Here is a 121,896-nt window from a genome sequence, read left to right as displayed (position 1 = left end):
GAGGAATCCAGGGAAACCAGAGGAATGAGGCTTAACGCAGTTATTTTCCTAGGAGCATAAATGTTGCAGGTTTTCATGACCAGTTGATATTTTCTTGGTCCATTCCACCATGTAAAGGCCAAGGGGAAAGGTGGCATTCCTAAGGAAAATGAGTTTCCAGACTACACCACCCTCATCTCTCAGATCTTGCTGTGTGAGAGCCCAAGAAAGAAGGGACCTAACAAAGTCATACTTCCGGGTTGCTGAGTAACTAATTGCTAGGAAATACCACAAATTGGCAAAACCAAATTTGTTTTTAAGTGTAATAACCGTAGGAGCTGAAAAATTGGAAGCAACCCAGATATCAAAATGATTTAAATTTGGTCCATCCCACTCTGGAGTATTGCCCAGTCAATAAAACTGACTAGAAAGAGGGCAGCAACGTGGGAAAAAAGGCCATGATATGTTAATGGTGTGGGGGAAGAGGAAGCATGTTTGCTTTTTTTTTTTTTCTGCATCAGAATTATAATTTTTAAAAATTCCATACAGTGAACTAAAATTTGAGCAGCTCTGTATTGGACTATATTTAAAATAAAAATGTTTCACAGTATGTAATATAGTCCACTGATGTTTATGGTGTACCGAGCTTATATTTTACCACTCTGCATCACCAGCGGCTTTTGCAAATACATAGTCCTTCCTTCCAAAACACATAACAGCATCTTTCAAATAGAATTTCTTGCTTCGATGAATCTTGTCATACGGGCGTGCTTCCACAGGTGGTGGAAGGGAAGTGAAGAAAGGATGTCGCAGGAGGGAGAAAAAAGCTATGAAGAATCCTTTTATTCATTCAATAAGTGTTAACTAAGCATCCACTACATCCCAGGCACCTGGCCGAGGACTACGATGAGACCAAAGTGGAAAGGTTCCTGTAGAAAAATGTACTGCTTAGAACAGCAGATTCAATGGAATAGTGTAACATCACCCTTAACACGGTATTCACACCTTTTTTAGTTTAAGTGGTCTTTTCTTCTGATTATATAGTTAAACATAGCAGTAATTGTATGGGCATTATAATGGCTGCTGCAAAGTTCACTTCTGATTCTTTGTCATTGCACGATTGACGTCTCTCTTTATCTAGTACCTGCTAGCGTGTGTGCAAGGTGTCCCGCTTGTGCTGCGAGGTAGACGTGAGTTAGGGAAGACCTCAAGTCCCAGCCCCGCAGGACCTCTCCATCTAACCCGGGAACGTAAATCAATGGCTCTAAGCCAAGAGTGTCCAAGGGAAAGGGCCAGAGAGGTCTGGGAGGGTGGTGGCGTTCTTCAAGGACCCGGCCCGGAGGGTCAGCAAGGCCAGGTAGAAGGTCCGCAGGTAGCGGGAGCTCGGCACGCACGCGGCGCGCAGGCGCAGGAGCGCTCGAGCTGGAGCTGGGGGGGGGGGGCGCGGCGCGCGCAGACGCGGGCAGGCCCCGCCCCCGGCGGCGGCTCTGTGCGCTGATTGGCCCGCGATGGGGTGGGCGGGAGGTCTCTGAGCCGGTAGCGCGGCTGAGCGAGTGGCGAGCAACCGCCTAAGGCCCCGGAGCGCCCGAGGGAGGCTGTCCGCCGGCCCTGCCCCCGCTCCCCAGCCCCACGTTTCCGCAGGTATCTTCGGCTCGCGCCCCGGCGTGGGGCCTCGCCGGCCACCCTCCAGCTGGGGCTGCGCCTGGTCGCTCCATCGCTCTGGCGGCGGGCCGCGTCGCCCACCGTGTGTGAGGGTGGGGCGGCCGTCGCGGCCCCTCGCCCACACGCTTCCGCCCGTGAGTCCCCTCAGGCGCCCTTGCGGCGACGCGAGCCCGCCCTCGTGGGCCCGGGGCCTGGAGATGGGAGCCCGGCGGCCCGGGGGCCCGGGGGCCCGGGGGCCCGGGGGCGGCGGCGGCGCGCGCTGTGGTGGCAGGCCGGCGCGGCCCCCTCCGTCCGCCGCTCTCGCTGTCGGGGCCTCGAGGGCGCGGGGTCGGCCGCGGGCCGGGCGGCTGCTCATTGGCGGGCAGCAGAGGCCCCGGGGTGGGGGTGCGGGTGGGGGTGGGGGGTGGGGTGGGTCGGGGGACTCGGCGACCCGCCCGCCGTTATCCTCCCGGCGGCGGCGAAAGAGGATCTTGAGGGAGGCCGCCCGTTGCACGTGGATCCGGTTCAGCGCGTCGCCTTCCCCAGAGTCACGAGGTCCGCGCTGATGCATCTCAGTGCGCTCCCCTGAGCCCTTCTCCCTCAGTTTCCAGGTGCCCTTCCCTTCCGCGTCCACCACCGCTGCAGGCCAGCCAGCTTCGAATTTTTATTTTATTTTTTTATTTTAATTTATTTTTTTTTTAGCTTCGATTTTTTTAAAAAAAGAAGAAACTTGTGAAGGGATTGAACGCTTATAGACCGAAACACCCATGCTACGTTAAAATTGAGATCCTGCCTGTTAACGAATTTTATTCTCTGACAAAAAAAAAAAAAAAAAAAAGCCCATCTTGAAGGGTTTATGATCTGTTATCCAATAAAAGTTTAACACTTAAATGATATTTGTTAGGTGGAGATGAAATGTGGCCATCATATTCTGACTCTTCTTTCCTTGAAGGATTCCCTTACCCTATAAGAGATACAGTAACAGTGCTGCTGGATATCGAGTTTTTGCTAAGGATTCAGCACTATGCGAGACGTTACTCATTAACTCTACTAAATATGCATTATTTTTAAAAGATTTTATTTATTGATTGATGAGAGACACACAGAGAGAGAGAGAGAGAGGCAGAGACACAGGCAGAGGGAGAAGCAGGCTCCATGCAGGGAGCCCAACGCGGAACTCGATCCCGGGACTCCAGGATCGCGCTCTGGGCTGAAGGCGGCGCTAAACCTCTGAGCCACCCGGACTGCCCTAAATATGCATTATTAACATCTAATAATAAGTCATTTTTATTGAATACTAATATGCACCAGGTTCTAAGAAAACAGGTGTTTCTATTAATATCCTAAGTAAGGAAATGGGTGCTCCCAGGACTTGAATAGCCTAGGGTCATGTAGCTAGACAGAATTAGGTCTTAATAAAGGTCTATTCTCTAGTATTTTAAAATATGCTACCAACTGGCTTCTTTTCTGCCTTCAGGAACACTTAAGAATCCTGCCTTTATGGAGGGCAGCCCTGGTGGCGCAGCGGTTTAGTGCCACCTGCAGCCTAGGGTGTGATCCTGGAGACCCTGGATCGAGTCCCACGTCAGGCTCTCTGCATGGAGCCTGCTTCTCCCTCTGCCTGTGTCTCTGCCTCTCTCTGTGTCTCTATGAATAAGTAAATAAAAATATTAAAAAAAAAAAGAATCCTGTCTTTAAAAGAAAAACAAAATAAAAAAAAGAAAAGAGTAAAACAAATTCTCCTTTGACTGTTGTCCCTTTTAGCATTTTCTTCTAATGATCGTCACATTTAGAAAAGAGGTGAGGGGGGGGGGGCATGTTCACACCTCCTGCACATCCTTTTGTAACATATCACTCCTATAATTCTGTTTAATCTAGTTTCCATTTACTCCCACCATTTCATTGAACTATCTTGGTTTATTCACTAATGGGTTGGATTTATTTAAATTTTTTAATATATTTTGTTTATTTATTTGACAAGAGAGAAAAAGAGCATAAGCAGGAAGAGCAGCAGGCAGAGGGAGAGAAGCAGGCTCCTCACTAAGCAAGGAGACAGATGCAGGGCTTGATCCCAGGACCCTGAGGCTTATGACCTGTTCCAAAGAGAGCCACTGACTGAGCCATATAGGCACCCTGATTTGGATTTATAATTAGATTTGGATTTCTTGTTAAAACAGCTGTGCTGTACAATGTTACAAATGCTGTAGTACCTAGTACTTGGCTGAGACTAAAAATATACTATAACCATTAGATGATAAATTAAATCAGAAAAAACTAAAACATCAAAATAATCGAGATTTGATAATAGCCCATCAAAGCTTCCAGCAATTTTGCCAGAATATTTTTCTTAAATTTGCTATCTTGTTCTTTTAACAACTTAAATTTTGTGGTTCTGTTAGAGAAAAATGCTGTAGTCATTTAAAAATATAAGGATCCTTTTTTAAGAGTCACTTTATTTTAGCAAAAAGGTGATAAGCCCATCCGTCTTCCCTAAAACAATGGCTTATTTAACCATTAAGTCACAATGTATTGTGCATATTTACAATGCAAATGCTAGACTTAAATTTTTATAAAGCGTAAGCTCATAAACTGGCTTTGTTTTCCTGGCAAGATGACAGTAATATTGGACTGCTTACCATGTGTCATGTATTTTACACATGAATTCACTTAATTTTTAAAACTGGTTTTTAAGGGCACCTGGGTGGCTCAGTAGTTAAGCATCTGGCCTTTGGCTCAGGTCATGATCCTGGGGTCCTGGGGTCTGTGCAGCAAGTCTGCTTTTCCCTCTGCCTGTGTCTCTGCTTCTCTCTCTGTCTCTCATGAATAAATAAATAAAATCTTAAATAAAAAAAACAAACCTAATTTTAAAATGGTGGTTAGAGTATATGGGACTTTAGTGTCAAACAATCCCAGATCAAGTCCTAACTTTATCACTCGCTAATTATGTGTCCACAGGCAAATTTCTTTTTCCCTAAACCTCAAATTTCTCATCTAGAAAATAAGGATAAGATAATGCCTCTTTTGTAGAAATATTCTGAGGATTAAATGAGAAAATATGTAAAACTTTTAGCACAATGTCTGGCACATATTAAGTGCTCATTATGAGACTATAATTATAAGGAATTTAAGGTTTCCCTTCCTGCCCTGAATTGCCATTGGATATTGCAATTAGATATTTCATATAGGCAGATGAGTCCCCAAATACTACTTCTATTGTATGATTCTGTGGACCACCACCCCTAACACTCTTTATGTTACTATCTCTAGAGAAAAGAAATTATTTCAGATGCTTCTAGATTGGCTGTGGTCTATTTACAAACAAAAACAAAAAATCCCAGACATCCTATTGAAGTGTGAATTCTGTTACGATTTTTTTTCATGTCGGTGGAACCCATGTAAAGACTCATTAAAGGATTTTGCCATATAAGCATAGTTTCTCCTAGTTTCCCCTTCTCTCTTACCTTTTCCTGAAATGGCTCTTATTTATTTATTTATTTATTTATTTATTTATTTATTTATTTATTTATTTATTTGAGAGAGAGAGAGTGCTTGAGACAGAGAACAAGCAGGGGGAGCTGCAGCAGGAGAGGGAGAAGCAGACTCCTCCTGGCTGAGGCAGGAGCCGAAAGAACGGCTGGATCCCAGGACCCTGGGGATCCAGCCTGAGCCAAAGGCAGATGTTTAACTGACTTAGCCACCCAGGTGCCTCCTGTAATGGCTTATAATTTTTTATTTGCCTTGCATTCTTTTCCTCTTGCTATGAGAACTCTATTCTCTCAGTATATCTAAATAAAGAGCAAAATTTAAAACTACCTCAAGGTAGAATATGACCAAGAGTAGAGCATTGATAGCTTCTCTCCTTAAGTTCCTCTGTAACTTTCCTGCCAGTGTTTGCTGATTAACTTCAATGAATCTCTCTATTTGGGAAATTTCAGCAGTTCTTTATCTCTTCGAATTTTATATGAACTATCCCAACACATAAGGGTTTAGTGTAATAGTGTAATGCCTATACTGTGAACATATATATCTATTTATATGATAATATTTGCTTTCTATTTTACAGTATATCCATGGTTGTCTAAAATAACAACACTTTTAAGTTACTTACTTAATATTGAATAAAACTTACCTCCTGGGAGATATGCCATAGTTCTTCTGTATTCTGGTACTTCCCACCCCCAAGCTTAGACGCCTCACCCCAGTTTGAGAAGCCTGACATCAATTTTTTCCATCTAGATCATGAGGCTGCTCTTACTTTGGAGTGGGGGGGAGGGAAGATGCAGATGAGACCTCGAGCTGTCTCCCTGAGGAGGTGGGTTGGAAATAGCAGAAAGTTTTTATAGAAGTCTCAAGGTTCAGTTATCACCCATTCCTTTCTCTCTGGAGTTTGTAACACCACCAACTCCAACTCCAGAACTGTCTTCAGTTTGGCTGGACCTTAGGATCTAAGAAGAAAGATGAGGGAGGGAAGTGAAATGGAGGAGAAGCAATTATAGAATTGATTGAATATAATTTCCTCTGCCTAGTTCTTCAGTATCTAGCCCTCTGCTGTCTCATATGGTAGCAACTAGCTACATGTGGCTGATGAGTAGTTGAAATGTGGATGGTGCAACTGAAGAATTTTTACTTAAAGTACTGAAAGAGTGTAAATATTTTTACTTACTACTGTTTTGGTAAGACTACATTTCACTCTGTTAGAAATTTAGAAATCACTCTGTTAGAAATACACACCAGATTTCAAAAACTTAGTGTGAAAAATAAAGTATGTAAAATATCATTAATTCTTATATTGATTACACATTAAAATGATATTTTAGGTATACTGGATTGCATAAAATATATTACTAAAATTCAATTCATTTTGCTTATTTGTACTTCTGTAATGAAGCTTTAAAAATATAAAATTACATATGTGGCTCACAGTATATTGGACATTGCTGATCTAGCCCTACTATATCCAATCTTACTTTCCATTCCTTCCTTCAGCAGGGAAGTTTCTGAGGGTCAGGAAGGAGAATCTGTACCTAACTCCTTGAACACCAAGGGAGGCATGGCTGCCTGGGTCACTGTGAGTTATGGATTCAGAGGTTCTCATTAGGGTCTTAGAGTAGTTTCATGCTTTGTCTATGCATGTCTCCATTTCCTGTCACCTGTAAGTACTTTGACCACAAAAGTAATACTAACTAGTAATTATGTGAACTAATTACCACCAAATGGTAGTGATCGTGCATATTGTTAAATATTGATGAATTAATTTTGTTTCTGATTTTATTGGATTATAACACTGTACATTCATATACACTTATAGTCAGTCACTCAGATAATATGGTCATATACTCACAACTTTAAAAATTAGAGCGATCAATTTACAAGAATCTCTCAAAGGACATATACCCTACATTTCTTTGCTAAAAATGTCTTTAATTTTGCAGTAAATACCAGTAAATGCTTGTTGAATAAGTGAATTTTGTAACATATCAAGGAATTACCCAGTAAGAAAATATTTTGTGTGTGGTGGGGGGATTGCTTTCAATATAAGACTTGATATGATAATAATTTAGTTCTGGAAATAGTTTTCCTTGTTCTATAAAAAATTTGAAGTGGCATATAATAACCATATGACAAAACTATGTCAATGGAAGCAAAATTAAACATATTAGGAAAAAAAGAATATCACAAATATAGACTCAGCATAGTTCCTATAATTAACTTTCAAATTTGGTTTAGGAGTCCCTAGTCAAAGCAAAATGGTATACAGGATCTTATTATTGGGAAGAGAAGGTATATCAGTTATCCAAAGGAAACAGCATTTCTTAGCACTGAATTCTAAAAGCAATTTCTTATGTGGGTCACTATAACAAATAACATTTTAGTAGCAAGTTCAGTAACATTTTATATGAATGCATCTGGTAATGTCATCCAATTAGTTGTTTTTATATAAAAATGAATAAGAGTGTGGTAAATAATGACATGTTTTGTTTTTACAGGAATCTTGGGAAAGCAAAATGAGACATAATCAGCTGTGTTGTAAGACACCACCTACTGTCACTGTTCACGTAAAATCAGGGTCAAATAGATTACATCAGCCTAAAAAACCCATTAACCTGAAGCGTCCTATTTTTAAAGATAGTTGGCCAGCATCTGAAAAAAATGCACATAATACCAACAAGTCTAAACGCCCCAAAGGACCCTGTCTAGTTATACAGCGTCAGGAAATGACTGCTTTCTTTAAATTATTTGGTAGGTTTAAAATATTTTAATAGTGGTAATTGTAAAGTACTTAAAAAATAAGAGAATCTAAAGATCTACTTTATTCTTTTCATAATAATCTAAGAGCATGTTATTTTCTATGTTAGATTTTCTGTCTCCAACCAATTTGTTTTTGTTTTATTTGGGTTGCTTTTTGTTTTTTTAAATATTTTATTTATTTATTTGAAAGAGAGCACAAGAGAAGGGAAGGTCAGAGGAAGAAGCTGACTCCCTTTGAGCAGGGAGCCCAACTCCCCGCTGAGCAGGGAGCCTCATGTGGGGCTCAGTCCTGGGACTTGTGGGGCTCAGTCCTGGGACTACGGGATCATGACCTGACCCCAAGATCAGGAGTTGCGTGCTCTTCCAATTGAGCCAGCCAGGCACTCCACATATGGGGAATATTGTTAAAAATTATCCTTTATCATCATGTTCCTATAATGAAAGTGATTTTAAATGTATTTGTTCAGATAATAAGCAATGATTTGGAATGTCAATAAGACAGCGTCATAAGACATTGCTGACAAATTTCTTAACAAGGGCAGCCCTGGTGGCCCAGGGGTTTAGTGCCACCTTCAGCCCAGGATATGATCCTGGAGACCCGGGATCCAGCCCCACGTTGGGATCCAGCCCCACATCGGGCTCCCTGCATGGAGCCTGCTACTCCTTCTGCCTGTGTCTGTGCCTCTCTCTCTCTCTCTCTCTCTCGCTCTCTCTGTGTGTCTCTCATGAATAAATAAAATCTTAAAAAAAAAAAATTCTTAACAAACTTCAACAAGCAGATTCCCCACTCTGCAGGAAGCCCAATACCAGGCTCAACCCCAGAATCCTGGGATCATGACCTGAGCCAAAGGCAGATGCTTAACTAACTGAGCCACCCAGGCTCCCCTTTATATTACTTCCATTAGCCAAGAAAGGGAAGGTTTTTTTTTTTTTAGATTTTTTTTTAGGGGAAGGTAGACAGATTAAAGAGTGGATAGACGAATTCTGGTATATATCCATAGGAATGAATCCAGTCCAACAGATATCATAGCCTGTTAGATCCAGGTGACAGGCATTAGTGTCTAAGAGAGTTGGGGACATGAGATGCTTGGGTGGCTGAATAGTTGAGCATCTGCCTTTGGCTCAGGTGGTGATCCTGGGGTCCTGGGATCAGGTCCCATGTCAGGCTCCCTGTGAGGAGCCTGCTTTTCCCTCTGCCTGTGTCTCTGCCTTTCTCTCTGTGTCTCTCATGAATAAATAATTTTTTTTAAAAAAAAGAGAGTTGGGGACAAGAGTGTTTACCCTGCTTAAAAGACAAAAATCTTAAAAATAAGGGGGGCTGGAGAGAAAAAGAAAGGGAGAAAGAAGGAAAAGGAGAACAAGCTGGTTAAGATTTAAAGAAAAGCAAAATAAGAACATGAGATGAGAAGAAAAAAATGTAAGTAGTATAAGTAGGAAAATGTTGAACTACCAGGATGTTTCCTGTCAGGATCTAGAATGCTGTTAATATAAGTTTCCCTTTTCTCTTTAAGACTAGTGCAAAACTGGGCAGTCTGGGTAGCTCAACAGATTAGCACCGCCTTCGGCCCAGGGCATGATCCTGGAGTCCCAGGATGGAGTCCCTAGTCAGGCTCACTGCATGGAGCCTGCTTCTCCATCTGCCTGTGTCTCTGCCTCTTTCTCTCTCTCTGTTTCTCATGAATAAATAAATAAAATCTTAAAAAAAAAAAAAAAGACTAGTGCAAAACTATTACCCACGAACATTTTTATTGTTCATAACTGATCATGAGAAATAAGAGAAAATACCTGGCTCTACCGTGTGTAATTTAAGAAAGAGTTGGGTGCCTGGCTGGCTCAATCAGGGCATGCATCTGACTCTTGGAATTGTGAGTTACAACCCCACGTTTGACATAGAGTTTTCTTTTTAAGAATAGAATTAAGGCAGAAATTAATTAGTCTAAGAAAATGAGTACTTATTCTTGGAACCTTCCATATATTTGACCATATTGATGATATTTCTAGGATGTAAAAATCAGTGTAAAGAAGTATGTTTTGTTATATAACTTGAAGAGGGGAATGGGCAAAAGCAGATTTTCTCAGATTATATTCTGACAACTACTCATATTTAGGGATTATATATTTTAGCCTTTTAAAATTGAATAAGTATTTTTGACCTACTTTTTACATATTTTAAAAATATTTTTGTTGATCTTTTGTCATTAATACTGTTTTTCTAAAATTAAATGTTAATTATAAATAGCTAATAAATTGTGAATCTTCTTTATACAGACATTTTCATTGATGTTTGGATAATAGATAATTGGACAGAGATAAATAAGAGGCTATCAGGAGAAAGTAGTAGAAAGAGTAAAACATATATTTTTTTCAAAGATTTTATTTATATTTATTTATGAGAGAGAGAGAGGCAAAGACATAGCCAGAAGGAGAAGCAGGCTCCATGCAGGACTCAATCCCATGGCCTCCAGATCATAACCTGAACCAAAGGCAAGACACTCAACTACTGAGCCACCCAGGCGTCCCAAGAGTAAAACATCTTTAGAAAACAAATAATATTCATTAAGCCATTATTTACTAAAGACTGCATTATCTTTTATCAGGTTCCATTTCCACCAGTAAAGGTTGATTTTTGAAAGTAATAAAGAGCTAATCTAGAATTACCCAAGATATTTTTCTCTAAGAGCTATTGGGATCGTCAGGAAACCAAACCGTTCCACCATATCCCCTTCACTCTGAGCAAATCAGATGGGGAACCTGAGTAAAGCAGTAGCTCTTTGTGCAATGCTTGCAATGGTAAATACACCAAAGAAATGCAAACTACACTTTAAATAACACTACAGCCATTTTTGTTTGCTTTCTAAGCATCATTTATAATCTATCTAGAAATTGATTCTTCAAAAGGAAACATTCTATTTTTAAAAAACAAGTCATAGAAATAAAATTTTAAAAAACAAGTCATAGCTATCTTTTGTTGTAGATGACGATTTAATTCAAGATTTCTTGTGGATGGACTGCTGCTGTAAAATTGCAGACAAGGTAAATTAGATAACAATGTAATCATTAAACAGCATTATTATGTTACTAGACCATCAGAACTTTTAAAAAACCTTATAGAATTTTCGGTCATATCAATTAAGGTTAGGAAAAGAACTAGCCTGTGTTGCTCCTTCAAAGTGAAATCCTTACACATTAATTTTTGAAATTAGCATACATTAGAGATTCATTTTTATACTTGAGGAATTGTAGAGTATTATTTATTAGATTTAAATGACCTTAAGTCTATATTTGTTTGATTGAAAACAAGAATCAGTATAGACTTACTATGTTTTGATGAGAATTACTACCTTTTATCAGCCTGTAGAGAAAGAATATTCTGAACATTCTGACATTCATTCTGCTAAGGAAGTCTATTATTTTGTAGGTAACTTAGATAAAACAAATTCCAATAATTTTGTAGAGTAAAATTAGTTTATTATATTCTTTATTTAGGAATCAGTGTTTCACAAAAGATCATCTTGATGCTCAGGTACATACTAGGGACCATGGTATTTCCATTCTCTTTAGATTTGGCTGGACAGTTATGAGTTCATCTTTGTAAATGCTATCTTAGACCAGGTAGTCATATCAGAAGATTCAGCATGAATTCACGCTTAAATTTAATGTGCCAACCAATGGGCTAGGGATGAATAGAAGACTAGTTTATGATTAAATACCCATCAAGTTAATATTGATAGGAACTTTTTTATTTCAAGTTAAGGTAAAAAGATAAAATCAGAGTTTGGTTTTCTTAATTTCGGATTTTGGAAATCTAATTCTGGAAAATTTCAAATATATATACCTTGAGGTAGAGAAAATAGAACAAAGACCCTCCATGTGTCTATCATGTAGCTACAATAAACATCAATTTATGGCTCCACTTGTTTCTTCTAATTCTTCCCCAAACTGGGTTATTTTGAAGCAAATCTCAGACATCCTAACATTTTATCTGTGAATTTTTCATGATATACTTCTAAAATATGAGATCTTTTAAAATATATTCACAGGGATCCCTGGGTGTTGCAGCGGTTTAGCGCCTGCCTTTGGCCCGGGGTGCTATCCTGGAGGCCTGGGATCGAATCCCACATCGGGCTCCCCGGTGCATGGAGCCTGCTTCTCCCTCTGCCTATGTCTCTGCCTCTCTCTCTCTCACACAGTCTGTGTGACTATCATAAATAAAAATAAAATAAAAATAAAATAAAATATATTCACAAAGTCACTAACATTTTTAAAAATTAACAGTAACGCCTTCGTATTAAATATCTATCTATGCAGATTAAGTGCATGTGGAGTTGTAGTTTTCAACTTGAAGTGCATTACGGTAATTAAAGTTGCTGGACAGCAGGGGGCAGTGCTTTTAAAGTAGCTAACAAGCATATCATACCTTAAAACACTATTTCAAGAGTTCTCTACTGAAAGTTACCTTGAAAACTTGGACTCACCTTTGTAGTCAATCCTATGAAGGTAGAATAAATAGGTATTTTATGAGAGGGAAACAAATACATCAGTACTATAAGTCCTTTTTAATTTGGACAGATAAAACCTGGCATAGTGTCCTAATACCAAACTTGATCTTTCTAATAACACATTTAAAACAATTTTTTCCAATGAAAATAGAGCCATGTTATAATTTCTGACTAGAAGTTATTTTTAAAAGATTATTTTAAAAAGTAAGTATATGAAATTGCTAGAGACTAGATCCTACGTTGTCTTAAAAGAAAAAAAAAGATAATTCTGTGTGATGATGGATGTGTTATGATTTTGATGTTCATTTCACAATGTATATGTATATCAAATCATCACATTGTAAACTTTAAATATAAGCAACTTTGTCGGTTTTACCTCGACTTAAAAATTGCTCCGCCTTCAATCAGTCAATCAATAGTGAGTATGGATATCTACAATTAATGAGTCAGGAAAAAAAATTTTGTAGAGATATATACATCAAATCAATATGGCAACATACTAACAATTGGTGAATCTAGGACAAGGATGTATGGTTTTTGTAATTATTATTTCAACTTCTCTTCGGATTTGAAATTTAAGATAGAAAAAATTGAGGTTTTGGTTCAAAAAATATTGGCAATAATAAAACTTAGGAGTTTGTTCTAATCTTAATCATGTTAAATGGTTCAGAACTATTTCTCACTGTATCATATAGGAAGTCAAAAAATAAGGACCCAAGTAAATAGGTAATTCTGTAATAAAGATAAATAATGCTGTATTATTTTTAGTTTATTCTTCATCTTAAAGATAACTATTTTAAAGCAGTTTTACTTGTGAAAACAAAACATTAATATTAACTTTTACTTTTTTCCCTATAGTATCTTTTGGCTATGACCTTTGTTTATTTCAAGAGAGCTAAATTTACTATAAATGAGCATACCAGGATAAATTTCTTTATTGCTCTGTAAGTATGCTTTCTATAAGTGATTTTTGTGGTACTTATTCATAATATATGTATGATATCTAATTTAAAACAGAGGCTATTTTGGGGCACCTGGCTGGCTTGGTTGGTTGGTAGAGCATGTAATTCTAGATCTCTGGGGTGGTGAGTTTGGGCCCCACATTGGGCATAGAGCCTACTTAAAGAAATAAGTAAATAAAGTTAACATTGCGACTCATAAAAAAATAAAACAGGCTTTTAAAAACCTGATATATATCTTTGTATAGGCCTTTATATGTAGAAGATATAGTGTTTTTACTTTAATATGGTATTTTTATGTTCTTTTCACTGATCTGATCTTGCTGTATGCTTAAAATTTGTTATTAAGTATTCCACTTAAGTTTGTATTTTACTTTTTCATTTTTCAAAGTGCTCCATATAAATTATCTCAAATTCTCCCCTTTTGAACTTAGATATGTTTTAAAAGCCAAAATAGTCTCTCTGAAACTTCCAGTAAATTTATAGTAAAAATCATCATCATTGCCCTTTTACATTAAACGGTTTGTGGAAAATGCTGTAGACATACTGATTGTAGGTTTATGCCTATAACATATAAGTTATTCATAACTGATACCTTTAGTAACGACTGACTCTTACTTAACACACTGAACTTTGACCAAGGAATATAGTTTTGTTTTCCAGTTCTTGTATTGACTTTGTGTTAGACAGTTCATATTAGCTTTGTGATCTATTAAATGGTTTTAATTACATGGCTTTCCAATCTACAGGTCAGAATTCTACTAGAAGCAATGTAGTTTAAGAAAATCTATTTCAATCTTGAAACTTTTTCTACCTACTACCTAGATAAAATACTGCAGTTGGGAATGTATGAATATAATTTTAAGTACTTAACTAGGGAACTACATATAAAAATAATTAAGGTGAATAGCACAACTGTTCGCAGTGATGAATGAGTTTTAACTCAGACTTTAATTCAGATTCAGTGTGATTCAAGGAATAGGACTGAAAGAAACTGATCCCTAATTTTATTCAGAAGACACATTTCCCCATGCTGGAGGAAAAATGAACTCTATAAAATTTGGTGATGATTAATAAATTGGGAGAATATAATAGTAATAGCTAATATTTTATATGCAAGACACCACAAAAATGTTTTTTTAAATAAGCTCCTTAAATCTTCTCTTTGAGATACATTATTTAATTATCTTCATTTTACAGTTGGGGAAATTGAGACTTAGGAAGAAAAGTACTTCTCAATCTTACAAAAGTTAGTAGTGGCAGAGCTGGGATGCAAATTCAGGTGTGACTTGCCAATGGCCAAATTCAGTGATTAACCACTAAGTTACATTGCTGTTTACATGTCTCTTTAGTATTATATTGTATCTGAATGTTCATGCAATATCTATTTTGTAGTTTTTTCCCCACTTGAAAATTAAAAACAAACCAAAGGAAGGTTTAGTTTTAATTCTTACCAGATTCCCGAAATTGGATTTATTTGATGTTTTAGTAATGTTATTACCAGTGAAGCACTGTGTCAGCTTACACTATATAGTAGTATGTGCAGTTGCATTGCAAATGGTATAATAAATTCCGTGTTAAAAATAACATGGATTATAACTTCCATTTTGTATCTAGTCATACTTTTTTTTATAGCCTGACTCAATAGTTCTTATTAAGTATTTTCTCAGCCACAATTCTCACTCAGGTCCTTTTCTCTCCTATATATTCTTATAACACTCTGAACTTTTATTGTTATTATTCCATATTCTCTTGCACAGTTGTTTGTTCCATACTTAGTTGCCTCTTCTACTTGACTGTAGGCTTCTTAAAGGCAAGGAATGTGTATCTAACTTTTTTTTTTTTTGCACCCTTTAACATATGGATGTTCTTAATTCTTTATTTGGATAAACATAATTAACTATTACACCAAAAAAAAAGGACTCTGCTCCAAGAAAATCTATTTCAGATTAGAAGTTGACTTACATGTATACAATATAGATATTTTATCACACTGATCCTGAAAAATTGTTAATCTAGAATAGAATCACAATGGAGTTCTGATTATAGATTTTCTATGTTTCCCTTAGTCAACAGGCATGCTAAAAGGCCAACCTCTGGCTTCTGTCTACCCTTAACTAAGCCCCATCAGGGATAATAAAATAAGAAATTACTTGATGTAATTTCACAGAGGACATTATATAATCCATGTAACTGAATGGGTTAAGCAATGAGGTGCTTTATATTAAGGTAATATTAAAATATGTACAGATATTTTAAGGGAAGTTAAAGTAATAGGTGCTAACTTTATATTAATATAACTAAATTGAATATGCATATAGTTTTTTTAAAGGACATAAGTGAGTATACAATTTAAAGTAAGTCTCCCTCATATCTCAAGGCCTTAGCATCCTTCTTCGAGGACCATTAACGTTTCACGTGTATCTGTCTAGAAATAACTTTGTGTACATGACCCAATGTATATATTACCTGAATAGAAGTGTACTATATGCTTCTGTGCCTTTTAAAAATTTCTAATGTGAAATCTACAAAGGGAGTGTATGGAGTATGTATATGTATGTTTGTTGAAGAAAAAGGCAAAACAAATATTCGTGTACCCATGACTCAGCTTAAGAATAGAACATTGCCAGAATCTTAGAAGCTCACAGTACACAGTTTCCCAGGTAGTCCTGCTTCTTCCCACAGATAGTAATTTTCTTGATTTTCTATATTTTATGTATAAACCTCTAAATAATATATTATTTAGTTTTTCCTGTTTTTAATCTGTATGTAAAATAATCATATGTGCTGTTCTCCTGTAACTTCCTTCTTTTGCTTTATGATTTTGAAATTTGTTAATATTGACGTGTGTAGGTCTGGTTCATTTTCACTGCAGAATAATATTCTATTATTGCTTATATATTTTCTTTTTCTTTTTTTCTTTTTTTACTATCTTGCTATCTTGTCTTTATGTCCCACTTTTTCTGTTTCTTCTTCCCACTCCATTTTTATCTTTTTCATTGAGATTTTTTAAATTTTTATTTTTTGATTCTTTTTTCCTCTACTTGTTTGGAAATTATGCAGTCTATATCTGTTTTTTTTTTAGCAGTTATCCCAATTATTTATTTTTTTAACTTACTAGATAACCAGTTTTGTTATAAAAGGATATAACTCAAGAACAGCCAGATTGAAGATGCATAGGGCAGTGTATGGGGAAAGGGCATAGAGCTTCCATACCCTCTCAGTGTATCTGATCTCCATGTGTTCATCCACCAGGAAGCTCTATCCCAGTTAATTTTTAATCAAGAACTTTAAGTATTTTAAGTCCAGTCACCCCCTTCTCAACTTATATCCTCTTGTTTTACAATTCTGTAGTTCTACAGGAAGCCCTCCAAAAAGTTAGAGACATATTATTGTCATTGTTTTATACATCAAATATTTATTTAGATTTACCCACATATTTATATCTTTGCTTACTATTCCTTCTTGCATCTCAAACTTTCCACTTAGGATCATTTGCCTTCCTTTATTATGCTTTTACGATCTTTTATCCTTTAATGTCTGTCTACTTCAGTTTCTTCACACTTCAGGGTCTGTTTCTGTTGATGGTGCCTTTTTCTTTTAGGTGTTTTGTAATTTTTTTATTGTAAGTTGTCTATTTTTCTTGGAAAGTCATCTATAGGGTTTTCATTGTTTCTAGTGGAAAATTTCTATCTGTATCTATGTTTCTGTGTTATCTAACTTGTCTTTTTTTTTTTTTTTTTTTTTTTTTTTTTTTGCCTGGCTGCTCTTAAGATTTTTTTCATCACTGGTTCTGAAGAATTTGATTATGATGTGCATTGGTGTAATTTTATTTATATTTTGTGCTTTGAGCATATTTTTTTCATTGAGCTTCTTAGTATTTTTATAGTTTTAATCAAATTTCAAAAATTTTCAGCCATTGTTTCTTCAAATTTTTTTGTCCATCCAATGCTCATTAGGGACTCCAGTTTCACCTTTATTAGACTACTTGAAGTCTCATAGCTCATTGATGCTCTATTATTTTTGTTTCTTTTCATGTGTGTGTGTTTCATTTTGGATAGTTTATATTGCTGTCTTCAGTGCACAAATCTTTTCTTCTGTAATATTTAGTCTATTAATCCTACTCTATGTATTTTTCATTGTACATGTAGTTTTCATCTCTAGAAGTACACTTTGTGTCTCCTTATCTTTTTGAACATCTGGAATAAATACAACTGTTTTAATGTCCTTGTCTGTTTAATGTCTGTTATTTCTAACATGTATCAGTTTTGATTGAGGATTCTTTTTATTTTGGGTCATGTTTTCCTGCTTCTGTATATGCCCAATCCCCCTCAAGTGTTTAGGAGGTTATGGATTTCCATATGTCTATAAGAAAACTACTTGGGTGAGGGGAAAGATCATAAGAAAGGATTAGAGGGAAAAATGCTTAACATTTCCCCAGGACTGGAAATAGTGCTTGTTCTCACCAGCCAGACTGAAAAAAACTCATAATTCACAGGATATTGAGTACAGTACTCAGGAATGTCTTACATCAGTAGTGGGGAATAATTAGCCCCAGTCTGAACATTGCTCCAGATCCTCCTAACAAATCATAAAAGCAAGACCTGAAAGGATCACACTGTTTCCAAGTAACTTAACTGCATCTCAGAACAAAGTTCAAGATTTATAGGAATACAAAAATATCCAGAACTCAACAAGGTAAAATTCACTGTATTTCTATTTTTTATCTACATTTCCTTAATTATGAGTAAGGTTGAACATCATTTATGTGTTTACAAGTGATTTTCTGTGTATGTATATGTGTGTGAACTGCCTGTTCCTGTCCTTTTCCTATTTCTTTTTTGAGTTATTGGTCTTTTTTGTTAGGTATCTGGCTAACACAGTTGAAGAAGATGAAGAAGAATCCAAATATGAAATTTTTCCATGGGCTTTAGGGAAAAACTGGAGAAAATTGTTCCCTAATTTCTTAAAGTTAAGGGACCAACTCTGGGATAGAATTGACTATAGGGCTATTGTAAGCAGGCGATGCTGTGAGGAGGTAAGATTTTTTAAATACTTTATATAGGTAATCTCTGTTTTCTCTTTATGTTATTTCTCTTGTCTTGTTTTTAATGTGCTTCTGATATTTCATTTTTTATATATGTAAGGGTAGACTATTAACCCTGGTTAATGGTTACCATGAATACAACTTGTATACTACAATGTTGATGTTTTAATATACCACAATAATTTAAAATTGTCATTTCTGTTTTTCAGAGCAGCCTACTTCTATAGTAAGTATTTCTATTTTAGTATGTTTCTTTGGTCAAAGAGATCAGAAATAAATTGGGAAAGGACAGTATGCATATTCCAAAATATGTTAATAACATTTGGAGCTGAATAATAATTTCCATTAAACAAAGTATGTGAAATTTCAAGTTCCCAAGATTGAAATGCAAACTGTATGCTATAAAATTTAAATAAATTTAAATATGTTAAAAACAGTACCCTTTTCACATAGAATAATATATAAGGTAAGTTTTCTTGATGCCAGATTCTATTAAGATAAAACAGAAAGACACTAAAAATAAAAAGATAGGTTATTTTGGGAAATAAAAGCAAAAATGAACTATTGGGACTTCATCAAGATAAAAAACCTTTGCACAGCGAAGGAAACAATCAACCAAACCAAAAGACAGCCTACAGAATGGGAGAATATATTTGCAAATGTCTTATAAGATAAAGGGCTAGTATCCAAAATCTATAAAGAACTTAAACTCAACACCCAAAGAACAGATAATCTGGTCAAGAAATGGGCAGAAGACATGAACAGACTTTTCTCCAAAGAAGACATACAAATGGCCAAAAGACATGAAAAAATGCTCCATATCATTTGGCATCAGGAAAATACACATCAAAACCACAATAAGTTACCACCTCACACAAGTCAGAATGGCTAAAACTAACAAGTCAGGAAACAACAAATATTGGTGAGGATGTGGAAAAAGGGGAACACTCTTATACTGCTAGTGGGAATGCAAGCTGGTACAACCACTCTGGAAAACAGTGTAAAGGTTCCTCAAAACTTAAAAATAGAACTACCCTACAACCCAGCAATTGCACTACTGGTTATTTACCCCAAAGATACAAACATGGTGCGCCCCAATGTTTATAGCAGCAATGTCCGCAATAGCCAAACTATGTCCACAATAGCCAAACTATGGAACATCTAGATTTTCATCAACATATGAATGGATAAAGAAGATGTGATATATATATATATATATATATCACACACACATATACATATATATATACACACACACACACATATATATACACACAATGGAATATTAGCCATCTAAAAAAATGAAATCTTACCATTTGCAATGACATGAATAGAATGAGGGTATTATGCTAAGTGAAATAACTCAATCAGAGAAAGCCAGTTATCTTCTGATTTCATTCATGTGGAATTAAGAAACAAAACAGGATCATAGGGGAAGGGAGGGAAAAATAAGACAAAATCAGGGAGGGGAAAGAAACCATAAGAGACTCTTAACTAGGAACCAAACTGAAGGTTGCTGGAAGGGAGAGGGGTTAGGGGGCGGGGTGGTAACTGTGATAGGCTTTAAGGAGGGCATGTGATGTAATAAGCACTAGGTGTTTTATATAACTGATGAATCACTAAACTCTACCTCTGAAACTAATAATACACTATATGTTAATTGAGTTTAAATCAAAATTATGAAACAAAAGATGGGTTATTTTATCTAATGTTCTGGTTTCCAATAAAGAAAAATGTTAATGGCGCAATCTAAAGAAATATCCTAGAGTAGAAAATTAAATAGTAAAAAAAAAGAAAAAAGAAGAAAATTAAATAGTGGGCAGTGATCATTGTAAGCCAATACTAGTTTAGTAAAGTTTGGTAAAATGTGAATTAGATAATGCTGTAATGAAATAAAGTCATAGCTAGTAAATGATGATAGGCCAAAAGCCAATTAATGGATTAGTGTCAAACTTCAGGAAGTATTTTGAAGGTACACCCAGAATTAAACTTGTTAATTATATTTATTAATAAGATGAAGATATTAGAAAGCATGCATAATTGTAGATTAAATTAAGAGGACTGTAGAATGTTGGGGAAATGAAAGGATTCAAAAACAACTTAGAAGACTGAATAGCAGGTGAGGTTTTTTCAGGATTGAATTCATTAGGAAAATACGAAAAATTGGTTATGTATCTCACCTTCCCCAGATTAATGGATCCTCATTAAAGGATTTAAACAATTCATTCTAAATTAACAGGGCATTGGAAAAGCCCTGCATTGCTATTTTTTATCATTCCCTCCCCAGGTCAGGAGTGGGTAATTTGTGAACCTATGCCATCCTTGGACATGATAGTAGGCCTTATTTGAACACTCTGATTTTTTTTCAAAGTAAACACTTCAAGCCCCACGGCACTTAGCTAAGAGCATGGAGTGGGTACCAGAGGCAAGAGGCGGGGATAGGTAATGCTCACCTCATGGCAGATTGCCCGCCCCCCCCATTCCTAAGATAGAACAACTAGTGTTATAACTGCAGCAATTTAATTTACACAATTGGAGCTGGGATTACTTCAGTTACTGGCATCAGACTTTTAAGCAGCCAGAGAATGGTATGGCTTAATGGTGTATATGTAAAAGACTAAAAAGTTTTAGATAGCTGTAAACTCAGTTATGTAATGGGATTTATAGAAAAGTTGAGTCTCTCAAGGCTTCAACACTGACAACAGATCTCTTCCCTAATTCTAGATGTGCTTATCAAATTTCCTATACTATTTCATTGTGTAGTAGATACCTCAAATTTAACATGCTGAAAATCCAGTTTCTGATTCCCTCACATAGAACTCAAACTTAACTCCTCCTGCAATCTTCTACATGTTAATAAATGGTAACTTCATCATTCTAATTGTTCAAGCCAAAAAACTGTTGCCCTATACTTTTCTTATAGCCCTACCTTAAAAAAATATATAGCACCCTACCATTTCTCACCTCCTCTACTACTAAGCCCTACTTTGATTGTCCCCTTGTGCCTCAATTATTGCCATAACTTTCCAAGTAGTCTCATAATCTCTCTGTCCTGTAGTCTATTTTCATACACTAGCCAGAGTAAATCTTTCAGAAGTAAGTCAAATCATGATTCCTCTACTCACAAGTCCCCAACAACTTCCCATCTCACATAGAATAAAAGGCAAAACCCTGGGGTGCCTGGGTGGTTCAATTGGTTAAGCCTCTGCCTTGGGCTCAGCTTATGATCCCAGGTTATGACCAAGCCCTGAGTCAGGCTTCCTGCTCAGTGGGTAACCTGCTTCTCTCTCTGCCTTTCCCTTCTGCTCTGCTCTCTCTTGCTATCTCTAGCTCTCTCTCAAATAAATAAAAGTTTTGTTTTTTTGTTTTTTTTAAAGGCAAAATCTTATCATGGTTCTAACTGGTCTGCCAACTCTAATCTTTTTTACTTTGTCTCACTTCCCTCCAAGTACACTGGCCTCCTTGCAGTTCTTCAAACAAAATAAGGACATTCCCACCTCAGGATTTTTTTTTTACCTGGAATGCTTTTCCCCCAGATATCAGTATGCTTCACTTCCTCACTTTATTCAGGACTCTACCTAAATTTATAATCTCAGAGAAACCTTTCCTTACCACCCTGTATCTAGTAGTATCTCCTGGAATGGAATAAAATTGAAGAGTCCAGAAATAAACCTTCATTTTTATGTTCAATTGAATTTTGACAAGGGTACCAAGAAAATTCAGTGGAGAAATGAGTCTTTTCAACAAATGATGCTAGGACAACTGTATATCCACATGCAAATGAATGCCATTGGACTCCTATTTCATATATATAAAAACAAACTCAAAATGGATCAAAGACCCAAATATAAGAGCTAAAAACTATAAAACTCTTTATACATAGGGGTAAATCTTCATTACCTTGAATTAAGTTTCTTAGAGATGATGCCAAAAGCACAAGCAACAAAAGAAAATAGAGATCATCATCAAAATTGCAAAAATTGCCCTTCAAAGAACACCATGAAAGTGAAGAGACAAAATACAAGTGGGAGAAAATTCTTTCCAATTATCTGTCCAATAAGGGACTTGAATCTAGAGTAGATAAAGAGCTCTTACAACTCAGCAATAAAAAGACTACTCAATTTTTAAAAGGGTAAGGATCTGAAAAGGCTTTTCAAAAGAAGATATACAAATGGGCAAAAAAGCACATGGAAAGATGCTCAACATCATTCGCCATCAGAGAAATGCAAAATCAAAACAACAAGGAGATATCACTTCACACCCACTAGGATGGTTATCGTGAAAAAGACAAATATAACAAGTATTGGTAAGGATGTGGAGGAAATGGAACCCTCATACACTTCTGGTGGGAATTTAAAATAGTGGATGTTTTGGAAAACTGTAGCAGTTCAAAAGGCTAAACGTAGAGTTATCATTACAACCCAGCAATTCCAGTTCTAGTTATATACACAAAGGAAATGAAAGCTATATCCACACAATAACTTGTACATGAATATTCATAGCAGCAACATTTGTAGTAGTCAAAAAGTGAAAACCCAAATGTCCAGTGAACGAATGGATAAATAATACAGTATATCTATACAATGATAGATTACTTGGCATTAAAAGGAATGAAGTACTGATAACATGCTACAACATGGATGAACCTGAAAACATTATGCTAAGTGAAAGAAGTCAGTTATGAAAGGATCACACATTTTATGATTCCATTTAAATGAACCGTCTAAAAGAGACATCGAAAGATATAATAAAAAGATTAGAAGTTGCCAGAGGCTGAGGGGAGGGAGAAAATGGGGCATGATTTCATTTTTATGGAGTGATAAAAATGTTCTAAAATTGACTGTGGTAATGGTTGTACAACTGAATATACTAAAGCCATTGTATAAGTGGGTGAATTGTATAGTATTTGAGTTATACCCCAATAAAGCTGCTAAAATAACAAGTAGTACCTCCCACTATTCCTTTGTATTCCTTTTCCAAGTTTTCTTCATAGCATTTAACCATCATATAATGTATTGTTTTACCTATATTGCTAATGTCTATTTCCCCCTGCTAGAGTATAAATTCCAAGAGGCCATGATCTTTATTTTTATCCCAGAATAGTGCGTGGCATAGAGTACTCAGTAAATACTGCTGACTGACAAAGTGAATGGAACTTAAAGCTTGCGGTTTTTTTTTCATACCTTCTTATCTATGTAGTAGAAAAAGAATAAACTATAAAATTTCTTTACTGAGCTGACTTGGCACTGCCTTTTACAATAGGGGGACATAGATAGTCTTTCTTAGGACTGTTGCAGCCAGGAACAGTTGAATCATGGTGGTATATAGGAACAGAAATTATCTAGACTTTATTCTGTTAACTATTCATTCAATAGCTAACTTATGAGTAAGACATTTAACTTCAATGCTATGGGGGTTGTTATAAAGAAGTGATTATATTATCCTTGCCCTGAAGTTTGATGCATTTAAGTGGCAAAACATGTTAGAAATTTAGTTAAATATTCTATGCATTTGTTATTGAGAACCCAGTATTGACATATTGCCAAGTCCATTTCTTTAGTCTCATCCTAGAGTAAACCCAAGTTATGATAGCATTTACAAGTTGGTTTACAATAATACTTTACATTTGCATTATGCTCTAACAAATTCATAAATATTTTCATATAAATTATCTTATCCTCAATAAAAGTACCTATGAGGGTTGTAGAATTCTCATTTTACATCTGATGAAACTGAGAACCAAGGAGATTGAGGTTTACTCAAGACCATACATCAATTAATTGTTAAACCCGAAACTTCATATCTAATAACTTCCCAGTGTTTTCTGTTTTCTCTGTTTTCTCTGACAGCTACCTTCCACTGGTTATATTGGTTAATTTGGAAATCAAATTTATATCTGTTATGTTATTTTATCTCAGGAATTAAAAAGCATTTTAAAAAGGAATTAAATAGCATAAGTATTTTGTCCATTTTTCTGACAAACTGGGGCTTTGAAGGGTTGTAACTTGTCCATGGTCGTTAATAAATGGTAGAACCAGCTAGTTCTTAAACTTAGCACTCTTTCCATTACATACCACTGTCAAAAAACTTACTCTCTCCTTTCAGATAGTATGAATTTTAAAAATTTGTCTCTTTTTTTAACCTTGGTTGCTGCAAAGAAACTAAGAGCCAAGTTTTATCCCTAACTACATTAATTATATCACCTTTTACTACCAGCCTGTGTGCTTTCTTCCTTTAGCCTAAATATCCCTTCTGGATCCTAGAAAATTTTTGTTGTTGTTTTTACTTTTTGTCAGCTGCCTCAAATCCTTTTTTGGAAAGAGATGAGGTATGATTATATTGAAAAATACAGAGCTTCTCTAGAAAAGAGTAAAGACAATTTCCGTATTTATTCTGATCTTACTATCTTATAATGAGTTTACCTTTTTTGGATATCAGCTCCTCTGAGGTGGAATTTATTTAGGTTGATGATAACTTAATTTCTAGATTGTTTTACAGATTATGGAAAATGCCAATCTGATGAGAAAGAGTTAGACTCCAATTCCAGTCCCTTTATACATGATGGACGGTAGCAATTTTATCAAAAGGAAGCTTTTCTCTGTTCTTGTTATGTACTCTGGCCTAGATGGCACAGTTTCATCATAGCTGATTTGTCTGTCATCTACTACTTGATTCCAGATTATAATTTAGAAAGCAGAGATGTGACATAAACAGTTTTGGACAAAACAATCCAATGACTAAATGCAGCAGAGACCCTATATAGGGAAGGTACTGGAAAGTGTTAAACTTCCTATAGTTCAGAAGGAAGGTGTAAACAGTGCTGAAGATAGCAATGCCAAAGAAAAGTCAATGTTATAAAATTATAGTTGTCATTACTTGGTGACCAGTTGGACATAGGGTGTATGGGAGAGTGAGCTTTCAGAGTTTCAAATCTATAGAACAGAAAGGGTAATGTGTTCCATAATGGAAATAGGAAACACTAAAGAAACAAACTGATTTATTGGAAAAATAAGTAATTTGGTATCAGACATGAATTTAAGGTATATTTGGATAATTAAGTGAGGCATGAGTATAAAATGAGTCATCATATGCAAGTGATATTTAAAGCTTGGTAGAGTAGATAAGAGTAAAGGTGAACGTAATGTTAATACTTTTGGGACACTTGTCAGGCACTGTTCTAAGTACTGCATATGTGTTAACTCTCACAACAGTTCTTATAGCTAGCTAGGTAATCCCAGAAGAGGAAACAGGCACAAAAAGGCTAAATAATTTCTCTAAGGTCACAGAATTAGTCAAGCAGCACGCTAGTATTCAAACCTAGGAAGTCTGATTCCAGGGTCCTTGTTTTTAACACCTACTCTATACTATCTCGAGATCACAGAGAAGTAGAATATATAGAGAAAAATAGGGCCAAGTATTAAATTTTGGGATACCCATCAAAGGCACCAAAAAAAAAAATCACTAAAAATGACGAGTAAAATAAAATGTAGTATAATATTTCTAGTACATCAAGTGCTATTAATGCTTCAAAGAAGTTACTTTCATAAGTCATAGAGTTTGAGGACTGTAAATGACCTGTTTTCTCATATGCAAAAGATACCTTGTAGCCCAGAAGGTTATGTAATTTGCCCAAGGTCATAGAACTAATAGAAGACCAAAATCCTGCTTCCTTGACCCTCTTACAATTTTTGTAATTCTCTGTTGTTATCACAATAACATTCTAATAATATCTGTAAAATATGTGCAAACATATTTAAAAGTACACAAGTATGTGTGCGTGCATTTTTCTAGCTGGGTTAGTATGTAGAGAGACTGACGCTAGTTTGTTGTAGAAAGAACAGTTTACTAAACCTATCTGGTGCCTTTTGCTTCCTATTTTTCTCTGATCTTCTCACTAGAATTTGCTACAGGATCCTTAAAAAAATCATGTTGTTGGAAGTTTATAATGTCAGTGGCCTCTAATTCTTAATTATTTTCATCTATCAATAAGAAATATACAGTTACTACATAATATTGTGTGGAAGGCATTTGATAGAGAGGCATATGAGAGAATATTCCTGCACAGAGAGTTTTCAATAGATTGCATTCATAAAAAGAGATATATCTGAGTTTTAGACACATGCTAAAAGTCCTTATGTAGCATTAAAAATAAAACAGTACAATCTAAAAACTGGAGTTTTAGAAAAGTGGGACTTATGCTCAGCACTGAAGGAAATGCAATATCAAGACAAAAGGGAGAGGACATTCCAGAAATGGAAATAAGGATGTACAAATGTTGAGGAAGAAATAGAAAAATATGGAAGGAATAAGAAATTCTGTATTCTACTTCCTCACTTTACATAGCTCTGAACCTAGTTTTACATTGTTATAAAAATATTTATTGATAGAATTAATATCTTTACATCTACTTTTTAGAAGATATGTAACTTTATTACATGTTTGTTGAAAACTTTTTTAGAGAATTTAAAAGGTGGATTATAAAATAAATTCAATCCTAAAATATACTTTAAAAAATTAGCATAGCTAGCATTCTTTATATCATTTTGGAGGAAGCCATAGGTTCCCTGTTTTCTAAGTGGACTGGTCTCAGTCTGGGGGTTTTTAAGTTTTCATTTTTAACCACAAAAGTATCTTTCCAAGCAAAATTTTATACATAATCCCCTAAATTGAGGTTCTTTTCTTGATTGGTCTTCCCATATCCCATTCTGGGACACCTAATATAATCTATGAAAACACAGAGCTCCTGAAACAAGTTGAAAATCATTCGTTTAAGCATTAATAATTGCTTAGCTCTCAAATTCTATAATTCTTATTTACTTTGGTCATTGATAACTGCAACTAAACATTTTTCGCTTTGAAGCAATATTCCAACACTGCTTAGAAATTTTAGACATCATAGGGTCAACATATGTAGGTATATTTCCCTACTTTGACTTCTTCAATGACTATCATCTGCTTACTTTGTGATAAGGATTTTATACATATCTAACCCTCCTATGATGCAGATAATATCCCCATTTTAAATATGAGGAAGTTAAGCCTCAGAAAGGTTAAGTTGCCCAATATCATACAGCTAGCAAGTGGCAGAGCCAGGTTAAAAAAATAAAAAACTAAGTCTATCCTGACTCCAAAGGAAGTATTTTATTTAACCTTCGAGAACAATGCCCAACATGTAACAAGGAATCTTAAGTGTTTTATAATTAATTCCTCATCTAATCCTTGCAAAATCCTCTAAAGGAGACTCTATTATTCTCTTCATATTACAGATAAGGAAACTGAGGCACAGAGAGGTTAGGTAATTTACCCATCTTCTTACCACTTCCCTTGCCATAATTGCAAGCATGTTAAAATTAGTCTAACAACATAGTTAGAAACCTCAACAATGTTATTTTCAACCCAATACATTCCAAAGTTAAGAATTATGTGTTGTTTTGGGCTAATTGTGTTATCTATCCCAAACTTAGAATATTCTGAATTGAAAAACTTGGAAGGTTGAAATATTTGAAGTAACTTCAGTACTTTGTTAGTTATTATCTTAAGAATCCAAGCAGTGAATCACTTTATAGGTAATACTGTCTTATCTGGAGAGGCCTACTTTTTTTTAAACATCAGTAACTTAGGTTTTTAGGTCTAGTTTTAGAGATAGCTGTCTGTGAGTCATAATTCTTTTACTTAATCTTACCAAATTTTAAAATCTTATGAAAATTCTAAAAGAAAGCTTTCCACCATAGGTTATGGCTATTGCTCCAACTCATTATATATGGCAACGGGAACGTTCTGTGCATCACAGTGGAGCTGTTAGAAACTACAACAGAGATGAAGTTCAACTGCCCCGGGGACCTAGTGCCACACCAGTAGATTGTTCACTCTGTGGTAAAAAAGGAAGATATGTTAGACTGGGATTGTCTTCATCATCTTCATCCAGTGATACAGTAGAGGTGATGGAGAAACATTCTCAGGAATCACATAACTCCATGGACATAGTAGTTGATCGTTCTCAAGCTTATAGCTATTCTCAAGGTATGATTTAGTAATATGTAGCAATTAGATTTATGCAAGCTATTAAATCTGTTATTTATTGAACTGTAGTAAGTCCTTACAGGCAGGGGTACATACTAATTTTATATACTAGAACAATATGAGTTAAATTAGTATTGAAAGTTTTCTTTTCAGTTACTATTTGTCTTGTGTCAGTACCTGGTTTTGTGGTAGCTTAACTAAACTAAAAGATTTTTAGTGTGACTTATGTTAAACTGAAATCTAATATACCATGGGTTTCAAGCATTTTAAAGTATTAAGCATGTGAAGAGCCTGAATAATTTTCTTTGAAATGTTTTATTCAATAGACATTTCAAAAAAGAAAATAAATATACTAATCTCCCCAGTTTTATCAGTGATTAACTACTGGTTTTATTATATACACTTTTAAAAAATTCAGATATAATTGACATATAACATTGTATTAGTTTTAGATGTACAACATAATGATTTGATACATTGTGTAATTGTTACCACAATAAGTTAACATCTCTCACCACATATATTTTTATGTGATGGGAACGTTTAAGATATATTCTTCACAACCTTCAAATATACAATACAGTATTGTGAACTATAGTCATCATGTTGTTCATTGCACCCCAGGAATGATTTATAACTGGAAGTTTGTATCTTTTGATCACCTTCACTCATTTTGCCCACTGTGTATCCCGCCTCTGGCAAACATCAGTCTGCTCTCTGTATCTGTGAGGATTTTTTCTGTCTTGTTTTGTTTTTAGATTCCACATATAAGTAAGGTTACACAGTATTTTTATTTTTCTGTCTAAAGTATTTCACTTAGCATAATGCCCTCAAGATCATCCGTGTTGTCACAGATGGCAGGATTTCCTTATTTTTGACTGATACTCCATTCCTGTGATATTATATAGCTGAATGATAGTCTGTACACACACGCTTACACAAACACCCCACATTTTCTTTATTCATTCATCAGTTGATGAACACTTAACATTGTTCCATGTTTTGACTATTGTAAATGCTACAATGAACAAAGGGGTGCAGATACCTTTTTGACATAGTGAATTTGTTCTTTAGGATAGATACCAGATACAGAATTGCTGGATCATATAGTAGTTCTATCTTTAATTTTTTGAGGAACCTCCATATTGTATTTCCACAGTGGCTGCAGCAACTTACATTACCACCAATAGTGTACAAGGGTTCCTTTTTTCTCCAAGTCCTCACTAACACTTATTATTTATCTTTTGATAATAGCCATTCTAATCAGTATGAAATGACACCTCATTGTGGTTTTGATTTGCATTTCCCTGATAATTGGTGATGTTGAACACCTTTTTGTGTAACTGTTGGCTATTTGTCTTCTTTGAAAAAATGTCTGTTCATTTCCCTGCACATGTTTTAATTGGTTTTTTTCCTATTGAGCTGTAGGTTTTTTTTACATATTTTGGATATGAATCCCTTATCATATATGATTAGTAAATATTTTCTCCCATTCCATAGGTTGCCTTTTTATTTTGTTGGTGGCTTTCTTTGCTACACAGAAGTTTTTTAATTTGATGTAATTCCACTGTTCATTTTTGCTTTGTTACCTTTATTTTTGAAGTCCAATCCAAAAAGCCATTGGCAAGATAAGTGTCTTCCCACTTTGTTCTAGTTTTATGGTTTCAGGTCTTAAATTCAAGCCTTTAATCTTTTGTGAGTTTATTTTTTTTATGCATGGTATAAGATAGCGCTCTTCATTTCTTTTGCATGATACTGTCCAGTTTTTACAACACCATTTATTGAAGAGGCTATTGGTTCCACTTGTTGGCTCTTTTGTCATAAATTAATTGACCCTATATGCGTTGAGTTTACTTCTGGGCTCTGTATGCTGTTCCATTTCTATATGGGTCATTTTTATGCAAATACCATACTGTTTTTGATTACTATAATCTTGTAATACTATATACTTTTCTATCTTCTACTTAAAAAAAATTAGAAGCATACTATGTCTAGGCCTGCTTTTTTTTCACTACCATAAAGCATTTCCCCATGTCATTAGTCATTGGAAATCTGATTTTTAATCATGATATGGTAGAAGTATCATAATTTATTTGCACATTTCACTTTTGTTGGGATTTGATGACTTTGAAAAATGGTAACCAATCATGAACTGGAAATGCTTTTAGTCAACCACTCTGTAATTTTCATTCAAATTATATTTATAAAGATAGGGTATCTCTGATACTTCTCAATCCTCAGTAATATTCTACTAGCAGTGATCCTTTTTACTTCTTAAAAAGTCTTTAGGACTGCCAGATTTCTTATGGTTCTTCCTCAGTTCCACAATGAGATCTGTACTATTTCAGAATATCGCATTTATTTTTGCTATATCCTTATGAGATTAACAGTGATTACTGAAGTTTTATTAAAAGAGAAATTAAACTCTTAAGACTCTTCAAGGTAGGAGTCACATTTCAGTCATTGTTCCATTCCCTGGCCTTAGTAATCACTAAACAAATTTGACTAACAGTATAGTCTCTTCCCTTGCAACACCTCCAAGCATAGTTTTTATTCGTTCTCTTGTATCTGAAGGTAAGTAGGATCTACCTTAGGCTAAATTATAAAAATTGCCTTTTAGCATCCCTCCTTTCTATCCCAGCAACTTTTACCTACATTCTTTGATTCTTGTAATAGGTTAAGATTTACTAGATGTTTAAAATGTTCCATGCAATGTGTTAAACATTTTACATTGATAATCTCACTTAATGTTCACAGCCAACCCTGTGATAAATACTATTATCTCTACTTTGCAGATAAGGAGACTGAGGCTTAGAGAGGTTAAATCATTTGCTCAAAGTGGTGGAGCGACATTTGAACCCAGGTCTGTCTGACTCTAGACTACAGCCTGAATTCCTATTATGCTCTACTGCCCCCTTTGATGAAATCCTACCATTGGTGGTGAAAAAAAAAGCTGCCACAGAAGTCTTTTTAGTAGACTACTGAGGACTAAGGAGGTGGTGAAAGTATTAAGAACCAAGTTCCTGATGAAAGATTGTATGGAGTGAATTGGGAGAGAATTCCAACTACAATTTGAACAGATATTTATAGAAAGCAGAACACAAGTAGTTATGTTTTACTCATACTAGCGCCTGTAGATATCAAGTACACTGTATTTTAGACTTTGATATCTCAAGAAAACACAGTACGTCCAGGGAGGAAGGGGCTCTGCCAGTTTGCTTTGAAAAAAAGCATGACTTTGAGGGACTGTGGATGAGAAGTGGAGCACTTAAGGGAGTTGTAAATGAAACTGTGCTTTCATCCCATCCCTGGTTTAGGATATACACAGATCCTCTACAGGAAGGAACAAGGAACTCATTACTCTGAACTAAAGAGTATTAAAGTTAAATGTAAAACCTTTTGTTTCAGGATGACAGAGGGTAGGCAATATGTTGAAAAAAAACACTTGACCAATAAACATATACATTCATTTTCCCTCAGTAGGCTTAATAGAAAGTGAGCTAATTGGGGGTGTGAGAGCATTTAAAGGTAACACAAGGTTATCAGGAGTAGGGGTCAGAGTCTTACTGCCTCAGCAGCTGCTGATTCCCAGTAGTGACCTCTGCTAGCAAAATTTTCTTCCTTCGGTCCACATAAAGTGGTTGGAATCACTTAATGGTTTATGGTTGCAGAAAACTCAATTCATCATTGTATAAGAAACACAAAGAGCTGATGCTCTACTCCAGGCTTTTATGCTAAAATATAGCAGTAGATGCTTTTCAATGCTTCTATCTTCATACACAAGCAACTTCTTGCTTTTCAGGTAAAATTTCTATTTTGTTTTATGCAGTCATGCTGAACCATAATTATGAAAAGTGTTATTACCACTTGAAAATGCTTATAATACGGCAGACAGTAACAACAATTAAAGAGGCATAAAATTGAAGATTTGCTGTTATTACTGCCATGTAAAAGTATGTGCTCATATGGATGTAGACTGGACATTGGTCTTGGAGAAGTAAACATGGTTTTCTTAGGGGCCTACAAAAAAAAACAAAACAAAAAACCTATTTTTCTACCATTAAAAATTCTCAAAACATATTCAAAAAACAAGTTTCAGATAAACATGTTTATGATATTTATTAGGAATAAAAAGTTGTCATTTTGACAAGGCTGGGAAATAAATGAGGCATTCTTTACGAATTTATATACATCACAGTCACCAGTCATGTTCCAGGCATATTATAAAGGTAGCCTCATTTAACACTTGACCCTCTCCCCAAGCAATCTTTAAGTGGCATCATGACACACATTTTAGTGACAAAGGAAAGTTACAGTTGCAAGGTAAAACAACAACAATAAAAACAGCAAAATGGGACTCCGTTCTATCTGAATATATAGCCTATTTTTATACTAAACCACACAGTCTCTCTGTACCTTATGCTGTTTTAAGCCTTATGACACCTAAATTAATCCCTCTGAAACATGAATATGCAGAGGACGCCTCAGATTTTAGAGCAAAGCCAAAGGCAAAAAGCAATATAGCAAACCTTATTACTGATTCACATGAGCAAGCCTGGGACATTGCAACTATTATATAATCTAAAATAATTTTTTCTCAAAAAAAAAAGATCCTCTTCTGAACTTATTTCAGTCTACAACTGTTCTAATCATGCAGTAGCAGAACTTAAAATCTTAATCTATATTCAGTGAATTACCAGCTCATGTGGTCATTCCTTCACAGTATTTTTTACATCTGCCCCTTTTCCTCACCTAATAGTTGTATATTACTACCAATCAACTCATAATGTATACCGTGTGTTAACTGTGAAATTTCTGATTCAATTGTTTTTCCTTCCTTTAAATACTCCTAGATACTTCCTTTAAATATTCATATTTACAGACTAACTTTTAAAAAAATACCTCCTTTTACATGACCATAAAACCTTCAGGAGTCCCTACTGCCTCTGAAGTAGAATTCTAACTCCAATTCTCTCAGAGTCCATGCCTAAATTTCTTAGAACAACCAAGTCAGTAGGATATATACAGATATAGGGTAGTATAGATACAAATATGGATGTAGTGTAGATACAGATCAAGTGTAGCCTTGTAGCCTTCAGCACACTTTTATTGACCATTTACTAGGTGAAAAAGGTGGGACTTCTGGAAGGTACTAGGAGGACAGTTGAGTCAGTCAGAAATCTGTAAGTTTACAGCATAGATGAGAGCCAGATGTGAATTTAGAAAGCTAAATTTAGAAGAACACATCTGTCCCATAAGTAAGATTGTAAATATGCTTAATGGTCAGTGGAGACATGGAGAAAGGCTTAAGCTGGACTTTAACTATATAAATAAATGCTTACTTGCTTGTGTAGTTTGGTTTTCATTTCAGCTTAATATTAGAAGGGACACTGTTAAACAAGTTTTGTTCAATTCAACATCTATTGACAGTGGACTGAACAGAAACTAAATTTCTAAATGAAATAGGAATAGAATGAGGCACCTGGGTGGCTCAGTCAGTTAAGTGTCTGACTCAATCTCAGCTCAGGTCTATTGATCTCAGGGTCCTGAATTCAGGACTCACATTTGGCTCCATGCCTAGCATGGTGCCTACTAAAAAAAAAAAAAAAAAAAAGAAAGAAAGAAAGAAAAGAAAAGAGAAAAGAAAAAAAGAAAGAAAGAAACAGGAGTAGAAGGTACGACTTTTCTTTGCTCTTAAACCAGCTCTTTTTCCAAGTAATACAATTAGAGCTTGCATTCAAAACAATACATGAAGGACAGTATTTTACTATTGGTTAAATAGAACAGCAGAAGAAAGAGAAGTAGTTCTGGACAGAACTTAAAAATATACTTCAGAGCTTCTACATATCTGGCAATGTTATGAAAAATAAAACCATTATTACTATAAGAGTGTTCAGATAGTTACCATTAAGAAAAAGGACACCAGAAGACTATTCTGCTTGTGATTCCATCAGTTCCTAAAAATGCAACCAGAGTGATTTTTTTTTTTTTTCAAAACACAGATCTGGACATGTTACCCCTCACTTCACTAAATCCTTTAGTGAGACCCTATTTTACTTAGGATAGACAAACTCCTTAAGAGGTCTATCCTGCATGGCCTGACTCCTACTTATTTTTCCAGTCTTTCACTCAACCCCAGCATCACTGGCCTTTTTTGTTCTCATTTTCCCTCATATAATCAACTTCTACTTAGCACTCAGATCACAGCTCAATTGTCACTTGCATAGGTAATTACTTAACCAAAGTAAAACCCTGGATTATAGTACTCTGTACTTCTTTGGAGCATTCATAACAATTTTAGTTTTCTATTTGTGTTATAACTCAATGTCTAATTAGACATTTTTTTTAGATGATAGTATAAAAAGGCAGAGATTTTATGTTAAAAGTTTATGAAAAATATGTAAAGTGTTATTTAGAATATATATATTATTTTAAATAGCTCTAGCCTAAGAGAGAAACTGAGGAATAGCAGCATTTATTCTCCAGGTATAACCCTTTAAAACCTATAAAACATCTATTTAAACAATACTCTTAAGTTTTTGTTTATCTGTAAAATATGGATAACCTTAAAGATGAGGTATACATATTAAATGAAAAAACATTATAATAAGTTCTTAAAAACAATGTAGGGTAGATGCTAAGTAATTGGTGCCTATGAATAAACCTCTAATTCTGATATTCTTTCAAATTAGTTAAAATGATTCTGAGAAGGATAAAAGAGATTCAAGAATTACACCTTTTGTTGTAATTTTTAAGATGGTTATATGATTATCAGTTTTCTTTGTATTATTTACTATAATCCAGATTGCTTTACTTAAGATACATACAAGCCATTAAAATATGTACTTAAACAGATATATAAAATTTGTCTTAAAATCATTTTTTATTTTGGTAGCCAATGACCATCAATCAAACAAAGAAAAGAAAACTAATTTTATGAAGAAAGACAAATCTATGGAGTGGTTTACAGGAAGTGAAGAGTGAGATGGCTCAACTAAACCAATTTGGAATCATTAACTACAACATGTCAAAATAACTACAAGACAAGTGTCAAAAAGAGACATTTAAACAGTTTTGAAATGTTACACATCTTCCTTTAGCTTTTATTATTTTTCAAAATTATACGTAAAAGTTATACAAATCATAGTAACAGCTAACAATTCCAATCTATGGAAGTAGTGATTCACAATATAAAGTTCTGTTTTGATATTTTTCCATCTTCCAATCAGTTGCTGTCATCTGAGGTACTACTCAGGTTGTGGTTTAAACTTCCTCAGCTTGACAAGAAAAGCTAATTTAAGGAAAGAAAAAAGCAAAGTTATTACAATAACCAGAAGAAAACATCACTTACTATGGCCTGAAAACATCACTCACCTGTATGACCAGTTTGCCAGTGTATAGGTCTAGCAATATAAGGAGATGATCCATATGGAAAATCAGAATGTGATTCTTCTGTTGTAGAACAAAATATATATTATAAGCTACATAAAATATTTTATAATTTGTTGACAAAACTGTTAAAATACAAATTACTGCCCTTTTATAGTTTTCTCTCAGAACTCATTTTTTCAGCATTTGTTTTGGAACTACTCTGCCAGTTATCTTACAGAAACAATTTGTCAAGGATTAAATGATAAACATATATGGTTTGATAACTAAATGGATAAGCCCCTATATCATCAATTAATGGATATCTGAAAACTTGTTCATATCCTAAATAATGAGTACATACAACAAGGACCTAAATTTAGTTCTCTGAGGAATTCCAGTTGCTTTTTAGAATATTAGCTATTTGCATATCAAGTCCTATTAAATTCTTTCCCTTCAGTAATAATCACTGACCTAAATTTAAAACATCCTGTAATATATTTAAAGTTTTGCATAAGCCAACTGCTTTGATACAAGCAAAATATGAATATCATACAAAGCTCCATTCTTCAAAGGTATCAAACTTTTACATAAAAGGCAAAAAAAAGTCATTATTCTGTCCTTTAGAGATTTTAATTTCACAGAAGAAATACCATATTTCAATATCTCTAAGAAAAGAGAACAAATCCCTGAGAAATAGTTTTATAATCATTGTTTAATACACTCACGAAGCTATTCTCCATTTATTATTGCAAACACATATGAAATAAAATTGAAACTCACCATGGTCATCCTCTTGAAACATCTCACCTTCAATTCTAATTTTCTTTTGAGAATGTAATTGTAAATCTGTGTTGATTTTAGGTTCTACTTTTTGAGCTAAAATTCCATTTTTCTGTTTTGCAAGGCAAACCAACCAATCTCTGACAATGACTTCACTTATCTTTTCACATGAGAGAGCAAGTTCACAGATGCGAATTCCATCTAACAGTTCGATAACCTGTGTGATGCTTTTAGAAAAAGTGAAAAAAAGTACTTTAAATTTCTACTATAATAATAACTTGATACTTAAGTTCACTATACCTCTCAACCCAAATTTATTTTATTTATTTATTTTTTAAAAATTTTATTTATTCATGAGATACACTGAGAGAGAGAGAGAGAGGCAGAGACACAGGCAGAGGGAGAAACAGGCTCCATGCTGGGATCCCAACGTGGGACTCGATCCCGGGTCTCCAGGATCACACCCTGGGCTGAAGGCAATGCTAAACTGCTGAGCCACCAGGGCTGCCCTCTTAACTCAAATTTAAATGCTATAGTTAAACCAAGGGGGAAAAATACGCATGCAAGTTCGAGCACATAATATGCAATTTCATAGAATACTAAGTAAAAAAATGCAGAAACTATGATTTTACATTACTGTTCAAATTATACTTTTAAAACTTTTCTTCTAAACTGTCAGAAGAAATGTCCATCTTATCATTCAGGTAAAGAGTGGTTTAAACAGCAATATAAATTTGTTGTGATATATATTGGTTCGTAAGTTTTACAAATTGACATATACACCTAATTCGATTATAAAATGAACACTGTAACCAAGTCCTTAAGTCAAAATAAAAGTATGTTTAAAATCACATTACAAAGAAAAATAGCCACATTACTCACTTTGCTAGATATACAGCACACACACCGCCCTGTTTAAGATTTGGGTATAAAACAGGCAAAGCAACTTGAGGATTCAACATGTCCAAAACTACCTGTCAGGGGGAAGCAAATCAGACAGAGTTTTGTTTAAACAAAGCACAGGTCTTCTTTCTTACTATTATAAAACTTTTAGAAAGCAATTACCCAGTTAAAGTTCTCATTTTTAAACTCTAATACTATTAACCATCATTTTGCTCTCTCAAAAAGATGTATTTATTATTATACAAAATGTCACAGTACTTGACTACATGAAAATCATAATGGTTTGTCGTGCACTTGGCAATATCAACACTAAAGGAATCTTTCTACAGCTACATCTAATATACACAAATGCATACATATATATAAAATTTTAATGATAGAGTTCAGCTTTTGGCAACAGAAATTCAAATTTTTTTAAATATGTATTTTTATGTTCAAAAGGAAAGTTATTAATTTGAGAGATTCTAAAATGCAAGAATCCTGACCTTTAGTTCTTTATTCTTCATCCAATTGCAGAATACAGGCTGTGTATTCACAAAGATGTCAAATGAATACAATGAGTATGTGAAATTTTTTTTAATTCATTTAAAACAAAAATAAATATGCCCAAAATAGAAAATAAAGTTGCTTTTATTGATGGGTAACTCTGAAAAGCTAAGAGTAGTTGGCACATCAACATATTACTAAATTATTCCATTATTTATGTTTTTAAAAATAGTATTAATGGGTAATCATTCATTATTAATTCATTCACCAAATCTTTACTGAGCACCTTCCATGTGCCAAGCATTTTGCTAAGTAGTAAGGATGTAACAGGAGCTTTCATTCCATTTTGTTTCAAGGGAACATATATTCTAATGAAGGGACAGCCATTAAACAAAAATCCAAGAAGTATGTAAGTCACCGGAGGATAAGTGACATCAAGCATAGAATTATAAAACAGAATATGAGGGATAGAGACTAATGGAAGGAAGTGCTATTTTATACATAGGCTAGTCAGTGAAAAGACCTGAAGATGATGATTAAGCTTACCCTGTGGAAATTTAGGGGGGAAGTATACTCCAGATGGACAGAACAGCAAATACAAATACTCTGAGGTTGTAGGATACTTGGTGAGTCTGAGAAGGCCACTGTCGCTGCAGTGGAGACAAAAGGGGGAAAATTGTAATAAGAGATGAATTCTGAGTGTAAAATTCAGTGGCATTAAGTACATTCTGACTTAATTTTTAGATCTAAACAAAGAAAAGACTGAGAGAAGGCAAGGAAGGATGATGGTGACCTGGTATAGCAAATAGCACTGGATGTGATAACAAGTGGTATATATTTTGAAAAGGTAGAACCAATTAGAATTAGGATTGGTTGTAGGATAAAGAGAAAGAGGAGTCAGGATTAATCCAGTGTTTTTAGCCTAAGCCACTGAAAGAATGAGGGAAATGGTAAAGACTATGGGAGGGGCAGGCTTAGCAGAAATAATCAAGAATTCAGGTTTGGACAGTTTAAAATGCTTAATAGATCTCAAGGAAAGATCTCAATGACTGAATCAAAGGGTTAACATGATAAACATAAATGGGCTTCATTGGCTGTAACTACAGAGTTTGCCTATGTTATTGATAAGGACCACAAATCAGATAACCAAGAAACCTGCCAATCCTCTTGAATATTCTCAACATTTCCGTTCATCCAGTCACTCAAACCTCACTTGTTGGAGTCATCATTTTCTTTACCTCAAATTCTCTTTTGAGAATCATTGGGGTTTTGATGTTTCTGTCTGGAAAATTATCCAGCCCCAGAAACCTTATCTATTTGACATTTCTCAAATTCATCGGACTGTTAATGCCTTAGATCAGAACCTCATTGTATCCTGTTGTAACATTACAATAGCTTTCTACATAGACTTAGCCTCATTCTTCCACCAGAATTACTCTAAAATGGAAGAATATACTTATCTTGAGGAGTACCGATAACATTTGGAATTGCTGAATCACTACATTGTACACCTGAAATGAATTGTGGTATGTTAACGATAGTGGAATTAAAAAAAAATTACTTTAAAATAGGAATCTGCTAAGAATCTAAAACAGGAATCTAAAACATTCTGCTCCCCAACTTAGGAACTCATCAATAGTTCCCATTATCTGTAAGATAATTAATGTCTCTATGCCCTAGCTTAATATACATACAAGTATTCTTCATTATCTAGACCATTAAGACTGCATTTACAGCTTCATCTCATGATACCCAATTTCTACAGCCATGGTGTTCCACACTTCTGAGTCTTTCCAGTAATTGTTTATATGTCTATCTTCTAGAATGCTAAATGTATAAATTGGTCTTAGCATAGTACATGGCACATGGCAGGTCTTTAATAAATGCTTATTGAATTAGAAACAGTAGTTCAATAATTCAGAGAAAGATGATAATCCAGCAGGTAGATGAGTAAGGTACATTTCATGAAAGAGATCATGACCTTTGATCTAAACTTTAAAGAGAATATAGAATTTAAACAGGTAGAGAGAAGGAAGGAAATAATGATGAAAATCATAGCTAATATTTCTTTAATGCTTACTATATACCAGGTACTGTTCTATGCACTTTATTTGAAATATCTTATTTAATCCTCAACACCTCTATGAAATATGAAATATTATCATCATTCCTGTTTAATGTGTGAGGGGCCTGGGCACAGAAAGTTTAAGTAACTTATCCAAGATCTTCTTGGCTATTATGGGAACCAGGCTGAATGGACCACAAAACTTAGTTCCCTCTTCCCCTCTCCCTTTCTCTCCTCAGATAATCACTGTCCTGAAGTTGGTAATGTTCCCAAATAATTTATACTTTTATGACATATGTATATAGCTATAAACAGTACCATGGTACTGTTTTGCATAGTTTTAAATTTTAGATATATATGGCCATTCCATACATACTCTTTTATAATGCTTTTTTCCACTAAGCACCATGTCTTTGAGATTTACTGATGTAAATACAGTACATTTATTTCACTATGTTAAATAATACTATTTTTAGTATTCCATTGTGTCCATTCATCTTCTGATGGTTAGGCTTTTAAAAATTTGTTAAAAATATTTTATTAGCCATTTTTTTCTCCTTTTGTTCTCCTTTGTGATTTAATACCTTTTATGTTCACCATCATTTTGGATTGCAGGGGTATGGATCCTCCTATATTTTCTCATACTGAGAACCATGTGTAACTATTTGGCACTATTACTCAAGAGAGTTCACCCAAATAAATCTAGTAAGGAACATTCTTTTAATTGTTTTAAAGATTTTATTTATTTATTCATGAGACACACACACAGAGAGAGAGGCAGAGGGAGAAGCAGGCTCCATACAAGGGAGCCCAACACAGGACTCAATCCTGGGTCTCCAAGATTACGCCCTGGGCTGAAGTTGGCGCTAAACTGCTGAGGCACCGCCCCCTCCCCCGGGCTGCCCACATTCTTTCTTTTAGATCAGGGATGATTCAGCAGGTTTCTTTTTTTTTTTTTTTTTAATTTTTTTTATTTATTTATGATAGTCACACAGAGAGAGAGAGAGAGGCAGAGACACAGGCAGAGGGAGAAGCAGGCTCCATGCACCAGGAGCCTGACGTGGGATTCGATCCCGGGTCTCCAAGATCGCGCCCTGGGCCAAAGGCAGGCGCCAAACCGCTGCGCCACCCAGGGATCCCGATTCAGCAGGTTTCTACAAAGCTTCAACAATATCATTAAAATCCTCTTTTGTCCTTCATGATCATCAAGCAAATTTCAGATGATCAATTAACCTCTCAGGTATCTGTAACATTCTAACAGTCTTATGGATGGCCTATGTAGAAAAATTTCTTTTCTTCTGGCCCTTACTGAGCTGTAATATGCAAGCCAAACAAGGATAAGGAAAAAGAACTGTGGTCTTTGTGTCCAGGTATCTGTGTCACCAAAACTACAGACTTTAATATTAGAGATGGGAACCAGTCCTGATTTTAAAAAAGTCTCCTCTTTCTTCATTTTTCAACTAGTTTCCCTCATAAATGTCCTAAAGTAATTCAACTTTCCAAACAGCCAATTTAAAAAAGCAAAGACAACCTAGACCTCAGTCTGTAGTGCCAAGCTATGAAATAATGAAATCATCAAGGATAAGGTAACTTACACTAGAATTCTGAAACTCTGAATCCAACTAATACCTCCATGTCCCACATCTCTACCATCACTGGTCACAGCCTAAAATATCCCTTCATCGTCTATCCTTTTATCTTCATATTTCTCTGCTTCTTCTCCCAGCTCAATCTTTCACCATTCCTGCACCTCACAAATCCATCTACTCCACTTTCTGAAGCTATGTTCATAGTAAATGCCTCTAACCTCAATATTTTAAATGAACACTCATCGACATCTTCATGTTAACTGTCTTAAGATGCCTGTTGCCTGTTCCCTCACAAATGAGGGCCATTTATTCCCCCAAATCTCACAACATGAGGTCAGGCTCTGGGATCAATCAATATGCTCCCAATGCTGCTCCTAAATTATTATTCCTTTATCCTAGAAATGGTGAGGTTTATGATGTTCAACTACTCCTCTTACTATCTGGTCATTACTCCAGACTTAGTAACAGCTTTGGCACCTCATTCAGTATGTCTCTGCTCTAAATTCTACCATAATATTAAAGGAAAATATTCCTCCCTACTTCTACAAATAGAAACAGGGCAAATAATTAAGGAAGAGCCTTTTCCATACAAAAGAAGTGCAATCCTTGTTTTCTATGTAGTCAGTATTAGATAATATCATAGGACCCACTTTAGAAAACTTACCGCATCAAATATGAAAGATTTTACATCTTCAGTTGCTCCTGAAATATCCTTATGAATAAAATTCACATTGTCTGGCCACTCTTCTACATGACTCATTTTCCATGAATCACACCAATTTTTATAATTCTTCTTAGCCAATTCATGGTGGTCTTTTCGTATTTCAAAGCTTATGACTCGTCCTTGTGATCCAACTTAATTAAAAGAATTTATGATATTTTATTGATTCATTTCATAAAAGAATGTAAAAAACTATAATACAAAGGTATTACACTGATGTGAAAAAATAATTCAAATACTTCAGGGTTACAAAACTATCCCATCCCAGATCCTTAATCAATCTTCCTCGACAGAGGCAACCATATCACCAGTTATTTACCCTTCACAAGATAGTTGGTGCCTATATAAGTGTGCAAAGTGTCTCTCCCTATTTTTAACATACTTTAAAACATACATGTGTTATATATACTATCCCATACACTTTCCTTATACTTACTAATGTTACTTCAGTGATTAATGATCTACTATGTTCTTTTTAAGAGCTATTACGTTCCATTGTATGGCTATGCCATAGTTTATTTGACCAGTCACCTACGGATGAACATTTAGCTTGTTTTTAGTCTTAAACAATATTGCAGTGAAAATTATGTTGCCTAAACCTTTTTATCAATGAAAAGACAGTCTTTAAAATGAAATTACCAGTTCAAGAGGTATGTGAATTTTTTATTTTGAAAATTATTACCAAATTCTCCTCCCAAAGAATAATACCAATTTACACTCTACCAACAAGGTAGTAAAGCACCTATTTCTCCATACTTTCTCCAACAAAGAGTTTTCAAACTTTTTATCTCTGTCAATCTAAAAACTGAAAATAGTTTATCATTTTTTTTTTATTTTTTTTTTTAATTTTTATTTATTTATGATAGTCACAGAGAGAGAGAGAGAGGCAGAGACACAGGCGGAGGGAGAAGCAGGCTCCATGCACCGGGAGCCTGATGTGGGATTCGATCCCGGGTCTCCAGGATCGCGCCCTGGGCCAAAGGCAGGCGCCAAACCGCTGCGCCACCCAGGGATCCCAATAGTTTATCATTTAGTTGTAATTTACATTTCTTTTGTTACGGATGAAGTTAGTCATTTCATATATTTAAAAGATACTTGTATTTTTGTATATGCCTAAAGAAAAACTGTTTAGCATAGTAATAGTGCAGTTTCTACAGAAGACTACTTACAGGGCAGCCCTGGTGGCTCAGTGGTTTAGTGCCACCTTCAGCCCAGGGCATGATCCCGGAGACCTGGGATCGAGTCCCATGTCAGGCTCCCTGCGTGGAGCCTGCTTCTCCCTCTGCCTGTGTCTCTCATGAATAAATAAATAAAATCTTTAAAAAAAGAAAAAAAAAAGACTACTTGCATTTTAATTAAAGGCAATTAATTCTCCAGCCACCTCTATTTGAGGTGATTTGATATCATTTGGGAGCTGTCCTAGATCAATAAATCTATTATTTACTCATGAAAAGTTTAAATTCTAGGATGTCTTTTGAAATATAACTCCAGCTGCAATTCACCATGTTCTCAAGGCAGAGAAATTAATGTTAACAACAGCATAAGCTAAATAATTGGAAAAGAAAATTATGGAGAAAAAAATCCATCCCAAAGGTAAATAGCAATAATTTCTTGATCACTCATAGTTTGGGACTATTCATGCCATGACACCACTGATACTACAGATATTAGAAATATGGGCACTTGTCTGCTCACACAAATTTTTATAAATTCACTCTGTTAAATGTATTTAGGATTCAGTCATTGTGAAGAAATGACTGCCTTTAACTATGTACAGAAAAGAATAAAAAATAAAAAAAAAGATTTGAGGAGGCCAAAATGAATTTCTGACCTAGCATAAACTGGATTATGTTTGTATGTGATGGCATTAGGTGAAAGAACAAAAGGTTTAAGTTCAGTTCGGTATACTTCTATTTGTATTCTTTATAAAATCTACCCATATACACATACAACAGCTCTAGCAAAGCTGATTATTTAAGAAATAATGCACTAATAAAGAACAGTATGATCCAAAAAGAAAAAAAATGTACCCAAAGAGAGTGCAGTCATTATTCAGCAGTCTATCATTAGCTGAGGAAGGACAATTCTACAGGCAGCCAGAGCAGCCAAAGCAACCTTAACACATAGAGGAATTAAGTAGGCAAAGGAAGAGAGCAATAATAAATTAAAAGTAACCAGAAATCAAATGATGGGAACATGAACAGATATTTATGTTTACTGTTCATCTCTTGATTTTTGATCAGGTGCTACCCTCAATCAAGCAAGACTTTTACCAACTGACAATTTTGAGACTTTCTTAAAGAAAGGAAGACTCTACATGATCTAGCTTTAATAGTTCTATATTATGATTATTTATAACTACTATCATTCTTTGCCCTTAATAGTATATGATTCTTTCCCGGCAGCTGACCACCCTCTACCTTCTATTTCTCTCATACTGAATATTCATCTGGAATTATTATTAACAAAAATATGCACACATATGCACCAAAAAACAAATATAAGAATGTTCAGAGCAGCACTGTTCATAATATTCAACTCAAATGCCCATTAACAGAATGGATAAGCTGTGATTTGTTTACAAAATGGAGTAACTACACAGCCACTAAAATGAAAGAACTACTGTTATATGCAATAGCTAACTCTCACAAACAGAATTTTGAATGAAAGGAGCCACATTCAAAAGAGTACATACTGTATGTTCCTTTTATACAATGCTCGAAGCAGGCAAAACTAATCAATGATGATAAAAGGCAAAATAGTGGTTATCTTTGGGGAGGATTATGACTAAGGAGAATGAGGAGGTTTCTGTAAAGCAACAATATTCCCTGTCTTGATCTCGGTGATAACTACTTGAGTACGGTCACTATGTTAAAAATTCTCTGAGGTCTAAATACTTATGATCTGTGAACTATAGCTGTGTTAGGTCCAAATAAGTTTAGCTTAAAAAAAAAAAAAAAGAAGAAGAAGAAGAAGAAGCTTTAAAAAACCTGGAGGGAGCAAGAGAAAGCACCGAAAATGGAGATGGATAGAGAGAATGACTAGAATAAACGTACAAGGTGGATAAATAGTTGCTTGCATTTGATTTCAAGGAGAATGCTCTCTATCACAAAGTTATGTAAATATTTTCTAAAACATCTTTATCCACTTAACTTTCTGTTGTTGTGTTTTCTTTGCCCATCTAAATTCAGCTCATTTCTCCCGATCTCTTACCTGCTTTGGATAAAAATAAGCTCATTCCACCAGAGCCTGAGCCAGCTTCCAAAACAGTATCACCTGGGTGGATATCCATCATCAACAGTATCATACTCATATCCTATGATTGAAAGAGAGTATGGGTGACTCAGTGACCAATAAATATGTACTAAGTACAGACTCTTATCAAACACTACATTGGAGTTGGAGAAGAAACGAGTGAAAAAAAAAAAGGATTAAAATCTGGCCTGCCCTACCAAGAGTTGATCTTTCACTTGGTGAAATAACAGATTCAAGAATCAATTAGCAAAGCAGCACTACAGCAAAATACCAAAATTATAGACAATAAGTAGCAATAGATCAGAGAATAGAGATATCAGCAGAAGGCCTGATCTTAAAGACAGAGAATTTAAGGAAAAAATCATGAAGTACAGGATCCCTGGGTGGCTCAGCAGTTTAGCGCCTTCGTTCAGCCCAGGGCCTGATCCTGGAGTCCTGGGATCCAGTCCCGCATCAGGCTCCCTGCAAGGAGCATGCTCTCCCTCTGCCTGTGTCTCTGCCTCTCTCATGAATAAATAAATAAAATCTTAAAAAAAAAAATCACGAAGTAGAAACAGTGTTAAACAAAAGAGGTACAATAAGCACAGTCTGCCCATCTCAGAAGAAGAGAAAAGGAGAAAACTGAATGCCAGGCTAAAGCATTTGAACTTGACCTGGTCAGTAACTGGAGCATGTCACAAAGGTAATAAATGGCATTTTATGAAGATTAATCTGACAGGGAAATGCAGGATATACTAGAAAAGAGAAAAATTAGAGGCCAGTGGAAGACCAATTAGGAAGTTATTACATAATCTCTGCATGAAAGGAAATGAACTTCTTATTTAGTATTAGGATACCAGTAATATATAGGAGGACCTATTTCACAAATGCTATAATTAAAGAATTGTTAACAGGAATATCATGGATGATAGTAATAACGGCTATTTATTGAAACTTTATCATGTATGTGCCAGGGTTAAATATGCAAATTGCTTTCATAGTCTTGTTTAATCAGGATAATAATATAAGAAAAGTATCATCACTCCCATTATATAGACAAATCAAAGAGGTTAAGTAATTTCCCCAAAGTCACAAAGCCAGGAATTAAGTGGGCAAGTCAGAAGAAGAACAGATGTCGAACGCAAAAAGACCACGATGTTGATCATTATACCATACCACATGGGATACAGAGAATTTTTAACATTAGGATTTATTTCAACACTCTGCAACCAACCTTTCAAAGCTGCTAAGAAATAAGCAGCACATCTAGGAAGTTTTTACTAGCTTTTCCTTCTTTGGGAAAAGCTGTTGTGAAAATTCTTCAGGAGGAGGGTTTCTAGAACCCTTTCAAGTCACGGAAACTTCTATATTAAATAGAAGTTTCATTGCACAAGAATTTTAACAGGTACAGTTGTCTAATTAGAAACCAAAATGTATTTCTGAAATGCAGGACTAAGGCTTGGACCGGATGATGCACAGACACACAACTTTTACGCTGTATTAGTCCAAAAGTTTCATTCACAAATGCTGAGTCTTGCATGCATACATATCCTCTCCTACATGCCAGGCACCTGAGGGTAGAGCAGGAGGAGTACAACTTCATACAGAAGTGGAAGCAGCTTCAGTAGTCATATCACTGAAATGTCCTGCAGAAGGCAGTTTATTTTCTTGAATTATTCACATAAGATAAAGAATCTTACTATCATGAAATAAAAAACTTTAGCATGCTTTAGCTTTTGCTTCCTGCCATTTATGTTAGATGGTCTCAAGGGGATGAGTTTTCTAGGTTGGATTTCACTATATACATCCTAGCAATTTCAGTTCAAAACTTGAGTGGGACGTTAGCACTTAATTCATTTCCCTGCCTCTTCCCAAAAGGGATTTAAAGCTATGAGGAGAGTCCTCCAAAGTTATGACTATCATTCTACTATTGAGTTTTCTGCACATTTTAGAACCTCATGAAAGAACAACCCTTTCAAATTTACATTTTTTTCTCAACATGAATTCCAATCTCTTTCCAGATTAATACACTAATTAAATCTAATCCTCACCCTAAGTTTCGATAAGTGGGCTGCACTTTAGGGTTCATTAAATTGCAACAATTTCTACTCCCCAGTTGTTCTTCTATAAGTGCTACAATCATGGACATCAGCAGAAAAGATTAATTTAAAAATTGGAGAGTGGGAGCACCTGAGTGGCTGTTGGTTAAGCATCTGACTCTTGGTTTCAGCCCAGGGCATGATCTCAGGATCGTGAGATCAAGCCATGCGATCAAGCCCCAAGTCAGGCTCCACACTCAGCACAGAGTCCTCTGCCCCCTGCTCTCTCTCTCTCTTAAATAAAATAAATAAAACCTTTTAAAAAACTAAAAAATAAAAATTGGGGGAGTGTTTTCCATTTTATATTTCTACCCCAAACCTAAAAGTGCTTGATACTGACCAATGTGAAATATCAACTCTTCGCAAGTAACTGTTAGGAAGTTTATTTAAAATCACTCCCACAAAAAAACAAGTAAAATAAAATTATCCCACAGACCCACTTTTACTGTTAAGACAAACTATGTAATTCTAACACGGAGACCAGCTTTCAAATCAATTGAGTTATTCCCTTAAAAAGCACTTCAAAGTTGTAAAGGTTGAAGTCAAATTTCCTGCAGCCACTATTTGGGAAATGAAAAAAGGAATCAACACTTAGCGTATCCAGTATTTAAATTCCTCCTTAGGATGGAGCACTATGACTTTTATCTGTGACAAATGGAAAGGCAGAAAGTGCACTAAAGATTTATCTTTATAACTTTATAAAATATAACTATTTTCTTACAGTTTTGTCTAGTGGGAGGAAAAAGATGTGGGGAAGCAAGATGAAATCACAAAAAAATTTTTTTTGTGGCTAGACTGAACAGTCATAAAAGATAAAGTTTCCATCAAGAATTTATGATACCCCATTGGTCTAATGTCTCCAAAAAGGTTTTCTTAGTTCCTAGGTGGACCTCGTAAAATATAAATTGGATTCCCACTTAGAACATTCCAAGGCCCCAAGGCACATGGAATAACCACATCTCATACCAATCTCTTCCTCACCTCACTCAGGCCCTAATAGGATATCTGCACTACTCTTCCCTGTGCGACAATACTGGGCTCCTGGATCTTTGCATGGCTGGCTTTTCCTTAATTAGGTTTCGTATGAATGGTAGTATCTCTCTTCTGACACCTTCTCTAACCATCTGACAAAGTATTCTCTCCCCAGGTCACCCAGCATGTTGTTGTTAACCTATTTGTCTTTATGAATCTATTTGTCTTCCTGGCACTTAGCACAACCTGAAATTATTCTTTCATTTACTTGTGTGTTGTCTGTCATCCTCTCTAGGGTGTAACATCTAGGTTGAGAGTGAGGAATGGGGGCAGCCTCGGTGGCTCAGTGGTTTAGTGCCGCCTTCAGCCCAGGGCGTGATCCTGGAGACCTGGGGTCCAGTCCCACGTTGGGCTCCCTGCACGGAGCCTGCTTCTCCCTCTGCCTGTGTCTCTGCCTCTCTCTCTCTGTGTGTCTCTCATGAAAAAATAAATAAAATCTTTAAAAAAAGAAAGAGAGAGAGAGTGAGGACTGTGGCTCATCACCATACCTCCCCTGAATATAGAGGATAGGCAGTTACTTGCTGAATAAATGATGAACGACTCCTCATCCGGGGATAGAAGGAGTTGTTACAACTACAAAGGAACACTCTACTCAAGGACCTTGACTATGATTAAGAAGTGAAATAAACCACTAGCAATGGACAATTAGTATAAAGTAGTAACAATAACTAGGCAGTTAATTTATTATAAAGAATTCTCTTATGCTTAGTGTTTAATGTTAGCTTTTTGTTAGCTGTTTTAATACAAAACTATTTTCCCTCTAAAGATTAAAGCATAGTAACATATCTATCATTGATAAAATATACCCCTAGTAACATGCCTCATTATTAAACGATGATGAGAATATCTCCATAACGGTACCATAAGAGTTGAACATCCTCCAGTCCTTAATTTGCAAACTTAAGGGTTATGGGGAACAAACAGGAGCACTCACGTGCCTAGTTGCTCCACATAACTCTATGCAGCAGGTCAACAGTGTCTTCACTTTACAGATGAGAGAATCTACGCTCCCAACTTAAAAATGAGAGGTGGCTCTTTCCTCCTAAAATCAGCAATCACAAAATACGTAAAAACTCACATGCACTGTGTTTGTGTTTTAAGTCTGAGAGCAGTAAGAACCGTAAACGTTCTGAGATGCGCTGCAGACTGCAGTCCGCTCCGGAGCCAGTCCGTAGCTAGTTCCCTAAGGTAAGGTAGCATTACCTTAGGGTACGTTATGGCCGGGCCTCTTTTCATCAGCAATACGTAGTCCTCCAAAGCCGGCCTCCTCAGCGTGAAGCGCTTACCAGAGGAGCTCCTCAGCATCTGGCCGGGAAACCGCCCCACGATCTCGCTGAACGGGACCGCTCCCCAGCTACTATTTAAGTGTCCGGCGTTACTCAGCCTAAACAACTTCCTGAACTGTGTTTCCCGCTTCCCAGTCTCCGCCAAGACGAGCTCCCCGACGCGAAAGGGCCCCTCTCTGGAAGCTGCGGAGCAGGGAGAGGGGCCCGGGAGCCCTTCGACCTGGGGCGCGGCCTGGGCCGGAGAGGGCGGCAAGGGCCCCCGGGGGGCGGGGCCGGGCTGGCCTGGGCCCCCGCTCGAGTCCACGCGCTCCCGGGAGGGTGGCTCCTCCTGCGGCGTCGGCAGTCCGAGGCTTTCCCCTGAGGACAGACATCCGATCCCGGGGCCTCGCGCGCGCGGACCGACACTCGGGGGCGACTCTACGCCGGGAGCCTTCCTCCGTGGCGCTTCGCGCCGTCCCTCCCCGTCCAGCTCGTGCGCAGCCGAGGATTCGCCGCACAGCGCCCGCGCTGTCTCCAGGGGCTCTTGCCCACGGCCGCGCAGGGCCGGAGGAGCCCCGCGCCCCAGCCACCTCCTGAGGCGCCGCAGCCGCAGGAAGGCCGGACCTCGCCGCCCGGCGGACAGCATGGTGTGTGGCGCCGGCGACGTCGCACACGAGTGACGTGAGCCCGGCGAGGCCCTCTCCCCGCGGGACGCGCTGACGCAGCCGCCTCGGGTACCCGCAGGCTTTTCCGCCGGAGGAGCTCCGCAGCGGCGCGTGCGCGTGCGCGTGCGCGCGGAGGGGCGGGGCGGAGCGCGCTGCGGGCTCGGGGGCTCGGGGCCTCGCGGGCTGCGGGGTGCGGCTCAGTATCCCTAGAGCGAGCCCCTCTCCCCGGCACCGGCACGTTTTCTCCTCGAAATGTGGGCAGAGAAGCCATCGGCCGCCGACAGATCTTCACCCGCCTCGGCCCGGGGACGGGAGGCTCGGGAGGGACAAGGCCTGCCCAAGCGCGGAACAAACTGCAGCTCCGGGCCCCGGCCGGCCCCGCCGCTCCTCGGGAACGCGAGCGGCACGTGGCCACCCCCGAGATGCGCGGGTGAAAAGGCCACGGATGCGCCTGAGCCTCGCCGTCTGGGCAGGCCGCCCGCACACCGCGTCCCTTGCCAGCTGACGCGCAGCCCTCCCCTGCCCGCCCTGGCAAGCCTCTGCCCGGCTGCACGGGCCCCGGGGAGGGACAGGGCTCCCGCGGCGCTTGCGCAGCACGGTTGTTTCTGAGTAATTAAAACGTAGCGGTGGGGGCAGCCCGGGTGGCGCAGCGGTTTAGCGCCGCCTGCAGCCCAGGGCCTGATCCTGGAGACCCTGGATCGAGTCCCGCGTCGGGCTCCCTGCATGGAGCCTGCTTCTGCTCCTCTCTCTCATAAATAAATAAATAAAATATTTAAAATAAAACGTAACGGTTAATCTGCTACCCCCCAAAACTAAATAGAATCATCTTGAAGCGGGGGAGGGAGCCACGGCCCTTGCTAAAACGGTTGCAGGGCAAAGAGAGGGACTGAATTTAATCCCTCAAGATTCATGCCTTGAAGTCCCAATTCCCTGTACGTCAGGATGGGATAGTCTTTGGGGATAGGGTTAAAAAGATAACTAAGTTTAAATGAAGTCATTAGCGTGGGACCAAATTCACTGTGAGGAGTGTGCTTACGAGGAAAGGAGATTAGAACACAGGCACGCCGGGAAGGCCTGCAGATGTCCATCTACAAGCCAAGCAGAGTGGCCTCGGAAGAGACCGAACCTGCCGGCAGCTTGATGTTGGACTTACATGCTCCAGAACTGCAAAAAAAAAAAAAATTTGTTGTGTAAGAAGGGGGAAAAAATGCATTGCCTGTATTTTTTTTTTTTTTTTTTTTACTATTAAGGATTTTTATTTATTTTATTTGAGAGAGAGAGCACGAGCAGGAGGAGGGGCAGAGACAGAGAGGGAGAAGCAGACTCCCAGCTAAGCAGGGATCAGGACCTAAGCAGGGATCAGAGGAAGGCAGATGTTCAATGACTGAGCCACCCAGGGGACCCCTGATTCTCTTTTTTATTGGATTGCTAAAAAAAAAAAAAAAAAAAAAAAAAAAAACTTTTATTCTAGGGGCACCTGAGTGGCTCATTTGGTTGAGCATCTGCTTCTTGGTTTCTGCTCTGGTCATGATCTCAGGGTCCTGGGATGGAGCCCACCTAGATCTCCCCTTCTCCCTCTCCCTCTGCTCCTCTCCCTGCAATCCTTCTCCTCTCTCTCACTCTCTCTCTCTCTCTCTCTCTCTCAAATAAATAATATTTTTTGAATAATTTACTCTAGGTTTTGGCACCCCACCCCAAAAGGATTAAATAGAAATACATTTCTTTCATTCTAAAAACAAAGCCAGAAAAAGGACTTTGGACTACAAAGGAGCTGACGTTAAATATCACAAACATGTTTAATATTAGTTCACTTGGCAAAAGTTTATTGAGGGTTTGACAATACCAAGCACATTAGATATTTACTTCTCTTAAGTTTACGACACCCCTGTGTTAGAAATAAGTATTCCTGCTTTATGCATAAGAAAACTGACACAGGGAGAGTAAATGATTTTGGCACCATCTGGTAGTTGACAAGTGGCATGGCAGGGTTTCTGACCTAGGTCAGTCTGGTTCAGCAGTCCATGTTCTTTGTACTGTAGCACCCCTTCTCAAAGGCCAGTCAACAGTACAATTGAATTTAAAGTCAAAATATGCTCAAAGGGCTATGAACTTAGTTTAAATTTGATAAAAAATAAGTCTTGTTATTACTTTTGAAGACATAAAGTAATACTTTCTGAACTGTGCTTTCTAAACCATCAGCCACCACAAACTCCGTTATCAGGATTTCTCTCTCTCAGGCCTAGAAGTGAATAAACTGCTCTCCTTCCACCCAGACTTTATGTCTCACTTCTGGTTTTGATTTTTATTTTTTAAGATTTTATTTATTCACGAGAGGCCCAGAGAGAAGTTACACAAGTAGAGAGAGAAGCAGTTTCCCTGCAGGGAGCCTGATGCAGGACTCGATCCCAGGACCCTGGGATCAAGACCTGAGCCAAAGGCAGACACTCCACCACTGAGCCACTCAGGCATCCCTTGATTTGTTTTTTAAGAAAGTTTTTATGACCAATATTTTTATTATTACTGTCAAATAAGGGCCAGAGTTGGAATTTCTTTTAAAGATTTTATTTATTTATTTGAGAGACACAGGAAGAGAGGCAAGAATATAGCAGAGGGAGGAGAAGCAGGCTCCATGCAAGGAGCCCCGTGGTGGACTTGATCCCAGGAATCCGGGATCACAGCCTGAGCCAGATGCTCAACTGCTGAGCCACCCAGGCGTCCCGTGTTGGAATTTTCTGATTCCTAGGCCCTACTAATGGTTTTAAAATTTAGCATTCCTGATTTGTTATCTCTTAAAAACGATTAAATGATTTTTGGCTGTTATTTAAGAAGGAGTAGGACTCGAAGAGAAGATATATTGATAATATGGGAAATAAATTTACATATCTTTGATTTCTAAGATAAACTGTAAGGAGTAAATGGCATCCCATTTTATTTCTGAATAAGACATGGGGTTATAAATATTTTGTTATATACACATCTAATGAAATACATTAATATGTGTTGAAAAATATAATTATTCCTTATTCATGATCTTTCAAAGCATTTAAGCTAAAAAAAAAAGTCACTATGTGTGCCTTTTTATTTTTGGTTATACTTTTCCTTTTCCTTCTGTCTCCCCTATGAAACTGTCAGCCTGCACTCTGAAACTATTACCTGAGGATATGAGACATAATCAACTTGTCACATTTGTTATAAGGCCAGAAAGACACTGTCTTCTAGTAGCATTTAGTCAAGCAATTACTTTAAAGTCCAAATAGCTATCAAGAAGGACTATGGCCGATGGCTGCCATCTAAAAATCTCCAGAAAAGTAGATCACTAGTTCTAATTCCACAAATGTTGTCCTTTACCTATTTGTGTGTGTGTGTGAGTGTGTGTGTGTGTTTCTTTCTACTGTTTTGTATAGTTTCCCCTCATCCTTCAGGTGTCAGCTTTGCCAGAATGGTGAAAATGAGAGAAATGCCTCTCCTCTGTGTTCCTGACATATCCTGTCTTTAGACCAACCCCCGACAGTGCATGTCAGATTACATGAAATCGTTGTTTATTTACCAATTCCCAAGTAGGATAAAATTGTAGAGAGGACTGTGTCTAATTCATCATTATAATTCCATTACCTGTCATAGTGCCTGGAACACGATATATCCTCAAAATATATTTGTTGAATAAATGAATGAAGAAAGTAGGAAATGAGAAAACCAGCAGTCCTGATATGTAGGTGCCTCTACTAAATAATTCAGCGTGCAAGTTCAAATATATTTAATAGTTGTGTATTTTATTGTGTATCTTTACATGTATTTAGATTTTATTTTATTTTTTTTGAAGATATTATTTACTTGAGAGAGTGAGAGAACACACACAAGCAGGGGAAGGAGCAGAGAGAGAAAATCCAATGCTCCAATTCCAGGACCCTGAGATCATGACCTGAGCTGAAGGCAGATCCTTAGCCCACTGAGCTACCCAGGCACCCCAGGCATTTAGAATTTAATAGAACTTGGTGGGATGAGCACTGGGTGTTATGCTATATGTTGGCAAATTGAACTCCAATAAAAAATTAATTAATTAATTAATTAATTAATTTAATAGAACTGTTGAAGTTCATAATTTTTAATTTTTTTAATTTTTATTTTTTCTTTATTTATTTGAGAGAGGGGATGAGCAAGAAAGAGAGCATGAGCAGGGGCAGAGAGGAAGAAGCAGACTCCCCTGCTCAGTAGGGAACCTGACTTGGGACTCAATCGCAGGATCATGAGCTGAATGAACTGAAGCCAGACAGACTTTAACTGACTGAGCCACCCAGATGCCCGAGTTCATAATGGTTTTAGAATTTCAGTGAAGGATAAAGTATCCAAATCTGAGAATATAACTGCTTTTCTCTTGCCTTTGCATTTGTTTCCCCAGTTGCTACTGAACTTGAATCTGGATTCTGTAGAACTCCTCCAGGATTTACTGTTGTGTATTAGAAATTGGAGGAATCAACTGAAGGATGTGAAAAGGCACAAACCTCTAGTTATAAAATAAGTAAGTCCTGAGGATGTAATGTACAACATGCTGACAATAGTTAATAATATTGTGTTGCATATTTGAAAGTTGCTAGGAAAGTACATCTTAAAAGTTCTTATGCTGTCTTGATACTGTTGCTTTATTGTTAGTTTTGAAATCAGGTAGTATGAGTATACCAACTTGTTTTTCTTTTAGATAATTGTTTCACTTAGCATAAGGATTAATTTAAGATCAATTTCTACAAAAAGTTCTTCTAAGATTCTGATAGGATTTATATTGAATTTACAGAACAAATTGAGTAGCATTGCTGTCTTGAAAATATTAGCTTTATCAATTAACAAACATTCAATGTCTTTTCATTTATTTACTTCTCCTTTGAGTTCTCTCAGCAATATTTTAAACTTTTTAGAAAACAAGTCTCGAACTTCTGTTAATTTTTTCCCAATTATTTTATTCTTTATGGTGCTATTGAAAATGGAATCATTCTCAATTTAATTTTGATTGTCCACCAATAGAATGCAGAAATACCATTGGTTTTGAATGTTTATCTTGTATCTTGAGATGTTGGTAATTTATTAGTTTTAGATTTTTTTGTGTGTGAATTCCTTGAAATTTTCTATAAGTCATCTGTGAATAAAAATACTTTTACTCTTTTCTCTCCAATTTGGATGCTATTATTATTATTGTTTACTTTATTGCACTAGCTAGAACTTCAGTAAAATATTAAATAGAATTGATGAGAGTGGACAGCATTTAAGTCTTAGGAGGAAAGCATCAATCTTTCACCATTAAGTATGAAGTGAGATGTGAGCTTTTTGTAGATTCTCTTTATCAGGTTGAGGATATTCTCTTAACGAAGTTCCTACTTTGTTAAAAATATACTTATTTATTTATTTATTTATTTATTTATTTATTTATTTATTTATTTAAAAGATTTGGGACACCTGGGTGACTCAGAGGTTGAGCATTTGCCTTTGGCTCGGGGTGTGATCCCAGAGTCCCAGGATCGAGTCCCACATCGGGCTTCCTGCATGGAGCCTGCTTCTCCTTCTGCCTGTGTCTCTGCCTCTCTTTCTCTGTGTCTCTCATGAATTTATTTGAAAGAGAGAGAGAGCAACTGAGGAGAGGGATGGAGAGGGAGGGAGAGCAAGGGGAGGAAGAATCTCAAGATACGCCCTGCTGAGCCTGGAGCCTGATACAGAGCTTGAGCTCAGGACCTTGAGATCATGACCTGAGCCACTCAGGTGCCCCCAAGATTTGTGTTTTTTTTAAAAATTATGAATGTGTGTTGGATTTTATTAAAGTCTTTTTCTTTATCTTTAAGAATATCATGTATTTTTGATCCTTTATCCTATTAACATGGTATATTATAATTTTTTATTTTTTAATGTTAAACCAACCTTGTATTCCTGGGAGAAATCCCATTTGATCATGGTATTTGATCTTTTGTATATGTATATATATATATTGCTACTTGATTTGGAAATATTTTGTTAAGGATTAGAGATTGTAAGATCTATCACTTTATGATAAAAAGGATTAGTTAACAGTTGAATTGTTAGTAAGTTTGATGAAGAGCTAGCATTGGGGCAGAGAGAGAACTGGATGAGCCTAAATTAAAGGCAGAGCAAAAGAGCAGGGCCCATAACAGGATGACAAGGACAAGAAACCAGAAGCAGATGAGGCTTTAATTAGTGTTGTTGGGGAGGCTGACAGGGACCAGATTACAGGTTGTTTTGTAATCCAAATATATTGAGCAGCATAGAGTCTCTTCTGTAGGTGCCAGAAAGCTTGTGCTTGTGGTTTTTTTTTTTTTTAAGATTTATTCATTTATTTATTTGAGAGAGAGAGCACACGGGGAGGAGCAGAGTGAGAAAGAGTCTTAAGCAGACTGCCTGCTGAGCATGGAGCCCAACTAGGGGCTTGATCTCAGGACCCTGAGATCAGGACCTGAGCCAAAACCGGGAGTCATACACTTAACCAACTGTGTCACCCAGGTGCCCCATGTGAAGGGTTTTAAGTAGAGAAGCGGAATGGACAGATTAATAATTTGCAAGGATCATACTACGGGGCAAGCATGGAGAAAGAGAGTCCAATATAAACAGTGGTGACAGTTCCAGTGAGAGATAAGGCTCTCTGATAAAGACAGAATGGTAGAATTGGATGGAGGTGAGGAAATTGAATAGAGAATTATATAAGAGATAAAATAGGATCTAATGATTGATCAAATGTGCATATGTGTTTGGGCAGAAATAAGATGTGGGATTGGCTAATAAGCAGGGCTGGTTTCTGGCTTTCTCCAATGGCTAACTGGATGGCTGAGAGTATCACCAACTGGGGCAAAGGTTATAAAAGAATGAGCACAATCTGGTTCAGCTGCATGTAACATAACCTAAAATACTGTAGTTTTAAACAGAAGAGAAGTTTATTTTCTTTTGTGTAAAAGAGGCTCAAGAAGTTGGTCCAGGTCATACATCATGCTTGTGTCTCTAGATCCTTCTATCTGCTATTCTTAGCATATTATTTTCTCCTCACAGTCCATCGTGGATGCTCTAACTTTTGACCATCACATTTGAGTTCCAGGAATTAAAAAAAAAAAAGCAACTGCTGGGCCACCCAGGTGTCCAGGTTCCTAAATCCTTATAAAGATTTGGTTTCAGGAGCCTGGGTGGCTCAGTGATTGAGTACCTGCCTTCATGCCCAGGGCATGATCCCAGAGTCCCAGGATTGAGTCCCACATTGGGCTCCCTGCATGGAGCCTGCTCCTCTCTCTGCCTATGTCTCTGCCTCTCTCTGTGTGTCTCTCATTAATAAATAAATAAAATATATAAAAAAAAGATTTGGTTTCCAGGACATCTCATTCTCCTGGGCTTTCATCCTACCCATTCTTAATCTTCTTTGCTGGATCTTCCTCCTCTTTCTGAACTCTAATATTGCACAGTTTGGGCTAAGTTTTCTTTTCTTTTCTTTTTTTTAAAGATTTTATTTATTTATTTATTAGAGAGAGAGAGAGAGAGAGAGGCAGAGACACAGGCAGAGGGAAAAGCAGGCTCCAAGCAGTGAGCCTGATGTGGGACTGGATCCCGGACTCCAGGATCATGCTCTGGGCTGAAGGCGGCGCTAAACCACTGAGCCACCCAGGCTGCCCTAAGTTTTCTTTTCCATCCATACTTGCGCCCAACATGATCTGACTAGTCCCACAGTTTTAAATAACATCTATCTGTATGCTAGTGCATCCAAACTAGATCTCTGTGATCTTATTCTCCTGTAGCCAACTCCTGCTGAGCAACTCAATTTGGAGGTACAGTAGGCATATCATATTCAACTGTCCCAAACAGTTGATCGTCACTCCAGTCAAACTCGTTTCCCCAATCTAGCTGATGGAATCACCATTCACTAGTTTGCTCAGGCCTCGGTGTCGTCCCTTCATTTGTCTTTTTTTCACCCTGTGCAATCATTTAGCAAGCCTTGTTGACTCTAACTTCAGATTCTATCTGGAGTCTGGGCACTTCTCCTCACCTTTACTGCTTTCTTTTTCTTTTTTTTCTTTAAAGATTTTATTCATTTATTCATGAGAGACACAGAGAGGCAGAGACAGGCAGAGGGAGAAGCAGGATCTCTGCGGAGAGCCGGATGGGGGACTGGATCCCAGGACCCCGAGGTCACATCCTGAGTGGAAGGCAGATGCTCAACCACTGAGCCACCCAGGGGTCCTGACCTTTACTGCTTTCATGTGAGTCTGACTCACTATTGTGCTACATCACATGTGGGTTTTCCTTCTTACCCCTTTACCATCTCCGTTGGAATCCAGGAAGCTTTCTAAAAAATGTAAATGTTTATCATTATAAATAATCTAAAGCGCAAACGTCAGCATGGCACTCCCTGGCTGTAGAAGCCCTTCCTGAGGGTAGTGTTTTTTTGTCTTTCCTGCTGGGCAACAAACTGTGAGCTGAATATTATCATATTATCAAGTATATATGTATAATTATTCTATGAGCAGAACAGTTTGTATTGATATTAATAGCTGGCATTTCCTGAATCACAATGCATAGATTTAGTGAAATATTAATGCGTCATTACAAATGGTCTGTTTGATGTAGTAACATGGGATTGATCCTGACCAAATAAGGGAGGGGGTGGATAGCAGATCCTGCCGTTACTTTTACACGATTATGACTGAATAGATTGTTATGTGTGTGTGTATATATATATATATATATATATATACAGTTATAGCCTGGAAGTGGATGAGAAAAAATGCAAACAATTGCTACGATCATGAAGTTATAAGTGGTTATTTTTTTTAAACATTTCGTTCAATCATGTTATTAAAAAACAAAACAAAACACCAAACCTTTTTTTTTTTTTTTTTTCAAGGACCTGGCCTGCACTCCCGTCTGCAGTCCAGTCCCTCCGCACGTCCCCTCCCCCAACCAACCAGTACAAGTTAGCGTTGGGTCCTCCGGGCCACCGTCCACAGGCCGGGCCCACCCAACGCGAGCTGGAGCGGCGGAGAGCCACTCCCTCGGCTCCCTGCGCTCCCCCCGCCCCACTTCCTCCCTCCAGGCCCCGCCCCGTGCCGGTGCGCATGCGCACAGGCGAACACGTGGCTGCCGCGGAGCCAGGGCAGCAATGGCGGCGGGTGGCGGCCGAGTTGCCGACCCCCTGTCCCCGGCAGGGGTTCCCTGCGCCTTCTCCCCGCTGAACCAGGCCTACTTCGCCTTGGCGTCTGCCGACGGTCAGTTGCGAGTGTGGGAGACCGCCAACAATAGGCTGCACCAGGAGTACGTGCCTTCCGCGCACCTCAGCGGTACCTGCACCTGCCTGGCCTGGGCGCCAGCGCGGCTGCAGGCCAAGGTAAAGCGGGCGGGCGGGCGGGCCGGCGGGGGGCGGGCGCCCGCCCGGGCTCGGCCCCTCAGCACCCCCGGCCCGACGGCGCGTGGCCCGGCGTCTCGCGCGGCCCTCCGAGGCCCGGGGCGAGGAGGCACGGAGCGCGGCGGCGGCGGCGGCGGCGGCGCGGACTCGGCCACTTGGCGAGTCCCGCGTGCGGCCTGCCCGCAGAGTAGCGAAGGAGGGCGCGGCCCGGTGCGAGGGACTGTAGACTGGAGCCCCGCCGACGGGCTCCTTGCGCTCGGAGCCCCGCGCCCCGCTGTCGCCGGGGCCGCCATGTTCGCGTAGGCCCCCGGTTCCCCAGGGCGGCTTCCTTCTGCCAGCCCTCGCGCAGCAACATGTGCTCTCCGGTGTCCTGGATTTTGACAGAGCCCCTCCTTGGGACTGTACTACTCTTGTCCGATTTCTCTAGCTCACCAGCTTTGCCTAAGGGGATTGGAATGAATTAAGCCTGTTTCCTTGCTTCCGGACAGCCCCCCCAACCCCCCACCCCGCCCCAGAACCCTTGGGTGCAGGCTCACCACGTGTTGTCTTCCACGTCCAGTGTGTAGGACTCTCACTCTTGAAACTCTTGATTTCTCAGACTCGTTTCCAGTCTCAGTCATTTGAAACTTCATGCTTTTTCATTTTTAACATCTGCTCAGCTCCCCCTTTATGCACCCCCTCGTTAAGTCTGAAGTCCGCTTTTGGATGTGGGGGTAAAGCGAAGTAGCTGGTTTAATGTAATGAATGTGAATCCAGGTGAAGTTTCTCTTAGATGGGACGTTGCCAAGTTAGGGAAGGCTTCTCTCTTAGGGCCCCATCTCAGGTAAGATGCCATTCGCTGTTGAGTCACTCGACCACGTCTGCTCTAACTCACATGCACGTGGGACTGCAGGTATAGGGTAGTCACACCGAATCAGTCTAATGTGATTCGGAAGCATCAGGTATTGTGAGTGTTTAGCCAACACCGTGTGTAAAACTTTAGAAGCTAGTATTTAAGACAGATTTTTAACTTCCATCTGACTACTGTAGGGGAACTTCTAAATTTTTAGGTTGAAAGTAGGGGGACATCTAACTATGCTTTGGATGAGTATGTTTAGGTATTTTTCAGATCTTAAGATAGATTTTCCTAGTTTCTAGATGAAGTGACTTTAGTTGATAAATAAACCTTTTCAGGGTTCTTAAGGCGAACTTGGACTTAAAAAAAAATAGTCGTCATTGTTAGTTGCAGCAGTCTGCATATTTTTCCGTTTTAAAGTTGTTTTCTATGTTTCTGTTTTAACAGTCCTGTAAAGAGATGGTGATACTGATGCTGAGGGAAAACCTGGAGCAATGATTAGATACATGGATCCAAGCTCTACCGCTTACATTTAAATCTAGGTTTGGCTTCATAGTAGTAACTGTGCCTCTAGTTCCTCATTTGTAAAATGGGAGTCACAGAACCCACCTCATAGAGTGGTTGTGAAGGTGAACTTGTTTAATAATGCAGAAACATTTAGATTGGTGTATGTAAGTGCTGCAAGGTTTTTTATTTTTTAAATTAATGTCTTGTATTTGTATGGTTAGTCCTGGAAGGTAGATAAAGACTAACTTTTTGCCTTGCTTCTGAAGAAGAAGCTGAGCCTCTGGAAAATTAGGCAACTTGCAAAAAAACCCAAAAATAGAACCAGGACTAGAACCCAGATATTTAGAGCTTCGTTCTCCATTATCTACAACAAATAATAGTTAATATTAGGCTGGCAAAAATTTGTTGCCCTGTCCCCCTTTGCCTTTCTGTTGACTTATGTCATATTATATGGCTCAAGAACAAAACTTTGGCCTCGTCTTAAGTTTCTTTTTGAAAGTCATAGTTTTGGATTATGTATAGCCCTCTGAAATAGTAGAAAAATATCTGGATTTGGTTTCATATCCAGAACTCAACTCACACTTGCTTTTGTCACATTGAGCAAGTCACTCATTGAAGGGCCTCATTGAAAAAGGAGTTTGACTTAAAAAAAAAAAAGTTTGTATAAGTTTCAGTATCACTTTATCTGGATGCTTTCATTTTAGCCACACAGCTCTAAGAAATACCCTGAAATAAAATTTTTAAAAACTGAGAATCAGAACTAGGGAAGTTCCAAGTGACTTCATCAAAGCTTTAATAACCAATAAAGACATTGTGACCACCAGGGTTAAAGTCCCCTGACTTCTGGTCTATTGTTCTTAACACTGTAACTCTAGATCTTGAGTCATAGAATTGAGAGTTGGGGGGAATGTAGGAAGAACATCCAGTCTTCATCATATTGGGGATGTGTCCTAGAGCATCAATTTTACTTGAAGATTAGAGAAGTGGTTCTCTTAAATGTACACATATGTTATGGCATAAAATTATAAAGTCACATGACTTTTCTAAAGCTAGAAAGTGAGTGATTTGTAGCAGCTGCTTCATCTCTGTTCCCAGGTCCCTGGGTTATGATCCTTGCCACTGAAATGTTAAGATGCTCTCATTTTATTAAACTCTTTTATTTTACATCTTTGTGAATTAGAGTTTCAGGCTTGGAAAGGATTTTATCCTGTATTCCCAACACCTTAAGATTTTTGTTACTCAAACATGAAGTGGAGGGATGTCTGGGTGGCTCAGTGGTTAAGTATCTGCTTTTGGCTCAGGATGTGATCTTGGAGTTCCGGGTGTGAGTCTCACCTCGGGCTCCTGTGAGGGGTCTGCTTCTCCCTCTACCTATGTCTCTGCCTTCTCTCTGTGTCTCTCATGAATAAGTAAATAAAATATTTAAAAACAAACAAACAAACATGAAGTGGAGGTTATGCTACCCACCTTTCAGGCTTCTCAGATAATTAAATGAGGCACTGTATATGATTGATGTAGTATAAGTGCTCAGTAAATATTAGTTGTTATTGAATGATTCATTGACCATTCCCTATGGGCTCATTTTATAATTTACTGCTACAATCCTCAGTGTAAATCATTTTGTAAGAGTATCCTATATCTAGTTCAGTAACTGGCAAGTTGCCACCCAAGGACAAAGTTTGATGACATCACTCCTGTGAATGGAGAAAAATGAGTTGGTACTGAGTTGCTTGGGTAACAGGAGTTAAAGCAGTGGTTCTTAAATGTTTAGAAGAATCAAATTGCTCTTTCTTGTTCTTGGCCAAGAATGATTATATATGCCATAATAGTGTTTAGAGGGTTTTTGTACATATCATATAGATGAGCATATCATTTGGTTGGTGGAACCTGGGAAGAGAGGACCTCTAATGATGATAAGAAAAGTGCAAGGAAACAGATTGATGGACTATATAGATGGATGCTGTTTTTAAAGCTCTTCAGGTATGTGTGTGTAAACTGAGGCTGAGATGTTAATTGATATGCCAAAGCCACACAGTAAGTGCCTGAGCCACCTGTCACTGACCCTGCTATTTCATCACCCCCTGAAATCTCTCAAACTTTTCTACTTTTCCTTTCCTAGCTGGGCTATAGCTCTGAAGAAACAGACCTTGTCTACTATCAGCTACCACAGTAAATGTATTTATGCTGCTTTGCTGTCACTGCAGTTAAAATGATCTCACACAGCTTAGTGCTTGTTGAGCGAAGCACATGGCATTTCAGACATGAGACAGGGCAAGCACAGTAGCATTAAGAATGTTTCTAGGAGGAATCTGAGTTGAGTATCCCTATTCCCAGCCCTAGGAGTTATAGTACAGTCCAGTTGTGTTTGTGAATATATGATGCTTTATCTTAGGGTCTTTCTCGTATTGAAACCTCAAAACAGGGGAGAATTTGCAGATGAGATCCTCCTGTTGGCAGGAATAGAAGTTCCTGGTTATCAGAATTTGTTTTCAATATAAATACTGTGTAATTACATGTAAAATGCACACATTTTGTTCACAGTTATCCATGAAACTTAAACATTTGCCAGAGAAGTGACAGTAAGGTAGGCCAAGAAAAGGGGTAGGAGACTAATTGCAGAATGGAACTTGAAACTTGGGCATAATTTTCAGTGTCTAGAGGTCAGGATTTTTCAAAAATAGGTTTTGACCCATTAGTAGATTATGAAACAGATTTAGTGGGTTGTGATAGAGTTAAAAAAAATGGTGTATTTAGCATGGGAAAGAGTAAGTTTTTGTGGAGCTTGTTTCAATTATATATACATAATGTTTTTATGAGTGTGTGTATTGGCTCTCCATATAAACTCTTCTTACTCTGGGAACTCAGTCTAAAAACTCATTGCTTAATTGATCAAACTCAGATTTATCACTTGGATGTTTTTTTTTTTTTCTCCTGTCTTCACCACATCTGCCCTATGTCTTGCTTTTGTAAATCATGCACTTAGCCCCTTGAGATTCTCACTCAGCCTTCTTACTGCCTTCTGGATCACGTGCTGATAAACTTTTTCAGACTGGTGCTACTCTTTATTGCGTAACCTAGTCAGACTCTTCACATTGAAAAAGACTCTAAGAAATCACATTTCTGAGCGCCTGGGTGGCTCAGTTGGTTAAGTGTCTGTCTTGGGCTCGGGTCATAATCCCAGGGCCCTGGGATCAAGCCCCAAGTCTGGCTCCCTGCTCAGTGGGGGAGCCTGCTTCTCTCTTTTCCCCTCTCCCCTACTCATTCACTCTTTCTCCCTCTCTCAAATAAATAAAATCTTTTAAAAAAGAGAGAAATCACAACTTTTGGGTCCTCACTCCTGGTACCTCTAGGAACTCCAGATTTTCCAGTCACAAATGTAAACTAAAGTTTTAGCTTACCCTTTTCATTACTTTATGTATTTACATTTGTAATGAGTGTGTACATGACATTGTGCTAGGTACTTCAGGGGAAGTAAAATTGCATGTGACAGACACATTAAGGAAGAAATAGACAATTCAGATACACTGTGTCTGTAGTGAGAAGCACAGTATGATGTAAACCTTAAGAGAAGTTTTTGTGGAGGGATGAGAGTTAGGGTGGACCTTGAGGCATGGATACTAGATCTTTAACCAGAAGAAAATTGAAGTGAGCAGGAAAAGGTCCCTCCAAGTTGAGGGAAAAGCAGAAGCAAAATGGGAAAGTATTAGTGATTAGGGAGTGTAATATAAAGATGGAATTGGAAAGAAGATTGGAAAAGGTGGTCTGGAGGCAAATTGCAGATGCTTTTGAATACCAGACAGTTGCTTGTATTGATTCATTCTTCTCTGGGGAGTCACTGAACTTTTTGATCATAGGAGCAACAAGTTCAGAAAGAAAATGCCAGCAAAGTTCTGTCATAATCTATAATCGTCAGCACTATATTCTTGGTAATATTTAAAATAGTAGATTTACTAAAATGCACATTGCTAGGCAGCCCCAGTGGCGCAGCGGTTTAGCGCCGCCTGCAGCCCAGGGTATGATCCTGGAGACCTGGGATCAAGTCCCATGTCGGGCTCCTTGCATGGAGCCTGCTTCTCCCTCTGCCTGTGTCTCTGCCTCTCTCTCTTTCTATATGTCTCTCATGAATAAATACATAAAATCTTTAAAAAAAATGCACATTGTTTTTATAAACTTACCTGGTTGACCTGTTCAGACATGCTCCTCCTGCTAACTGGAAAGTGACTTTTAAAAAGATCGTCCAACTCTGAGAAAATATGTATGAGTCAGTAGTTCTTTGAGATGCATTGTGTGCTTAGACCAGTGATCCTCAAAATTGGGCATAGGTTCTGTGGATGCTCTTCAAATTGCCTCTGCTTGCTTCTCCCAAAATACACAGATTTTGTTGATAGGGAAATTAGGATTTGAATATGTTAATGTTTAATATCTAAAATTTCTTGGTGCTTTTTATTTAATTTTTTTGTCTTGTTAAAAAAATCTCTACACCCAGCATGAGGCTTGAACGCACGACCTAAGATCAAGTTGTGTGCTCTTCCAACTGAGGAAGTTGGAAGACACCCCTTTATGTGCTTTTTAATGCAAATTCATATCTGTAGAAAAACATACACGTATTTGGACCAGCCTGTGTTTCACACATTAGAAACCTCAGTGTGAGATCATTTTTAACTTGATTTGGGAAAACCAAGAGTTGGAGAAGTAATTTCTAGAATCTGATGAGGTATAGTAGGAGGTTGGTATGCTTTCCCCCACTGCTCTTGCCTGAAATAGTTGTTTGTATTCATAACCTTGTGCAGAAACCTCATCTGCCTTGTGGGATCATTCAGAGGTAGATTTAAACATTCATTGAACTGAATGAAGGTGGGACCTAGGACATTGCTTGTGCTAAAGTTTCAATGTTTCAAGTAAATTAAATGTTGCTGTTAAGACCATCAGATAGTTTTATACTTGGCTTTTAATTGTAACTTTTCTTTGGGGTTTATTAATGTAGATACATTTCTTTGGACTTGGAAAATGTGTATTTTCTATATGTGTAAAAAGTTACTATTGTTAAATCTTTTTACTTTTGTTGACCTAAATGTGTCTAGTGAATACAATTCTTCAAATGCAACATCCCTATAACTAAGAAAAAAAATGGAGAGTACTTTAAAATCTACTCTTGATATTCTTTATACACCTGAAACATTGTAGTTTTCATGGGCGATTTTTGGGTTGGGCAAATTTTTATGTATCCTGGCTGGGCTGCTGCTTTGTACTGTAGAACAAAGATCTTGCACTATTGAGAAAATGTTCTTTTTCCTGAGGTAGTGGTCTATTTTATGTTAAAAGAATGGATTTCTTAGAGCTTTATGCTAAACCACAGGCTGGCAATCTTTAATTTAAAAAACATCATATGTAAGAGAAGTTCTGAAATTACAAATTTTCAGCGTTGTAAACTCTGATGTAATACTCTGAAGTTGTGATCTTGATTATCTTTGGACAGACAGGAGTTGTTAGTATTATTTTTGAAGTACATCAAAAGTAGTTTTGTGGCATTTGACACTAGGTTGGAACTTGTGCCTCCTAGGTCATTGGGATCACCAAGACCACGAGGAACACTCAGACTCACCACCCTTAATTCTCACATGATAGAGCAACTTTAATATACTCTACTAGTTACAACTATTTTTTGACTGAAACTGAACTAAATGTGTATTTATAAAAACATTTGAGTACCCTTTCCTGAGAATGAAGCTAGAACACAAAGATGAGGAGGGAACACAAAAAGGAAGTGTTGATTGCTCTGGTATGGATCTGTCATCTCTGCTTGAGAGTGGAGGCTTCACTTGGAACTGTCACGAGTGGTTCATTTCTGAGAAGTAGAAGCATCAAGGAGACTGCTTGGACCTTTTAAGAGAATACCGAGAGCATGTCTTATTTGTCCCCTTCCTTCCAGAGAGGTAGGAGACAGGGACAAAGAATTGTAAGCTCTTCTTCCCATTGGAGTGTGTCCCCCCCCCCCCCCCCCCCCACATAGAAAGCATTTCAGAGTTGTCCATTCCCCCTCCATGGTAAGTGTCTTTGGTAGCGGTCATTTCATTTGTGGGTTAGTGGGCATTTACATTTATGTGTTAATGATGTCTTGTGTTTGAAATACAAAATGAACCATTTGTTTTTTCCCCCCCCTAGGAAAGTCCCCAGAGGAAAAAAAGGAAATCAGAAGCTATAGGAACGAGTAACCAGATTGACTTGTTGGCCCTTGGTACAGCAGTTGGTAGTATTTTATTATACAGTACAGTGAAAGGAGAATTACACAGTAAATTGATAGTAAGTATAGATATGTGTGTGTGTATGTGTATTGTATATAAAAGAAATGATGAAGAAACTGATTATTAGAGATTTATTAAAAACAACAGAATAATGTTACAGATCTACACCATGGGGTATTTTTCTGCCTCCACCTTTAAAATTGTGGTAATGTTTGTTAATAGCTATAATAGGTAACATAATCTTTATTATAGGCTAGAATATAAAGAACTGTTGACGAGCTTTGTTTATTTATTTATTTGATGAGGTTTAAAATAAAGGGTAAAAAAAATTCTAGGTACCACAAACTGTGACTGCGGGAAAGCGCTTACCACCTTTTGGGCTGGGGGACAAAGGAGGCAGTTGGGATCACTGCTGAAATGCAGACCTTTGAGGAGCAGGTGTTGCTCTCTTTGCTGCTGTCTCTTGTGGAGGAGTGACCCCGTGGGTTTGGGGTCCAGACCTCTGAGGACAGAGCTCTAGCTGACTGCAGGTGTCTCTGAAGAGAGGGGAGGAGACTAGTTCCTCAGATATTAGAACAATTGCATATTGGGTTCAGCCGCTACTGAAAGGATTTCTCTGCTAGGGTAAAGAAACACCTGGCTGATGCACACTAGTAGACAGGATAGAACAAGTTCCTTGTTCCTCTTTCAGCCTTATCTCCCTCTAGCACGCCTTATTGGTGGAGCCTCCTGGCCACCTAGCTGGCGAAGCAGGAATGTAGTCTGGAGTTCCAGCCTCAGCATCACAGAACAAAGTGAGAGTTTGGCACTACAGGGCAGTGATTTAACTTAGCATAATTTGTTTCAGACGTCATCTATTACATTATGTTTTTGGTGTTCCCTGAGCTTCTGTCTTTATATAGGAATGCTTTATATATGTATGAATCAAAGTGTTTTCTATTTTAAGTAACATTCTCCATAGATAGTTTGGAACTACATAATGTTGAAAAGGGAAAAAAATTGTTCTATCACTGAGAGATGTTTAATAGATTGTGTGTTTCTTTATGCATGTGTTTAAGCAATATAGTTCTACTCATCTATTTCATTTCCTGGTATTTCCCATTAAATTACAACATGAGCAGTTTTCATATATGCCAAGGACTAGTTTCAATGACTGCCTAAAATCCTACTAAATTAGATAATCCCTTGGTGATTTAATAATTACTGAGAATTAAAGTGTCTTCCAATTTTTTGTTGTTAAATATTTTGTTTGCTGTTTACATGGATTCCCAGAATTACTAATCTGTAATTAATGAGTCAAAATGTTAAGGCTTTTTATGCATAGTATACTAACTTGGAAAATCTTATTTTCTTACTAAATTTTTTCTATGGAATTTACCTGTTTATATCCTTTATTCAGTTCTTTGTGTCAGTGATACAGGACTTAGTTCCTTGAGTCGATAGCTCATTCTCGGGAAAGGACATAGCTGAACTTGATATTTAGAAGTATTTTTCTTTTGAGGTTGGAGCAATCTATGTAATAGAAGTAGTGATTTTGAGTTTTATTCTTAGCTTACATAAGTACATGATGGTGATTCATGTATTCATTTAATTGTAATGTGAATTTAAGTAGAAAAGTAAAAATCATAATTGCTCACAGTTTAGATGATGTAACACCTTATTCTACTGAATGAGTTTGTCCTGGAATGTGTGTGAGGTTGGTGGGAGAGTTGAACTTGCCCTTCCCCTGTTGATGTCTCCATTCCTGTTTGCTGCTGAGTTAGTGATCATCTAGCTGTGTTGAATGTTTAAAGTATCGTTGGTATGGTATCTTCCATAACATGAGGAAATATTTAATGTTTACCTGAAGAAACTGATTTCTTTATTGAGAGATGGTTTTGGTAGTTTTTTTAAAAAGGAATTTTCAAGGATAGTTTTGGCTAGACATGCCTTTTATCTTAAATACCGACTTTAAAATCTGAGATTTGACTCTATTAGTTCACTCAATGGTCACAAACTGCCACTGTACACAAGGTATTTTATCTTAGTGATGGCATTCCTGTCAAGCAAGTGGCATTTAGAACTAGAATCCTTTGACTTATGATGTGGAAGTATATTTTTCCAGAAAAAAAGGGAAAGTTGACACTTGATGTATTTATAGGTGATTTATCTCTTTTTTCATTTTGGAAATGGGTAGATATAGGTTAGTGTGTTTTTAGTTACATTAAAAAGCCTATTTTTTTTTATTGGCTGTTATTAGTTATTCCAGGATGTGTAATTATATCAGGTGTTTTTTTTTTCTTTTAATCTTTTTTTTTTTTTTATCTGTAGAGTGGTGGACATGACAACAAGGTCAACTGCATACAGTGGCATCAAGATAATGGTTGTTTGTATAGTTGTTCAGATGATAAATATATTGTGGAATGGAATACACAGACATGCAAAGTAAAGTGGTGAGTAATGTTGATGGTTCCATGGTATTGGAGGGGTAACTTGGTTATTGTTGAAAATGCATTAGAGTTGACCAGTCAAAGACTGTTCTTGGCTGTAGGTCAAGTTTGATTTTGGACACACAGAATGTAGAAAAATACTAATGAGGTTATAGGCTGTCAAAGAACTTTTTAATCAGGCTTGTGAGATTTTTAATACATTAATGTTAAATGATATGAGAGTAAAATAATTGCATAAGACATACCATAAGACATATCCATGAGTTGGATAGTGTTGGCAAGGCCTGGTGGTAGAGAAGGGATTTGATTTGGCCTTTAGGAGAGGTAAGATTTGAAATGAAGAGGGTAGAAGAATCCTTTAGGGGGCAGGGGAGGAAGGTGGGGAGATGGCAAGACCAAGGCTAGGAGAAAGGGACGTGAAAGATTTAGAGGATTTACATACTAGGGAATAATGGCTGGTAGAGGATATGGGCCAAAGTATCTTAAGAGTCTGGCCTTACCTGTCATACATAAAAATCTCAGACAACTTTTCTAGTTCAAGCACCTAATCCTATGATAGGCTTTATATATATATATATTTTTTAAATTTTTATTTATTTATGATAGTCACACACAGAGAGAGAGAGAGAGGCAGAGACATAGGCAGAGGGAGAAGCAGGCTCCATGCACCGGGAGCCCGACGTGGGATTCGATTCCGGGTCTCCAGGATGGCGCCCTGGGCCAAAGGCAGGCGCTAAACCGCTGCGCCACCCAGGGATCCCTGATAGGCTTTATAGTAGATGTTTAGTAAATGTTGTATTTCAGCTTAGGCAGATGAGGACCCTAGGAATGATAATGAAGCCTGTGGTCTTCTAGCTAGTAAGCGGCAGGAAAGAAGTTCTTATCTGCTGTCTTGGATTCTGGTCCAGTGTTTTCCTGCTGTTTTAAAGTTGTTTTCTTGGAGTTCTATGATTCTATGTCATAAGCAGGAGAGAGTGCCACTGAACGTCATGTTTTTTTTTTTTTAAGATTTTATTTCTTTATACATGAGAGACATAGAGGGAGAGAGGCAGAGACACAGGCAGAGGGAGAAGCAGGCTCCATGCAGGGAGCCTGATGTGGGACTCCATCTCGGCACTCCAGGATCACAACCTGAGCCAAAGGCAGACACTCAACCTCTAAGCCACCCAGGCATCCCTGAACTTTATGTCTTAAGAATAAAGTTACCAAGATGATACTTTAGGAAAAGGTTATCTGCCAGCATTGTGTAGAATAAATGGAAAAGATCGGGTTCAAAGGCAAAGGAGCCAGATTCCAGGTGGTTGTAGTAGTTCAAGAGTGGGATGGTTAAGTGAGAGGTGAAAATGGAAAAGATACCAACATTCTTACCCATAAGAACATTTGGGTAACATGGAAGGGGGTATTAAGTAACAGAAAGAAGTTAAATGTAACTCTTAACTTTTCAGCTTTGTGAATTTACCAGGGGAGTAGTGGTTCAGTTCATGGAAATTACAGCCAGAAGAGCAAAATGGTTTTGAGTTTTCAGACAAGTTGAATTTGAAATAATACATGAAAGTCAAGCAGGTGGGGTGGTGATAGAGGCTTAGAATTTGAAGGAGGGCTTGGGGCAGGAGGTGCAGATGAACAAGTCATCTGCCTGGAGGTTCCATAAATATTGTACCTCCATTTATCTGTGGCAGTATTTTCCCCACTGATGACTGTCAGAAATACCTGTGGAGATTCTCCACTAGGTCTGGGGTGGGGCCCCTGCAACTGTATGTGCTTCACATAAGGGCTACTAATGTTCAAGGCTTTTGTTCACATTCTGCAGTGTTGGGTTTAATCCCAGAAATAGGTTGGATCTGAGCCTGAACTCTCATCCCCCCTATGTCCCATACGATACCGTGTTTCTACCTTCATTATTGACATTCTTAGGCTACTGTTAATAGATTCCGTGTTCCATTTTAGTTATTATGTGTTGACTTCCTACTATGGAAGATGAGAATTTAGCTCTCGGCCTCTAGCCTCTCCTCTTTTCATTCTCTCAGTATTGTTACATCACAGTTTTTTGATGAAGGGCTGTTCATTGTTTGCATTAAATATTATTACAGATAAGCCTTGTACTCTACCAGGTTTATATTATTTTTTGGCATGAAACTGTGCTTTTCTTAGGTCATAGAGTTGCCTTACTGTTCGTTTGCTTAGTTTTGTATATACCTATTATTTGCTCATTTTCACTTTCACAGTAGGATGTTATTTGGGGGACACATCAGTTAATCAGTTATATTTATTTATTTTTATTTATTTATTTTAAAGATTTTATTCATGAGAGACACTGAGAGAGAAGTAGAGACATAGGCAGAGGGAGAAGCAGGCTTTCACTCCATCCTAGGACCCCTAGGATCACACCTTGAGTTGAAGGCAGACCCTCAACTGCTGAGCCACCCAGACATACCAGTTATACCAGTTATATTTATTTCTTGAAGGCTTCCCTCCAGGTTCATCTATTTCTTGGAGGACTTCTCAGCTTTCTTCCAGGATCTGCTGATCAGTGATGATCCTGGGATTTTCTTTCATTATTATCCTGAGAATTCTCTTTGTCAGATGGAACCTCTATTTCTTGGATCCCATTTTCTCTTCGTTGGATTACTCTTCTCTTTTTTGTGAAATCCACTAATTGGTAGCTTCCTAAGACAAGTATGTGGACAGTAAATTTACTGAGATTTTGCGCATCTGCCGACGGCTTTATTGTATCCTCACAGTTGACTTAGAGTGTGAAGAGAGAATTTTAGGTTGGAAATAACTCAGGATTTTGAAGCATTGGTTCATTGATTTGTTTATTTATGGTTCATTGGTTTTTAGTTTTCAGTATTAATTATCCTTATGTTCTAAAATACCCAGTGTGTTTTTATTTAGTTAGTGAATTACTCAAGGGACCATTTACCCCAGAAGTATTCATGTTCTTCATTTTTCCTTGAACGGTTTATTTGACAATTTCATCCCTCTGTTGTCTTTGACCTTTCTCTAGTGTAACCTACCATTACATAGATGTTATTTCCTGGACTAATCCCTTAAATTTATTCTTATTTTCCCTTTTGTCCTTTTCTTTTGTTACAGAGGAGATTTCCCCTATTTCATCTTCCAACCTTGGAGCCAATTTTTAAATTTCTCTACCCATACTTTTAACTTCTGGGAGCTTTGTTTTTGTTCTTTTAATATTTCTTTTGGTTGCTTCATGTTTCCTTCATGGATATAATATTTTCTAACTCTCTGAAGATAATAATTACAGGATTTAAAGTATTTTTCTTTTATTCCTTATATTACCTCCCTCTTAAAGATGTGATTTTTGATTTTAGCTTCTTCTATGTTAAAGGCATTCTTCAAATGACTGAGGATCCTTGGCTGCCTGTTATTTGAAAATAAAATATTAAAAAGCCGATTGGAAGGCCTGTGTGGGTGGGTGGCTCAATTGTGGGCTTCATTTGTAGAGTGATGAGGAAGCCTTCAAATGTCAGATTGTGTGGGTTATTACTTTGCCCTCAGTCACATTTTCTACAGAGAAATCTTCTAGTGCTGTGATGTGCATGTGAATTACTTGCGCAGACAGCTGAGCTGATTCAGTAGGTCCAGGTGGGGTTTGGGAGTCAAATTCTAATAAGTTCTCAGGTGATACTGATGTGTAGGAGGTTACTTTGTGAGTTGCACAGCTCTTATGGGGGGGGGGGTTGGTGGTGGAAGGGGGGAGCTGTGGCAGTGGTAGTTCTGTGACTGTTTCAGTGCTGAGTGGGAAGGTAGATTCAAGGAAGCTTGTCAGGTGGTGACCCTGTCTTTTTTTAAATATGTATGTTAAGTGAATATGTGTGGAATAATGAATATAAAATGTTGGAGCTGTGGGAATTCCTGAGAAATTGTTGAAAGTATTAGCTGAAAAGGATAAAGGAAAAGGTCTCCTATGTTACTGCTGTCTCTCCTTGATTACTAGTAAAGTTGAGTGTTTTCATGTTTATTGACAATTTGTATTTCTTGTATGAATTGCCTGTTTATTTCTTTCATGTGTTTTTATTTTGAGTTCTTTTTTTGGACTTGAGTTATTTTTTTTTATATAAAGAGCTATTTATGTATTTTGAATATTAATCCTTTTCTCATAGTTTAAATTTTTGATATTTTTTGGCCTTTTGCTTTTAAATATATGATTTGTAGTACAGAAGTTTTGTTTATTTAAATCAGATTATTTTTCCCATTATGATTTATGGTTTGTAACTGCTTTGGAAGGTCTTTCCTAAGCCAGGATTGTAAAAACACTCTCCTATAGATTTTTTAATACTTAATTTTCATCAGTTTTAGTTTAATCATTTTTTTGTGTGTGTAGTGTAAGAGAGGAATCTACTTTTGTTTTTCCAAATGAGTAATTTGACATACTCCTTTTTTTTTTTTTTTAAATTCTTTTATTTATTTATGATAGTCACAGAGAGAGAGAGAGGCAGAGACATAGGCAGAGGGAGAAACAGGCTCCATGCACCGGGAGCCCGATGTGGGACTCGATCCTGGGTCTCCAGGATCGCGCCCTGGGCCAAAGGCAGGCGCCAAACCGCTGCGCCACCCAGGGATCCCTAATTTGATCCAGGGATCCCTAATATTCCAATGTGACTGGCAGAGCAGTATGTTTTCTTTTACTTTATAACTAACCTTTTTTGGGAAGAAGATTGCTACTGTTGTTTCTTGATTTTATAAGTGAGTAGCCAAGCTCCTTGTTGTGTATAAATATATTAATGTGTGTGACAACCTGCAAAGATTCATGTTGCTACTCATGTTTAAGATATTGGAAGGGAATCATCTAGACCTAATTTATTTTGCTCTGTCAGATTGGGGTATATCTTGTTGATTTGGGATAGAAATAACTTTTTTGGACTGTAGCTTGAGAAATAATTTGTGTTGCTAAGTAAACTAAAGGCCACCCTTCCACAGAGTACAGGAATCATGGTGGGGATAGGATGGACTTGTGGTCCAGTCAGCCTGATAGAGTTTCCTGGACATTCACAAAATCTACTTCATAGATCACAGGGGGCACAACTTCTCATTTTACATTTTTAAAACACTTACTCTTACATTTTCTGGTACTTCTTGAGAATTTGTTTTGTTGGCCAGGCTTTACCTTAGTGTACTTCTATGGTTAGTCACTTGACACAGGTTTTTAGGGAATGCAATGTGGCATTGAACCTTAAGTAATATTTTAATGCCTCATTTGTTTTTTGTTATCTTTTTGCTCTGTTTTCTCCAAATTAATTGAGATGTTTTTGTTTCTCTTCACAATACAGCAAATGGAAAGGCGACAATAGCAGTGTCAGCTCCCTGTGTATCAGCCCAGATGGAAAGATGTTGCTTTCAGCTGGCCGAACAATCAAACTGTGGGTTTTGGAGACCAAAGAAATCTACAGAGTGAGTGAATCAAATTAGTTGTAAGCCTCATAGTCATCTAGAGTAAGTGTGGAGAAGGGCAAAAAGTCTGAGCCATAGCATATTGTTTTAAGAATACAGCTTTGTTGTTTTCATACATATCAAATAGTAGAATCTGTAGACAGCAGTTACTTCCAAATCTGTTTTGTTGATATTAAATGGGTTAGACATGTCAATTTCAAATGCATTTGAAAAATGAATAGAACAAATAAGTAGAGTTTGAATTAAAAATTTTTTATTCTGCTATAGAATGATAGTTTTATTTCTAGCTTACATCCAGCATTTAGTACATTTGCAGAATTTACTATAGTGATATAATACTGCATTTTGAGTGTGCTCAGGGGTGTACTTTTGGTGCTGTGATGATGCCTTAAAATTGTGGTTTCGACTCACTGAGAGTAAAATGAGGACCTACAATTCCTTGGCTGTGTCTGAGCACCCAGGCATCCCTTTAAACATGCATAGAATTAAGTGGATTTTTAATGCAAAAATGGAAGAAAGAGTAGGGCCATGAGAGTTAGAAGGACATTGTGATTTTTCAGTATTTTCAGATGGAGTTTTTAAAAGTGAGAGGAATGTAGCACATATAACCTCACTTACTTAGAATTCAATTTAGCTGTTGCCTTTATCCTGGAGTTCTGATTTCAGATATGGATCATATGTATTGTTTATGATCCGTCCACATGGACTCTTAATTTTTGTTGCTGCTCTGTGCCCTCTCCTAAATGAGATTTGACTTTCTCTAGCACTTCACAGGCCATGCAACGCCAGTTTCATCACTTACCTTCACTACTATCAGACCTCCTAATGAGAGCCAGCCGTTTGATGGAATCACAGGTCTTTATTTCTTGTCTGGAGCAGTACATGACCGGTTACTCAACGTCTGGTATGTAGTCTTTTGGATCTGGGAGGTAGCATTGCCTTGAAAGAATATCTCACAGCCTGTACGGTTCATACAAGTGATAAATGTGAGACTTATTTTATTGTACTTAATGTTAGATTTACTTGTAATGAAGAATAGAGCCTGCCTAAAAAAACAGGTATAAGAAAACCTTAAGAGCATTTAATAGAACCTCCTCCTTGCTTGTTTAGAGGTAGAGTAGTCTAAATATTTTTGTGACTGGGCAAGTTATAAATAACCTTTTAAAAATTTGGGCTAATCTCTGATTTTGTTGAAATAGATAGGACTTCTAGGTTAGTGAAGTAATGTCTATTTATGGATGGATGTTTCACTGAGGACATTTAATTCTTTGGCTTTGTCTGGAAATCTCCAGGTACCTCCCCCACCCCCTTTTTTTTGCAATAGTTGCTGTTATTAACTTTCCTTGGAACTCTCCCCTTTTTTTTCGTAATTTTTTTTTTAAAGATTTTATTTTTAAGTAATCTCTACAACCAATGTGGGGCTTGAATTTACAACCCGGAGATCAAGAATTGATGTGCTCTACTGACTGAGCCAGCTAGGTGCCCCTGGAACTACTTTAAAAAGTAAAAGTTAATTTGGTATTAAATAGCCATTGGGCAATTTTTAATTTGAAGAAAATAAGAGTTTTTTGGATTTTATGAGATCTGAGAGTGAACCTTTTTTTTTTTTTAAAAGCTGCTTATTCATGGATAGAATAAGTGGAGATTTAAAAAAACTATTTTCTCATACTAGTAATAAATTAGTTGAATGTGTTCTTCTATCATATCAAGTTATTATGAATTTATGCTACATAATATTCAGTACAAGTGGGCCTTATACAAGTGGGCCTTATCACATATGTAATCTTGACATAGTTGGGTGGAGACAGGTTCATAAGGCCTAATGTGGACTTCTGTTCACCTTCAAACTTTTGGCTGAGCCATAGTTCCTAATTATGTCTCTCATAATCACATTGTGTTGGTTTTCTCTCCTGTTTCTAGTTTTTGAGGCATGCCAGTTGGGATAATTCCTTTTAGTTTCATAAGATTTAAAACTTACTTAAGAAATTAGTAATGCCAAAAAGTTAAAATCTGCCACCAAAACCTCCTGATCTTAGTCTTAAAAATGCTTCACCTCTTTGGCTCCCTAGACCTAAAGGTCTCTAGCACAAAATTTCTTCTATAAAAGAGAAGTTGATTTTTGTTTTAACATCCCTCAAATTGTATGTGTAGGTCTGAGGACTTCCTGGCAACAGAGGAGTAAACTTGAAAAATTAAAAACCCACATTAAAAGGCTGCCCCAGAGGGCCATTTATGGAAAATTTTGTGTTTTGTTTTTTTAATTTATTCATGAGAGACACAGAGAGGGAGAGACATAGGCAGAGGGAGAAGTAGGCTCCCTGTGGGGAGGCTGATGTGGGACTCAATCCCAGGACCCAGGGATCACTCCCTGAGCCAAAGGCAGACACTCAACCGTTGAGCCACCCAGGCATCCCTTAAAAAAGTTTTTATTTAAATTCCAGTTAGTTAACATACAGTATAATATTAGTTTCTGGTGTACAATATTACAATATGCTGATTCAGTGCTTCCACATAGCACCTGGGGCTCATTACAAGGGCACGCCTTTTTTTTTTTTTTTTTTTTAAAGAGCAGTGTGGTGGGGGCAGAGGGAGATGGAGAGAATTGAGGGCACAATGCCTAGCTCCACCCATGTCTCTGCAAATGCCAAGTTTTCATTTTTTTTTAATTGACTACACCATTTGTGTGTGTGTGTGTGTATGTATGTATGAATCACATCATCTTTATTCATCAATTGATGGACATGTGGGCTGTTTCCATAATTTGGCTCTTGTAGATATTTGTTACTGCAGAAACATCAAGGGTGCATGTATCCCTTTGAATTAGTATTTTTGTTTTCTTTGGGTAAATACCTAGTAATGCGATTGTTGGATCACTTTTTGAAGAACTTGCATGCTGTTTTCCAGTATGGCTGTACCAGTTTGCATCCTCAAGGAATGGATGGAAATTTATGTTTCTGTATTGGAAATATTCAGTGTCCCAGTACCATTTGTTGAAAAGAGTATTTCCAGTGAACTGGGTTTGCACATATACATGGGTATACACATACAGTCAGTTCTGGTTATTTGCAGTAGTTATGTTATAATAAGTCCTCATGAGCACTGAGTTGGTGAGATTGAACTATTATTTCTCTGGGAAATACAAGGCTAGGTTTCTGCAAGCCTCGTTGGTCACATCTTTGTCATTTAATCAATACATAACCTTGTCTTATGTGTTTCTATTTAATAATACTTTATTATACAGACACACAGTTGATTAATTCATGCCAGAACAGAATTTACCTAACACAAATATTTTTTTCCATAAGGAATATCAGCTTTTTTTCTCTTAGGTACATTCATAGGGGACATTTTAAAAGCAAAATCACCAACAAGGGGATCCCTGGGTGGCTCAGCGGTTTAGTGCCTGCCTTTGGCCCAGGGCGTGATCCTGGAGTCCCGGGATCGAGTCCCACGTCGGGCTCCCGGCATGGAGCCTACTTTTCCCTCCTCCTGTGTCTCTGCCTCTCTTTCTCTCCATGTCTATCATAAATAAATAAATCTTTAAAAAATCACCAACATGGGATCCCTGGGTGGCGCAGCGGTTTGGCGCCTGCCTTTGGCCCAGGGCGCGATCCTGGAGACCCGGGATCGAATCCCACATCAGGCTCCCGGTGCATGGAGCCTGCTTCTCCCTCCGCCTGTGTCTCTGCCTCTTTCTCTCTCTCTGTGACTATCATAAATAAATAAAAAATTAAAAAAAAAATTAAAAAAAAATAAAAAATCACCAACAAAAAGCATAAAAGCAAAAAACGTGGCACTAAAAAATCTTTTTAGTATTCTAAATAATACTAATAATACTAGTTTATCGTATGAGAGCTGATGTAAGTCAGAGGGTAGCCTTGTTTAACATTGTCGGCAACTCTTATTTTTCGCTGCTATGAGCATACCCTGTTAAGACCATGGAAGTTCCACAAGTACTGATTTGGGGGTTTATAAATAAATTTTAGCAAGTAGGCAAATTCTTAAACAAGGAGTCAACAATTAATAAGGATCATTTGGGTGAATACACATATAGGTCTGTTTCCGGACTCTTCTCTTCTTCGTAGTGGTGTGATAAAATTCTCGGATTAATCTGTAGCTTCAGTGTGAACCCAGTCAAAATCTTAGAAGACACTTTTATAGAAATTGACAGTCTGATATTAAAATTCAAATGAAAATACAGAGGACATAGAGGAGCAAAACAATGTTGAAAAAGCAGAAAAAGTTGGAGAGCTCACATTGCCTAATTTCCTGAGTTGTTAAGCTATAATAATTGATACAATGTGGTACTGGCATCAAGATAGGCAAATAATAGTGGAAAAGAATAGAGAATATTACTCATTGTTTAAATCTCCGTAAGTGCATTAGTGCTTTTTCTCTTCCTTTCATCATCCATGGTAAATGGCAGTGACACAGATGTGTCTGAGTGTGATCTGTAGAAACCTTTCAGGATGCAAAAGCTGTGGGGAAATCTAATGTTGTGATTCCCCATAGGCGCTCATGATTTTTTGTTTGTTTTTTAAATTTCTTTTTATCTAATCATTGGTTTTGTTATCTAGGCAGGTCCGGTCAGAAAACAAAGAAAAGAATGCAGTGATGTCTTTTACAGTTACAGATGAACCTGTGTATATTGATTTGACTTTGTCAGAAAATAAAGAAGAGGTAAATGGCCTGATTTTTGAGAATTTGTTTTTGGATTTTGCAAATTGTATTTTTTTTTTTTTTTTTTTTGCAAATTGTATTTTTAAAATTAATGTATTGATGATTTAATGATTTGGGAAAGAAGGGGACACAAGGGAGGAAGAACAAAATACAACAAAAATCAGACTTCAAGTAAGCTTAGACTGTTCAAGGTAAATCACTGTGGTGAATGCTTATGGATGGGGGATGGGGACTGTGGGCAGAGGTGTTTTCAGCAATCCCTACTGCTCTTACATGCAAGGCCTACCTGTTCCCTTTTGCCAGTCTCTGCACTTGGTTTGGTAGTGGTAACTTCGCTCTTTTGACTTCCAGGCTGTATTCTCCTTGACTAATAACTTCTTCCCCTAAACTTTCATTTCTAAACTTTACAAAAACTCCAATTGTCATTTTGATGAGAGTAATGATTTTTAAATGCAGCAATTGTGTAACCTTGGTGTTCTAACTTCTCTGGTTATTTAAAGGGTTGGGTTTGGGGGAGAACAGCTTAAATTTGATAAGTGTATTAAAGCAATTATCCATTAGAGTAGACTGAAGTGTATTAACCCCTTAGAATAATCAGTAAATTTTTCTTTTAGCCTGTCAAGTTAGCTGTTGTTTGCAGAGATGGTCAAGTTCATCTTTTTGAACACATATTAAATGGGTAAGAAATTTCTCAAGTTTATTTTCTTTCCCTGATTTGTTATTCTTTTTTATTCCCACTTCAATATTCTTTGCATTATGATTACTTTTCAGTTACATTATTTTGAAAGCATTATTGCTTATCCATATGACCAATTATTTTGAAAGCATTATTATTTATCCATATGACTACATACATTCTTAGTGAGAACTCAAAAGTTTTTAGAATCATGGACCATTTCTTCGTATATGTGGTTAGTAAAGTAGTTTTATAATAATATGCTTAGTAAATGTTAGTAGTTCTGATAATCTATTTTAAAAGAAAGTGGTTCGTTTGGAAAACTTTGCTTGTGAACTTGGTAAAACCTTAATTTCTGGGATCTCTGGGTGGCGCAGCGGTTTGGCGCCTGCCTTTGGCCCAGGGCGCTATCCTGGAGACCCGGGATCGAATCCCACGTCGGGCTCCCGGTGCATGGAGCCTGCTTCTCCCTCTGCCTGTGTCTCTGCCTCTCTCTCTCTCTCTGTGACTATCATAAATAGTAAATAAAAATTTACAAAAAAAAATTAAAAAAACAAAAAACAAAACCTTAATTTCTAACTTAGATAATACATACGTGGGTCAGTGAAACATGGCAATGCTAATGTTTTGGTGAGTAGAGGGGAGTGAGGCTGGTGGGATGTGTAGTAGTCATAGACCAAGGGTCAGTAAATTATGACCAAATCAGTATGATCATATGTGGTGCCCAAAACTAAAATATTATCTGCTCTTTATAGAAAGTTTGCCAACCTTTACCCATACTTTATAAACATGGTCCAAAACTCAGTCATGTAAACTTTAAAGTTATTTCAACTTTTTGTCAGTTGGTCTTTCCTTTTATAATCCTGGTGTAGGACTTTATTTAAATATAAAATATTGTATGAAAGCATAAAACATTATTTAGGATATATAGACAATGATTATTAAGCATAATTCTCCCTCCACTGAGTTCTGTTTCCTAGAGGTAACTGTTAACATTTTTTGTGTAACACTTGAGGCCTTTATTTACAGTCATGCATGTACGTGGAATATATAATTGAGGGCCTAGGGGATCCCTGGGTGGCACAGCGGTTTGGCGCCTGCCTTTGGCCCAGGGCACGATCCTGGAGACCCGGGATTGAGTCCCTCATCGGGCTCCCGGTGCATGGAGCCTGCTTCTCCCTCTGCCTGTGTCTCTGCCTCTCTCTCTCTCTCTGTGTGACTATCATAAATAAAAATTATAATTGAGGGCCTGGAAGTAGTGGGCAGCAGTGAGGACTTGGGAACTTCTCCTTAGGCAATACAGTAAGCCATTGGCTTTTAGGCAGAAGATTGATGAGGTTTGACCTAAGTGTTAAGACATTAAGCTTTAAGCCATTCTGTCTGATGTGTTGAGAATAGCCTACGGGGAGGGGTGAAAGGCCAAAGCAGAGACCAGAAGTCCTGGACAGATGATTGTGGAGTCCAGATAACTAGGAGGAGTGAGTTGGAAAGATAGGAGCAGTGTGGTATACTTGTAGGTGATAAGATGTCTGTGATGTGAGGAGTAAGTGACTGAGACACAGTAGAGGCCACGGTTGTTGGAGGTGGCAAGGGTATGGAACTGAGAGGACCATGTGTCAGATTATCAGGCTGTGTGGTGAATATGGAGACCACTAAGAAAGTGTTGGATGGATTGACAGTGGAGCCATTAAAATATTTAAGAAATAAAGGGGAGTGAACCAGAAATGAATGGATGACAGCAGGAGACGGAGGTAGCTGGTATCTAGTGACAACACTTTGCAAGGTTTTAGAGGTGAAAGAGGGAGAGACTACTTGTCTTGAAATGTTTGTGACAAACAGGAAGCACACTTAAATCCTGTCCAGGGCTGCTGACACAAAGGCTATGGAGGCAAAACAGGTACGACCTGGGAGATCTGTCCTCATGAGCCAGCATAGAATAAGAAGGTGAAGAAAGTCCTGAGAGAAGAAATTGAGGATAGGATTCTTTTGGTAAAATTTTGCTGAAATTTTGCTCCTGGAACTGTGTTGCAGAGATCCTAGTGAGGCTTTTGGGGGTTGGAAACAAATGGAGATGGAGCTGATTGGAGCAGATATAGTCAGTTATCTGGTGCTGAAGCTCAAGGCAGTGAGAGAGCACCTGGGAGCTTGGGCCCCTTGTGGAACATGACAGTGGGATAGGAGGGCACATGGGTCTCCAGGCAAATTTTGATGGTGAAGTCTTGCTAGATGATAGATAAGGTCCTGACAGCAACACTAGTGCTGTTGGGGACCCTGGTCACGCCAGTTGTAGTGTGGAGGCCACAGGAGGGTTGCATTTCCTGACTCAGTGCCAACTTCAAAGCATTTGTATGAGATGTTACTCAAATTTTCTAATTAATTTTTTTTCACTTCTAGATACTGCAAAAAGCCTTTGACTTCAAACTGCACAATTCAGATAGCAACACCTGGGAAAGGCAAGAAATCAACACCAAAACCCATCCCTATTCTAGCAGCTGGTTTTTGCTCAGACAAAATGTCATTGTTGCTTGTATATGGGAATTGGTTTCAGCCCATCATTGAGCGAGTGGTACGTAGATGCTACTCTGGAGTAGAGCAATACAACATCAATATGGCCATGGAAAAAAATGATTTGAAATGATTCATTGGTCTGCTTATTGGAATACTTAAAAAGAAGTCACATATTTTCCCTTAACTGAAGGACCTTTCACTGGGTGGTTTATTTTAATTCGTGAGAGCTATGGATATAATTTTACTTAACCCAGCATATCAAAAATATTTTAATCCTTAGTCAATATGAAAATTATTTGAGATAGTTTATTCTCTTTCCTCCTTTATTTAATATTAGGTCTTTGATGTTTGGTGTATATTTTCACTTACAAACGCATCTCAGTTTGGAATAGCCTCATTTCAAGTGCTAAGTACCTCCATGTCCCTAGTAGGCAATATTTTGGTCAGCATAGGTATGAGTGAATTTTGCCCGATTCTCCCAAAGCTAAATCTTAATAAAGGAGCCCTTGGTAATAGTACTCACTGAATTTTCTCAGTGGAAATTTAATGAGTGGTACAGTTACTTTTTTTAAGATTTTATTTATTCATGAGAGACAGAGAGAGGGATTCCCTCTCTGTCTCTGCCCAGAGACCTAGGCAGAAGGAGAAGCAGGCTTCTCATGGGGACCCTGATCCCAGGACCCTGGGATCACACCCTGAGCTGAAGGCAGATGCTCAACCACTGAGCCACCGAGGTGTCCCTATACTGCTTTTATTCAGTAAGGCCCCCTGGGAGATGATGAGTGGAATATTACATGCCCAGGCAACCTCCGGCTGAGTTTATTTTAAGCTTAAATTTAAGCTCTTGTTGAGTTTATTCTTTACTTTTTAAAAACTTAACACATGGATATGGTTTAATGAAAGGAGAAAGGTGTTAAGCTGTAAACCTAAGTCTTCTTGCTGTATGTGGACCCCCTAACCCTTCTCTGCAGATAAAGCCATTGTTTCTGCTTGTTTGGGTTCTTTCTGGATACTAATTGGTTATATGGTTATAGAGGATTACATATAACCATAACACCTTATGGGTAACCTGTACTTTGCAGCATCTGATTATTCCCACCGTTTGATACCACATCAAGGATGTGGACCCTAGAGCATTTTTGTTCATCAGCAGTGCTGTCTTTGACTTGGTTGTGGGAAATATAGCAGTAGGAAATTTTAGGATAGAAACATTCTTTTTTAGGATAGAAATATTCTTTTTTAGCTTATACTATTCTTTATAGGGGTGACAAACTGGAATGTTTTCTTTAAAATCTGTTGCACTTAAAAACCTGTTGATTGGGCAGCCCGGGTGGCTCAGTGGTTTAGCACTGCCTTCAGCCCAGGGTGTGATCCTGAGGACCTGGGATCGAATCCCATGTCAGGCTCCCTGCATGGAGCCTGCTTCTCCCTCTGCCTGTGTCTCTGCCTCTCTCTCTCTCCTCTCTGTGTTTCTCATGGGGGAAAAAAACCCAAGAAAACACAAAACCTGTTGTTGATCTGGGGTACCTGGGTGGCCCAGTGGTTGAGCATCTGCCTTTGGCCCAGGAGGTGATCCTGGGGTCCTAGGATTGAGTCCTAGGATCCCCTGCAGGGAGCCTGCTTCTCCCTCTGCCTATGTCTCTGCCTCTCTCTCTGTGTGTCTTTCATGAATAAATAAATAAATAAAAAAAACAACAAAACCAGTTGATCTTTTAAAACTATACACGTGAAAAATTCGAGCAGTTCCTAACTGAAGAAAGTACACATTATGCTTAATACTGACCCACTTTATTCTGCTGCCGTTAATCTGAATGGTCATCAGTCTGAGTGGCTCAGTTTTGTGGGGAAGCTTTCTGTGCTTTTTTGTATTTTTATAAAAAATGCACAAGTAGGCATTTGCTTTTCATGTTTTATTCCCAATTCCTTTATTTGACACTCTTTTTTTTTTTTTTTCCTCCACCATACCCTCTCCTCTTTAAAATTATATTCCCAGGCTTTAAGTTCCAAAGAACCTCATATGTGTTTAATAAGAGATATTTCAAACTGCTGGGCCCCCAAAGTAGAAACGGCTATAACAAAGGTGAGTGCATTTTATATTAGAAATTGAGAAAAATGAGATTTAGGTGAATCGAATTGTTACATAATACTATGTTTAGACTCTTTGATACCATCTCTTTATGATTTTGTTTTAACAAGTTTGTGGGATTAGGTCTCAGATAACAAGATTATAAAACTCTTGTGCTCTTGATTTGTTAAGTGCATGAGTGAATAGATAACTAGAAGTTGAAACCTGGGAGTTAGCCTCTGCCCCCACGGATGATCATTAAATAAACATCACATTTATCAATTTATTTTACCAATGTCAATATTTAAAGGAGCATAACTTTGAGAAGAATCTTACATTTAACGGTGGAATAAAGCCTAAAATGATGGGTCTGGAATTGAACACCGTATATACACTAATCATCATCATCATGCTTTATTTTGAATATAACATGGCGTCTATATGTAGATATCATATGTTTGGCAGTTTAATGAGAAAGGGAAAGCCAATACATGCTATGATGACATCCATATATGGTTTCGCTTCTGGCTGAGTTCCAGAGATGACACCTTTCTCTTGGCTGTCTGAGCATTTCTGGCAAAGCTCGATTACTGGAGATGGTTGCATACTCTAATGTTTTTAAGTAAACTGTAATCTATAAACATTGTTCCTGGTTTTTACTCTAATGTGATACTGAAAACTGTAAAACTGAACTTTCAGATTATAATTTAAAAACATTTGCCAACATTCAGTTAAAATTTATCTTTAATTCATATATTAAGTTAGTTATGTTAGATTTTTGCAATAGAAGAACCTTTTAATTCGTTTTCTCATTGGGGCTAAATCTTGCTAGGACAAAGGCACCATTTCTTTGGTCACGTCCCTGCTGTTCCTATTCAACAGGTGAGAACACCAGTGATGAATTCTGAAGCAAAAGTTTTGGTGCCAGGGGTGCCTGGTCATCATGCAGCCATCAAGCCTGCTCTTCCACAAACTGAGGAAGTAGAGAGCAAGAGGAAATTGGGGGAAAATGAGGTAATCGAGGCACTCTGATGATGTTTGAGATTCGCACTCTGACGATTTTTGAGATTCTTCTTGAGACTCTAACACATATATCGGATAGAGCCAGACTTGGAACTTGAGGAACTGAGATTGCTGCTGTTAACTCTCTCTCTCATCCCCAGCAGCACAGGTTCCTGAAATTCCAGATTGTAGACTGTGAGATATTTACTTGGCCACTGTTAATGGAGAAGACATTGTACTAACTACAGAAGGTGCTGTTTTGGCCTTTGTTAGTGGTCAGCTGGGTCACATAATTGAATACATCAAGCCAGGACTTGCTGTGATGATTTCCATTGGGTTTCGCATGTTGCTGACTTCCAGTGATGCCTCTTCTCTTGGCTGTCTGAGCAGTCCTGGCTAGTTTAGTGATAGTTGGTCATCATTTTAAACTCTTAACTTATAAAATTTCATTTTTTCTCAGCTCCCTAGACCTTCCTTCCTGTGGTTATTGTACTTGTCTCTGCGGCTTTTTTTTTTTTTTCCTTAAGATTTTTATTTATTTGAGAGAGTAAGGGAGCCATGAGTGGGTGGTGGAGGAGAGGGAGAAGCAGATTCCCTGCTGAGCAGGGAGCCAGATGCAGGACTTGGTCTCAGGACCCTGTGATCATGACCTGAGTCAAAGGCAGACACTTAACTGACTGAGCCACCCATTTGCCCCTGGACCAAGCTACTTTAGGCCTTGTCTGGTTTCACATTAATAGATCATTTCTGTTCTGCAGGTTAGCATTGAAGAGCGCCTGGGAGCACTGGATATAGATACAAAGAAAGAAAAGGTTGATCTTCCACAGACAAATAGCTTTCCAGTTCTTCTCACACAGGGTTTAGAAAGTAATGATTTCGAAATGCTAAATGTAAGTATTACAGCAGTTTTTCAAATGAATTAAGACAGTTAATTTTTCTTAGAAAGTGATTGACCTAGCTCACTCAAGTGAATAGTCATGTGATATAGCTATTTTGAATTTAATATTTTCTGACTGTACTCAAGTATAGATCACTTGGTGGCACTATACAGACAGTCACCAACCTACAAAGGCATTGTGTTAAATTATTTTGAACCTGGAATGCATTTTCTCATAGAAATATTGTTCTGACTTGTTATTAGGTCTTAGGCTTTAGTTTACAAAAGCCTTTTATAAACATAGTGTAGCTGAACTATAATACTCAGCATTCTAGATCACAATTTATATTTTTTTCTGTAGGAAAATGCGTTCCTGAGTTTTTACTCTGGATTCCAGAAACTTATTTCCCCCTGGCCGTGAGAGGGGCCGGTGAGGTGGAACCTTGGCAATGGGTAGGAGGTTTGGGGGAAAAATTCAAGAGGGTTGGGGGTTATGTTTGAAGTATTTAGAGGTAAAAGTACTAGAAATTTATATAAGGGAGGTATTTATTATTTCTGTGTTTGTAAGTTGGTGACTGCTTGTATGAAGTTACATAATTAGGTCCTCTTAAATTCTAGAATTTAATAGTGGTCTGTAGAGAAAATTTAATGTAAAAATTGGATTTAAGCACTGCCTGATTAGATAAAATCAGTTTACATTTTCTTAGTGATTCAATATTATGGTGCCACTTAGTATTGATGTGACTTTATTCATAGGTTACTTGAATCATGTAACCTATGAATAGCGTCTTTCTGATTTATATTTTGATCTAAATGTGAATATCATTTATGTCTAAGGTGATTTTACAAAACGAGGGGAAATCACATCCTAAAATTTTTTGTAAAATTACTTGTAAAATAGTTTGTGAGTGTATGTAATTTGAAAGGTGGATTTTAGTTACATGACATAGTAACCTATATGAAAATAAGCTGTAGAAAACAGTGGACAATGTTTTTAAAATGTAACGTAATTTATCTGCTGCTGTTGTCTCCTTAACTATACTTTGAAACCTTTCTCAGTAATACAAGTAAATCAGCTACCGATTTTTTTTAAAGAAACATTTCAAAACATTTAGAATTATTACAGTGGACCCCCCACGCACTCATCACTGAGTTTCACAAATTATCAGCACTAGCCAATCTATTTGTCATTGTGTCATGTGTCTGCCCACAGGCCTCCCTAGGTTATAGTGAAGCATAGAGACGACATCCATAAATACATCCTTGTTCAACTCTGACAGTAACAACTCCTTTTATAAACAACCACAATCCATTATTACACCTTAAAAAAGTAAACAGCAATTCTTTGAAATCCTCAAATATTCAGTTAGTAGGTTTATATTTCCCTGATTGTCTCATGAACTTCGTAAGTTTTTATATTTGCTTTCTTCAAAATGGGATCCCCATGAAGTACACACAGTATTGGGGAGATAATGCCTCTTTTGTGTCTTGCAGTTAAGTTTTTGGGGAAGCTATGTTATTTGCCCTGAAGAGATTCTCACATTCTGGATTTTTGCCTTCTGTAAAACTCCATTTTGTTGTGTCATTTAATCCAGTAAATGATATCATTTAACATGTTCCTCTAACATACTTCTTGTACACTGGTAGTTGGATCTAAAAGCTTGTAGAGATTCAGGTTAAAATCTTTTGGCACTTCAAAGGTGACAGTGTATTTATCAGACATCACAGAGTTGTTGGGGAAACAATATGACCTTTTTGGAAGCACTTCTTAAATTGTGAAGGGTTGTACACATAAGATTTTTTCATTATTAGAGGTCTTTAGGTGATACATTGTTGTATTAAGTAGAAGTAATTGGAAAGTAGAATCCTGAAACATTGTGTGCTGGAAAAGACCTGTAAAAGTTAGAGTGAAGAGCTTCTTTTAAAATAACCCTTTAAAAAAAGAGATAAGTAAAATATATATATAATTTTTTAAAAGATTTTATTTATTTGAGAGCGGAGAACACAAGCAGGGAGGAGGGGAAGAGGCAGAGTGAGAGGGAGAAGGAGACTCTCTGTTGAACAGGACCCTGAGGTTATGACCTCAGCCGAAGGCAGATACTTAGCTGACTAAGCCACCCAGACCTTTCCCCCCAATAGTTTTTTTCTCCTAAAAATACTCTTCTTTAATCCCAAAAGTTACCTTATGATTATACATGAAATATAGCAGGAGGACAATAAAAATGAAAGAAGGCAATGAGCAGTGGCAGGAATGTATCATATGACTAGAAGTGAGAAGAATCCCTACCATAGAAAACTTGACATTAAATTTGTGGCTTTAGAAAGGTGGAAATTTGACTCAAAGAAAATGTCTATAGCTTATGAGAAGAGAAGCCTAGTCATTTATGTAATTCATGGCATCCACAGACGACAGCTATTTTTAGATTTTTAAAAATGTAGGTAAATAATTTTGTGCCATTTACAGTAGGATAAATTCTACTGTAAAATACACTGTAAAAGATGCCTCTACCTCTGCATTACAAAAATTGAGAGAAATTAACAAAGATTTGAGTAGAGATGTTTATGGTTGAAAGATTTAATACTGTTAACCGAGGAATTCCCCCCCCCCCCCATACTTTTCTGTGTATTCAGTGCATTCCCAATTAAATTTCAGCAGCATCTCCAGGTAAAACTGGAGGACTTAGCCTACTCAATTTCTTTTTTTCTTTTCTTTTCTTTTCTTTTCTTTTCTTTTCTTTTCTTTTCTTTTCTTTTCTTTTCTTTTCTTTTCTTTTCTTTTCTTCTTTTCTTTTCTTTTCTTTTCTTTTTTCTTTTCTTTTTTTCTTTCTTTTCTTTTCTTCCTTTCTTTTCCTTTCTTTTTCTTTTCTCTTTTCTTCTTTTTCTTTTTCTTTTTCTTTTTCTTTTTCTTTTTCTTTTTCTTTTTCTTTTTCTTTTCTTTTTCTTCATTCACGAGAGATACAGAGAAAGAGGCAGAGACATAGGTAGAGGGAGAAGTAGGTTCCCATAAGGAACCCGATGTAGGACTAGATCCTGGACTCCGGGATCATGCCCTAAGCCGAAGGCAGACGCTCAACCACTGAAACATCCAGGCGTCCCAAGCCTACTCAATTTCAAGATAAAGTATAGTAATCAAGATAGTTTGATAATGGTGAAAAATAAATACAGATTAAGGAACCAAAATAGTCCAGAAATAGACCATACACAATTAGTTGAGTTAATGGAGAAAGTAAAATCTTTCCAACAATTAATCCTGTACCAACCAAATATCCATGTGGAAAAAAAAAATACATCTCAGCTCTTATTTCACAAAAGTTGACTCAAAATAGATAAGTGTAAAACCGAAATCTACAAAACTTCTAGAAGATAGGATAAAATATATGCAAACATTAGTGGACAGAGTCTTGATGGCATCACAAAAAGCATTACACACTCCAGGAAAAAAGTGGTCATTTGGACTTAATGAAAAAGCGGTCATTTGGACTTAATGAAAGTTAAAATCTTTTACTCTTGAAATGACACTGTTAAGAGAGAGGAAAGGTAAGCTGCGGGCTGGCAGAATATTTGCAGTCCTTACATCAGACAAGGGTTCCTATCCAGAAAATATAAAAGACTCAATAATGAGACTCAACTCAAATAAAAATCTGGTAAAGGTGTGAACAGATACTTCACAAAAGAATTTAAATGGCCAGTAAGTGCATTTAAAAGTATTACATATCATGGATCACCACCAATGCAAATTAGCATGACAATGAGCTAACACTACATACCTGCAGTGGGTTGATTAAAATTTAAAAGATCCTTCTGTTGGTGAGAATGTGGTACAGTTGGAATCTCATATCTTGCTGGTGGGAATATAAAATGGTGCAGCTACTTTGGAAAAGAATTAGGCAGTTTCTTAAAAGTTAAAGATTCATCTCCCATAAGACCCAGCCATATTCTACGGATAGGTATTTACCTGGAAAATCAAAAACATGTTCATATAAAGACTTGTACATGAATGATGCTAGCAACTTTATATTTTTTAAATAATTGTAACCTTGAGAGAACACACACATGTTCCTCAACATAGGAACAAATAAACAAATTCTTTATCTAGCACTGTTAGGAATATATTATTGATACATTAGCAACATGGATGAATCTCAAATTTAGGCTGTGAGAAAGAAGCCAAAGAGTACATGCTCTTTATGATTCTATTTATATAAAAATTCTAGGAAATGCAGACCAGTATATATAGTTCAGTGGTTACCTGGGGGTGAGGGTGGACGATTAGAATGTTAAGGGGCTCAAGGAGGCTTGAAGGTGATGGAATGTTTATCATAGTGTTTGCTTCATGGATAAATGTTTATGTCATACTGATTAAATAGTATATTTAAGTGTGTACTGTTTATTATGCTTCAGTTATAGTGTAGCAGACTTGTAAAAGAAAAACCTTCAATATTTTCTTGGCTAGTTACAACTGTGGTTTATAGGGTTGTCTCTTTAAATATATTTTCAGTGGAAATTAATGCTAACTTCTATATCCATTAACACTTTACTTTGGTTTAGGGTGACTTGCTTTTCTTATTTTAATTTGGAAAATTATCATAGACTCTCTTGTTAGTTAGCATAAGAATTACTTGAGAGCTTGTTAAAAATTCTTCTGTCCAGCAGTTTGATAGAACTTCTAAACAGCTAGGCCATACGCACTCTTTTTTTTTTTTTTAAAGAGAGAAGGAGAGCAGATGAGAGGGAGAGGGAGATAATCTTAATTAGGTGGGGCTCCTTCTCACAATCCTGTTGAGATCTTGACCTGAGACAAAGTCAAGATGGGCACTTAACCAATTGAGCCACCCAGGTGCTCTAAGCCATATGTACTCTTGTTGGCCTTTGACAGTTCTAGTTTATACCTCTTATCTTGGTATAATAATTAATAGTGACTTTCATTGTCATGTGTCCTAGTTTAGACAACAAATTATTTGATCACTTTATATTTTAGAGCACCAGGAGATTTCACAAACTACATATTTTTTAAACCCTCATTCCTATATTGTTTTTAACTAAGCTTTTGGTATAAATAATGCGCAACAATAGATTCAAGTTTATATCCCGTGACTTGAAGGGCTGCTATCCTACTTGGCCAGTTAAGACCTGAAACCTGATAGTTTGGTGAACATCTTGTGAAAATTGAGGGCCCTAACAAGAGTGGGTCTTATTTCAAATAGTAATTTGTAGACTAGTTCAGATAGATTGTTCCCTATAACCTGTACATTGTTCAAACTTTGTGATAACTGGTATTTATAATAACATGATTTGAGGAATGTTTAGTATCATCACACATCTTCTGAATTACTGTTGAAGTTCTGATCAACATATTTTGCTTTGAATCTTGTATTCTGATTATTTGAAAATATAAATTTAGGTTAATTGAAACTGTTTAATCAGGACAGTCCATTCCTCACTTTTATAAAAAGTTTTATTTCTTTTGCATGAGGAACTATGCAATTATTCCAGTGGTAGTTTTTGTATAGTTTTTGATGGATTTGAAAGGGCTTGGTGTAAAGATATTTTTGTAAGTAAATAAAATTCATAGGGAATTCTGAAAAGATGCTGTTAAAATAGGCTATAATCAGTCTTCTGTATTTTGCTCTTTGGTACTTCTGCTGTTTATATTTTAAGCATGGCCTTTAGAGTACCAATCATCACCAAAACAGCATGCATCCATCATCAGGGAAGTTCCTCTGGGAATTAAACTCTTTGGAAAGAATAAATACATAGAAAAGTTCAAGAGGAAGGGGAGAATGAAGATTTTGAGAACCTGAAAGGACTTGTATTTCACACTCTTACCTATAGATGAAGCATCTGGGGTTTGGAGACATTGAAAAGCCTGCCAGGATTAGGACTACTCTCTCTCTCTCATTTTCTGTACCCTGTAGTGGAGACTGGGTTTCTCCAGTTGATGTACTCTTCCAGGGTTTTGATTTCAAGCATTTGTTATGTATGATCTTTTAATTATCTTAAAATTTTATCAAAAGTTGATAATTTTAAAAGATTTGTTGCTTCTAAGTGTGGTTTTAGTATGTTTTGCTCAATCTTATGTGGATATATCTCTGATTTCATAAAATGACAGTTTGATAGCTTCTCTAAAGTGGCATATATCTGTAAATGTCTAGAGGTGTTCTATTTTATGTAAAAATTTCATAAAGTTTAGAATCTGTAGAGAAGAAACTCCGTTCATCAAAGTAAATGTCTTGATTCCTTAAGATTATTCTTTCTTGATAGCCAAAGACCATAACATAACATTCTCCAGTCAGCCCTTCCAATCTTCATTCACTAAAATTCAGTTGGTGTTTTATTGTTTGGTTGTTAAAACAGACACAAGAAAAATGCTCAACATCACTCGGCATCAGGGAAATACAAATCAAAATCACAATGAGCTACCACTTCGCACTGCTCAAAATGATTAAAATGAACAACTCAGGAAACAGCAGCCATTGGCAAGGATGAGGAGAAAGGGGAACCTTCTTGCACTGTTGGTGGGAATACAAATGGGTGCAGCCACTCCTAAAAACAGTATGGAGGTTCCACAAAAAGTTAAAAATAGAACTACCCTACCACCTAGCAATTGCACTACTAGATATTTATCCAGAGGATACAAACGTAGTGATTTGAAGGGGCACATGCACCCCAGTGTTTATAGAAGCATGTCCACAGTGGCGAAAATGTGGAAAGAGCTCATATGTCCATTGATACATGAATGGATAATGAAGATGTGTTATAGATGTATGTGTATATACATATATATAGACACATACAATGGAGTGTTTTACATATGCACTGGAGTATTACTCAACCATAAAGAATGAAATCTTGCCATTTGCAGTGACGTAGATGGAACTAGAGGGTATTATGCTAAGTGAAATAAGTCAGAAAAAGACAACTATATGATTTTACTCCTATGTGGAATTTAAGAAACAAAACAAATCAACATAGGAGAAGGGAAGGAAAATAAGACAACAGGGAGGCAAACCGTAAGAGACTCTAACTATGGAAAACAAACTGAGGGTTGCTGACGGGAAGGTGGGTGGAGGATGTGGTAATCGGGTGATGAGCATTGAGAAGGGCATTTGATGTAATGAGCACTGGGTGTTCTATGCTACTGAGGAATCGCTGAATTCTTTCCCTGAAACTAATAGTACACTGTATGTTGATTAAATTGAATTTAAAAAAGAAAAAATACCATTTTTACTGTTTTTCCTTTAGTGTCTTTAGCTTCTGCATATACTTATCTTTATGTTTCTTTTATTTTCTCACAGAAAGTACTTCAAACTAGGAATTTAAACCTAATTAAGAGGACTGTATTAAGGATGCCCCTGCATGCTGTTATTCCATTATTACAAGAGGTAACTGTACTCTTTTCATTTTAAGGTCCTAACACTGTGAGTTAAGAGAAAATCTAGTGTTTAGAGAAATGGATTTGTAATATGTAAGCAAGCAGGGTACTTAGAGTAGATAATAGATCTATTCAAAATTTACCTAGTCCACATTTTTTAGTGTATTTTTTATTGAGATATAATTCATATACCATAATATATACTCTTAGTATGTATATGCATTGTGCTGTGTTTTTCTTTAATAATCTACAGGTTGTGCAGTTGTCACACCAAAAAATTTGTGTGCCAGTTAGTCGTTCACCACCATTCTCCCTTACTCCCAGTTTCTGGCAGCCACAGATTATTTTCTGTCCCTGGGTTTGCCTGTTTTGAACATTCATTTATATAACTTGTAGCTTAGATTTTTATCAGGTGGTAATTACTCTTATTGTGAGAATGTGTTCCTAGATTATGTTATGTTCCTTGAACAGTGAGGAATTAGGAAATTTAGGAATTCTTTAGGAATATTGATTTCCTAATAGTCTTTTTTGGATGGGGGAGAGGGAGAGAGAATCTTAAGCAGGTGTTCTCTGCCCTGCACAGAGCCCTTATTCTGGGGCTCGATCTTCTCCTGAAATTAAGATCTGAGCTGAAATCAAGAGTTGGATGTCCAGGCACGCCCTGTTAATATTCTTTTCTGTTTTTTGTTCTCCTGGATGTGTGTATTGTGGGAATTGATGCACATTGGTTGTCTCTGAAGTGCTGTCACTAATACGGTTTTTCTCCCCCTCAGCTTACAAAGAGATTGCAGGGACATCCTAATAGGTAAGATATTTAGGGGACTTACATTGCTTTGATTTTATTAATATTTTAGAGGTGATTGTTAAAAACATTTTCTGACAGCATTACATAGTGGATAGCTCCACACTTAATTGGTAAAACTCTAGAAGGGTCAGATACTGCTTTCCCCACACCTACTGTAGATTGAATAACTCTTTTTTATTTTTTTTAAGATTTTATTTATTTATTAATGAGAGACAGAGAAAGAGAGGCAGAGACACAGGCAAGAGGGAGAAGCAGGCTCCATGCAGGGAGCCTGACTTGGGATTTGATCCCAGGTCTCCAGGATCAGGCCCTGGGCCAAAGGTGGCACTAAACTGCTGAGCCACTGGGGCTGCCCAAGATTGAATAACTCTTAATCCTAAGATTTTAGTACAGTTTTTCTTCTTCTTTCTTCTTTCTTCTTTCTTCTTCTTCTTCTTTCTTCTTCCTTTCTTCCTTTCTTCCTTCCTCCTTTCTTCTTCTTTTTAAAGAAAACTCCTGTGTAATTTTTCATTTTCATTATCTGGTTGTGTAATGAATTAGTCTTAATGATTTAGTCCTAATCAGATGTAAAATTGCCATTTGTAGAACTTCCCCAACCTCTGGTAGTTGCTAAGACACTGTAAGGAAATATTTTATAGGACTGAATTTTGTGTTTTTATTAATACTTTGATGATGAAGTATTTGAATAGGGGGTTGGTATCTCAGGGATCCTAAGCTGACAGTGTAGTTTTATCAGTGCTACAGTATATAGTTGTTTTTTTTCTTTTTTAAAAATATGTTATTTATTTGAGAGAGAGCACATGGGGTGGGGGGTGTAGTTGGAAGGGCACAGGGAGAGGAAGAAGCTGACTCCCTGCTGAGCAGGGAGCCCTATGCTCATCCCAGGATCCTGAGATCATGACTTGAGCTGAAGGCAGATGCTTAAACCAACTAAACCACCTAGGCCCCCCTAATTTTTCTTTTCTAAGTTTTTTCCCCTGATAGACTCCATTTGTGTTTGGAACTCACAGAGAAAAGTCAGAGAATTCATTGATTAGGCCCACCTTACACATTTTTTGGTCTATATTTGTCTTTTAATGTGGCATGGAAATCTTTTGCTATTTGTACCTGATGGTGAGTAGATGGTGGGCATAAAATGCCAAGTGATTTGAGCTCAATTTATTGCCTTGGTATCAGTTAATTATGAAGTAAAGCATGGGTTTTATTCTTGAATTGTTTTAGAGGAAGGGAGTTATGTTCAGTCCATATTACCCCCCTCTCCTCCCCATGAGATGAGTCTGTTTTCACAGATCTCAGACTCATAAAGGAATGAGAAGACTGTCAAAGTCAATGATTTATTTAGTAGTGTTGTTTTTCACGGGGCACAATTTATAGATCTTCACTTGGCCTGAGTTTTCTAATATTACAGCTCTGTTGTATTTAATTTTGAATTCATGAATATTCGTTTACTTAGATTTTTTTTTCTTTTTTTCAGTGCTGTGTTAATGGTTCAGTGGCTCAAATGTGTGTTAACGGTCCATGCATCCTATCTATCCACAGTAAGTCTTCAGCTGTTGTTGCTCAGTGGCTCTGATAAGGATTAGAAACTGATGTGTTAATGAAAGCATCCTCCCTCCACCTGCCCTTTAACCGTCAGCTACTGCTTTTAAAGGTTTTATTTTACCCCAGGTGCAATGTAATGTCACCATCGTTGACTTTGGAAATTGGCCTTTTTTTTTTTTTTTTTGCTCTGGATTTTAGAAGTAATATATATTCTATAGAAAACGTTGAGAAATACAGAAAGGAGAAAAGTAACATTGGCATACTAGTCTTTAGGTGTTTTAAAAAATATATAACCTGTTTAGCAAAATTATTTTTATATAATATGTATCTCCCCATTCCATCTTGTCCCAGGACAATGAAAGATAGCTTGTGGTAAAAATGAAGTTAAATATTTAATACATGTCATTTTGTGGGGCTTCTGTCGCTCTTTGTTATCTATGCAAATGGAAAGGAGGAAACAGTTTTAAAGCAGCACCAGAAAACACAGTGTTATATGTCATAATATGAATTGGGTTCTTTGCCCACTAAGTCAGTTATATTTTAAGCTAGAAATAAAATTACACAATTTCCTTTTTCCTTTTTCTTTAATTTTATTACCTAGGACCTTATAATAGATTTTCTTAAAAGGTTATAGTGAACAGTTGGAGAAAGTTCTTAATTGCTCTTCCTTTCTTAACACAGTTTCATTTATCCAGCTCAGCCTGGTCACTGTTCCTTGTTCTTTCTTTCTCAGACTTCTTTTGCCTTCAGTAGTTTGAAATAGGGAAAACAAATGGATAACCTGCTTTGAGGCCAGCAGTTCTATGAGACTGGAGGGAATTCCGTCAGGATGTTAGAATTGGGGGAGGTACACGAGATGGTCAGAATGGCTGCTGGGTTTCCCCGCTTACAGACTCTTGGGAGATGAGGTGAAGGCAGCTGTGAGTGCAGTGGCTGAGTGGTGGGTGGTGGGCACAGGAAATTCCCCTAGGCATCTGGATTTGTGGGAAACAGGACAACACTTTTTTTTTTTTTTTTTTGGTAACCTCATTTACATGCTTACAAGTAAAAAAGAGCCTAAGGAGGCCTTGTAATGAAATCCCTTCTGGAACCAACTGCTAAGGGTGAACTGCTGGAGTAGTAGTAGTATAAACATTCAGTCTGGCTGAACAGATCAAAGAAGCATGGTATGAAGAGGGCTCCATTGGGGGGGTGGGTGGGCAATTCTCTCTCCTCAGAGTGCTTTCCCTTCCTTTCCTCCTCTTTTACCTTTTCTAAGCCAAGGGACTGTGCTAAGCCTGAGGCTTAAGTAATGGACAGATGCCCTAATCCCCCTGTTTCTGGAGCATATTGTCCCAGTAGGGACAGATAAAGAAAGAGATGAATGACAATTGGAATGTGATCATGTTAAACTTTGTTTTAATCATTTTGTGCCTGTATGCTGTTTTATTTATTTATTTATTTTATTTTATTTTTTTTTTGTTTTTGTTTTTTTTTTTGTTTTATTTATTTTTAAGATGTTTGTTTGTTTATTTATGAGAGAGAGACAGACAGAGACACAGGCAGAGGGAGAAGCAGGCTTCATGCCCGGAGCCCAACGTGGGACTCTATCCTGGGTCTCCAGGATCCAGCCCTGGGCTGAAGGTGGTGCTAAACCTCTGAGCCACCCAGGCTGCCTTGTTTGCAGTTTTAAAGTTTAACATTTGAATGAAACTCTTAGTTATGCTAAATTGTCAGCAGTAGAAGGGTAAGTACAGGCTAGTTAAAGGGCTGAGTGAGGTTCTTTTTTTTTTTTTTGTCCCCCTGGAGGGACAGATTTCATGCTTCAATTCCTTAAGCATAGTTCAGAGGATTCTTTAATAGGGAGCATATTTGAAATACTCTAAGGTCAGCTTTGTACTCTGTCGCTCTCAGTGCTGTTCTCAGGAAGCTGTGAAAACGTTCCTTTAGTTTGATAGGGTCTTCTGGTAGAAGGTAGATAATGTGATATTATCAGAGTAAATTTCAGAGGAAAGCCCAGAGATACGTGGTGGTTTTTTTGTTTGTTTGTTTTGGTTTTTGGTTTTGTTTTCTTTTTTTGTCTCAATTACACTGGCCTTCCCTCAATATTTTATTTTTAATTCTTAAAAATTATTTTAGGGCAGCCCCCGTGGCCCAGCGGTTTAGCGCCGCCTTTGGCCCGGGGCGTGATCCTGGAGACCCGGGATGGATTCCCACGTTGGGCTCCCTGCATGGAGCCTGTTTCTCCCTCTGTCTGTGTCTGTGTCTCTCTCTGTGTGTCTGTCATGAATAAAAAAAAAATCATTAAAAAATTATTATTTTAAAGATTTTTTATTTATTCGTGAGAAACACACAAGAGAAAGGCAGAGACATCGGCCAAGGGAGAAGCAGGCTCCCCTCAGGGAACCCTATAGGGATCTTGATCCCAGGATCCCGGGCCCATGACCTGAGCCAAAGGCAGATGCTCAACCACTGAGCCATGCAGGCTCCCTTATTTTTTATTTTTATTTTTTTATTCTTTTAGTAGGCTTCATGCCCAGTGTAGAGCCCAACTCAGGGCTTGAACTCACCAGGCTTAGATCAGCCTAACTGAGGTACCCAGGTGCCCCCTCCATCATTATTTTTTAAAAACTATTTTTTGCCTTTAGGACATAGGCTATGAAAAATTTGAGATGTTGCTAGATAATGTGCCAAGCAGCCACTGCCACTGGAGCTGTAGCAGATGCTTGTGATGCAGTGACTCAGTACTTCAGTGTATCTGAGCATGATTTGTATGTTTGTTATCTGTACTTTGTCATGATAGTATGAGATATCTTTTCTCCCGTCAGTTGCCTGATCTGGTACCCCAGCTGGGAACGCTATACCAATTAATGGAAAGCAGAGTAAAAACTTTTCAGAAACTCTCACATCTTCATGGAAAGCTTATTCTTCTAATCACTCAAGTGAGTAAATCAGATTGTTTTGTGCTAAGCTTTGAATGTGATAGGAATAGAGTGAGGAATAGGGAATGTTTACCTGATCATTGAAAGCCCCATGTTTCAGCAAAAAATTGATAAATCAGGGTCCAGTCTTTAACTTGGAAATGTTATATATTTGATAGTAAGTAAACTTAACTTATGCCTGATTCAGCTTTTCCTCAAAGGTTCTCAGCATCCTATTTTAGTTTTTGATACAGTTAGGATGGTTGTGCTACTATGAATAGCAAGTTACAGGGTATTTATTCAGTTACAGTTTTGGCGCAGAAAAATTCTGATCACCTTAAGAGGTTCAACTTTTACAGAATAATTCTTTATTCTTTTATTTGACAAATTTATTTTTTGCCCTGTATTTGGTCTGTATTCCTATTGAGGTCATCCATCGTAGTGTTTGAGGGCAAGTTCACTGTTTGGGAAGGTGGAGCGAGCATGGTGGTTGGTGGCTGCCATCCTTGAGATAACCTTGTACTCTTCCTAACAACACTTGATTACCTTTCAGGTTACAGCATCAGAAAAAACAAAGGAAATGACTTGTCCTGCGCAAAAGGCAAAATTGGTGTATGAGGAAGGTGAGGCTTGAAGGGAGTGTGGAGTTTAGAATTGGAACATTCACTATTTAATGTTGAGTTCTGTTACTTATTTTGTAGAATATGAATGTGAGTAAGATCATGCTATGGCACGCTTTTTCTAAGAAAATGGGCAAACCTGTGGCAAAAATATGATCCAGTAAAAGAGAAGGTGCAAATGTACAGTAAATAAGAAGGCACACTAGGTGTGGAAGAGATTTAAATACGAATACACTATGAATAAACTTTTATGCCAGCACATTAAAATCCTAGATGAGAATAAGTAATTTCTTAGGAAACAGTAATGACCAAAAGTGAGTTAAAAAGAAATAGAAACCTAGAATAAGCCAGTGGCCTTAAATTGATTTAATCAAAACCTTTGCTCAGAGATGTCAGGCACAGAGTTTTATTTAAAATTTTTTATTTAAATTCAGTTTGTCAACATATAGTGTAACACCCATTGTTCATCCTATCAAGTCCCCTCCTTAGCAGGCACAGAGTTTTTATAGGTATATTTTGTCAATCTTTCAAAGAACAATTCATTTTTGTCCTGTATAAACAACTCATGCATTTTATGAGTCAAACCAAATAAGGATGATAGTTAAGGAAACAAGATTTTAGGTCATCTTCAAATATCCTGAATAGTAAGTTGATTATTATAGAAGTGCTTGTGTAAAAGAATATGTCATTACCGAGGGGAATTTATTTAAAGATTCTAAGGCAAATTAGCAGGAAATCTATTAAATGTAGTTACCACATTAACAAATTAACAGGGAACAATATACGTTAGTAGATACAGAAAAAGAATTCAGTAAAATTCAGCCTTTCATCATCTTATTATTGATAATCTAAGCAACTTAGGAATTTAAAGGAATTTCCTTAGTCTTATCAGAGTTTAAAAGTATTCCCACAAAGTCAGGAACTAGACAATAATGCACCTTTTATTACTTTTGCATATCCTGCCTAGTATTGTATGAAAGAAGTGAATCCTAGAACATTGGACTTGGCAGTTATCCTTCTCAACTTAGAAAATGAAGCAGAATCTAGTCACACCATCATTAATGAGATGAAAATAAACAAGTTTACTGGAATACCAAGATCACAAAAAGGAGTCAGTAGTATGATTGTCTCAGTAATGTATTACAGAAAATATATTAGGAAAAAAGATTTCATTCACAGCAGCAATCAAAACTAGAAGTACCTAAAAATATAAGTGAAACAAAACCTTTATAGAGAACATGATAAAACATAACTGAAGGACATAAAAGCATACCTAAATTAGACTTTATTATTAATTACTTAGACTTTTTCCAGTTTTATTGAGATATAATTATATATAATATTGTACTGTTTTAGGTATACAACATAATTATTTGATGATCTCTGAATATGTATTGTGAAATGATTACCATAATATGTTTAATCAACATTCATCACCACTCATTGTTGCGGTTATTTTCTTATGCTGAGAACTTTTTTTACAGCTTCCAAATACACAGTATGGTATTGTTAAGTGTGGTTACCATGCTGTACATTATATCCCCAGGACTGACCTGTAATTGGAAGTTTGTACCTTTTTTTAAAAAAAGATTTTATTTATTCATGAGAGAGCCAGAGTGAGAGGCAGAGACATAGGTAGAGGGAGAAGCAGGCTCCCCATGGGAACCTGATATGGGACTCCATCCAGAACCCTGAGATCATGACCTTGAGCCGAAGATAGATGCTCAACCACTGAGCCATCCAGGTGCCCCAGAACTTGGTACCTTTTCACTCCTTTACTACACCCTCCATACCTCTGGTGACTACCAGTCTGTTCTTTGTGTTTTACAAGCTTGGTGTTGTTAGACTGCACACATGAGTAAGATCATACAGTATTCTCCAGAGTTATTGTACCTAGTACAGTCCCCTCACCATCTGTGTTGTTACAAATAGGAGGATTTCCTTTTTTTTTAATGGCTGAATGTATATCACATTTTCTTTAACCATCCATCCAGCCCATCAATGAACTCCTAGGTTGTTTCCATGTCTTGGCTGTTGTAAATAATGCTGCAGTGAACAGGGGGGCGGTGCAGGGATCTCTTTGAGATCCTGATTTTGTTTCCTTTGACATATGTCCTGCAATGATATTGACAGATCATCTGATAGCTTTATTTTTAATTTCTTGGGGAACTCCATACTGTTTTCAATAATGCCTGCACCAATTACATTTCTCCCAACAGCACATGAGGGTTCCCTTTTCTCCACATCCTTGGCTTAGTTTTTTAAGATGATTTTGTTAGGGTTTTGGTACTTTGTCCTACCCAGTGAGATCTTGGTGGAATAATTAATGGACTTTTATGCAGATAAGATTATTAATGTTACTGCTTAAATGGATGATCACTGAATGTAATATTTCTAAAAGTAAATTCAAGAATCTGACTCTGTTTATTTAGTTTTTAGGGCTTTGCCCTCTGCAGAGTTGATCACATACTTAAGGCTGGGTTTTTCCCCTTGCAGAATCTTCTGAAGAGGAGTCAGATGATGAAATTGCAGAGAAGGACTCTGATGTGAGTACCTTGTTTTTTGGTCCATAAATCTGCCTTTATACCCTTCTAGTCTGTATGAACAAGGGCTTCATGAATGTTTTCTATGCTTCATCTCTTTCCAACAGGATAACTGGGATGAAGATGAGGAGGAGAATGAAAGTGAAAAAGATGAGGATGTTGATGAAGAGAACGAAGAAGAGGAGGAAGATGCTGAGGAAAAAGATGAGGAGAATGGGGAGGACAGGGATGTGGCCAGTGAGAAAGAATTAAATGGAGATTCTGACTTAGATCCTGAAAATGAAAGTGAAGAAGAATGAGGATGGAGAACAAGCTGATGGACCTCTGTCACTTCTGGCACGCGCCTTCCCCCATGCTGCCGACTTCTCCTGGGAAGGGTTGTCTCTGGGACAGGCACCAGGGACTGTTGCACATATCCAGATTCCTCGTGCTGGTCCCCATGCCGTCTCGCTGTCCTGAGCACCCCAGACTTCACTGTGTAAATAAGAGTGTTTCCTTCAAATGTTAATAAACTTTACACAGCAAATAGACACATTTTCTGCAATGTACTGACATGAGTGTCCAATATTTGGTATATTTTTATAATATAATATCCCAGTATGGTTGGTTCTAGCAAGAATTGACATAAGTGAAGACACAGACATTTCCCATGTAGGGTTTCAAGAACTGGACTTTTGTGAAGGAGTCAGCTCTTATCTCAGGTTGGTATCTTTCATCAGATCCAGATATGAAGCAGCACTAGTGAAAATTTTTAATTTAGTACATTTTCATAAAATATGAAAGGGTAACTAAAGATTTGGAGTAAAAAAAGGTTGGGACTTAAAAGTTAAATATCAGTATCCCTAGCTTATCTATTAATGGAGGTGATCTGATTTGAGTCAGGTTGAATATTTGGAGTGCTTCCCCCAAACAGCCACTTATTTTTTAAGCTGTCATGTGGAATATTTTTTTAAAACACACAAAAAATTATGGTAATTAAAAAACTAAAGAATTAGCCATATTAAGGATTTTTCTTGACTGCAAGTTGCCTGTAAAGAATCATCAGTGTATAGATTTAGAAGTACTCATTACCTGCAACTTTTTAAAGAATTCAGTTATAGCTGCTTTTGAAGAGGTTTTCATTTTTATTTAAATTACTAATGGATCAAAGAACAATTGTTTATTTTTTCTCTTTGGTTTTAGATATTAATGATAACCTTGTTGGAATTTTTTTCCAAAGAAAATATTTTTATAATTCAGTAATTTAATGTTTTCCTTTTCATTATCCACTCTTGGCAGTGTTAGGATATCTGTTTACCTTTAAAATAATAAATCTGACTCAAGATTTTTTATGTATGTATAAATAAGTATTTTGGTGTGCTACAAAAGCCTCATATTATCAGTTTTTTTTTAAATGAGCCAGTATTTGTTTAGTGCTCACTAGGGAACATGCAGATGGAAGCTCAACTCTAAGGGAGGGCAGGGGAGATGGGTTTATTTTTACCACCTGTGAATATGTAAAACACAAAAACCATTATCTCTGAGGGACTTTTTAACATCAGTGGCAGAACAGAGATTTCTGTGCTCTACTTAAAGAGCTGGAGCCACACAAGCATCTTGGGAAAGCAAGTTTGAGCCAGCTACTGGTGTAATGTACAGTTATATTTGTCTATAAATGGAACTGTTTATGACAATTTAATACCATTCTCTTTGTAAAGTGAATAAATATTCATCTTTACCCAGTGCTTGTCTTGTGATATATGTAGAGGAACACAGCCCATATGGTTGGGCTTGTGTGAATATATCAAGAAAAGCAATTTTCTTCCACTAGCATTAAAAAGTAAATGTGCTCAGGGTTTGTTGGAAACCCTAGACGTCGTAGTGAAGTGAATGAACCAAGAACTTTGAATTTCGATGCAGCTCCACTGGCTGGGTGGTGTTTCCACAGCCCGAGGCTGCAGTGGCAATCTCTAGGACCTATATGCTCATGTACTGCATCCTGCCTTGTGGTCTGGGAGTCTGATTTCACTATACCTTACTCTCCCTGAAGCAGTAGAAGACTGTAGGGTGTAGTGATTGCTTCCTAATTACTTTTTGGGTTAGACATCCAGGGCTTAATTAGGCTTGTTCCAAAGACATTTCTGGTTCAGGGTATTTTTCACTCTGTTGTTCAACAACTAGTCCAGGCAACACCACTGTGTGGCTGAGGTCATCTTTTCTGAGATTATTTTTTCACCCCCAACCTTTTATTTTGAAAAGTTAACTTTCCGTTCATCATCAAGGATTACACATTGTATTTGGTTGTGTTACTGCTATATTAATCAGAATTCTCCCTTTGTGTTTGTGTTTCATGATTTTGATATTTAAATGATTCCACGTGTATTATGCTGTATTGTAGAATGTTTTACAATCTGGGTTTGTTTACTTATGATTAGATTCTGGCTTAAATTTTCTTCTTTTGGGGCAAGAATACTAAATAGGTAGTGGTATTTGAGATTAATTTGTAAAAAGTTCTTTCAGTACAGATGACTATATTGGTTATGAGTGTTTTGACATATGTAGAGGTCAAGTTTTTAGGTTTCTGAATGGAAGTTGTAGTGCAGAGGGGTGCTTGAGGGTCAGAAACTGGATCTTGGTAGTGAGAACACTTTTCTGTGGAAGTTAACTCTTAGCATGGTACATTCATTCATTTAACAAATACTGATGGATTGCCAACTCTGTGCCAGGGGATATGTAGTTCCTTGTTATATATATCACTGAATTCTGTCCTGAGGAGCTGATGTTCTAAAAGATAACAGGCAAAAACAACGTATAAAGAATAAGTAAATTCTGTGTAGTATGTTAGAGGGTGGTAACTTACAGGGGGTGGAAAGTGGAGTAAGGAAATGGGGAGCCTGTGTGGGGGAGTGTAGGTTGTAGAATTAAATACATGATCAGGTTAGGGTTTATTGAGAAGGTGAGATTTGATCATAGACTAATAGGGGTGAAGAAGTTAGAAAGTGGGTATCTGGAAGAGTGTTCTAGGTAAGGAAAGCACCGAAGCAAAGATCCTGTGGCCAGCACATGCCAGTAATTGTTGTAGTGAGATGTCAATGAGACAAACAGGAAGAAGGGGAGAATGGAGATTTGGTATTGACAGGTGTGTGACAATAAAGCCACGCAACTGCATGAGCTTCCCATGGAGTGAATGTACGGACACCCAGGTCTCCTGCTCCAGCATCAGAATAAGAAGAGAAACCCCAAGGGACACATCCAAGAAACACTGAGAGGTAGGAGGGTTTGACATTTATTTACTCTTCATTCTCTTCAAATCTGAATTCATGAAAACCTTCAGCTATGATTTTTTCAGCTCTAAGTGATGTTACCCATGAGTCCTCTCAGGCCGCAGTGGTTATGGTGCCTACCCTTCATATGCCTATTTGTTGATCCCCTTCTTTTAGAGGCAACTCAGGCATACAGTTTATTAATCTAATGTCATCAGTCTTCACTGTTATGGCACCTCAGTACTGTCCACTGTAATGCTGACTCACTGTGTTTCCAAATTGTATACTGGATCAGAAAATGCAGAACGAGAGGCCATAGCAGTGTAGACAGCATCATTAGGAAACAGTCTGGCCGAGGAACAGGATAGATGGAGTTCATTCTGTACAGTGCTGGCTGACAGGATGTGAGAAAATCAGATTGTTCTTGGCAGTACTATGGTGGGTTTTCATATATATATGTGTGGATAATTTTTATTAGGAAGGTATATTTGAGAAGAACAGGGCAATTGTAAATGCACTTTAGGAGGTGAGGGACATCAAATGAAAAACCCAAAAGTTGAAAATCAGCACTGTAAAAATTGCCTGGCATATTTGTAGGTAATAATGGCTCAAAGAGGGAGGAAGTATTCTGCTTACTGACTGCTGAAGTTAAAGGGTTTCCTGATGGAAGTAAGTAGGTATGAAAGCATTTTGGTCTACCCTGGGCCCTAGTTCCCTAGTTAGAGGGGAAGGGGCAGTGCCAATGGTGAAGTCTGAGGCCACTTGGTGACTGCCTTCACTGGCCTGGTGTGGTTGTGATATGCCGAAACTGAGTCAAAGCTTCACAGGTTCAAAAACTTTTTAATGTTAAAAAAAACCCCAAAAACTTAATGTTGTCTTTGTCCTTAGACTCAATGCAATTTCATATAATGAAGTCATTAACCAAGCTTTTTTTTTTTTAAAGATTGAAGCTAGGTTTTATTATTTATTTATTTATTTATTTATTTAATTTTTATTGGTGTTCAATTTACCAACATACAGAAAAACACCCAGTGCTCATCCCGTCAAGTGTCCGCCTCAGTGCCCGTCACCCATTCCCCTCCAACACCCGCCCTCCTCCCCTTCCACCACCCCTAGTTCGTTTCCCAGAGTTAGGAGTCTTTATGTTCTGTCTCCCTTCCTGATATTTCCCAACATTTCTTTTCCCTTCCTTTATATTCCCTTTCACTATTATTTATATTCCCCAAATGAATGAGAACATACACTGTTTGTCCTTCTCCGATTGACTTATTTCACTCAGCATAATACCCTCCAGTTCCATCCACGTTGAAGCAAATGGTGGGTATTTGTCATTTCTAGTGGCTGAGTAATATTCCATTGTATACATAAACCACATCTTCTTTATCCATTCATCTTTCGATGGACACCGAGGCTCCTTCCACAGTTTGGCTATTGTATTAACCAAGCTTCTAAGAAGAATTGGTATTTGAATGGTGTATTTACAGTGAGAAGTCTACCTCTCAAGTGGAGCAGAGTGTTCATGTTGCATGGTGACCTGTCTTCCTTCTGCACAGGGAAGCCACAGAGTAAATGGCTTTATAACTGGAAGATTGTCTTTGAACTAGTGTGTGGGATTGGAGTAAGATATGAACTGGTTGGTCTTATTAGCTAGTGTTATGGGCAGTGTGTAGTCTGTACTTGAAGAGATTGGGATCTTGGCTTCCCTACGTGTTGCTCTGAGTCCTCTTACTTCATACTGATTTTTTTTCTTTTTTAAGATTTATTTATTTGACGCAGAAAGAGAGAGAGCATAATAGAGCAGAGGGAGAGGAGAAGCAGGCTCCCCACTGAGCAGGGAGCCGGATGTGGGGCTCAATTCCAGGACTGTGGGATCATGACCTGAGCTGAAGGCAGACAATTAACTGAGCCACCCAGGTGCCCCTGATCCTTTTCCTTTTAACAGGACAGTTGCTGTGGTTGGAATACCAATGGTTTGGGTCTCTTCAGGCACCCACTTAGGACAGCCAGTTAGTGTACACTCCAATCTTTTAGGGGGCAGCTTTCTCCAGACCATGGGTACCATCACCATACTGTTAATGCCTGAGAAATAATCTTCTATTTTCAGACAAACTTTTACCTTGTTTTTTATATTTAAGCTAGCAAAATCTGGCTCCTCCCTTTTTCTTTTATTATAGTAAAATATACATAAAATGCACCATCTTAAACGGTTTTTAAGTGTACGATTTTGTGGCATTCATTATGTTTACCTTGTTGTGCAACTGGTAAAGTCAATTGGTGAAATTTGTCAGAGGATCAGGTCCAGGAAATGAAAGAGGGCAAACATGAATTTAGTCGGTATATTGTGGAGGAACCAAATTTAGTGCCAGAAATTTCAGTTCTAGGCCTACACTGCACCATGGCAATGACAAACTTAAATTCTTCCCTTTTTGGTCTGTGACAGGAGAGTAGTAACAGTGCTGCCTGTTACAAGAATGCTGTGAGAACCAAATGCAGCAGTGTCAGTGGGACCCTGAACACCAAACACAAGGGCACAGTACTTGGCGAGGAGCTTGTTTTCAGAACAATTGTCAGACATTTTTCCAATATGAGAAGGGAGGATGGGGTGCAAGTTCTAAGGGAAACTCCTTTCAATTTTTATTTATTTATGATAGTCACAGAGAGAGAGAGAGAGAGGCAGAGACACAGGCAGAGGGAGAAGCAGGCTCCATGCACCGGGAGCCCGACGTGGGATTCGATCCCGGGTCTCGAGGATCGCGCCCTGGGCCAAAGACAGGCGCTAAACCGCTGCGCCACCCAGGGTTCCCTGTCTCTGGCATTCTTAATTCACAGAACCTTATGGGTAAACCCTCCCCCATGACCACAGGTGAAAATGAAACGAACCGTTTTCCTTGTCTTTATTTTAGAAATCTATTTTAAAAAGTAATGACATCCATTGAGTAAGTTTTGGAAAATACCAAAAAGCATAAAGAAGGAAAATAAAATTATATTAACAGATAACCATTTAGACTGTTTTGATGTATCTCCTTTTAATCTTTTTCTCTTTGCACACACAGCTTTCTTATGAAATTGGAATCCTAGTATCTTCATTTTACCCTTTGTCACAGAGTATCATTAATTATCCTTTGAAATAATGCTGTCTGTGGTTCTTTCGGTATTCCATGCTATACTTGAACTAAATTTGTTAGAGGTAATGTTACAGTGAACAATTCTACTCACATTTTGTATTTCTTTTTAAATGTATGCTTATGAGACATTCTTAAGGGTAGCATTACTTAAGGTACATGAATATGCTTTTTTTGTTTTAAGATTTTATTTATTTATTTGAGAGAGCACAAGCAGGGGGAGTGGCAGGCAGAGGGGGAGGGAGAAGCAGACTCCCAACCAGGCAAGGAACCTGACTTGAGGCTCGATCCCAGGACCCTGGAATCATGACCTGAGTGGAAGACAGATGCTCAACCGACTAAGCCACCAGGTGCCCCAAATATGCTCTTCAGACTTAAGAAATTTGTTACTTTTCCAGAAAGGTTGTATTGACTTTTTTAGCCCCACAAGCAATGCTTATGTTTCTGTTTCATTGTGAACCCCATTCACTTGCTTTGTTCATTGCCACTTGTATTTCTAGAGTTTTGTGAGTTCAGGTCCTTGTCTTTGGTTCAAAGGATTGTCTTACTTACCTGTTGTAAAGGCTTTCTATACATTAAAAATACTCATCCCTTGCCAGACATGCCACAAATATTTCCCCCACTTTGCCTTTTCCTTTTTTGCATGATACTATTTGCCTTTACAGTGTTCTTATTTTTAAGCTTAAAAAAAAAAACCTTTCCCTAGGAGGATATTCCCTGTATTTTTAGTCCTTTTATATTTTTATCTGTTTTCATATTTACCTCTCTAGTAACAAGTTGTGATTTATCAGTGCATGTGGAAATAAAGTTGGTTGCAAATACCATTTTTTCAAAGTAGAAAAAACAACTAGAAGAGCTATCAGTACATTGAGAGTAAATGTATGCAGTTGAGAGTAATTGTTGAGGAGCATATATATGTTAGATTGCAATGTAAAATGTGTTTCTATGGGTAAGATACTTGAAAGCTGCTGCCGTAATCCATTTGGAATTCCTTTGTGTGTTTCTGTGAGGTGAGGCTCTAACTTAGTTTTCTCTTACACACATCAGTTTTCTCTACACTGTTGAATAATGTGGGTTACAGACTGAATTTGTGGCCTCCCAAAATTCTTATATCGAAAACCTAAACCCTGACATGATGGTATTTGGAGTTGCGGCCTTTGGGAGGTAATCAAGTCAGGAGAGTGGATCCCTCATGGTGGGATTAGTGCCTTATAGGGAAGACCATATGAGGGCGCAATGAGGACCACTATCTGCAAACCAGGAAGCAGGTTCTCAGCAGGCCCCAGATCTGCTGACACCTTAATCATGGACTTGTCAGCCTTCAGAACTGTGAGAACTAAATGTTTGACGTCTAAGCCCCCAGTGTGTGGTAGTTTATTACAGCAGCCCAAGCAGACTAATGCTCTTTATTCCATAGACTCTTGCTCTGGTGGTAGGTCTGTTTCATTGCCATCTGTTCTGTCCACACCTCTGTTTTCCTGTACCGGTACTACATTAGTTCGAACTATTGTAGCTTTATAATTAATTCAATTTTGGTTTTGGTATCTTTATTTCTGTAGTTTCCTAAGTGTGTGTGTGTTTTTTTTCTTTCTTCCATACTATTAAGGAAAGATTCTTTAGATTTCTTTAGATGTAAGAAAACTTAACTGGAGGCAGCATAAGCAAAACAAATGTAATATGTTCCAAAGCATCGCTGGACACAGGCAGAGAGAGCCAGCTGGGTCCTGGGATTGCAGGTGGGAGGGGGATGAACCGCCAGGGTCTTCCTGAGGTCCCTTTCTGTTGCCCTCTGCTGCCTCAAATCTCTCTGTCATTTGGCAGCCCCACAGTGCCCACGTTTATGATGTTACAATCCAGCCACTGCTGTCTTCAGAGAAGCTGGATATTCTCTGCCTCTCCAGATCCACTCTCCTGTTTCTCCATCTGCTCTGTGCCCTGGGAGGCTGAGTTTTATGCACTACATCAGCCTGGCTCCTGGGCTGGCCACTGGTTGGGATCAGCCAGTGGGTGGTCCTGGCAGGACCTGGAGGATGGGAGACCTGGAGACCATTGTTTATTCACCTGGGGCTGGCAAGCTCCCTGCCTCGCTGTGGGGTGTCAGGGGCTTAGCTCTAGCTGGAGGCCAGTGACAGTCTCCTCCTTGGCTCTTCCGGTGGCTGCAGTTTAAAGTTTGCTTTGCTTTCTTTGCCTGTCTCGGAATGCCTTGCCCTCTCCGGACAATTTCCCCTAACTCTGGTCACGCCTTTGCAAGTAGCCCCTTCATGAAACTCCTCGGACACCCTGGAGTTCCCTCTCTTCCTCTGGGAGTCTGAGCCAGTCCAAATGGCTAATTCCTGGGAGACTGGCTTTATTTCAATTCAGGTGTCCACCATACCCAATCAGCCGTGCCACAGTGGTGACTTCTAGGAGCCTACCTCAGTGAAGGGGGCAGTCTTCTGCTCAAAGTCAGGTTCATTGTGAACTGAGCTTTGGTCTACCTCAGGAGAGTTGAAGCATTTAAAAAATATATTTAACAAGTTTTGAGTTAATGTAAAATATATATAGTATAAAATTTACCATTTTAACCATTTAAGTGTATAGTACAGTGGCATTAAGTACATTCACACTGTACAAACATCACCATCCATCTCCAAAACTTTTTCATCCTCTAAAATTGACACTCTTTACGCATTAAACATTAACTCCTCATCTCCCCTTCTCCGTAGCCCCTGGCAATCACTGTTCGCCCTTCTGCCTTTGAATTTGATTAGGTACCTCATTTAAAAATAAATCTTAATTAGACAAGTAACACAGAAATCCATTCTTGTAAGAAAGGATGAAAACATTATGTATAAGGCTAAACTGAATTTGCCCACCACCTTGGATCTTCTCACCACTTGTGATGGTTACCCACATGCAGAGGTGAGCATGGTTATTTTAGTCTGGAGTCCTCCAAGTCTATCTTTTTTTTTTTTTTTGTATGATTTATTTATTTTAGATAGAGTATGTGTGTGTCCACAAATGGAGGAAGGGGCAGGGGGAGAGAATCTTGAGCAGACTCCCTGATTAGTGTAAAGCCCCACATGGGGCTTGATCTCATGACCCTGAGACCATGACCTGAGTCAAAAACCAAGAGTGGGTTGCTTAACCCACTGAGCCCCCCAGGTACCCGCCTCTCAGTCTTTTCCTATGCCTTTGGTACATACAGGTGTGCACTTTGAAAATAGGTAGTTTCTTCTTTTCTCATGTAAATGGTGTCATACTCTGTTCTGCAACTTGAACTCACTTTTATTACCCAGCGTATGTTGGGAGACTTTGCAAGTTAGTAAGACAGAACTACCGCATTCCTTCAGACTACCTCAGAACCAGGTGATGGGGCTTGGGATAGACCAATAAGTTGAGAGAATTGATTTCATCTTGAAATATTCTAACATTAAAATTTATTTTTCCCATTTGATAGGTATATCCTAGGATGATTATTATTTTTTAAAAATTGAGAAATGGTGTATGTGGCCGAACTTTGGGCTAAATAAATAAGATTCTTACACAAGAGGGGATCCCTGGATGGCTCAGCGGTTTAGCACCTGCCTTCAGCCCAGGGCCTGATCCTGGAGACCCGGGATCGAATCCCACGTCGGCATGGAACCTGCTGCCCCCTCTGCCTGTGTCTCTGTCTCTCTCTTTGTCTTTGTCTCTCTCTGTCTCTCATGAGTAAATAAATAAAATCTTTCTTTAAAAAAAAAAAGATTCTTTTTTTTATAATTTTTTTTTTTTATTTTTATTTATGATAGTCACAGAGAGAGAGAGAGAGAGGCAGAGACACAGGCGGAGGGAGAAGCAGGCTCCATGCACCGGGAGCCTGATGTGGGATTCGATCCCAGGGTCTCCAGGATCGCGCCCTGGGCCAAAGGCAGGCGCCAAACCGCTGCGCCACCCAGGGATCCCCCCAAAAAAAGATTCTTACACAAGATATTTGCTAGGCTGTTGCCTCAGGCTTGAATGACTTTGTATGTTTATTTAGGACTCCAATAGGCTAGGGGAAGCACTGTGGTTCTGCATAGGTGAGAATCTTTTCAATGGGAAGGGTTTTTTGACCTCTCTTCTTTCATGGCTGAGTGTTCAGTCCTTTGCACACAGTTGATTGCATTTGACATGCAGCATTGAAGGTCCTTGGGACTGCTACTTGGACACTTACGGTTTAGGAGTGAGGACAAGTGAGGAGATAAATGGAACAACTAATTAGAAAACAAGGTAGAATGAAATAAATGTCATTTACAAGAGAGGTGCCAGGAAGTCATGAGAAAGGGGGGACAAACTTCTCCCAACCAGGGATCAGAATGATTTTACTACATAGATCTAGGCCTGAGGGAGGGTCTTTTAGGAAGCAAGAACAACAAAAGTGAGCAGCAAATAGGTGCTTAATATGTACGTTCTAGAAACTTCTAACATGAACATCTTAGAACTGAGGTCTTTGATCACTGAAATGTGGGAGACTATCTACTTTTAAGAAATCAAAATGATTTTGATGAACAGAGAGCCTATGGCAAAATTTTCTCGGGTAGTCCCACATGGTCCTTTCTCCCTCACTCGACAGTGTCCAGTTGAGAGTGCACATGTGTGTTGCTTATTGCTCTTGCTCCAGTTTGCTGAATCTAGTGGGTGCATTTAGAACCAGAGCATTGCAATTTCTCTCATCTTCCCCAGGCCTTTTCTAGTTGCCCTGGTTACTTTATCAGTTTAGAAGGACAGCATCAATATAGAAACAGCCACTAGGTGCCATCCTTGCTTTTTGCAAATTTCCCAACTCTTTTCTGGTATTTTGGTCCTAAAGCAGAGCCTGAGTGTCTCAGGCCCAGCAACACGCATTGTGAGAGGGACCCTGAAGTGAACCCTATTTAGAGGAGGTTCAGTCTCCAGGTGATTGGCCCATTTGGACAGTGGCTGCGGAGGAGGCAACTGGTTTGTCTACACTCTTCTCAGAACTGCTTGCCAACCACTTCCCCCCGCCCCCTACTGGACCACAAGCATCTGCCTGACAAAATGCCCAGCTGACAGGAGAAGCAGCAGTTTGTAGGAGTCGCCCAGCATTAGGAAGTTTGAATATTTCCCTTTCTGCATTTCCCTTAAAAGTGAAGTAATAATGATAAAGCCAAAAATCAGAGAAAAATCACACATATCATACACCAAATGCATTAGTTTTCCCTGTAGAACCTTATCCATGGTAACCATGATTTTACACTATGACAATAAAGGGAGGGGGGTAGGAATTTTTTCTACTTCTCCCAACTTATAAAAATTTCAAATATACAGAAAATCTAAAAGAATAATGTAATTATTATATGCACACCACTTACATTAAACCATTGTTAATATTTTGCATCATCTATATTTGTGGGCATATTTATTTTTGCTGACGTTTTAGAAAGGAAATTGGAGATGTCATGACACTTCTAAATACTTCATTGTGAAGTTACTAAAAATTGTGACCTCCAACATGATCATAATACCAATATTATACCAAAAAAAACAAACAAACAATAATTCCCTAATATTGTCTGATGTCTGGTTCATACTCAATTTTTTTTCCAACTGTCCTCCAAATGACTTTTATTTATTTATTTTTCTTTTATTTTTTTAAGCTGTCCTTTTTTTTCAAGCCAGGATCTAGTCAGTTTTGCTCATTGGATCTGGCTAAGTCTTCTTTAGTTACTTTTGCTCTAAAACAATCTCTTCCCCTTTTCCTCTTTAGTTTTTCTATGACATCAATGTACAGAAGAGACCAGGCCAGTTGTCTTGTAGAATGAGCCACATGCTGGATTTAAAGGTTTCTCTGTGTGGGTATGACTAATTCTTTTATCCCCTGTGTTTTCTATAATCTGGATATGACATTGCAGTAGTATCCAATAGAATTTTCTGTGAGGATGGAAATGTTCTCTGAGATGTCCAACATGGAAGTCACTAGGCAGATGTGGTCATCAAACACTTAGAATGTAGCCAGCATGACTGAGTAACCGAACTTTACATTTTTTAAAGATTTTCATTCATTCATTTACATTGAAATAGCTACATGCAACTAGTGGCTATGGTATTGAACAGCACAGATCTTTTTTTTTTTTTAATTTAAACTCAGCCAACAAATAGTACATCATTAATTTCAGATGTAGAGTTCAATATTTTATCAGTTGTGTATAGTAGCCAGTGCTCATGTGCTCTCCTTAATGCTGATCACCCAATTACCCCATCCCCCACCCCCAGCCCCTTCCAGTAACCCTCATTTTGTTTTCTGTAGTTAAGTGTCTCTCTTGGTTTTTCTCCTACTCTGATGACTTCCCACTCAGTTTTCCCTCCCTTATCCTATGATCCTTGGTGGGAACAGCACAGATCTTAAGACTTAATCAGATTTGGCTTTAAAGTTTTGATATGACATTAAAGATGACATTGTATACTTGATATGGCAACACAACAGGAAGCAAGATAATAACACATTGTCTCACTATTAGTGATGCTAGTTTGAAAAAAACCCTTCATTGAGGTACAATTTATAATCAATAAAAGCATACATTTTAAACAAATGTTTCCATCTGTATAACCATGGCATGATCCAATACAGGAAATTTCCATCAACTCAAAAGTTTCCCTGGTGCATCTTCCTAGACAAATCCCAAATGTCTTCCTCCCCCTAAGTCTGAGGTGACCACTGATAGGCTTTCTGTCACTGCAGAATAGATACCTTTCCAAGAGTTTTATGTAAATAAATTCATATAAATGTATTCTTTTGGTTCTGAGTTTCCAGTGAAAGATATTCAACATAATGTGTTTGAGATTCACTGATGTTGTTGCATGAACCTACATTTGTTTCCTTTATTGCCAAGTGGTGTTCCATTGCATGGGTATGCCACAATTTGTTTACTCCTTCTGTTAAAGGAGACCTGGGTTGTTTCCAGTTTAGCATGAAAAGCCAGACTTTCCCATTGCTGTAACCCACAATTTTTTTTAAATTTTTATTTATTTATGATAGTCACACAGGGAGAGAGAGAGGAGAGAGAGAGAGAGAGAGAGAGAGGCAGAGACACAGGCAGAGGGAGAAGCAGGCTCCATGCACCGGGAGCCCAACGTGGGATTTGATCCCAGGTCTCCAGGATCGTGCCCTGGGCCAAAGGCAGGCGCCAAACCGCTGCGCCACCCAGGGATCCCCTGTAACCCACAAATTTTGATAGGCTGTGTGTTTTCATTTTTATTCAGTACCAAACAGTCTCTAATTTCTCTTTTCTCTTTTGAGTTCTCCTTTGACTCCTGGATTATTTAGACATGTGATTTTTAATTTCCAGCTATTTGGGGATTTCCTGAGGATTTTTTCTATTATTATTTTCTAACTTAATTCTGTTGTGGTAAGAGAGCATCCTCTGTATGACCTAATTCTTTATATTTATTGGGGCTTTTTTTTTTTATAGCCCAGAACATAACCTATCTATCTCAATGAATGTTTCTTATGCACTTAAAAAGAATGGGTGTTTGCTATTGTTGGGTAGAGTGTTCTATAAATATCAGTTAGGCTGGGGCACCTGGGTGGCAGAGTTGGTTAAGTGCCCAACTCTTGGTTTTAGCTCAGGTCATGATCTCAAGGTTATGATGTCAAGGTCGTGAGATTGACCCCTGTATTGGGCTCCCCCCTGGTGTGGTGTCTGCTTGAGATTCTCTCTCTCCATCTCACTCTACCCCTCCCACTCATGTTCTCTCTTTCTCTCTCAAATAAATAAATAAATCTTTTAAAAAATATATCAGTTAGGCCAAGTTGTCTGGCAGTATTGTTCAGGTTTTCTACTTTTTGTGTCTACTTATCCTATTAATTATTGAAAGAAGTCTGTTCAACTATTTAACTATAAATGTTTTTCCTTCAGTTCTGACAGTTTTTGCTTCATGTGTATTAAGCTTTGTTATTGGGTACATACACATTTAAGATTGTTATATCTTCTGGATGAATGGAATTCTTTGTCTCTGTTTATACTTGGTGACATTGGTCCTAATGTCTACTTTGTCTGATATTAACATAACCATTCTAGTTTCCTTATGCTTATTGTTTGTGTGATATCAATCTTTTCCCACCCTTTTACTTTTTGCATATCTGTGTTTTAAAGTATTATTTAAAAAGATTTATTTATGGGGCACCTGGGTAGCTCAGTAGGGTGTCTGCCTTTGGCTCAGGTCATGATGCCAGGGTCCTGAAATAGAGCCCTGCATTGGGCTCTTTGCTCCACAGGGAGCCTGCTTCTCCCTCTCCCACTGCCTGCCACTCTGCCTACTTGTGCTCTCTGTCAAATAAATAAGAAAATAAATCTAAAAAAAAAAAAAAGATTTATTTATTTGAAAGAGAGAGAGCACTCATGCACACGAGCGGGGATGGGGTAGAAGGAGAGGAAGAGAGAGAATCCAGAAGCAGACTCCCTGCTGAGTGCAGAGCCTGATGTGGGGCTTGATCCCAGAACTCTGAGATCATGACCTAAGCTGAAACCAGGAGCCAGCCATTTAACCGACTGAGCCACCCAGTTGCCCCACACCTATCTGTGTTTTAAATTTGAAAGTGTATGTCTTGTAAGCAACTTGTAGTTGAGTCTTGTTTTTGTCATCTGACTCTTTTGATTTTAATGTTTAGACTATGTCCATTTACTATAGTAGTCAGTATGATTGGGATTAAGTGTATCATTTTGCTACTAATTTTTTGTTTCTGTTTGTTCTCTGCTCTTTTGTTTCCTCATTCCATCTCTTTTACTGACTTTTGGTTGAATAGTTTTACAAATTCCACTGTATCTTCACTATTGTCTTATTTGCTCTACTTTTTTTTTTTTCTTTACTGGTGGCTGTAGGTTTCTACATGTATCACAATGCACAGGGCCCTATGAGTCCCTAGTGAATGCCCTGAGTTATTAAGAAGGACTCTCCTCTCTGGCCTGTTGGAAATTCAATACTGTGTAAGTTCTGAGAACTGCTCTGCTCACTGTTTCTTGATAGCTTTGTCTGACCTCCCAGGATTGCACTCTACATGTGAGCATCTTGATATTCAGTAAAGACTGAAGGGGATGTCTGGGTAGGTTTTTTTGGAGCTGTTTTTCCACCTACCTCTCTCTCTACCAGAACTCTGTCTTGCAACTTCTGGCTGCTTTAGCTTCTCTGAACCCCCTGTCTCTGTAACCTCAGCTGACTTGGGGCTCCCCTTCTCTGCTCTGTGGTCTGGAATATGCCTCCAAGCAGAAAGTTAAGATTCCTTCAGGCCTTACTACTTCCATTTCCTTTCCCTCAAGAGTCAGAGTGCTACCTGTTGTCCAGTATCTGAAAAGAATTGTTTCATATATTTTGTCTGTTTTTCTAATTGTTTATTGTGGGAGAGTAAATCCAGTCTATGTTATTCTTTCATGTCAGAACAAGAAGTCCCATTTAACTTTTGATTATTGATCTTTTTTATGTGGCTACATAGTCTTTATTATAGTAATTTAAAAATGCATATAAATAATCTATGTTCATAGTAGAAAACCTTGAAATACCAATTGAAGTAGAAATCATCCATAATCCCCTCCATCATAGAGTAAGCAGAAATAATGTTTTAGCATATATCCTTCCAGACTTTTCTATGTGCATATGTATCTATAAATATAAAAATAAGACCTTACGCTCCCCACCACAACGGTGGTTTATAACACCTGCCTACTCTCCAAGAACTTGGGGAAATGGTGTCCATTTTTCGTCTGCTTTATGACAGCTCATGAGTTTCAGAGGAGAGCCCTACTGCATTTCAGAGACATTTGCAAGACTCTGGACTTGAGAAATTTCATGTGTAAGAGAAAACTATCTTTGTTCTTTTTTTTTTTAAGCCTGCAAGTTTGCAAATGTAAAACTTTACAAGAGGAATACTTTTGTGAGAGAGAGGGAGAGAAGCAATAGTTTTGATGTTAAATTCTTAGGCCCCCAAGGGGCTTGTCCTCAAATGTATTGTTTGAGTGGGCAAAGACTGAGAACGTTATTTTATTTTTAAAGATTTTTATTTATTCATGAGAGACACACAGAGAGAGGCAGAGACATAGGCAGAGGGAGAAGCAGGCTCCCTCTAGGGAGCCCAATGCGGGACTCATGAGGTGAAGACAGATACTCAACCACTGAGCCACCCAGACATCCCAAGAGCACTTTTTTTTTTTTTTTTTTTACAGATTGTCAGATTTCAATAAATTTTTCCAAGTCTAGACTGTTAATCAATTTGGATCTTTTTTTTTTTTTTTTTAATTTTTATTTATTTTATGATAGTCACAGAGAGAGAGAGAGAGAGGCAGAGACATAGGCAGAGGGAGAGGCAGGCTCTATGCACCGGGAGCCCGACATGGGATTCGATCCCGGGTCTCCAGGATCGCGCCCTGGGCCAAAGGCAGGCGCTAAACCGCTGCGCCACCCAGGGATCCCCAATTTGGATCTTTTAAAGTTAAAAAGAAAAAAACAAATAGGCCATGCTGCTTAAAAAACTGTACACGTTAAAACTCTTTAGCTCTTCTCATGACACGGCCTACAGTGGCCCAATAAGAGGTGGCCATTGCCTGGCCCCACGTGCCTTTTCCTATAAAGAAATCCAGGATGGCAGAAGCTTTGTAGTAGAGTGTGGAGGCCCCAGAGCTCTGGCAAGCCCTTACCTTTCTCAAGTCTCAGTGTCCTCATCCAGAGTGAAAGTGAGTACAGCTCTGAAGGTGGCAGTGAAGATTCAGTCAACTAAAGTTTCTAGTGTGTCCCGCAGCCAGCAGCACACAGTGTACAGAGATGTTACAAAACTAGCTTCAGGCTGTAGAGCCAGCAGATCATCAAGTAAGTACCAAATCACTTCTTCAAACCCTGAGTACATTCATCTCCCCTACCGTTGTCTATTTTCCAGTTAGGGCCTCTTTTTTTTTTTTTTTTTGCCCATAATGCTGCAAATTCTCTATGTGGTCACCTTGGCTTCTACACTCTGATATGTGCTGTGCTGTCACAGACTCTCTTTTAGACTCTTCACTGCTCTCTGACTCTGTCTCCTTGATCCCTCCCCCATCCACGAAGCTTCCTTTTTCCTCGATGTGACAATTTGGTGGAGATGAAGCCATCTTTGTCCTTTACACCTTTGCCCTCCTCTAACCTGCTCACCTCCTAAGGGAAGTGTACATGCTGGATGTGTTTCTAGGGAACCACTCCCCCATTACCCTCCGGATCCTTAGAGAGCCATTGCTTCAGCAGTGGTCACAGGCATCGTTTCAGAGGGTTCCCAAAGCAGGCTTACCCTGCCCCTGGGGTGGTTGAGGCCATCTCCCAACCATCTTGTGAGCTCCAAGAAGACCAGCATGAGAGAAATACAGGTTCTTTGCTCTTTGATCTCACCAGAAGGGGGATCCCTGGGTGGCGCAGCGGTTTGGCGCCTGCCTTTGGCCCAGGGCGCGATCCTGGAGACCCCGGATCGAGTCCAACATCGGGCTCCCGGTGCATGGAGCCTGCTTCTCCCTCTGCCTGTGTCTCTGCCTCTCTCTCTCTCTCTGACTATCATAAATAAATAAAAATTAAAAAAAATAAATAAATAGATCTCACCAGAAGAATGTGCCATTCCTGTTTGCAGCAAGAATGGCAAATGCCCATCTGGGTTTTATGAAGCATCAGGATACTCTGTGCACAGAGAGGTCTCAGGAGGATCATAGCTGGACTTTAGGAGTTTTGCAACGTTTGCATTGCACTGCATGCTACCTCCAGGAGTTGAGATTTGCCATGCAACCTTCAGTTCTGGTTTTAGCTCCTTTGAAAGGTGAATGTTTTGGGCCTGTAATTGCCTGGTGGGATGTGCTACAGAGCAGTGGGTGCTATAGGTGACTCAGAGGCAGAGGGCCTTCGGATAGGGTGGGCACCTTTCCTAACTGCAGAAGTTAGGAGCTGTAGCCTTTCTGTGGCCCATGAGACAGGACATGCTCACACTGGTGGGGTAAATGAGGATTCTAGAAGACCAGAGTCCCATGGGTACTTAGATTATTAATGCTAGTGGGTTCTTTTTGTACCTATAACATTTGGAATACAAAAACAAATGAACAGGAAATATAAAAAACAAAAGCTTTTTTTCTGAATCCAGACTCTTGGGCTTCCTGACTATGAGGTCTTTGATACGTGGCCTTCTGCTTAGGTTCCTTATCTTTCTTGCAGAACTAGAGATAAGTCATTATGTGAGAACCATGTAAGTGCTCTGATACACAGTAGGTGATTAGTGAATGCTAATTTCCTTGCCTTTTCTCTTCCCTAAATTTGGATTAGCCTTGACATGATTCTTATAACAGTTCTAGGACATAGGCAGGAAAAATATTTTTATTTCCATTTTAGAGATGAGAAAATGGGGTACAGAGACATGTACTGATCTGCACGAGGCCACAGGGACAAGCTGGGTCTGTGTCCCCAAAGTCTTGGATATTACAGGAGAACTGTTAGGGAACTGGATAAGTTTTTGATCCTGGCCCTACTGCTGCTGCCTGGGTGATACCTCTGTGCCTCAGTTTCCTTGTCTGTAAAGTGGAGGTAGTT

General features: G+C 37.9%; 3 protein-coding genes and 3 non-coding genes across 6 annotated transcripts; 5 read left to right on the top strand and 1 right to left on the bottom strand.

The window, feature by feature from the left end:
- The first annotated feature begins 1,453 nt into the window (after positions 1–1,453).
- On the top strand, positions 1,454–35,378 carry SPDYA (speedy/RINGO cell cycle regulator family member A). Its single transcript, XM_041756664.1, has 8 exons — positions 1,454–1,620; positions 7,608–7,860; positions 10,844–10,902; positions 13,227–13,312; positions 18,194–18,365; positions 28,106–28,394; positions 28,464–28,466; positions 35,290–35,378. The coding sequence occupies exons 2-8, from the start codon at positions 7,626–7,628 to the stop codon at positions 35,376–35,378; spliced, it is 933 nt and encodes a 310-aa protein (XP_041612598.1). The 5' UTR covers positions 1,454–1,620; positions 7,608–7,625.
- Positions 32,497–51,013, bottom strand: TRMT61B (tRNA methyltransferase 61B). The gene is made up of 7 exons (XM_041756663.1): positions 49,878–51,013; positions 45,523–45,625; positions 42,253–42,443; positions 37,428–37,519; positions 36,546–36,772; positions 35,769–35,846; positions 32,497–35,685 (listed from the first exon to the last, which is right to left on the bottom strand). The coding sequence occupies exons 1-7, from the start codon at positions 50,583–50,585 to the stop codon at positions 35,642–35,644; spliced, it is 1,443 nt and encodes a 480-aa protein (XP_041612597.1). The 5' UTR covers positions 50,586–51,013; the 3' UTR covers positions 32,497–35,641.
- Positions 51,014–59,707: 8,694 nt separating this feature from the next.
- Positions 59,708–103,525, top strand: WDR43 (WD repeat domain 43). Its single transcript, XM_041756812.1, has 18 exons — positions 59,708–59,959; positions 67,482–67,619; positions 69,872–69,993; positions 75,285–75,405; positions 76,170–76,309; positions 79,983–80,085; positions 80,700–80,764; positions 83,156–83,327; positions 85,263–85,349; positions 86,217–86,348; positions 87,095–87,226; positions 94,509–94,595; positions 95,359–95,390; positions 96,865–96,928; positions 99,740–99,853; positions 100,386–100,455; positions 102,949–102,998; positions 103,103–103,525. The coding sequence occupies exons 1-18, from the start codon at positions 59,735–59,737 to the stop codon at positions 103,292–103,294; spliced, it is 2,046 nt and encodes a 681-aa protein (XP_041612746.1). The 5' UTR covers positions 59,708–59,734; the 3' UTR covers positions 103,295–103,525.
- On the top strand, positions 75,778–75,862 carry LOC121492287. Its single transcript, XR_005988183.1, has one exon. It is a non-coding gene; the product is annotated as a small nucleolar RNA SNORD53/SNORD92 (small nucleolar RNA).
- LOC121492285 lies at positions 85,826–85,905 on the top strand. Its single transcript, XR_005988181.1, has one exon. It is a non-coding gene; the product is annotated as a small nucleolar RNA SNORD53/SNORD92 (small nucleolar RNA).
- On the top strand, positions 86,651–86,726 carry LOC121492286. The gene has a single exon (XR_005988182.1). It is a non-coding gene; the product is annotated as a small nucleolar RNA SNORD53/SNORD92 (small nucleolar RNA).
- Positions 103,526–121,896: the final 18,371 nt, after the last annotated feature.

This window comes from Vulpes lagopus, chromosome 5 (genome assembly GCF_018345385.1).
Source record: "Vulpes lagopus strain Blue_001 chromosome 5, ASM1834538v1, whole genome shotgun sequence".
NCBI classification, from domain to species: Eukaryota; Metazoa; Chordata; class Mammalia; order Carnivora; family Canidae; genus Vulpes; species Vulpes lagopus.
This window is presented reverse-complemented; position numbering and strand designations above follow the sequence as displayed.

Bases quoted from the DNA above. Each gene is read 5' to 3' on its own strand.
- SPDYA (XM_041756664.1), top strand. From the start codon at position 7,626: ATGAGACATAATCAGCTGTGTTGTAAGACACCACCTACTGTCACTGTT. The intron at 13,313-18,193 runs GTAAGTATGCTT...CTTTTTTGTTAG, and splicing joins ATAAATTTCTTTATTGCTCT to GTATCTGGCTAACACAGTTG. The intron at 18,366-28,105 runs GTAAGATTTTTT...TTTCCACCATAG, and splicing joins GCAGGCGATGCTGTGAGGAG to GTTATGGCTATTGCTCCAAC.
- TRMT61B (XM_041756663.1), bottom strand. From the start codon at position 50,585: ATGCTGTCCGCCGGGCGGCGAGGTCCGGCCTTCCTGCGGCTGCGGCGC. The intron at 42,444-45,522 runs GTAAGAGATCGG...CTTTTAATTAAG, and splicing joins CTTATTTTTATCCAAAGCAG to TTGGATCACAAGGACGAGTC. The intron at 37,520-42,252 runs GTAAGTTTTCTA...TCCCCCTGACAG, and splicing joins AATCTTTCATATTTGATGCG to GTAGTTTTGGACATGTTGAA.
- WDR43 (XM_041756812.1), top strand. From the start codon at position 59,735: ATGGCGGCGGGTGGCGGCCGAGTTGCCGACCCCCTGTCCCCGGCAGGG. The intron at 76,310-79,982 runs GTATGTAGTCTT...TTTGTTATCTAG, and splicing joins GACCGGTTACTCAACGTCTG to GCAGGTCCGGTCAGAAAACA. The intron at 83,328-85,262 runs GTACGTAGATGC...TTATATTCCCAG, and splicing joins AGCCCATCATTGAGCGAGTG to GCTTTAAGTTCCAAAGAACC.